This window comes from Chroicocephalus ridibundus, chromosome 6, assembly GCF_963924245.1.
Source record: "Chroicocephalus ridibundus chromosome 6, bChrRid1.1, whole genome shotgun sequence".
NCBI classification, from domain to species: Eukaryota; Metazoa; Chordata; class Aves; order Charadriiformes; family Laridae; genus Chroicocephalus; species Chroicocephalus ridibundus.
Window position 1 is genome coordinate 5,757,833 of NC_086289.1, and position 143,741 is coordinate 5,901,573.

The following is a 143,741-nucleotide window of genomic DNA, read 5'->3' on the forward strand; positions in this document are numbered from 1 at the left end:
GCAAGTGAAAAAAGACATTTATTTCATTATGTTTTTTTTCAAAAGTGCTACAGAGCGGCTGCGCCTGTTTGCGTCTGCAGCTGGGCCTCTGCAAGCGTGAACTGGGGACGCGGAGCTTGGCACCGCGGCGAAGGATGTGGGAAGCAGAAGGGGTCTGCAGGGATTCGGCGGTGTGGGGCGGCTGAGTCGCAGCACCCTGCCCAGAAAAAACACTGGGGGGCCCTGCCATACAGCTTTCTGCCCCTTCCAGGGTTTCAACTGTACCGTGAACCCCGGTGTAAGCTCCGAGGTTGTGCCTGGAAGCCCGAGCACGCTTGCTGAACCCTGTGGTGTCACCAGAGAAAAATCCCATCTGATGTAACGTTGCATGGGGAGCTGCCACAACCACCAGTTGGTCTAGTGAGACAGCAGAGCTTCAGCAAAAGAAACCAGCGTGTATTGATCAACTGGAAACAGAAATGAGAAGCGCGCGGGCCAACAAGCCAAATATATCCAAGATCTGTAACAGAAAGACAAATTGTCTTTGCAGCCTTTGTCTTCTCATTTTTATAAGTCTGGCTCTGTCTTGCTGTGCCCTGCTCAGCGCTGAAAAGGGGTTTATTCACATGGTTTTTCTGGGGCCTGCGTTAGGGGAGCTCGCTGTTAGAAGATAGTCTCCAATGGATGCTGCTTTCCACTCCTTTAGAAAAGACACTGCTCCCCAAGAGCCAGAGGTGCTCTACCAAGACAGCGTGTGACAAATTCTTTATGAGAGAATACATAATAAATTGGGGATTTTCTTTTATTTTGATTATTTAGTATTCAATATTTGCATTATGGAAGTGCCTGGAGGTTCCAGCTGAGATCAGTGTCCTATTGTTCTAAGCCACGCATAAAAACACGGTCAGAGATGAGGAGCTTACCATCTAAATAGAGGAGCTGGATAAAGGGTGGGAGACAGGAAGCGTCTATTATTCTCATTTCATAGCTGGGGAGCTTGGACACAGCCAAATTGAGTGCCTTTCCCAGCACCGTGTAGGAAAGGCGATGTAGAAGGGCAGAAAGCATCAAGCGTCCAGTATCCCGGTGTAATACCCCGCTCATAACACACCACATTTCCTGTTTAAATACCTCCTGCAACAGCGTAATCGTAACAACAAATATCTTTTCCTTAAGACGGAGAAAATGAGAGGAGCACCCGAAAGGTTACATGGCTACAAGGCATAACAGTCCGGGGGGAGCGCTGATACTCCAAACGCCGTTCCAAGGCGTTGACGCGCTAGTAGTGAAAATCATCTCTTTTTCTCCAACCGCTTGGCCTCACTGCCTGAAGAAGCGTCTCCTAGAAGATTCTGCTGTGCATAACGCAGAGAGAGATAAAAACACGATAGGCAAAAGTCATTAGTTCGCCACATTCTGTAGCTTAACCAAAATGTGGTTTTTTTTGCCGATAAAACCCCAGTAAAACTATCCCTTTATGGGCTGGGAACTGCACCCTCCCCCCTTCCTGTATATATTTTGCTGCGAAAGACCTTGGTAGCCCATCTGCTTCACACTTTTATGGGTAATTATTGGATCCACTGGCATTAAAATAAAGAAATTCTTATCTCAGTTTTTCAGTTTAGCAGCATCTTGAAGTAATACATGGAGAGGACTAGTCATGGAAGTCTCTCAGTGGCAGTTTATACCTTAGAAAGGGTTCGCTTTTATAGGAATATGAAGTGGCTTTCCCCTAAGACGCTGACGAATACACAGAGCAACTTTGCCTATCGTTGAAAAGAAAAAGATTTTCAGAAGTGGGTTCTTATGATTTGTTTCTTTGGCACCCTAAAAAAAAAAAAAAAGTTCAAAGCCGCCAGGAAAGGGAGCCATAAATACTTTGGAAACCAGGTAAACATTTTAGCTGCCAGAGCTTGGGTTTAGGCACTTAGCTTTAGAAGAACTTTTGAAAAAAAATAAATCTTGGACAAGTATTTAATTGTATCAAGTGTGGTCAAGCAAAAATTTTGGACAGGACAGCTGGAATAACAGGGAAGAAATGTTGCTTCCCATTGTTTTTGTGGAGAAGCTAAACCCGGTGTAGTGATGTGCGTGGCCGAATTAGGGTCTAGAGGATCTCTCCCCATAGTTCTCTAAAACTTGGATGCGTGGGTTTTCTTTTTTTCTTTTAAGTCTTTTTCGTTTTGTGCATTACATTCCTCTTTTCATCAGGTAGAAAGGTGCCACGTTAGCAGGTCCAGCACCTGGAGAATAGGGGATTATCGGAGAATTTGCTTGGCTGAGGCACCCGTGGCCTCCCTCGCCATCTGCCTGCAACGTGGCAGGGGCTGGGGCTGGCTCCTCGCTGGGCTCCCGTGGAGGAGCCGGGTTCCGCGGGGCCCTGACTGCACTCCTGTCGCCAGCACTAGAAAGAAATGTCAGAGGCTCTGTAAGGATTAGAACTGAGGAGTGCTCAGAGGCTCCGTGTTACGGTTTTTTTCTAAGGTGACTTTTCCCACATTACTCGGAGGGACTGGTTGCCCGTCTCACCTCTCCTCCGCGTAGACACGAGCTCTTGGTCTCCTGCTTAACCTTCTACCTTCATCCCTAAAAGCCCTTGAGCTGGGCTCTTGCGCATCCAGGCCAGGAGCAACCTAAAGTCAGGCACATCTTCCCCTTCCCCTGCCAGGTAAAAGAGATGCCAGGTGGAAATTAATTAATCTCTTCCCCTCTTTTGGCTGAGCCCAGCTGTGCCTTCCCTGCAGCTGGAGCCCCTGGCTTCCACCCTGCCCCTGTCGAACATTAACCGTATCCCTGCCTGCGTGCGGAGAAGGGGACCAGGGTCCAGCTGACAGCGGTGACAAAGAGCTGGCAGGGCTGAAAGATTCAATTTAACTTTCTTTCTCCTCCTCCTCCTCCCCCCCCGCCCCCCCCCCTCCGGCTCCCGTATGGGAGGGGGGGACAGCGCTGTTCCTGCTTTTGAAACTTGCGGTGCAAAGGAGCATTGGTGTCCTCATTTTCCTTCCTCCCTATTGATGTATCATTGCCAGGATGAAAAAGGACGTCTCAAGAGCTTTTGAAAAAATGGGTGACTACTCAAGACATTTTATAAAGGAGGAAGAATGGGAAAGAAAATAGGACTCGGTAGGGGGTAGAAGGAGCCTGAATGCGTGCCTTGTCTGTCTATTCTTTCGCTTGAAACCTGGAGCTGTTGTTCCTATTTCAGTTCAAACTGTCACCTTTAGTTCATGATGGCTTTACTGCCCTTGCTCCTGAACCTCAACAGATTGGGGCTTATTTACCTATTCACACTCCGCTGTGGAACCTCATTAATAGGCTTATTAGCCACACCATTCACGTGCAGGAGGGCTCACAGAAAGGATCCCAGCCACTTTGAGAGGAGGAGGAAAAAACTGTAAAGAGATTATGCTCTCATTCAGCAGCCTAACTGCTATGAAAGGCTCCCTGGGCCCACTGAGATCTCTTGAAGCCTAAATATGATGACAGAATTGATCCCCCCCCCTCCTCCATCCCCTCCCTTTTAATTCCAAACATGCTTCTGCTTTTCTCAGATTGAGGAGTTGGGCTGTTGTGGGCCACTTTAGGAGAATGTGGCTCGTTTAAGAGAAAAGGCTGCTATTGATAGACTGCTATCTTTTCATCCCCCAAAAGAATAAATTCTGACAAGTGGTTCCAGACATTGGAAATAGGTGTTCTGATTTGTCATTTTTAGTGGAATGCTTCCTTTTCTTTCAGAGTATGCAAAGATATGGATGAATGGGGAAAGGTATTGCAGCTTCCTGTGTCGGACAATAATTTATGTGAGAATGCGTTAACAATGTTTTCAATGGGCGATGGACATGGCCGGAGCTGGGAAAATTGGATCTTGACTGTGACATCTCAGCTTCTCAATTAGAACATTCAGATGTCTGTTGCTTTAGGAACAACAACAACAACAATAACAAAATTAAACCTGTGTTTCTAATCAATTACAAATTTGCCTGCCGGCCCTCATAAAGCCTGCATTACTGCTGGTGATGGTGGGAAAGTGCTTTCTGGGAGGTAAGTGCATGTTCTACAAAAAACTTGTTTTCAAGTTTTCGGTGCCTGAAAGTATGGAAATAGTTACACTATGCCATGTAGCCACAGTCCTTGAAAATCCCCTTGGTCAATATTGCACACAACATATAAAACGTACAGTAGGGCTCTGCTTCAATAAAGTAACGTTAAATTGATCAACGCTGATTTAATTTGAGGCAACCACCACTTATTGATTGTGCTGTCAAGCAGATTCTACAAAGCAAGCATTACACGGGCTCTTCATTAGCAACCTTTTAGTTAGTGGTATCTAAAGCATATGTTTTATTAAGCGAGTATCAGGTTAAGTTATACTGAATTTTGAACGCCAATATTACGCAGTTTTAACTCTGTGTGTCCAGGCAAAAGATGTTTGTGACAACATTTGCACAACTGTTTGACAACTTTCCCTCTTCGGGCGCCGCACACGGAGTCATTAAAGGTGCACCGTCAGGCAAATTCAGGGGGCGGCTGAAATCAGGCTTTGCGCTGAAAAGCTCCAAAACCACGGGTGAGTTTTTTGAGGGGGTGCCATCCGCTCCCCCTCTCTAGCTGGAACAAGCCATGAATTCTGAGCCAAAAAGAAAACTTTTGGAGAGTTTTTTTGGGTGGTTTTTTTTGGTTTTTTTCCCGGGGAAAGCTGTTGAGCTGGTACCGTTTGTGAGGGGTGGGATGCCGCCCCGCCATCGCCCCGCTGGAACCGCCGAGGGTGGGGGGCGCTGAGCCGGCAGCGGGGCCGGGGGTGTCCGGGGGTCCTCGCACCGCACCGCGGCGGGCCGGGCCGTGCGGGGGAAGGGTCTCCCCGCCGCCGCCGCCGCGATTGGCAGAGCCGAGCAGCGCCGTCCAGGAAACGGCTCGGGTTGCAGCGGGGGGAGTGACCAGGGGAGGGAGGAAGGGAGCCGGAGAAGTGCGCCGGGAGAGGGAGAAGGAAAGGAGTTGCGGGGGGGGGAAGGAAAAAAAAAAAAAGCCCCAAACCCACCCACCTACCGGAGGGGGGCTGTCGGCTCGACAAAGCTCGGGGAGGGCGGCTGGATGGAGCGGAGCAGGACCCGCGGCGATGCCCGGGCGGGGGAGGAGGCTGCTGGCGCCGGGCACGGCGGGCTCGCCCCTCTGAGGCGGTAGCGGCTGCAGCCCAGCCCGGGGACGGGACGGGACGGGACCGCCGGGCCGGCTCCTCGCCTCGCCGCTCCTCGCCTTCCTTCCCCTCCTGCCGCCTTCCCGCGGGGGATGCGCCCCGCTGCGCCGCTGCGGGATTGCGCGCCCGCCCCGCCGGGGCCGCCCGCGCAGTGACCGCGGCCGCCGGGGAGTTTTCGCCGCGACTCAGCCCCGCCTGTGGCCGGGGGGGAGCGGAGCCCGACCGCCCAGCTTCCTCGCCGCAGGTAATGGCACCCGGAGCGGGGGGAACGGGCCGGAGGGAAGATGCAGCCCCCTGAAAAAAAAAGCGGGGAGGTGGCGGAGGGCTGGGGGTTCTGCGGCTCCGCTCCAGCTGCCGGCGGGGGGGCCTCGCACCTGGGGCACCCCCCTCTCCGGGGCGAGCTGTGGCCGGTGCGGGGCCGGGGCACCCCCCCTCTCCGGGGCGAGCTGTGGCCGGTGCGGGGCCGGGGCACCCCCCCTCTCCGGGGCGAGCTGTGGCCGGTGCGGGGCCGGGGCACCCCCCCTCTCCGGGGCGAGCTGTGGCCGGTGCGGGGCCGGGGCACCCCCCCTCTCCGGGGCGAGCTGTGGCCGGTGCGGGGCCGGGGCACCCCCCTCTCCGGGGCGAGCTGTGGCCGGTGCGGGGCTCGGGCACCCCTACCCCGGTGCGGGATGCGGTGCGGGGCTCGGGCACCCCTACCCCGGTGCGGGGCTCGGGCACCCCTACCCCGGTGCGGGATGCGGAGCTCGGTCTGCCCTCCTGGTGCGGGGCTCGGGCACCCACTCCGGGGCGAGACGCGGTGCGGGGCTCCGTTCCCCCGCTGCCGGCTCCCCCCGGTGTCTCTGTCACTCGCTCCGCGGTGCGGGAAAGGGGAGGAATCCCGAGAAACGCGGTTGCCCGCTGGGTCGGTGCCGGCCCCCCCCCTCCCGGCAGCGGGATGCAGGGCTGTCGCTGGGGACGGTGTCCAGCGGTGACAGCGGGGGACGAGGAGGGGAGGCTGAGCCTCCGGGGAGCGCCGTCCCCCCGGTGCGGGGGCCGGCACCGCCTGGACGGGCCGCCCGGGGAGCGGGAGGTCCCTGCCCGCCGCGGGGCCGGGGGAGCCGGGCTGCCCCCGCCTGAGATGGGGGAGGAACCGAAAAATCCTCAATGAAATATATATATATATATATATTTAAATGCTAAACGGCCCGTTCAAACAGGGACCCATTATGCGTTTGGTGTGAAACGCTATCAACATTTAAAACTTCATTGTCTCCTTTGTACCAAATCCCTGTAAATCTTCCACTAGCCTTTACTCATTTTCATCTGAAAAGCCTGTTTGGGCTGAATAGACAGCAATCAGCAGCCTCTGGACTTCTCTCTCTCTCTGGAATGTCAATTAAAATGCAGATTTTTTTTTTTCTTTTCTTTTTTTTTTTTTTTTTTTTTTCCCTCCCCCCTGATCTCTTAGTGGCAAAAGACTTGAGAAAGACAGGATGGTCCTGGAAAGCAAATGAAAGAAGTTCAAACAATGCAAAAGTACTGAAGCTGCCAGCCGGTTCCCATTAGTCCTCCAGAATTAATGTTTAATAGCTGTGATGCTCAGATTTGCTTGGAGATTGAACTATGATGAAGAGTCTTGTTAGATATGTGCGTGTGTGTATATATTTATAGAGGCATATATATTTGTGTGTGTGTATATGTATATAAATATGTGTGTATATAAAGCTGTAAGCTTTAAAGCTTCACGTACCTGGATTTTTCTGATGAAGCTACCGGGCTTTTAGGATGCTTGAGATTTCCCTGTGGAGGGAAGATCCATATTTCATTCAGTTTTTTTGCTATTCCCTGCCTAATGGAGAAAGATGCTGAAAGTCGTGCAATGAGCAATGTATTGATTTGGTTAACATACTCTACAAATTGTCCTCTCCCTGGGGAGTGATAAACATCTTATAAACAACAATGGAAGTAGATTAAAAAGAACACTGAGCATTGAATTTAATTAATGCCACTGCTGAACAAGTACTACTTGTTTGTGTGTGTGAGTGCGCTTAAACTGAAGTACAGCTTGGAGGAATTTGGTTAGGCTCCCAAACCAGTCTGCTTTCCCATGCTTGTCAGTTTGGCAAAGAAATTTGGGCAGGTATGTGACGAGGTGAAAATTGACTTGATGAGCGAGTGGCAAGGAGAGCCATCAATCATTGGAGGCTGACAACTCCTCCCCAAAGTGTAGGCTGAGAAGAGAGACAGAGTTCCCTTTCAAGGGGAAAAATAAACACTACGTGTGGCTTTCACTGAGGCTGAGACTCCAGGAGGGATTATGGTATTGTAGTCAGGAAGCCAGAATTGTGGAGGCCAAAAAGCATGCTGGGGCTGTGTTCCAAACATTGAGATAGAGGTACATAATTATCCAGCGCAGGAGGTCTTTCCAGAGACTCGTCCCCCAGCAACTGTGGCGATTAAACTATGAAAAGAATTTGGTTTCGTTTCATCTTCCTCGGTCTCCGCTTCTTTTGGGAAAGGGCAGTCCTCGAAGCCTGGTCGCTGTCATGGTGGTAAAAGGTGGTTTGGCTCCATGGATGGGTCCGGAGCTCTGATTTTTGCTTTGCCACCCCTTTGTGAGCCGCGGTTTTGAATTTTTTTCTGCCGCCCTGTGGATGAAGAGCCCCTGCTTTCTGCTGGCAGATGTTCAGGTGCAGAGGCTGGCAGAAATCTTCAGGTGAGAAGAACCGTGGTCAGGTAGCCTTGTGCTGTGCTTAGGATGAGGGTGGGAACCACAAATGTGCTTTCAGTGGCATTTAACATAGCCTGAAAATCTGAAACAGCTGAAATCTAAGTGGAATTAATGCTGTTTTAAAAAAGTCTGGAATATACGCTAGCCTTCTGGTATGTCTTCTTTTTGCAAAATTATGATTAAACTTTGCAAAGTCGCAAAATTGTGATAAACTGAAAATCGGGCTTTACAGGGTGATTCATGGAAATTAAATTAGCGTTACATCCAGTCTGTTAATTAGCGTTTCTACCCGCTTTGCAGCTGGGTAAACTGAGCTGCAGAGCCGTGGCTGTCGGCTGACCTGGGCGGTGGAGTCCAGGAGGGCTCGCTCTGGTCTTCCATGAAACGCAGACCGGTCCCGGAGACAGAGCTCCCTTCAGGTCTGCACCTGCTTGTTTAGAGAAGTGCTGGGCAAGCCCTTCGCAAGTGTTTTTGCAGTTGGTCTGGTGGTGTTTTCACTGGAGATTTAATAGTAGTCGCTCGCCTGTGCTCCGGGATGCTCAGGCTATTCCTACATCCCTATGGGAGGGACAGGGCTTTGAGCTGATAGCAGCTGAGCAAAGCTTGCCCTGGACTATCAGGGATTTGCCTGAAATACTGGGTGTTCATTATTTTCCCCAAGTGCTGTCTTTATGTCGTCTAAAACCTGTTTCTGCTGACTTCAGAAGTTATCGTATATAGTACCCGAGATAAAAGATGCCTCTGTCCTTAGCGCTGGGAACTGGGTTTGTACGTGCAGGGAGCAAAAGGCTAATAAAACCTGAGTGAGCTTTTTAATGCTTGGCTTTATAAAGGGGGAATATTTGTCCGTGTTTCTGTGTACTGAGGTACCACATCCAAATGACAGGGAGTTTTGAGAAGTTTGCCTTTATGGCTATATTCCTCCCTGCTCCCCCCCCCCTTTTTTTTTTGTTTATTTGTTTGCTTTTAAAGTGTGAGGGCAGGAGGAAAAAATAGGTTTTATGTTATTTTTCCCTTCCAGACGAGCGCTCTCTAAGCTTTAGTTGGGTTTCATCACATCTAAGATGAATCATTGGCCAGATTGGAGCAAGTGCTGCAGTTAGTTGTTTTATCCATTTGCTGAGGTTTACCATCTTTTATTTTTGAAGCGGAAAATCGGAGCTAATTTTCTGGTTGAGCCGTTAAATCACCTTGTGGGGATGCTCTTCTGACCCTCACCTGGCATCTCGGTGTGGTGGCAACAGGCTCCCGTGAAGGGAGTGCCCGTTACTTTGGTACCGCGTCTCTGCTCTCGCCCATCAGCCGTGCCTGGATTACCAGTTAACTCCAGCCACTTAAAGTGGTTCTGCTGTGAATAAAATAGACTCCCCCCGCCATCTGAAAAGTATATATCAATAAGCATCGTTGAGAGAGAGAGAGAAGAGAAACGTGTGTGCACGCAGATTAGCATATATGAATGGAAAACGATGCTGGGGACGTCTCCTGTGAAATTGCAGTCTGTGCCAGACTTTATGCAGGTTTTAATTGCCTGTAATGCAGCGTAGCTAACGAGTATCCCTGCAAAGACTGGCGCCTTTCACCTGTACAGGACTCTCGGGCTTTAATAGGACACTGAGCTGAGTCAGAAGAAGGGACATCCACAGGGGGGCTGGAAGTCCTGAGGTGAAATAAAAGTTTTACAGGTTATCCAAGTCTAAAGGGTATTTTTCAGCTGTTTTTGTGGTTTTTGTTTTTGTTTTGTTTTTTTTTTTTTTTTTCTTGTGGAAAATTCTTGCAAATTCAGCTGGCTGCAGAGCTGCCTAGGTGAAGGGATGAAAAACAAGGCAAACTTACATAAACCTTCAAACAATAACAAGAATATAATTTGTATAATTGTGGTAATTTTGTAGCATTACAGGTTATGTGCCTGCACATGTGCGCCCCTCTCATTTTTTTTAAAAAACTGTATATTTTTCTGTCAGTAAAATAGCTCTCTAAATATGTGCTGAGAAGTGATTTTGTGAAAACAAGGAGGACTTGGTTACGCCTCAGGTGATGATGGAAACTGCTAACAGAAAATGAAAAGTCACTCACTTTTCACATATTCTTGAAGCTGGAAAACTATTTTTCCCATCCTCCTCCCCCTCTCACCTCGGCTGCGTTCAGGGCTTTCTGAAGCTTTTTGGTTTTGTTTTTTTTTGTTTTTTGTTCGTGTTTTAAGATGTTTTCGCTGATGGTGTTAAATCTCTCTCCTCCCCACAGCAGCAGCCGTCGTTCCAAGGGAGGAGGTATTACCCTGGCCGAAGGCACCGCTTTCTCTCCATGCTTCTCTAGAGGTGTTCAGATGGGATTAAAGTCCACATGGAGATATGGAAATGGACCAGGAATTTACTCTAAAAAGATGGTCGGCTGGGATTCGGGTTGCCTTATCGGCCTGGTGGTGGTCACCATGGCTGGACTTTCCCTGGCTCGGCCTTCGTTTAATTTAGTCGTTGAAGACGCCACGCTGGAGCCTGAAGGTAAATCACTCTAGAATCCTTAAATCCACAAAAGAAGTTAATTTTGAATGCCTGAACATCTGAAATAGCAGTCAATGTCTTTATGTGCTGTGGTAAATCTAAGGCGAGTAACAGATTAGCCCTGAAGAGTTACGTTTTTTGACTTTTCCTGCTCGCGCACAGGCTGTGTTCATGCGAGCGTGCGTTTGTTTAATCTTGTGCAAGCAAGTGGTGTCAGTGATTTCACTTGGGACTGTCATCACGTCGTGTAATCAAAGAGTGCGGCTGAAAGTTTTCAGGAATGGATATTGAAGGAAAGCAGCCTGGTGCCACGTACGTACGCGTTGCCTGTTGCCATCTCACGGAACGACGCGGCTGCCCGGCTGCCTGTCTCTGCCCTTGTCCTAACCTCAGACGTTCAGGGAAAAAGAAATCCCAATAGTTTTCAGTCGCGTGGCCTGAATGCTTAGTTTTCCCCGGCGCCCTGCAAAAAACGGTGTTGCAGCTTTATTGGTGTTTGTGCTTGGAATAAATGTCCCTATTGCTGTTAATATATCAAACCAGTCGGTACCCCGTGTCTGGATTGCAAGTTCTGGAAGTGTAGATGTTGAGACCTGAACAGCATGGATTGCAGCGTACTGCTGTGAAAGCAAAGCTTAATTGAGCCCTTCACACTGGAAGAGGTGTTTTGATTAAAATCTCCTGTATATGTATATATATATTTATATACCCGTTGGTATGTTCTTCCAGGTATATCCATTCCTCAAGCTTTGCAAAGTGGTTTTCTTCTCTCAAGAGCTAAGGAGGGGATGCTTTTTCTATTGTCGTGAGCTGTTCGTGCTTAAGAATGATTTTACTGGGTTGTGTAGGATCTTTCCTGCTCTCTGAGCACCTTAGGGGGAAAGCGAGGCTTCCTTCGTATGGTTTTATCTGTCCTTTGGAGGAACGATTAAATTTCTAATAACTCAACTGTCAAACCCATATAATGGTCCGTAGAGCATTTCTGATCCGGCAAGCTTTGCTGGAGAGAATTGGGCCTTCACACGTTCTAAATCCTCATGTCCACAGATACAGCTTTGTTTTTATTTAATACATTTTCATGCAAAACTTATTTGTTTCTATCCACTGCCTCTAAAAATAGACGTCACCAGCTAACACATTTTTAGAATCCGTTCCAAGTACATTTTTATTGATGGCAGGGGATGAACTATTTAGAGACGATGAGTCCTCCTCCCTAGCAAGCATTCCTGAAAAAAATTATAGCAATATTGTCATCTGTCAGCCATAGAGATTGTTGATAGCAAAGATTTTTGTTGCTTTTTCTTTTGAAGGTAACTTGAGAATTGAAAAAAAAGCCAATTCTCATCACCACTTACTGTATGATTTGTTAATAGCACATCTGGTGCCTTTTTGGCTTTTCAGAGGAATGACAAAATCATGAATAATTCTGGTTGCAGATTAGCTGCTTGTAGTGAGGTCCCCTAGTTTTAGGGTTAAATCAGAAAGAATGCGATCGCATGATTGGTGGGGTATTTTACAGGGAGAAGAGTCATATTTTGTGAATGATGCCTGATGATTTTTCAGATTTTCAGGGCAAGAATAGCTTTTATTATTTTAAAAAGCACAGTTTAAAAATATGTTTCTTCCACGGTGAATATCCAGGGGGTGGAATCTGGGTTTTATCAAAGAGTAAATTGTTAAAAAGGTTTTAAAACTTCTTCCCTGGGCAGGAATGTTACTGACATGAAACAATTTTAGATGTGAGAACCCGAATGATTACCAGAAACGAGAAAAAAACCCACCACGCGTCGAAGTTAATGGTATAATAAGAGCTTTTATGCTGCAGAATACAGGGAATTGTGTGGGATTTATATCTGAGATTTGGGAAATAAAACCTCCTTTATGTACTTCGTTAAACCCCTTTAAAAAAAAAAACCTCAAGTTTTTACACAATCACCTTCTCTGGGTTCCATCACTGCCACCCACGAGCTCTCCAAGCTGAAAACGAAACAAAAAACCCTTCAAAAAATCTCTTCAAAGACAAAGCAGACGTCTTTTTTTAATTTAGTAGATGCCAAACATTTTGGCCACAGCTAATTTGGGGGGTCAGGTGCTCTAATAATGTACATTTTTGGTAGGGCTGCTGACTGTGCAGTCATTAGAGCTATGACATTTCATCCCAGCTGAGAAGGTCAACAGGGCCATGACCTTTGGTGACACGTGTTGATCTGTTCCTTAGTCTTCCTTCATGGACATGCCCTAAATTTGGGGTTTTTTTTTGATGTTAGGTGCCTTTATTGTTACTATTTATTGTCTTAGTGACTTAGACTATTCAAAAAGCTGTATGCAACATTAACAGGAATTGAGATTGTGGCTTTTTGTTCCTTTGATCGTAATGGAGAATACGCTCTTGTCTCTTAGCTGAACAGAACTTTAGGGAGATTTGCAATCGTTTTCTTCCGAGTATCTGGTTAAGTATGGATTTTAGTACAAGCAGTATTTATCTAATAGGGTAATCAGCTGAATGGATATGTGCAAGACGTTGTCGTGCATCGGGGTACTTTGGGTTATCTGCAGTCGTTGGCATCTCTTTGGTAGCACGTTTTGCTCGGGTGCTTTCATAAAACGCTGGACTCCTTGAGCTCTGAATCTCGCCTGTGCCCAGGAGATATTGCTCTGCTACATATGAAAGTATTGACACTGACGATGGGATCTTGAGCCACTGTAAATGATAATGTCCATATTGATGTCACGGTGCTTGCTAAGGGCTGGATCCCGAGTGTGGTGGCTACTGGTTGTGGTGCTTTCGTCCTCAAGCAGTGATGGTTAAGCTCTGTGAGCAGAAACGGGACCTGTAGGAGTTCGTTTGGGGACTGTCAACTAGCGAATTTGAGCTTGCATCAAGTGTTTACGTGTATGTTTTTATCCTGGGGAGTATAAAGGCTTTCTGCTTTTAAATATTTAGAAATAAGTCTACCCCAGCATGTACAAAGGAGACATTCTCTTTCTGTCTACGCGGGCTACAAAGGCCTTTGATGATAGCCAACGTTTCCAAAGGGCTCTGACCGCACACGTAGGTTGAAGGGTTACTTTGTGAACTGAGTAATTAGTTTAGACATACATTTGATAAATAGCAAGCTCTCCCTTGACCTTCCCTTGCCCAGGCTGTGTGTTATCGTTCTGCTGGGTGGCTAATTTAGTCTCCACCCCACATGCGATGCCTTGACGCTGTCCTTGGAGCACCCACTCGGAGCCCTCGCCTGCTGCAGTGACAATGTGTTTCAGTTCTGTTAATTTAGGTCAAATTTCAAAGGACTAATTTAAGCTTTCCACAGGGGACAGCCTAATTCTGTGTCCTGTGGAAAACACAGTAGTTCAAAATGGCCTTAATTGTGCGTTTGGGAGGTTCCTAGGAGCAGCAGTGAAGGGGAGGGACCTTCTTTAATGGGTGATGGGTGCTTGTGGTGGGCTCTGGCCTGAGTAATGAGTTGTCATTTGGGTTTTAACTCAGTCACAGCTATTTGTTGGCACTGAACCACGTATAAATAGAAACACATTTGATGCAGCACCCAGAGCAATACCTTCTTCTTTGTAAAAAAACGTTGGCAGTGCTTAAAGGTTAAACATCACCTGTGGTCACAGTGGTTAGCACAGTCCACTTGGAGATCCTTCGTTAGCCACCGTGACCTGCCTGGATCGGGATGTGGGGTCTTGTGAGGCGCTTCCAACGCTCCGCCGGGCAGCGGGCAGGGCCGCAGCTTGCGGAGGAGGGATGCTGTGGTGGTGGCATGTCCCCCGGCCCACCCTGGGGTACCTCCATGGGTCTTCTCCGTGGTGGTGCCACCCTGCTGCGAGGTTGCAGGGCTGGTGGGACCCCACGTTGGTGGGACCCTGCATGGTGGTCATCTTCCCGGGGCAGGGACGTGGAGGGGCACCAGGATGCTGCTTCCAATTTGGTAGGAAAAATAAAGCAAAAAGTTCACCCAGGGTTCCCTTGTTACCTCCCCCCCCCCCCCCCCCCAAGAGCAGTGGCTTTGATATCTGCAAATTATGATTAACAATTCAAACTGATTAGTTAAATCAGAAGTTTGGTTTTTGTTTGGTTTTTTTTTTTTTGAAGGAAGGGCAATTATCACAGCCCATTATGGAGGAATGTGACATCCCCACAGCTTCGGGTGAGGGCTGGATGCCCTTTCGGGGATCCGGTTCAGTAAGTTATTTGGCCCGGTACAAGAATTGCTAGCTGAGATTCTGAGGAACTGTACGAGCAGCCAGATTAAATCAGTTTTAATGTGTCCATTCTGCGTTTAAAATCCGCAGTCCTTTAGCAGAGGCATGGTCTTGAGCTGCAGCCTAATTGGGCATGGGTAGGGTTGTTATTTACAGTCGGTGTTGATGAGGCACTGGGAGTCGGTGATGTCTCAGCCTGGCGACCGTTTTGCAAAGTAGCACAAATAATTGCTCATTTTGGGCTTATCTATCTGCCATATTTTACAATTGTAACATTTTGAAGAGGAAAAAAAAAAAAAAGAAGATAACTTTTAGGAATTTGATTCCTTTACTGCTTCTTTCTTTTTTTTTTTTTCTGAGACAGATTTTCAAAGATGCTGAGTTGTGGGTTGTTTTTTTTATTTTTTTACTTTTTTTTTTTTAAAAAAAAAAAAACCCTACTTCTATAGATAAAACCCCAAACCAGCCACCAACTCCAATGGATGCATAGTTTTCTAATCTTAAAATAGTTCTTCCTTGGCAGAGAACTTGCAACAAATTTCAGGCTATAGTAACTTTTTTTTTTACGGGCAAGTTACAAACTTTTGGAAGCAGAGTTTACAATGAAAATGCTGACAACTCCAGTTATGCAAGGTTGTGTACGCCTGAGACGATGGACTATTGTGGTGTTTTAATAATAACTGTAGCATAGCTCTTAATGAGCGTATTTCTATATCCAGCTTCCCAGCTTCATTAGAAATGATCACTTGCCTTTATACTAATACATTTAAAGATTAGTATGTTCTTAGAATAAATAGTTTAGGAACACATGGGAGTGTGAGAAAAATATTTAACTGTCCTTTTTTCTATCATTAATAGAGAAAAATTTCATACTAGGAGGGTCAGATTTTTGAGTGTTAAGCATTTGTGAGTCCTCAAGGTTGAAGCTTTAGAGTGAAAGCGGAGACTTTCTTCGAAGCAGCGCTCCTTAGCAATAGAAATCCGTGTTTTTAAAAGAACCATCACCCACTTGGGCAAGTTACGTCTTGTCGATCTGTAATAGTGCACCTGGATGAACTAGAAGAGAAAACTGATTTCAGTGTTGTTAAACAAGTGCAAAAATCATGCTGAAAAGACATCGTGAACCCAAAACACGTCTGCAGTGATGAAGAGTTGGGAGTTTTGCAGCAATGTGAGCGAGGGTTTGGTACCCGGTCACAGGCTGGGCACGCTGGGCTCCTCCAGCGCAGATGGGAGCATCTTCTGCGGAGTCGGTCGCGATGCACCAGTTTGTGTTTGTGGTGGCTGTGGGAAACCGGACAGTACTTCATGGAATCCTAGAGTACCATGTTGGAAGGACCTCAAGGGTCGTCTGGTCCAACCTCTCTTGGCAAATGCACAGTCTAGACACGATGGCCCAGCAACCTGTCCGGCTGAATCCTAAAAGTGTCCAATGTTGGGGAGACTTGATCCGGCATGGAGCCTGCTGGGGTAAAGTTATCCTTACAGCAATTTGGGAACCGATTTGAAATTCAGACCTTTGAATTTAGGTTCGTACTGTGCTTCTGTAGCATTTTTTGGGAGGGATTTGGCACAGCGTGCCCCCTCCCCCCAAATCAGAGATGCCGTCTGGTAGTACTGGGGACTAAACTGGCTTTTAAAGTGATTGAAAGAGAAGCTGGAGCGACTCTGAGTACAGGCAAATCTTAAATAAAGACCAGATTTGCGAGAGGGCGGCAGCCAACAGCTCCTGTTATAATTACGAAACGTGCGCTGGGAGCGCCGAGCTGTTCTGGAAGTTTGGCCCTTCGGGTTTCAGTCGGAGTCGAGACGTCAGCGAAACTGCGTCGGCATTTGCTGCTGGGGGACTGCGCCTCGCCACGGGGACAGTTGCAAAATGAGATGTCCTGTAAGGGGGGGGAAACATCTATGTGGATTTTTTAAATAAAAAAACACTTGTAAAAACAGCTTATAATTCATATACCAACTATGTACGTCTCCAGGTTAGCCTTTCCTATCTCTTATTATCACTGCTCCTTTTTTTTGTTTGTTTTTGGGGTTTTTTTTGTTTGTTTGTGGTTTTTGTTTTTTTTTTTTTTTTTTTTTTTTTTGAAAAAGAACCTCTTTTCTAGGGGTTTGGTTTTCCTGGACCTGCTTCTGAGAATCAGAGCAGTCAGCACCTGGTACAGAGACGGGTCTCGCGGGCTTCGCTTTCTGCTGGTTCAAGTCCTTTTGCTGCGTGTCACCACACGAATGACATTATCCGTATCAAAGAGAGGGACAGAAAGGCAAGGCAAGCGCTAGCTGAATTCTGCCGTGCCGCTTCCTTCGCTTGCCATGCTATTATTATTTTAATTGTATTTTTAAAATGACTGTAAGTGAAAGCATTTGGTGAACCTCAGCGAAGCCGAGGAGTTGTGAGATCTGACCTACTTTCATTCCCCTCCTCACATGCCGTTGCAAGTTGTGTGTAATTATTGCTTTTCCTCCCCCGCAAAAGAACTGGCTCATCGGTTTGTGACATTAACTGATGTCGAGCAGCCTCGAGAAGCTTTGCCTCACCGTAGCAAAGCCACAAGAACTACGAGGAGGAGAAGATCCCTTTGCACCAAGGAAATGGCTCGCGTTCGTGAGGGTTTACTGGGAAGGGCAGTGTGCTGGGGACTGGAAGGGAGGAAAAGGAGGATGAGAAGCTGGTTGGGGAGGAGAAAATCGTATTTTGGCTGTATTTTATTAATTTTTTTTCTCCTAGCTTTTCGTGAGTTTCTATTTTGAAAGGAGTTTTGTGACGTGGTAGTTGCCGCCTCAGGCTTCCTCCCAGGGGGCTGGTGGCTGTTTCTCAGTGGGGTTGGGCGTTGGATGCTGGGGCTGGGCACGCCTGAGCGGCATGGCTCTGTAGGAGGTTCAATTGCGGTTGGATGGAACAGAACTTGACCAGAGCAACCATGCCGCGACTTAGTTTTGCACGTCATAAAAAGTTGGGGTGTAGAAAATACCCACGTGAGGTGCGTGGTCCTCTTTGCGTGGGCTGGGCCGTGGGGTGAGCTGGGCAGCCGGGCAGAGCCTGCTTTCGTGGGACTCGCTTTGCCAGTTCGTCAGGTGCCCTGCTCAGTGTCTCCGTGTTGCAATGTTTAATTGGTTTCAAGGAAAGCAATATGATTTATGATTCTGAATGCCCGCCCAACAGTTCTTAAAAATCACTTTGAAACCCCAGTTGAAACTTTGAGCGGTTCTTGAGCTTGGTCCTATTAAACATAGTTTAATCATGAAAAATAACCCTGTTTAGACATTACAGTGTTGAAACGCAGAGATTTATCTGATGTTGTTTACTCACAGGTATTTCAGCCGTGCGGGGTTAACGTGGGGGCTCTGTAATAAATCTGCAGCTCACCACTGCTTGCTAATAGCCCTTCTCCGAACAATTCAGAAGCATTTGAACCATCTTCCATTAGTATGGCAGAGTGCCCAGGAGCCACTGCTGCAGTGGGGAGTGACAGAGGCGTCTGCAAGTCAAAAATAACCCTTGTCATGTAAATGGTTGTGGGCCACCTGGAAGTGCAGATAGCCAGCCTAGCTTTTAACCTCAGGGCTTGTTCTGCTGCTCCTTCCTTGTCCCCAGGTACCACCCGTGACTCTTCTCTTGGTGTGGAGCTGGAATTAAATTAGCTCTGATGCCTTTTGACTAGATGTTAATGGGGAGCCTTGAAGCTTTGAAGTATTTGGAGAATATCCTCTGGTTGTGGCTAGGACTTTGAAAAGTGCTGAGGGGATGTTTGGGGGGATGTTGTTTCCACTGACTTTTTTCAAATCCCACTATAGGAAGTGAGAGAAGATGCATTTCAAGGGAACAGGCAAGATGAGACTTCCAGACGAGCTGCTAAAATTAAGAGGATTTGTACAGTCAAGTAAAAACGGGACCACGTACAAAAGAAACAACTGCTGACTTGCTTATAGGGAACCTGAATAGATGTTCTCTGCATCCAGAACTAACACTTGAACACGAAATTGTGCAATTTTTAACCTCGCAGTTTTAATTTATTTCTTTTGCTTGTTGAGTAGTAATAGTCCCGAGCATGGCCTTTGGCAAACTCTGAAGAAAAAGGTTGTGTGTTCATGTTTGGATTTATGCTGTGTTCTGCTATGTTTTCATGTTGCTCTTGAAATGCAAATAAAGAACCTGAAAAAAGCTACAGGTTGGAATAGATGCAAGGAAATATTAAAACCAAGAAAACCCCTTTGCGACTAAACGCATGTGCTCATACCTTTCCCAAGGGTACGTATCTTATGTAGCTTTTCCCAAGCAGACTTTAATCTAAGTTGGACAATGGGAGTTGATTAAATTGCTCTGCCACTTGGTTATGTGCAGTCAGGAAGATTTGATGTTCTGCTGTCGCTGAAAGTAGAAACAGTGAGAAAAATGATCCTAGTCTTGGATTCTGCTTTTGAGAGAGAGAAGGTTAATTTTTTTTTTTTTCAGCTTCTCATTTGAGGTTCTGGCAAAAGGTGATGCATTTCCCCTTTGTATTGTATAATAGATTACACGAGAAGACTTTTCTGTAATGAGATTGAAGAGTAGTTAATTATTTTTGAGATTGCGTTACATGTGTGTTAGGTTTGTATTGTACTCCCCAGAACACTCAGCACAGAGACTGTCACTCTATTACTTTAGGCAGCTGATGGAGCTTATGGCTTGAATGGAAAAGGTCAAGATTTGGTGCCTGGAACCAAAGGTTCAAATCCTGAAGATGGCCTGTATCTTCTCATCATACTGATGAAATTATGAAAGGCAGCTCAATAATTTTGGGGGTTTTGGTGTGGCTGCTCAAGGTTGGAGGTGTTTTCTCCCTCCCTGGTTACCAAGCCTTTGTGCAGAAGACATACGGATGCTTTGCTGTTTCTTGCTCTGTCCCATATCTGGAGATAAATCCTCTGGTGACTGTTGCATAAAGAAGTCTTCATCCTGTAAGGAGCAGACCGTGAAGAATGGGGACAAACAGGAAGAAATTGCAGGGCAGTTCCCAGCAGCAGGAGGTGGCCTCGCTGGTCTCTCTGCTGTTTACTTTGAACTTGGCATGCTCTGAGTCTTCCCTGGCTTGGCTTCCAAAAACATAAAGCACACAGCCAAGCCCATGAGCATGTGATACTTGGCGTTTTTGATGCATGTTGCGTGGCTGTGCAGCCATAAGTCAACGATCACAACTATAAAGACAGGTAGGAGCAAGCAGGCTACAAGTTGTAGGAATTCTTAATCTCTGCACGAAGCCTAGACAAGTACAACTTTTTTTTTTTTTTTCTTTCTTTAAAAAGGAGTCGTCTTCCTTCAACCACAGGGTGAGACACGTCAACCCAACTGCTTTGCAGCCATCAAAGCCGTGCTGCAATAGTTCATGCACCTCGCCCCGTGTCAGCCAACACACCAACGTAGCAGGGGGCCTCGTGACGTTTGTCCTCTTCTGCTGGGTGTGTTGAGGCCCTTGTGTCTGGAGCCAGGGCTAAATGCTGCTTGGGGGTGATGGCCTCAAGGAGTTCTAGTTCTGTAATTGCTCCTCTGCCAAAGAGGCAGATAGATGCAATCACGCGGGGGTAACTTTGAGGTGCACATGCAGAGCTTTCCTCTTGGCCAGGGGGTTCCGCAAGTGGTGAAACTCTTTGCTGCACACCAGAATTATTTATTTTTCTAAATCTTCAAAGCTTAGGAAAACAAGTTAGTGTAGTGTAATATTTTCCCTTACCCGTGATGACATTGGCGAGTATTTTCAATTGGAGGAGATTCACTTCTTTTTATGATCTTATTATATGTAACCCTCAATAGGAGTTGACATGATGCTGGAGGTCCATACTCTGGCAGGTCAGTGTGGCTGGAAGCTACACGCTAGAGCACGAGGCATGTATTATGTGGCAACGCTTATGTCGTTCTGCAGGTTTTCACTTCCAGGGCAAAAGGATTCTTTCTGTTCCTTGGATTTTTTTTATTTTTCAGTCTAATTTCGTCTCTTGTCCAGCCATCAGATGACTATGTCCTTATAGGATAAGGGTAACAGGGTTAAAGAAGACGCCAGGAAAAAATATCTCAATTTATTTTGGACAGTCTTAACATTTTGTGGAACTGCTTTCAAATAGAGCAGCCCAGGCGCTTGTTTTAAAGGAACAAGTGAAGGTTTAGAATCTGCCACATATTTCTGTTTGTAACTGTCACAGATACCTCTTTGATGCTTTGTGTTTGATGAAGTTTTCCTACCGGGTCTAGATCTCTTTTGTCAGATCTGAGCAATTAATGTCTGTATACATTAGAGAGAGGGGAGAAATTATTCCTGCTCTTCGGAGCATTGTTCAGTCGTAAGGTTTTTTTTTTTTTTTAATTTGTTTGTGTGTTAAAATTCTAGAAGGAACTGTAGTAACTTGGAAAGGATTTTATTAGAACAGAGACTTCCTGATGATGCCTGGCGGAGGCAGAGCTGGGCAGAGCTGGCAGCTAGTGGACGGAAACACAGTACAAATAAGTCAGCAGGAATCCAGCGACTTTGGAGAAGCAGATGGATGAATTGCAAACTCTATTTTGTCCCCCTTTGTGTAAGGAGACGTGCTTAGCCTCTGTGGCTTTGGTTTGCCGTTGGCTAATGGGAGATAGTCATTGTGGCCAGGAATGACTCTTTGCATGCTTAAACCGGTGGCTGTTTCTTTTGTAGGCTGAGTTTATCATCCATCACCAGAAGAGGACGTGGAGCGGCTTTTAATATTAGCCTGCCAACTGGAATTGAGGGAGAAGCCCATCAGCTTCTACCTGGGAGGTGGGAGGGAAGGTGGCAGACCTGAGTGGTGATCCCTGGGCATCCCGATCCTGCAGAGTGAGTGGAAAGCCTTGGGTTCCGCTCCCAAAGTCATAGGGCCTGTGGCTATTCTGCTCCAGACATAGCTCGACATCCCCGTGGCTCACCCGTGTGGTCTTGCTGGATCTTCCTCCATGGCAGGACAAACGGGAGAAGGGGTAGGAGAAGCAGGAGTGGTGGTAGTGGTTGGCAGCCCGGCTTTCCCTGTCGGGAGGTTCGGTTTTGCAGTGAACCTCTTGGATTCTTGGCGGGTCAGGTCTGTTGACCCTTTCTGGGCACGCTGTGGTGAGCGTTTAGTTATTTACTAAAGCCTTTTGAAAGGAAAGTGGCTTGGTGGGGTCTGAGGCTTTTGTGTTACAGAGAGTTGTGTGAGAATCTTTGCTGGGGTTAGCTATTAGCTGATTGTTTAATTATTTGGCTCTGTAACTAAGTAACTAAATGCCTTGAGCCTTAAGATAAGCAGCTCTTTGTTAACATTTTAAGAAATGGAGAGAAATAATAATAATAATTTAAAACCTAAGGAAGTATAAATCTCCCATTTCAGTGACCGAATCTTGAACAGAAGCATGATTTGGAATATAATCGCTTATCTCATAATAATCAGAAATAGAGCATTCAGAATGTCCCCAGTCCTCTATTGTGGTCGTGGCTTTTATACAAACAGTATTTACTCCGTTTGATGCCTGGATGGCATAAACCATGCTGCGAGACGGTATGAGCAGGCAAGGAAAAAGTTCACGTCTGTTTATTTAACAGCAGCTGGGTTTTCCATGGCGGTATTGTTCAATAGCTCCACCTATAAAGTTAAAATACATTGTGTGCAGCGCTATTACAAATAAGGATGTAGCTGAGAGCAGACAATAGCAGAAGCAACGTGCCCTCCCTTGTCCCCCAGTGTTTAAGAACACCGCCAGGAATTCTACGCGTGCCTTTGTTGCTTGTTTGGTTTTTTTCAGGGGTGATGGACGGGTGTTATTCACACCAGGTAATGCACCTCTGCAGTAGGAACTAATGCCACAATTACAGGATTTGCAGGAGAACCTGCTAAGAAAGGCATCCCGTGCCGCCTTCCCGCGGCCGTGCAGAGCTCGCCCAGCAAAGGGCTGGTGGTGATGGCTGAGGGATGGAGTTTCAAGGCAGAGTTTCAGAGAGGGCTGGAGGAGCACGGATGGGACACCAGATCATCAGTCCCGGCTTGGTGCTGCAGGCTCTGCAGGGCTGTCTCCCCCTTCTCCCATCCGGCTATTTGCACTAAGGCAAAATTCAGGAGGATGCTGCTGAAAACACTGGAGCATGCGTAAAAGTGGGGGCTGAGCAAGCTTGCAGCCTTATTTCTCTGATACTCTCGAAAGATGTGGAAGCGTGGGGAAAGAATCCTGATGTCAGCCCCCAGGGGAACCATTGATGTGATGGCACAGCGTGCCCATGAGCTCAAAATTTGTCCCTAATTTTCAGAGCCGTGTAAAAATCCTTGTGCGGTGTCCTGGAGAGAGAGTTAACTTCGCAGCGCAGGTTGTTTATGTGGTGCGGGGCATTTTTTTAACAGTTGAAACTGGTTGATTTTCGCAGCGAAGCTGTCGGGCGGACTCATGCCTCTGAATCCCACCTGTTCTCTGTTTGCTTTTGGGCACCATTTCAAACCCACACTGGAAAAAGTTTATAGGCAAACATTATAAAAAGTGACAGTCTTAAGTGCTGCTACATTCTAGTTTGGCAACACAAAGGCTTACCTGAAATAACTCACTATTTCCAAACATGACTTCATTATTTCGTGACAACACTTTGTGCTGTATCTTCCCTGGTGCCCTAGAGAGAAAGAAATGGAGGAGGATAATATTTACCAAATGCTAATAGCTATTTGAAGCTGGGTTTTCTTCACTATACTAGTAATTTTCCTTGTAAAAGGATTTTTTTTTTTTTTTGTAATTTTGAAGTAAATTACCGTTCTTAAGTTTGGATTTGGTTCTATATCGAAAGGCTCAGCGTAAATTTGGGGATAATAGTTTAAAAAGACAGGATGGGAGGTAGAAAACGATTTTGCTTGTGATTGTATGCAAACAACCGATCTGCCCAGGAGGACGCCGCCACCTGTGTGACCATCCTGGGAGTTTCCTGGGGCTCCTCAGCGAAAGCCACTAATGCACTTAAAGGAGGATTGAGTTATCTTCACCCACGGTGGCTTTAAAAAAGTTTAAACAAAGACATTTTTAAAGACTCCTGTACACTGTTGGCACAGCGTAAACTCTGTAAAAGAAATTCTCTTTGCAGGTAGAGCGTTACAAAGAAGTCTTAAAAACTTCAAAGTAAATTAGCTAGCGGGCTTCAGCTACTTCTTTTTTTTTTAAATTATTTTACAGTGGAATCTGCGTTTTAAAAAATCTCAAGCAGACTCAAATATACTCATCACTGTTACAAAATATATGTAGCAAGGAGCCCGTGCTCCTTCTGGAAATTAGGCTTCTAGCAGTGTCGTGTAGTACTCACTGAAACACCTGCATTGCAGATCTGTGGATTTGTGACGGTGTCAGCAAGACTGAATTAGTTTATAAGGTGTATAAAGCTGTATTGTAGCTTGCCCTAGACTTTGAGATGGAACTTTGCATGCTAGAAAGTTCAGAGACCTTGTTATAAAATCGAAATCCAAGAATCTTTACATTCTCCATAATTGGTGTTGTTTACATGGTTTTATGTACTTCTCCTGGCCACCTTCTTGGCGTGACGCGTGTGTCACATCTGTTGTTTGAAAAAAACCACGTTTGCCCTAGGGAAAAAGCCAGGAGAAGCTTTGCAAGGGCGCATCCCTGGATCTGTTCTCCCTCTGCTTTGGGCAAACTCCCACTGAACTCCCTGAAATGACATGATTCCAGGATGAGCAGGAGGAGAAATCGGGCACGCTGTTTTCAAGTGCATCAGTATAACCCGATACTTAAATGCATGCGTGTCCCCCTGTGGCGGCCACTTCTGGTACTCATAGAATCAGACTATCTCGGGATGAAAGGGACCTGTAAGGATCATGAAGAGATCATGGCATCCAGAGAAGCTGTGGCTGCCCCATCCCTGGAGGGGTTCAAGGCCAGGCTGGACGGGGCTTGGAGCAGCCTGGTCTGGCAGGAGGTGTCCCTGCCCAGGGCAGGGGGGTGGGACTGGGTGGTCTTTAAGGTCCCTTCCAACCCAAACCGTTCTGTGATCATCGAGTCCAACTACCTGAAGCTATACTAGCGACAGAGCTTCAGCATGTCCAAACTCTTGTCTGCAGGCTAGCTCAGATGTGACGCTTGTTTCAGAGTCTGTTGAAGGTGTGATACAAGCAATGACAACGTGTGCCCCAAGGACGAGGAATACGGGTTTCGGTATTCTTAGAAGCAGGGGTGGACACCGAGGAGTTACCTATTTTAATATTCCTTCAGACTCTCAAACAAACAGAGGCGTGTGTTTTATTTATAAAGGCACAGAGGGGTGCAGTTGGTGCCTGCGCGGGGAAGGATGTGTGCCGGGGAGCAGCTGTCTGTGCGATGTGACCCTCCTCCTGAGCAAACAGAAGATGCCTTCATGCTGTTCTCCCTTATTTACTTTTCATGCTGGCCTTGGCGAGGCCAGGAGGCTCGTGGGAGAGGGATACTGTGGTTGTAGGGAGAAACCAGTTACAAAAGCAGTCCCTGTACTGGGCACAGCTCGAGTGTGGCGTACGTATGGCGTGGGGGTCCCTCCACCCTGTGTCAAGCCGTCCCGGGTGTCCGGGGCTGCAGTTCCCTTCTGCCTGCTGAGAGCCGGCCTTGGAAGGGGGTGGTGAAGCCCTGGTAACTATAGGCAGATGTAGTTTTCCAAGGATGTTTTTTTGGAAAAAGACTGTGGTTTGACATTCTTCTTATTATTTGGTTACAAAAGGGAACTGATGGATGAGCCATTTTGTTCTGAACTTCTGTGTAAACTGTGGCTTCGAAAGCTTTGCTTGCGTTCCCGGATTTCTGCTGTATTCTGCGCAGGAGAGGCTGTGAAATGAGAAATGAAGCAAAAAAAAAAAAAAGAGAGAAAAGTTACTCTCATCGGGAGCAGAGTTGGCAGTGTAGAAGGCAAATGTAGAGACTTTGTGGAAGGTGCTGGGAGAAAAATACAGGACATAATATCTGCTGTGCATAGGAACTCATGTTTATTAGCTTAGCTAGTGAAGGGTTGTTTGGCCATCCTTTTCTTCCAACACAGCTCTTTTCAGGTTTTTGGTTTTTTTTCTTTTTTTTTTTTTTCTTTCTTTTAAAAAGCAGCCTACCAAATCAGGTGGGGAAAGAGAAATATTTGTTCAAATCATACGCACAAATGCGAGGACATAAACCTGAATTTGCTTTTTGAACTCCTCCTGGCGCCTCCAAATCCTTTGAAGCCCCCGGGTTCAGCAGCACTCCTCTCCCCGGGGTCGGCTCGCTGTGACCAGCGAGAAGGGCTGTGCCTTTGCGTGACACTTGGGACACCAATCGAAAGGGAACGAGCTTTGTTTGTGGTGCACTTCTTGAAAATAAAGCCTGTCCCATAGCTGCATACGGTTCGGTTTTACGAGGCAGACTGCTGGGCTAATCTGGATGCAACTTTTGTATTGAACGTAACTTGATTTCTGTGGATGAAAAGGGCCCTCACTGACTTTTGTTGGAAATTCTCTCCTTTCCCTTCTCTTTCTTCTTCTTTTTCCTCCTTTTCCTTCCACCTTCGCAGAGCCGCCAACAAAATACCAAATCTCTCAGCCAGATGTATATTCAGCACTTCCAGGAGAACCGCTTGAGTTGCGCTGTCAATTGAAAGACGCCGTCATGATCAGTTGGACTAAGGATGGGGTCCCTTTGGGGCCCGACAATAGGACAGTGATTATTGGGGAGTACTTACAAATTAAGGATGCTACACCCAGAGATTCGGGCCTCTATGCTTGCACTGCTGTTAGGAGCCTAGACAGTGATACTCTGTACTTCATTGTAAATGTTACAGGTGAGTGAGTTAAACATAGGTTTTTTTGCATGTAGAAGCTGTAAAATGCGATATTAAGACACATTTTGACATAACGTGAAAGAGTCCACGCGGGCCCAGCGAGTTGAGCTGAGTTCTGTAGTTAGTTCAGGTATTTTCCCCCTTGTCCTGACCCTGAAATGGACTCAGTTTGTATATACTCCTTTTACTTCACGGGGTCTATAGTGATTAACAGCTGCTGAATAGCCCTCTGTTTTATGCCACTATGACAGGATTAAATTATACAGAGTCGCCGTGGTGATGATAAAGTCAGTAAAACGAACACAAGTTCCCCCCCACCCCCGCATCAGAAAAGGAACGGGGTGTCCTACGTCCTCTAAGTTTAGAGATAAATCGTTCTGGAGACACTCAGTTCTGCCCAACTGAATGTCTTGAAGAAAAATAAAAATTGTAAGCCGAAAGAGATTTTTTTGGAGTTATCAAGCTCCCTTTGGTAACTTTGTAGCATTTCAAGATTATTAGCTAGTTTTGCTAGCATTTTAGAAGAATAACACACATTTTGTGGCTGGATTTTTCTTTTTCTATAGCATCTGCACAACTAACAGAACATCTGTTCCCCTTGATAGATGGGCTAAGATGTAGCGTTATCGGTTTATTTGCCTGTGAAAAATAGGCTGGTTTAAAGACTTGATTATTTTTAATGTGCAGATGCTCTTTCCTCTGGGGATGATGAAGACGACAATGATGGGTCCGAGGACTTTGTGAATGACAGCAACCAGATGAGTAAGTAACAGCGAACTGCCAGGAGTCACTAGCAAGATCCACGTGGCGAATAATGTCCCGTCTCTCGCGCTCCTGCCTTCAGAGCTTCTCCGTTGTTAACTGCATGGGCTGTCAAATAGTGGTGCCTTCGTCCTCCTCCGTTTTCTGTTTCACGTAGTTCATAACTTGGAAAAGAAAAAGAAAAATAAACTAATATTCTTCTAAACACGCTTTACTGGTCTGTACTTTCTTTCTCCCTTTCTTGCTAGCTTTTCTGCAGTTTCCTTTCTTCCTGAATTTTGAAGTTCAGCCTTTGTCTGGTTTAGACTCTCTCGGATGAACTAACTTTCCCTCAACCTGAGCTGAAACTTAGCGGAAGAAGCAGAGCTCCAGCTCACTTTGTTAAAAGGTGGTATGGAAACTTTAAAAATAAAATTAAGTCGTAATGAGGCAAATCCTTCGATCCTTAATCTCGGCAGAAATCTCCCCGGGGAGAATGAATTTGGAGACAATGCGGTTCTTTTTGTCTGCAAAGGACCTCGAGGTTTGTCGCACAGAAGGCAATCCAGCGCTAAAACCGCATTTTATGTTACTTATGCATGATGGAAATGGGCTAAAAGAGTCTTAAACCTATCCGAATGTTAAACTTCGGTCCCTTTAGAGAATTTGGAAAGCTATTAATAGGCTCTAAATAGAGCAGTTGCTAAGAAAAAAAAAAAAAAAGAATAATGTAAAATTCATATTGGTTCCTCATGCCCCCTGTGCACTGTTGCACAATCCCAGTGGTGACCGGTAGCTTGCTATCGCCCGTGCTTTGTAAAGACCGTAACGCGCAGGACAGAGAGATCCTTCACGGGAGATGTCAGCTAGTTGCCGAACGCCGTAGCCAGGTAGCCTATTTGCTCCTCGGCCCGATCAGTAATTGGCAGCTGTACTGTCTGCTCCGGACGCTTGCTCAGATGATAAAGTAGGAGCCCGATTTCGGCTCCCCTAGTTAGTTACTGCGGTATACGGCTGCTCGGAGGCTGTGAAATGTTAGATGCTATTTAAACTGATATAAGTTCTTAGCTGCCTGTTTGGCCCCTGCCATCTGTTAGTGTGATTAGCCCGAGCTGATTCACAGGTGCAGCTTGAAGTGGCTGAGATTAAGCAGCTGGAGGCTGCTCTGACAAAGGAATGCGGTGGCAAAGATAATTGGCGAGTTTGGGAAAGGGACATTGCTTTTAAAAGAAGTTGTCTAGGCAAAACCCACCAACCCAGGCGATGGGAGCATGTTCCCCTGAAAGGGACTCGCGGGTAGAAATTCCTTTTAGGAGACATCCCCACGTCTGTTATCACTTTAGAGCTGGTCAGAAAAAGGACTTGCAATATTTTCGGTGTGTTAGCGAAGACAATGGTGCTGCTAATCCTGATGGCTTTGGAGATTCACTGTGAGCACAAATGGATTTTGGAAGCGCTTCTAGCGAGGCGGGGAGGGGGAAGAAAAGGACCTGATCTCAAGGCAACTGTGCTCTGTAACATCATGGTGAGGATCCCTGCCCTTCCACGCAACGGGGAGAACCTCTCCGTGGTGTCCTCTGTAACACGAGTGACGTTCTTGTAATGTGAGCTATCATTTTAAGCTACTGCTAATCAATCTTGATTCGGGGGCTGGTGAAAGGCCATTGACAATTTCCGTCCGCCAGGGATGGGCTGTGTACTTTAGCCGGGGTCGGTCGCACTTTCCCTCCTCAAAATGAAAGATGCCTCTAGAGCGTGAACGTTTAAACATCTCGGCCGGCGGGGAGAGCACAAGCTCTTGTGGTGCAGAAGGGAGGAAGCTGCAAGAAGACAGATTGCTCCCGAGCCGAGCATTGCACAAACAAGTCCTCATGAGACTGGTCTTATCAAGGTGCCCAGGAGCTTCTCACAAGCTGCAGAGGGTCACAGGGAGCAGCTCAGCCACCTCCCTGTGTCTGGGCACTCAGCGAGAAGAGCTGGAACCGAGGAGTGGTCCCTGCAAAGCCGTCTGTTTTCAATGAGAAGTTGCATCACAGCAACTCGGTTGGATTAATATAATTTTGCTGAAAAAGGGTTGAGATTTGGCAAGATCCGAGCTGCATGGAAGTTGGGATGGGGCTGAAGCTCGTGTATCTAGCCTCTCCTGAGCATTCCCACCAGTATTTTTTGCCCTTCCCCTTCTAGATTTTTATATCTAATTTAAGAAACTGTTGCAAGACAGATTGAAAAGTGAACGAGGAGTTGAGGAACAGTCTTTCCTGAGCCTGCCATGTGGCAGGCAGTGGTGCGTGGTGGCCAAATGCCCTTTACTGCCTTCTCCTGCCTGGGGAAGTCCAGGCCCTCACAAGAGCCCCTGGTTGCTGCTCTGTAAGAGAAGAAGTCTTTAAGCGTTTCCTGAATCATGGTTTGAGCTTTGCAGATCTAAAACAATTTAACTGATAATTTACATACAAATTACAGCTGTGATCATTAAGGATAAGCAATGGAAATTGGCCTGGTTATGCCTTTACTGATGGAAACAAAAGGCCATAGTCTTCAAAGGTTGTTGCTTTTTGATGAAACAATTCTGATAAAGTCCAGCTGTCCTGGCATGTTAATTATGATGTGATGAGGCAGGAAATGGCTGTAGTGCCTTCCACAGGAAACTGAACCTTGGCATTCTCATTCCTGCATATTTAAAACTAAAGCAAACCTTTTAGAGCTGTTTTATTTACGATGGTAAGTATTCTTTTAAGCTTTTTTTTATTTTCTCTGCCTCTGTTACAAATACGTTTTCAGAGGCCAAGGTTTTCCAGGGCAGGCAGAGAGGCCGTTGAGGAAATCTAGCCTGATTTTCAAGGCTGCCCAGAAAATACGACTGTACTTGAAGTCGATGGAGGCTGTAAGTGGCTCGGTAGCTGCGAGGAGCGACTCGCTCTTGGGAGAGCAGGGCACTCGAGTGTACACATGTGCGTTTGACCATTTGCCCTGTGTGTATTTTTAAGTAAAAGGCATGCATAGCAGATTTCACTCTGCGTTTGGTGTCCTTCTAGCTTGACAGATATTTTAACTGTCTGAAAAAACACTGTGGTAGATTTGTTCCAGACTGCATCCTGCATAGCTTTTTATTACTTCCAGCTTTTGTTGAAGGGATTAATGCTTGTGGGGAAGGTGCAGGATTGGTTCCACTGCAAAATAGTCCTCTCTCTTCGCAAAACGGCTTTGTTGGCAACTCGTTTTTTCCCTTCGTTGCCTTAAAGAGGTGCTTCAGCTTGGTTCTGGAGGCTCACCTCCAAGGACGCTGACCTGGGCCGGCCTTTTACAAAGCCAAGGGCTGCTCATCATCAGTTCCCGCTGGCAGCGGTGGAAAATACGTTCTTGGTGCTTGTTGCCTTGTCCTCATCGTGATTTTTAGAGGTAGCCCTAATTTAAGGGATTTCTATAATCCTGGCGTGGTGCTGGCAACACAGCAGCTGTTGTGATGGTGGCACTGAGGTCCACCAACAGTAATTTGTTCTGGAGACCCCTGGGTAGCCCTGAAGATGCTGCTGTTCCGCCTTGAATTCTAGTCAGGTGACTGGAAGCTTTATGGCTTTTTTCCTTATCACCCTTTAAACAATTTCTTCTGGGCCAAGCAATGGTAAATTGGCACCAAGAACAAAAAGCATCTAAATGTAATCCACATGCTGTTCTTTTCATGCCTTGAAGAATTTCAGAAAGGATGAAACAAGGTTCAAATTCATCAAATCCTGTAGAGTGGAAACCCACTGAAGGGAGCAGCAAAAATTGGATGTTGCCTAGAAGTGTTTTTTAATTAAAGGTCAAATACAATAGTACTGAAAACCTTGCGGGGGGGTGTGTTGATGTGGTCATTTCAGGCGCGCTATTGTCTCCTCGAGGTGCTTGTCAGGCAGCCTTGGAGTTGACTACTTTTGTATTTTTTTGTATTAGATAAGTCCAAATAAAAACCGAGGAGTCCTGAAGTGAAGTGGTCCCCTGGGCTGCCTAATTTCAATTTCACATGCAGGAGATTTGCCTGATTAGATGTAATGTATTTGCAGTGGAGTGCAGCGTGGGTCAGCAGGATATTTTCTTCACTAATGAGAGCTCTAAAAGCAATCAGGAATTCCCACCCGTTCCCCTGCTGCTCGTTACCGCTACGCGCCGGAGTCTGCCCTGTTGTTACCGTGATCTTTTAACAGCGGTGCTACCTACTTCCACCTGTCCTCTTGGCAAAGACGGGATGCGATGGACACGGGCTGTAAGAGGACTGGGCACTTGATGGTATATACTCATTAACTGCGTTAATTCTTGCTTTCGGTCAGTCTGGATGTTTTTCCTCTCAAGACCACAAACACAAGCAGTAAAAGCTGCTTTTAGGTTTTGCTAATTTAACGGATAGAGAGACATGCCGTGCGTTAATCGCATCAGTCGCCGTATGAAAGCACAAAACGAGGGCGAGTGTTACGGTTTGCGGATGTTGCTGCCTTTTTCTCTTTCCCCTTAAATGTCCTGAGGAGCTGCCAATGTGTGTTGCTACTACCTAGTGAAAAACGATGGGGTGTCTTGAAGTGTTTTCAACAGGTGATGTCCGCATGTTTTTCTCCAAGCTCCCCTGTAATTCCGGAGCATTGGAGGTTATGCTGAGGGTTGTGTGAGGGGAAGCTTTCCAAGCACAGCCCTTTCTCCCAGACTGAGGAGTTTTCTTTCCCCCTCTCTCCGTGGCACAGAACTGAGCCGCTTCTCTCCATTCCTGCCTGCCTCCTCCTGGCCTCTCTTCTTCTCCCACCTCTTCCATACAGTAAAGTTTTTCCTCCCTGTGCATTTGTTGTATATGAAGCGTATCGGAGCACTTACTTTCAAGGAGCAGAGTTTTTTTTTTAAAGGGTGCGGGTTGATGGAAAGGGGGGTTACAAGCAAGAAAACCAGAGGATGAGCTGCACTGTCATGCCGTAGAAACCTGGCTGCACAAAGCACCCTTGGTGGGGAACTCGGTGGCTGGATCTGGACCAAGTTGGGTGCCCTGGTGCCGGGCTGCACCCTCATGGGACCTTCTCTGGAGCTGGGTCCATCCAGCCCGTGCTGGCCTGGGCGAGCTGTGGAGCCTGTGGTTCAGAGGTTGTGTTTGCCAGTGGCTGCATCTGTAGGTGGGAGAAGGTGCATGTGGGAGACGTGATGAGAAGCGACCATGCTGGCTGCAAAGATGATGCGTCAGCATTGTCCATTTGGGGTCAAATCTAGGCACTCTGCTCAGTTTGAGGTACCAATGTAACTGGTTCGGATAGTTGGTTGTCTTTGACCTGCCACAGTTGACTTTGACTTTGTGGGAATAGTGATCACCTTACATTGCCTTGTGGAAGATGTTTAGTGATCCAGAGGAAATACCCGTTTAATATATCAGTACCAACATGTAATTCCGCCTTTGCCTGGTATGCCTGTAATGCAATTTGGTCTTTGTGTGTAGTAGTTAATTCCTTCGGCTGGCTTTGTTTAAAGTCTTCTGTTGTTTTAATGTGATCCTGGTTTCAGCAAATAATGTTAACAGTGATTTTCCTTGCATCCCTAATTCACTTTAGTCCGTGTAACAATTTCTTAGTGTTGCAGTTTAATTTTCAATAGCTACCTGATTTTCTATTTTGATCACATGCACAAATTTCCTTTGCTTTTCTACTTCATTAATTTTAACAGTAATTGCCACTTCGGGCAAAAAAAAAATATAAAAATCACTTATCGTTCTTAGCATCATTATAAGACTTGCTTTTGGAATGTTTTCTTTATACTGAGAGAGTCGTCAGTAAAGGATTTATTCCTGTATTTTCTATCCAGCTGTATTTTTATTTAGAGAGGGGGGTGGCAGGATTTCTGAGTTTGCACTGATTGTAAGAACTGCTATAAATATTTGAGGAACGGAAGAGTTTATTTATAGTGGAGTGTTAGGCTGCTAATGAAGGAAATGAAACAGGGCTGAGAGAAATAGAGTTATTTTTCTGGACCCTTTTAGTCCTAAAAATTCCACGCTAATCTGATTTGCTTCAGGAAAACTCCATTGTAAAAGAAATTAATGTTTCCTACTATTAAACAGATCTCCAATCTTTAACTTTTTAAAAACTGTTGTGGTGAGACAACTGAAGCGATGCCATGAAGACGCTGGGCAATGTTTCCAAAGTGTTGCATGGATCCAGAGTATGGGATAACCTTGTATATGGGTCTGTCTTTCCAAATTTACTTCTTGGAGGTCAAAACCAGATGGGCAGTTGTATGGTTTTATTCTGCTGTGTTTGCTGTACTGGTATGTGACAAATGATCCTGAACCTGGATGAGAGAGGGGTTTTCCATGCGCTCCTCATGCTCCTCATGTGGGCATGGGAAGGAGCGAGTGACCCCTCTCCGGGAGCCGGTAAAAATGATCGCTCCAGTAAATACAGGCTCAGAGAGACACTCTTGTGCTGCGGTGTTGGACATCAGTGAACGTTTGGGCTTCAACAGGCTCATGAGAGTGGGAAATCCCTGCAAAATGATCAACGCTATTGCTGGGTTTTGCTGATCCTCCGTTTATAAATATATTTTAGTGGTTTCTATGACAGTAACAGCACAGCTCACGTTGACATGGACACTGTGAGTTTTAGCACGCTGCCAGGCAGGTAGGTATCTTTAGCCCTCTTCTAACAGATGGGGAAAGGTTAAGGCTGAGGCTTCCAACAGGTCTTCTGACTTGGTCTGTCTGGCTTCAGGGACGGGGTCCGAGAATCCAAAGTTTGCTGAGCGCTCACGGTAACTCGACTTGAGGTCATTTGAGTCTGCTGAAAACGCGGTCCCTCTGCCTTACTTGACGTAAGCAAACCGAAGGATATCTGTGGTTAATTATTGGAATTTTGTCATAAATTATCCACTCAAGGCTGTAGACTGAGCCGTTTGCAAAACTCTGGTCACCACTTGTGGCATATGATTTCCAGTCGTGTACTCTTTCCAAAGCACCCCGTCTCTGCTAAAACAAATACGCGCAGCACTTTATGTCTGTGGAAGGGGCTGGAAAGGGAGCTCAGTTTCCAAGTACTGATATTTCTGGATGTATCTCGTTGAAACAGGGGCACCCTATTGGACACATACAGACAAAATGGAGAAAAGGCTACACGCGGTGCCAGCAGCAAATACCGTTAAGTTTCGTTGTCCGGCGATGGGGAACCCAACACCGACCATGCGATGGCTGAAAAATGGGAAGGAATTTAAACAAGAGCATCGTATTGGCGGATATAAGGTATGTTCTTGTGACGTGATTTTGCAATTTCTGTTCTTGACCAAGGCTGTAAAAAAAAAAAAAAAAAAAAAAAAAAAAAAAAAAAAACCAACAAAAAAAACCAACCAAAAAAAACCCCAACCAAAAAACAACTTGCTGAAGTCAACAGAAATTCTTTTAATGGCCTTGGATCAAATGTAGAAGCAAAAAAAAGTAATTGTTTTCTTTGGGGAAGGGTGGGTGGTTTCTTTGGCAGTTACTGAGCACTAATTCTATATTTTTTTTTTTTTCTCAAATTCGAGCTTGTAGCATAGCAGTGCAGCTAAGGATTATTTATAGAGACTTATTTGGAAAACTAAAGGCTGGCTTTGCAAAGCAGAGTAAGACTTTTCTCTATTCATTTTCAGCTGCATTGTTAAAAACACGGCCATCCGCTCTGGTGATTGTAGACAGTTTAATAAAGGAAGGGTTGGAAGTCAAATGTTATTATTTTCTATAGAGTTTATGGTCTGTGAAACTGAAATGGGAAGCAGAATTTGAGGGAAAGTAACAGCACTTACTTACAAGGGTTTGTTTGAATTTTAAACAGCTTCAGATTAGATGTTTCATTCTAAATTGGTGGTTACTGATTAAGAGAGAGTTTTAGGGAGGCCAGCTTGCTCTGGGGGTTAGTGCACAGACCTTTAACCTCCTGGTATCTGCCTAGGTCAGGTCAGAAGTCAGGGTTCGGTCATCTTGTCCTGCTCCTCACAGGGAATGGGAGTGCATGACTTTGATGGCAAATTGCTGTTCAAGCATTACCCTCGCCATCCTCAGTTACCTTAATCTCTTCTGTGGACCTTCTGTCAGTGGCTTCCTCCTTCCTCCCCTACCCAACACCTCAGCAACGTCAATCCAAAGACGAGAAGTTTCCCAGTTAGCCACCTCGTGCCATGGTCGTGAGCCCCAGCCTAGAACGTCTGCGGAGGAGCTCAGAGCAATTTGTAATGGTGATTAAGACAGAAGTTAAGTGACTTTTCCAGATGCCACAGTAAGCTCAAGAGCGAGTCCTGAGGGCTGCTTTACCCCAGCGATTGCAGTATTTTCGGGGTGCGGCGTTTTGCTGATGGGGCCAGGATGTATATTGCTTCATGGGCTGTTGACTCAGATCCTGCTTGGTACAAAAAAATATGTTTTCCAGTGCAGAGGAGGACAAGCCGTAGTCTCCTTTCCTCTCTAGCTAGAATTACTGTTGAAAGTGTCAATTTTTCCAACATTCGTGTTAGCAGAGAGCGAAGCCCAGAAAATCTCCCTGCACGAACACTAATTATCTAAGTAGACTTTTCCATCTATGTTTGCTTATACCATAAATTACTGTTGCTTATGAGTGTACACCTGGCAACACCTTCTGCCTTTCATAACGCTATGGGGTGTTAACGAATTGGCTACAATTCAGTGATTTTCACCTCTCTCAGTGCTTATTTAGAAACAGAAAAAAGCCAATTAAAAAAACCCCACAAACTAATCCTGTCTTGGAAAATAATAGTAACAGTTTCGCTACTAACTGAGATGTTATTTGAACGCTTTACATCTCGTGAAGGGGAAATGCAGATATTACTGTTGAAAACCGTGAAGGAAAATGTCTGTCTTGCGAGGCAGGATGGAGGTACCTGGTCTCTGGTTTGGGAGGGTGAGCTGTGGTTGGGGAAATCAGCCCATGTGGGGCTCCGTGCTGCCGCTGCTAGCCCGTGCTGGGCATCTGGGTGAGCTCGTTTAGACTTGTGCCCATTAAGTGGCACCAATTAAAATTTTGCCTATGTGTATTAAGCGTACACAATTTCTGAGGAATGTGTGTCCTCTGGGAAGAAACCACAGATGCCTATTTCTAAAGCCAGCTGGATAAGTGAAGTATATCCCTATAATTCTAAATCATAACTTCTTACATCTCTTTAGTCTTAAAGGAAAAAAAGAGGGGACACAGCTGTGGATTTTAGACTTTCTTGTTGCTCAGAACTACATCAAATTTTAAATGATTTGGTAGCATTTACTTATTGTTGTTATTCTCTTACCAAATCTCTGTATATTCCAGATTCTTCCGGTGTTTTGAAGGTAGAAAGCTTGTTTTTATAGAACAGGTATTAAAGAATGAGGTCTCCAAAGCTTCTGGAGGCTGTGTCATCTTCTTGTTAGAGGGGCAGGATGAGGTCACTGCAGGCTTAGTTCAAAATTATTCTGGAATAAAGCCAGGAAGTGTATTTTGTTGACACCTCTATACCGACAAACTTGTAATGAAGGAATCCTCAGAAAGGACTAAGTCTTTCCGTGCCGGTCTGTCCTCAGCCAGATATCTCATGATGATTCTTGTACGCTGGCTTGTCTTGAATCTGGGCATTGCTATACGTAAAGTGTTTCTGCCTGAGATCTTCGTATTCATGATACTTTGAGTGACTGGAATAGCTTGAGCCAAACTTGGCCGTATCTGCCATCACCAGTTGATGGAACACCATCCGTCCCTTTCGGAAGGCACAATCATCTCTTGAAGACTTTAAGAACAAAGTAAAGGGAAGGAATACGTGAAGCTTCCCAGTAATCCTCCAACCACTTCTCTCCTGCTGCCTTGAGCTAAGAAATCCCTTCTTTGTTTTCTCTTTATCGCAATCAGATAGTGGCCTGTAGCACTTTGTCCCACTGACTGGGGAATGTCTTGAGTCAATTTGCACTCAGGCAGGCTAGCAGGAGGGTGTATGTGCTGGCCAAGATAGCTTCCAGAGCGAAATTCCTCCACCGTGACTAATTCTGGGTGGTGAATTTCAAAATCGAACCGTTTATGATTTTTCAGGGTATACCCAAAGTTCCTACAGCAAGGAGAAAGGGATTAGTTATTGACTAAACCTTTTTTAGTCTTTTCTTTTATCTGTCTCTAAAGTGACGATAGTTCTTTCTTGTGCATTGAAAGGCATTTTATAATTTCTTTGCGTGAATAATCTAAATCCTCTGAGACATCACAGGAGCCTTTACTTTTCTGTACGCCACCCGGAAAGCAAATGTACTTCTATCAGTTGTTACTGTTTGAGTATTAACAGGTGTGTGTTTTCACATGCGTTTTGATAAGCTTCGTCACTGCAGTCATCTTATACACATTTAAATTCAGCCAGGTAAATACAGAGTAAAGAAAGAGTTCTGCCTCTATAGGAACTGTAAAAGCCTATGGATTTTGCATGGATGTTCAGCACTTGTTCTCTCTGCTGAGCAGTACCGGTCGCATATGTCTGAACTCTGCTGATTTTGTGGGGAATCATAGCTTGGTTTCTAATCCTTCCTTCTTTTCAAATTCATTTAAAATTTACCCCTTTTAAGCATTTTTTGCTAAGTCACAACTTTTCACGATGTGTCTGTTCACTGAGGACCCGTATTTTAAAATTAAACAGAACTGTCCACGCTTTTTTATATGATACTCCAAAAGCAAAACGTTTCTGTGAAACACTACTTGCCCTTTCCTAGATTTCTGACCAATATTTCTTGGCTTTTTGATTCCAATTTAGGTTTCCCACCTCCAAGTACAATTCTATGCAGTTGATGTTGATAATTTAGTTTAAAAATTGAGTTGGTTGGAGAGACTGTTTGGAAGAATTGGTTAAAAATTTGATGGAGAAGATTGCCAAAAAAAGCACCTCAGTAATTTGCTAGAAGTGTCCATACCTGGTCAGGAAAAAAACGTGTTGAGATTATTTTTATTATCTCAATAAAGTACCATTTTTGAGTACGAAGCACAGGTAAAACCTGAACATAGGTATTGCAAAGCAATAAAAAGAAAAAAAGAAGGCAAAAGCAGTTATTAAACTGTGGTGAAAAAGTATCTGAAGGGTGAAGCTGTGAATTGGGATACTTGGAATGTGGCTGTTCCCTGAATTTCCCTATGTCATGAAAAGGCAATGACTAATTGGAAGGGGTACCCTGAAGACCAGGTGATGGAGTGGGTGGGACTGTGCGGGTATTCTCTGGGATTTTGAAAGAACTCAATACGAAGCAGGGTTTCAGGGAGCAAAATAGTAGAAGTAACGGGATAGTAGCTGGCGAGGAGCCAGTCAGGTTGGAGAGCTGGAAGAGCTGCCTGCAACTGCTAAATCTCTGGCTGGGGACAGTTGTCTTTTGCTGGACCTCATGTGCCTGGGGAGGATATTCCCACTTGTGGCTGCCCTCGTGTTTTTCCCTAGTGGATTAGTTCACATGAGCTCCCTAATATGTTCTGTCTGCCAGACGAGCTCATGCCATCTATTTAAACAGCTTCAGTGGACCCAGTTGGTATTACCCAGGGAAATTTATTAGGGAATACTTGGAGAGCTGTAGGACTGGTGTCTTCAGTGAGCAACCAGCGAGCCAATGGCTTTAATCTGCATTACCAAAGAGATTTGCAACTTCCGTCACAAGGGTGGGGTTTTTTGTTTGGTTTGATTATTAATATTTTTTTTTCCCCTTCCAAAGAGTGCCTATCACTGTTGTAGTTCATCCCTACACAGAAGGTTGGTGTGAGACCTGTGTCCAGTGGGAGCACTGCTTTGAACCTCTTCTAAAACTAGCTTTTACGTGAGCTGGTGGGACGTTGGTGCTGGTTGTCGATAATGGCACCACTTCTGCTACCCAAAGACAGGCTTTACTGGGACGAGGGAATGACGGCACGTTACTTAAAAAGACGACGTTACCAAAGCCTGTCGGATTAGGGTGTTGCAAGCTGCGTGGTTGCGGGGATGTGGCAGGGCCGTCGCGTCTTTGAGAATGAACAGTTCAGTTTGGGAAGCTTCAGCAGAAGATGCCGTCATCCCCAGCAATGGGGAGCTTTTCTGGGCTTTGCAGTGCTGCACTTGTAACCAGAAAGCGCCAAGCCAACAAGCTGAATCTAGTTGAATCCAGACACATGACATAAATCCAGTTGTGTGACGATGTGTCATAAATGCTTTGGGCCTCTACAGCAGTTGTTTAGCTTAAACTGAAGAGGCTTAAGCTGTTGTTTTATTATAAAGATATTATCTCTTCTCATTGGAGTTGCAAAAAGGGAAATTGCGCAAATACTTTTTAATATTGCCATCCACTTGTGGCTGTAAGTTAGTTACGTTTTCTTATTGAATGCTAAACAATCTCCTGTGTTTTCATATCAAATTAATTACTTACAGCTTGTTACTGAGCTTTATTTTGTTGCAACTTCCGCAGAACCATGATCTTTTCTTCCTGTTTTGCAGTCAAATAGGTTAAAAATGCTTGCTCTGATTCTCAGAGGTGTGATGTAACTTGTAATGGCAAAAAGACAGGTCACTTTGACCAAGTCTCCCTCAAAATACATCATAAAGAAGTAAAATATTCAAAGTATGTAGCTGCTGTATTTATTATTTACTGGTGGTTTATGACAGTAATTCTTCCTGATCCAAACTTTGACTTTCAAGATTGCTTAGCGGAATAACAAGACAATAAAATAACGCTGATAAACGCTTTCTAGCTTTATAAACTTATTTTCCTAGTTTGAAGAAAAAAAAGAATCAATGTATAGTTTTGATGCATACCATCAAGAGCGGGGTGGGGGAAAGGAGCGGTAAGTTTGGACTGGAGATTTTGGGGTCACGTTATCACACATTTCTGCGACACTTGGGTAGCATCTGTGCCCTTCACCTGCTGCTGGAGTCTCCTCTAGGTTTTTCTTAGATATTTTTCTTAGATATTTTTCTTAGATTTCTGACATTTAGTCGTTAGCTAATATTATTATTACCCCATAACTGGACAATAATAGTAATATCTGGTTAATGAGCTAATTACTAGCTGGGGGACTAAGAAAGCCAGGAGCCCCTGACAGAGTGGACACTTTTCTTCCAAGCTTTGAACTGACGGCGTTTTTACCTCCAGCAGGTGCGAGAGCTCAGCTCTTGGCACCGGGGCCGCAGCCCTGCACAGCCTTTTCCTGCTGGATAAGGACCTATGCAACAGTCAGGCACGAAGCAGGATTTCAGACCTGTAGTTGTAATGGTCTTTTAAAAACGTATAGTTACTGGAAGTGTCACTGAATGGTCCATAAATTTTTCTGGTGTACTGCACTGAATTACCACTTTCCATTTGGCTGATTAAAATGACTGTACCAGATTGCATTTTTATTCCGTTTGCTAAAATAGGTACTTTGCAGTTTCAAAGTTGTACATTACAGCTATGCAACGTTAAGATCTTTGAGCGCTTTTGTCAAAAATGTAATGCTATAACACGGGATTTAGGGGATAGCCAGCAAAAGGTCATTTTGGGAGCCAACTTCTGGTGCAGGAAATATATATGTGTACCGGATGACTCTATATCCTTCCAGGATTGGGCTGGATCCGATTTTTTGCAAGACCAATGCCAACGCTCCTTTTGAGTTCAAATGGGAACAGAATCAGCGCCTTTAATACGTTCTGTCCGCCCAGGATTGTAGGAAATAAACGTATATCCTTATGCGCTGTTTCCGTGAGGATTTTCTTCAGGCGTTTTTCACGAGGCAGCATCTTCATTTCTGTCTTGTGGTACCCCAGAGCAGCAGGAGATGGTGGCCACTCTGTGTTACCTGTGGGAGGCATCCCAACCGTTGCCCTTCTGTACGTGGTTTTTCCAAAATGTGTAATTGAGCTGTTAGAGAAAAACGGAGACTTGGATGTTAGGGGATGGTATCCATCCCATATTGCTGGTGGGTAGATAATATTATCAGGTGATTGTTTGGAGACAGATGGGAAATATACCTGAGGGCGTGAATTCGCTTTAGGGTGGATTGAGAGGTAAAGCCTGGTAAGACAAACGGCTGCTAATTGGTGCCATCCTCGCAGGCACGGTAGGACTGAGCGTGCACCGACGTCTGCAGCGCTCAGGTCGGGGACGAGGTAAATTTCTAGCAGAATGCCTGAAAGTTTTTACTGCTGCAGCCGTGCTGTTCTGCATCAGGCATGAAGTAAGTATTTCAAACTGTCAAACGAGCACAGAAGAGGCTTTTAAACATGGATTACAAAAGGTTAACTATTGAGAAAACGGTTCTTTTGGAGGGGGAGAGGGTGAAACTGTGCTAGGGAAGTTCCCAACATCTCTGGTTACACCCCTCTAGGTCCGCAACCAGCACTGGAGTCTCATCATGGAGAGCGTGGTCCCGTCCGACAAAGGCAATTACACGTGCATAGTGGAAAACCAGTACGGATCCATCAATCACACCTACCATCTCGACGTTGTTGGTAAGTAAAACTCTGTCTTAATTAATGAGTTTCTCCATTAAAACATTCAGAACTAAGCTGATACATTTTGCATTCATTTTGAAGATGATTTCACAGTAGTCTGAAGATAAGATTTCACTACATAACCAATTGCTACGTAACTTCATATATTGATCTCTCTGACTCATGTCTATAGGACTAATCTACCCATGCCTTGGCAAAGGTGTAATATCCGCGTCTGGAAGTGAGTTCGTGTTGCTGTGATACACCTACGAGCTTACCGTGCAGAAGAAATAATAAATACTGATGCAACTTTAATCATTAGTATTACAATTTAATTATTACTTATACAGTTGTGCTAACACAAATTTTAATAACTGCAGTTACGGAAACTGTCAAGTGATCCTGTAGATTGCTGTTGTTATAGCTGAAAAGATTTTTTTTTTTTTTTTTTAAATAAAAAGCTAGATATTGACTTTGGTGAGGCTCGTGGAGATCTGGAGCTTCAGGAAAGGAACTTTGCATTCACAGCAGTATAACAGAGATCCGACCGGAGCCTGTTGCGTGGGCTCTGAGCAGTCCCTGAAATACAGGTGACAAAAATTGTGAAGAAGTGTTTTACCTGAGGATAAATTCAAAACACTGTGTGAATTGTAGCAGTAGTAGCAAAGCTGCGATTCAGCCCCACTATTAAGCACATGCTTAGTAATGTTAACTCAATAATACCAAAATCCTGTTGACTTTAATAAGGTTTACACATATTTATTTAAGCGCTTAGCTAAATTAGAGCTTGAGATCTGAGAAACTAATTCTGTTCACCCCTACTCTTGCTGATTATCCTGGCTGGGTGTGAGCAGTTGTATTGACTCTGAAGGCGCTGCTGTCCGAAAGGGATCAGTTTGGCTGTTATAACAGGACCTGCTGGTAGTACCTCTGAGGAGCTGAGCTGTGGTTTCTGAAGTATGTCTTGAACGGACTTTGCTCTCTCCAGGCTTGTGGGATGATCTGAGTGTCACAAGCTCTGTGAATAAAACTTTTGATCAATCAATGTTGAAAACGAAAGTGAATTTGATTGTTGTGAGCTATTTCGGTCTGGTGACTGACAGCCCAACTTATCTTCTGTGGAGAATCTTATGGTGAGTTTGGGTTTATGTGACCAAAACAGTGACAACGTTTTAATTTCCCTATTTCTTGATTGGTTTTTACAATGCATCAGTCGCATTGTTTTGGATGCACTTTAAAAGTAGCATCGTATTTTGCCTGAGGCCACTTCAATCTGTGGAAGTTCCCAGATCCAAAGCAAAACAAGTGCCAGCTTCTCAGGCAGCAAGAAATGAGAACGTTCCCCATGAAAATGCCAGTGAGAGCCAGCCTTCGTGGAGCAGAGGAGGAAGAGGAGGATTTTGTGGTGGGGACGCCATCAGACTGAAGCCCTAGCACCAGCCTCCATACACCTGACTCTTCAAAGCCAGTCTGTGAACCACCCAGATCACTTCTACTTGGTTTTAGGTGGTCAACACTGAAAGCAGTGAGGATTTTTATAGCCTTGGCGAAATTTTTGTCATCCTTGGTAGAGCCGAGCTATGGGTATTGTTGAGGTGCACTGAGAGACTGGCAAAGCCATTTTTGTTTGAACACTCGGTTAAACAAAGTTTATGGAAGGTGCAGCAGCAACGGCTGCTGGAGATGGTAGTAAATTGTGTTCTACAAGGCTTGGTCCTCTGCTGACCACCTCGCCGGAGGGCGCGGGCTGCTCGCCAGGGCTCACCAGGGATGAGGATTGACCTACTGAGCCTCGGATGAGTTGTGACATTTTTGGGTTTTATTTGGTTTTTGATTTTTTTTTTTTGTCCTTAATCCTTTAGGGAGCCTAGATTGACTCAACTTTGGTTTTGCTTAAAACTGTTTTTTCATAGGCTCCATGGGAGGGAAAAGGTATTTTTGCAATACTGGGAGTTTTTCTTGATGAAACGAAAATAGTTAAAAATTCCCCTTCCCTTCTCTGTCTCCTGCTCCTTTTCCTCATTACTGCCCCGGTCCCAACCTGGCATGTTTAGTCTTGACCATAAATTTCTTCACCCATTTTTTTCTAGCAAATGTGTTCATGGATGATGCGGTCACTTGAGCAAATATTTGTCAGAAGCCCTCTCGCCTCCTGTCGCCCTTTGAGCCTTTTGAATGTCTTACATTGAGGAATATTATGCAGAAGTTTATTTTTCCTGGCAGTAAATTCTAGTGACCTGCATGAATGAATGGAATGGTAATAAGGATTATGTCATTTATTTAAATGTCTATTCCTTTCCTATAGAGAGGCAGAAAAGTAAATAATGAGGTTTTTCAAAAGTGACTAGTGCTTTGAGGTGCTGGGTACCCAGCTGATGGCACCCAAAGGAGCCCTGGTTTTCCCTGGGTGAATATGGCTCATTTTCTGATCCTCAAACCCTATGAGAAAAGCAAAGCAGAAGTCCAAAAGTGACTTCTGCAGATCCCAGCCTGCATCTTGGAGTTCTGTGTAGTTAATCATTTTACTTCCTTTAATTTGGTGGGTTAAAGGGTGTAATTGTTCGTTTACTTTGAAAACACGTGTATGGGAACACTCACCTGAAGATACCTGTGTTGAATTTAGTGTGATTCTCTCAAGAGATGCTGCATTGGGACTTTAACCCAAAAGGCGGATTGACGTTAGAGAGCTCAGCCATTTCTGTGTTGCTGAAAGCTTGTAATAATGATGGAGTTTGGGTATAAAATTGCTGAAGCAGTAAATTAAGGCTGGCCGGAAGGGGAAACTCTGACAGTTTTTCTAGTTAAAACAGTTCTACAGAAGTTAATTTTGTGCTTTTTTTTTTTTTTCTTCCCTATTTTTTTTTTCCCCTGTTTTCATATGAATTTTCAGTTCCCACAGGGTTGCGGAGTTATGGATGTTTGTTTAGAGGCAATTGCGTTTGTAGACCGCATCTTAGAAACTTCAGGTCATAATTTAAGGGCAAGTTGTGTGTGGAAAACTGTCAGTTGAAAGCCTCTGAAATTGCTTTTCCTATATGGTTTGACTGGTTCCAGAGTTGATTAAGTGTAAGTAATAGCAAATGGTATTAAACATGGTAACATATTACACTAACATGAGCATCTGACTATATGGTGTAATGTAGAGAACCCTCTGATTATGTCACAGATTTGGGAGGAATCCCAGCAAAAATCATGCCAAGTAATGACACAATGCTAGTTAGGAATATCCAGTATTACTTGATGCCAATAACTTTCCAAACCTTGAACTCTTTTGACAATTAAAAGCCTGGAGCCAGCAGGGCTGAGTAGTTTTCAGTCAGAATGTAGGTGTGAAGTATTCTCGTTTTTACCTTGTAATTACTTGCAAGAACCCTCTTAAAATAGTCAGCTCAGCTCAGATGGTCTCATTCAAATTTACAAACCTGGCAAAACCCTTGCACTGATTTTTTTTTTTTTTTTTTTTTTTTTTTTTGTTACAATGGGAGTAGAAAATACTGAAGCAAAAAGCAGCAAGTGGTTGGCAGCCCCTCTGTATTGCACAGACTTGTGCACGTTGACGGTGTGAGCGGGAAATCGTCCAGTCGAGTTGGCCAAGGAGATTCTGGGTTGGGCGAAATTATTCTTTAAATGTGCGGGATACCCCAATCGACTGTTTTTTTTTTTTTTTTTCCTCTCTCCTCCATTTCAAAACAAGGACTTAAGCAGGCTGCGTGCAGGGCTTTGCTCGGGGATGCCAACGTGTTGGATTGCAGTAGCGGCAAATGGTGGTGATACACAACTCCGTTAGGATCCCCGTGAGAAGAGACGAGTCGTTTTTTGCTTTTTACTGGAGTACTACCCGGAGGCTTCAGTTAATATCGGATACTTATTGTCCAAGGCAATGTGCCAGCCCATGGTAATTGCTTACAACCAAAACCGCGGAGAGATTGGGAGAAGGAAATGTCACTGTCCGTTTTATAGGTGAAAAACGGAGCCGTGGAGCGGTGAAATTTCTTACCCTAGGTCACACAGGAAGCTGGTGGCAGAGCCAAAAAGTAAAGCTGGTACTTGAATCCTAATCCAGTACCTTAATTAAAAGAATGTTCTTTCCCTTGTACAGTTTAGCCCATCAGCTGGTTTTTTACATGCGGCTGAAGTGCCTGGCTGTTCTTTTGTATTTAACAGTAGGTAGAAACTCACATTTTTATGGTAAGCTTACTAATAGACTAACTCCATTCTCATTAAACGTATATAAAGTCATGCAGTCTTAAGGGAGAATGAACGAAAACGATGTGGTTTTCACTTATGAGCCGTATTGTAGTGAATCCGGGTTGCAGGAAGCAACGTGGGAATGCAGCCACTGAGACTTGTATATAATTAGATCACTCTTGGATTGCAATTATCGCTAGAGTACAATTTCAGCTGTGGCAGTTCTGTTTAAGCATGGAAGTAACTAATTGAATTTATATTTTAATGGCAAAAAAAAAAGGTTAGTCTTTGAACACTTCTAGTGCAGGTAGCCATTTCTGTCCTATTTAATGTCATCATCCAGGGAAAAAAATGATGGTTTGATTTCAGCTGAAGTTCGGCACATTACCTCATTTACTGGGTTTTATAAGCAGCTGCTCTAGCACGACACATCTTCCAAGAATGTGCGAGAGGACCCTGCTCTTCACTATAAAAATGAACACAACTTGTCACAAATATTTTTTTTTTTTTTTAAAGAACTCCTTTTGCAGCCAGTTTAGCTGTGCTTTGACCAGTTTCTAATTTGCCTAATAGCCATGCCTTTGGTTCTCGTTACTGTGGAGTGAGCTCCAGAGGTGGCAGGGTACCACGCTGTTGCCCTGTGGCAGTAATGCCTATTTTCATATGAAAACAGTGTGAGAAGAACTTCTCATCCAGGAAGCATTTTAAATTACTCTTAGTTTAAAGTTTGTGCCCCAGAAATCTCATGTGTGAGTGGTTTTACTGATGGGTGTGCAGAAAAACGCTTTTATTCTAAACTCTTGGAGGTTTTAGAGGGCTTGAAGACGAATTTTACTCTTGCTTTTTACAGCACATTTTTAAAAAAAATCTGATTAAAATGGCATCAACTGTTTCCTCTTTGTACTTCACTGTTTATATTTCCCGTAGTTTAGGCAGAAAAAAACCCTTTGCCTTTGTTGCTAGTCAGTTTTATTTTTGGATTTTCATGTGCTCTCAGAGTCTCTAGCTGCGAACATGGCACGGACACATATATATATATTTTTTTTTTTTTTTTAAAGACATGTTTCCATTTTGTCATTCCCCCATTCATAAAAACATATGCATTGTTACTTGCTTTTTGCCGAAACAAAGTTCAGAATTAGTTTGACTTAACTATAGTACGTGCCTTAATTTCCAAAGAACTGTTTTTCGGATTCGGGTTACATACGAAAAAGGAACTGACACCAGTTAAATACATGCCTTGGACGTTGCATCACTAATGTCTGGCAGGAGTTAAGTGTAGGTATTACAACCAAGCCTCAACTTGCCTTGCTGGCAGATGTGCTTGTAGTTGTTGACGGGCTCTTTACATGGACAAGCTTTGGCTTGACGTCTTCACCCAAGCCCTTGCGGCGTGGGACGTGATGAGACAGGGGCTGGAAGAAGCGTGAAGGAATCCGCACCGATGCTTGCCCTCAGGTATTTGGTTAGGCTGAGAGGGAAGAAGACTTTATTTAATGTACCGATAAGCCTGAGTGTGGACTTTACACCTGGCACTAGGCTTTTGGCAAGGCGTGTGCATCTGAGAAATTACACAAATTGTTTAGCGCTGGAGGCCGTGAGCTTCACTCCTGAAAACAAAGCCCCCAGTGTGATGGTTCAGCTAAGGGAAAACGAAAGCTCATGTTTTTTTACCTCCTTTCTTCATAAGGTAAAAATATTCCAACCCCTTAGTTTTATAGCGTTAAAGCTTCTGATTTCATTGGAGTGATCTGGCTAAATTACATTTTATGGACAAATACTAGTGTCATTACTTCATCTGCTGGGTGAACAGTGAATTTGTCATGTTTGGAATACTTCCTGCGGAGTCTGCTGGGGGAGGACTGGTCTCCCTGTCCCACTTTCTGTCTTATTACAGCCCCAAGGCAGGTATTTCTCTTTCTTTTGATGAATGATGAACAGGATATTGTTTCAGCTCTGTTATTATCATTTTTAATCATGCCTTCTAATTCGTGCAGAATCCTACTTGTGGAAATGCAAGTAGGAATTTGCAGGAGTTGTCTGAAGATGCTAACAAGACTGTTGCCGTGTTAAATGTGCAGTTGGCACGTGTTGAAAGCCGTGTCTGTGCCTAATCAGAGGGGCTTTTTGACCTGGGCCGGTCTTTTCTCAACAGTTTTGTTACTGAAAAATTTGGCAGTGTATTTGGCAGTAAATTGGTAAAGTTATGTCCTCCTAGAAACAAAAAAACAAACCAAACCAAAACAAAAACCAAAAAAAAAAAAAGAGGAAAAAGAAAAGCTTGAATTATCACAAATATAGAAAAATCGTAAATGAACTGTGATACAGACTGGATGAACAGATTTTTAAAGGGAAACACAAGGTTATTAATCATGTCTGCCTTATTAATGAGGAGTTTGCAACTGCATTTCTTCATGTTGTCCCCAAATGCGGGAGGAAACGTAGAGGTGGGACAACCCCGTGGCCGCAATGGGATAGCTGCCTGTGGTGGGTGAGATGAATCCTAACCGAGACCACCACGCTAGTGTTTTCTGAGATTAAACTAGCATTAAAAGAGATGTAGCAGAGGTGGAAGCGGATGGTGACGGCACTGGGCAGTACGCATGAGGGGTTGTGCATGACTGTAGTAACCCCAGGCTGGGGTTGATGGCACTGGGAAGATACAAGAGTGGAAAGGTGTGTGATGGTCTTCCCATCATGGTTTATACCGCAGGAGAGAAAAAACCTTGTGGGATGGGTTCCGGGGTGAGATAGGTAAGGGGGTGAGAGATCTGGCAGTACCAAAGTGTGGACAAACCAGTAAAATGTGAAATTCTGTGGCTATTAGAGAAAAGGTTGCACTTACAGCCTTCGTGTTGGTGTCCTCTCCCCTCACTGCCCTGCAGACCTCTGTGTGACTTGAAATCCAGTGGTGCCTGTTTTTTACAGGTTTTCAGGATTATAAATCATTAGATCATCTTTGGATTACTACCATTCCCATGGTGCAGCTTCAACAGCAGTTGCTTCATTTAAACATAAAAATAGAGTGAAATCCAATTTAATTATAATTTGAAAGCCAGATTAAAAATCATAGTTTTTGAGCACTTTTGAATACTGAACTGCTCTGTAAATATAAAATATTAGGATTATGTTTTTCAGATTGCTCTTTAAAAGGTTTGTTGAAATTTTTGACTGTTCATGAAAGAAAAACACTGATACTGTCAAAACTTGAGCCTAGTGAAAACCTCAGCATGACAGTATTAGTTGGAATAACAGTAGTCTTTAGCATTTTTACCAGATGCTTGTGAAAGTAAAATGATATATGCTTTTTGGGGATGTTCGATCACCGTCACAAATTAGGTGATCACAATAGTTGCTTTTAAGTTGTATTCTGCCTTTACAAGGGAATATGCACGCGTTGGTTAATGCGTATATCTGCAGCATCATTTCTGCTATCAGATTGGATTATGTACATTGCTGAGCAACGTCATTTCATTTCAGCAGTTGGTTTTAAATGTTTGTTTCCTTTGATACCTGCGCGAACGCGTTGTCTAGAGCATTGGTGAAAACCTCCTATGTCTACATTTGAATGAATATGCCAACAAATTATTCCCCCCCACCACCTCCTCTGCAGGGAAATTTTCTCAGAAAGCAGTTCTGGCACCTGCTGCTCGCTCAGAGGCTAGTGATGGTGTTCCTGGGTTTCGGCTTTGTAGGAAGCTGACTGTTGGGTTGTGTGTGCTGAAAAGCAAGAAAATGCGGGTGCAGAAGGAGAGGTCAAGAACTGTAGAAAATGACAGAGAAAAACTTTCTTGTTTTGGAGCACAAGGTTTGTGTCCAAGCCTGGCCAGCCCAAGTGCTTGCTATGAAAGCTCTCGCATCTTCTGTCTTGCAAACTTTACCTGGATGTACCTCAGTTACTAGAAATATAATAACAGACTCATAGAATGGTTTAGGCTGGAAGGGACCTTAAAGACCACCTAGTTCCACCCCCCTGCCCTGGGCAGGGGCACCTCCCACCAGCCCAGGCTGCTCCAAGCCCTGTCCAGCCTGGCCTTGAACCCCTCCAGGGATGGGGCAGCCACAGCTTCTCTGGGCAACCTGGGCCAGGGGCTCACCACCCTCCGAGTGAAAAATTTCTTCCTGATGTGTAATCTACATCTCCCCTCTTTCAGTTTTGAAGCCATTACCCCTCGTCCTATCACCAATGCTCTTGTAAAAAGCCCCTCTCCAGCGTTCTTGTAGCTCCCCTTCAGATACTGGAAGGCCACTATAAGGTCTCCCCGGAGCCTTCTTTTCTCCAGGCTGAAAAACCCCAATTCTTTCAGCATGTCGATATTGACAAATACGTATAATGATGACAAATGTGTATAATCAGGGTCTTTCCGAGAGCAGTCTTCTTTAGCATCTGGTCCAACTTTTAGAACAGGTTATGGATTCTGTGTCGCAGAAATGAGCATGATCCTGATGGAGGGACATCTCCCCTCCTGGCATGGGACCACATGATGGCAAACTTCATCAGAAGGCTGAGTGAGGTCCAACATAGACATGACTTTAGGCTGATGGTCCGGCACAGAGCATTGAAACTCTGGAAGCTGGAGTTTCTCTGCTACCCTGAGAGAGTGTTATGGTTTGAGAAGACCCATAACAATTTATTGTCGTTTAGACAATTATTCTATCACCCGATGACCCCTCCCCACCCAGGACGGGGAATCAGGGAAAGCAAGGAAACAAGAGGGTTGAAATATAAATGGATTTAATAGGATAAGACTGAATAATTAACAACGATACTAAAGAACCAGTATTAATCCTGATATTAATATAAGATACACGAGAATTATACTCAGCCAATTGTATCACTAGGAAGCCGTGCACTCCCAGCAGGGGACAGTAAATGTGGGACACTGTGAGCTCAACGGCTTCGGCAGGAAGGGAAGGGCTCAGGGGTCTGGCACTGGGGCAAGGAGTTCTCTGGACTGCCTCCATCAAGGGAGAGAGAAACTACACCGCAAACTTTCTAATTTATATCGAATGTGACGTTCATGGTATGAAATAACCCTGTTGGCCGGCTTGGGTCAAATGCCCAGGCCTCGCTCCTCCTCATCCCTGCACCTGGCCAGGCTTGAAAACACTGAGACCTTGAATCCCACATAGCCTAGCTGGCTATGAAGTAAATTTTTTCACAAATTCAGACACTAGTGTCTTCTAAAAGTGCAGTTTTCCCCAGCATTAGAAGAGAAATTAGGCCTGTGTCGCTCAACCCAGGACAGAGAGTGCATAGGTGCGGTCGGTCAGCCGTGTCTGGCAGGGGAGGCAGAATGCCACGGTCCCTCCAGTAGTGTCACACCTGCGTTCCTCAGCAGAGCAAGCATGCTGTGTAAGGAAAGGGGGAGAAGTGTAGAAATATAAGAGGGCTTTTAAAGGTTTACATAATCTTTTCCATTTTACTTTAAAGGCAGAGCTGTTTTCAGGAAAGGAAATTTGGAGGGTGAAAAATATGCAGCCTGGTCACAATAACAACAGCAGTAATAACTCCCACTGTGTGCTTTATGGCATCGCTGGGTGCGCTGGGGAGTTAAACCCACTGCAGCTGGGAGAGGACCTCATCCCTCTGGGAGAGATGCTTTTTGCCAGGCATACGGTAAACCTTTGGCAGAGCCTACTGGAGAGCCCAGGCCAACGATGCTGGCCCCCAGCATTGTCTGTGGTTATTATAAAGCAGCTGAGTGCTGGGAGCTGTGCACAGTACCAAGGGCGATATCTCTGTGCGTAAAAATTAATGCACTCTCTGCAAATGGCCAGAACAATAAAAATTTACCACTTGTCTGTGAGAAGTCATGAGTTGTTTTTTATATACTCTTGTCACCTCGTTCCTTTAGGACACGCTAAAAAGAATTTCAGTGAAAATTTCAGCTCCTCATTGTTCTGTTTCCCATGTGTTTTTCAAACCAAAATAAGGCCTCTCCCCTCTTCGTTCAGACACGTATGGAGCTTTTGCTTACACATGCACTGGGAGAGGAATACTGCAAGCGAACTGCAAGGCCAGTGTTGTACAACTCTGGCTGCTCCGACTTTTTCTGCTCCGCGGGGCTGCTGAAACCCACCCTGTGTCAGCCTTAAAGACAAACTGGTCTGAAAGCCCTGTTGATAATTTCACGTTTTAAAATAAGAGCGTTCACATTGCCTGCCTTAGCCCTGGGCTCCCTGGTTGTTTCCGTCCCTTTTAACCCTCTGATACATGTGTGATTTGAAGGGATGGCTCTTGACTAGTTCTGATTGTGATTATTTTTTTTCCCCCTCCTGTTTTCACTGACATCAATGGGCCTTGTATCAAGCCAAATAAGTCACTCTTGCTTGCTTTCTTTTCCCCGGCTTGCTGCCATATCTGAAAGGGGTGTGCAGGTGAACTTCTGCTGTAGAGGTGTTATGCGAAGATGAATTTTAGCTAAAATGCAGATAGGCCAGCAAGCTGAAGCTACGCTGCAGAGCTATCCAAAGAGACAGATGGGATAACATCAGTGGGAGCTTTGCCTGCTGGAGAAACCGTGCCATTACTTCAAATCAGAGGTGAAGGTGGTGAAGCCAAGGACAAAGAGTTTGAATAGACCTGATCAGTTTCTGTAAAGATTTTAAAAAGCCATTGCCTTTTACTCGGCTGGCCTTGGTAAGTAGGAGGGCTTGGGTGGCAAAGGCGTTGCTGAGGGTAGGAGGCTGCCTGATTCTGGCGTCCGTGTCAAAGTTTTAACCTTTAGAAGTGAAATTTTTGAAGAGTCAATATTAAAATGTTTAATTTTATGAGAAAGTATTCAGTGACAGCAGGGAACATATGGAGTCTGGTCCCCTGCTGTCTCACTTTATGCTGGTTGCTGATACTGGTCCACAAACCAAAGCAGAGGTGGATGTTTGGGCCCAGTAGTTAGCTGTGATGAAGCGTGTGACACGGCAGCAGAAAGAAGTGCCTCTTCTTTCATATATATATGAAATATATATATATGATATATATATATATATCATATATATATGATATATATATATGATATATATTCATATATATATATATATCTTTCACATATATAAACCAGAAAGAAGTTTATATAAAAAGCTTCTGAATTTGAGGACAGAGGGAGTTTAGAAAATGGCTGTGGAGGTTAGTCCCTCACTCCTGTCTGCATGAGCAGATCCCTGTGGGCTGTGTTCACTTGTGAGGGCCAGGAGCTCCAGCTGCAGCAATACCCCTTTGAGCTCTTGGCCACCGAGACGACTTCTTCAAGTAGCGTTGGACCAATAGGAAATGCTATGCATGGAGACTCCTGCTGTACAGGAACACTTAAGAGTATGAACATTTGTTGGCTAATGCCTACTGATAAAAGATGCCAAAATTTGTAAGGCATGAGTTCATCAGCACTCATGGTAATGCTGGTCTGGTCCATAAGCTATTTTGCTAGTCTGCCTGAAAGGCTCCTGTTCTTTATCAAACGCTCTTGCCAAGGATGGTCTTTATCTCTTAGTGTTTAATGACAGTGATCCTTGTAGCCTTAAAACATTTTCTGATTTTGCAGAGTTTGGGAAAAGGGCATTGTCTCTAACTTGCTGCGGATGCTACCTTGGCGTGTATAAATTACCTAGGAAGCGATGATTTGAGGGGTGTGTATGTATGTACATATAAATGGAACATGACAGTTCAGCAGCACTTCTGAATTGGCTATAAACAACATGCAGTGCTTCATATTATGCAGAAAGGAAACCAAACTGACGTGCAGCTGGTAGAAGCTGCTCAATTCCTGGCTCACGTATATATAGTGTATGACATTAATTAGTAGAGGCGTTTTGCCTACACCTGCTCAGTTGTTTCTGATCTTTTGAAAGAGCAGCCAGCACTCAACCTTATTCCTCCATGCCATGGAGCAAAGAGTGGAATTAGCAGTGTTTTCCTTCTAGCATTTCATGGAGCACAGGCCCCCATAAGCAATTCCTTATTGCTGGGGAAAGGAAGCGAAGGTTTGGCTTGGCCCATGTGTAGAAAGCTACCTTGAAGGAGGAAATTCCTGTGGGGACTCTGACATCTGTTTGGTTAGACCCCTCCTACACTGCTCCACCTAGGGGTATGGAGAGCAAGCGTGGTGTCGAATCGAGTCCTGTGGGTGAACTTGGATAATGCTGGATTTGTAAAGAAATCTGAGTTGCAATTCCTCATGCCTTGGCTGCTCCTGGAACTCTCCTCAAAAGAGCTCTCTAATTCAGAGAGCAATAATTAATCCAGCCTCTGAGTGCTCGTGAACTGAGGCCAGATTTGCAGCGCCATGTAGGTAGGATCTTTCATGAAGGACAGTGATCCTTGTGTCTCTCCTGCCAAACTGCTTCCTTTACTGTCAGCTAGGGCAGGATAGAAACTTGAAAGGTCTTCGCTCACTGAAGGGTGAGAGATTGATAAGGATTTAATCTTTTTTTTTTTTTAATGCTTGATATTTAGCCCAAATAGGTACTGATCAGAGACTGATATCCTGTGGTTGGCCCAGTGGCTTTAGTAAATGCCTTCACCCGGTGGTAGGTATCCACACCACCAAAAAACATCATCAGTGCCAGCATGTATGTGTACAGTCTCAATAGAGATGCCAAAAATTGAGCGTAGAGACAGAGTGGTTTCCACAGGTAGAAAGAGTTGTTTCCTCAAACTGTGGGTGAAATGGCCGTCAGTGCCAATTCTGAGAAAAAATGGTATTTCAGCTTTGAGGTGGCATGGGGTGCGCTGGGCCCTGTGGGAAGCTGGAGCTATACCTGAGAGGTTTCACCTTCCTGTCAGCTCCTGGCAGTGGTTAAGTCACCCGAGAAGCTACCACATTTTCTGTTGGAGTTTACCAGGTGTAGTAATCCTGTGGGTATAGTTTGGAAGAGGGCCTGAGGAGGGGGGGGCTCTGGGTGCCCCAGAGATGGGTGACGCCACTGGTTTCCCACTCCACAAGGCTTGTCTGTGGATCAGTTGGTGGTGGGAGGGATGTGTGGGCAGACATGTATCTGTCTGTAAAGTACCTGCCAAGGATATCCTCAGACGTGACGCGTTGTTGGACAGGAGGGGACACCTGCAGTTAATTTGGGGACAGAGCCATGTAGCAACACCTTCTTCCATCAGCAGTGCTGCTCCCTCAGCTCGGCGGCCTTCAGGGACCTCCTGTGTTAGGTACGTGGCTCAGTGGAGACGGTGGGAGAGTGCTGCGTGCTGAAACGTGAGGGAGAAATATTTCAGTCCAAGTGTATGATGAAAAGGCTGTGATTGATTTTTGAGGCTGAAGAGTCAGTCTTGCAAGTCTGGGATGATGCTAAGCCAAAGACAAGGCAAGAGCCTGTGATTACAGTCTGGCCTAAAACACTGTAGGATGCTTTTGAGACCCATAATTTACAGGCTAATCAGCATTTGCCAAAGCAACAGATGTTGCAGGATCGGAAGGAAGGTGGCTGGGAATGGGCAGTGTTTTCACCGAACGGGGTCCAGCCTGCCGCTGAAGACTTCCCACGCTCCGAGTCAGGCAAAATAAGCAGCTAGGGCTGAGCGTGCCGCGCTGACCAGGGCAAGCGAAGAGGGCATGGCAGGTCTGTGTTTTCAGTTAAGCAGAGAGACAGCTGGAACTGCTTCATTTTTTTATTCGGTGATGACTGAATACGCAGAACCTCTACCAGGGACTGTTGATCCAGAACAGCTACTGGTGCCCTGAGAGGCATTGTTTGAGGGAGCCCTCTGTAGCTTCACAGTGGCAGCCATCAAGACGATTCTTTAGGAGTCAGTAACATTTCAAAATTGGTATTAAAGACTCTAATAAATGTGTCTAATTAAAAATTGTGGAAAAGAATTAGGTAACTTTTTTCTTTCCTCTCCCCCTCTCTCCCCCTTTATTGAGCATCTCTCCGTTGTCCCCAGAACTCGTGTTTGGTCCTGCATTTGCTATTCAGCTTTTATTTTCCTAGGCTGCACTTGAATCACACATTTGCAAGAAGAGGAAACAAGCACATTCAAAAGGAGAAAATAAGAGTAGTTTTCATTTTTTTTGAAATGAATCAAATGCCTTATCCAAAGCCCATTGAATTCCATGTGAGTTTCCCCCCTGACTTCAATGGGCTTTGGTTCTGGCTTTTAGCTCCCATGAAAGGTCCTGAACTGTCTGTGCTGGGGTGACAAGGAGGCTTGGATAGACAATTACCAGAGCTCTTCTCGGCCCCTGGCACAGCCAGGTTGCTAAGGAGACTTGGCCTCGGGATGGGCCCCCGAGCTCACCCCTTCCGGGGTTATTGTCTCCTCTCCCTGCCAAGGCACTCCAGTAGCGGCAGAGCCACTCTTCCCCTCACAATACGCTCTACTTCGGCCTCTGGCAGCAGCAAATCCTGCCCTACATCTTCCCTCCGCCGGCGTGCTCGGCGAGCAGTCCTCTCTTCCCGCAGTTTTTCCATCCCTGCACCCCCCGCACTAGGACCCGTGTGGTGGGATTGCATCTTCTGCGTTTTGTTGGCTGTGAAACTTGTTTTTTTTTTTTTTGGTCCCTGTCACCCGCATCTTCACCTCACGCGTTGGCATCATGGCTTTCCTGTCTCTCTCCTCTCTGATTTCCCTCTGTGTTGGCTGCAGCTGCTCAACAATAAATATTAGAGGAGATAAAGCCAAGGAATGGAGAGGGATGAGGCCCTTTTGTAGGAACTACCTGTCCAGGGACTTAAACTCCTTAAAGAGGAGCCTCAGGACTCCTTGTGAATTGTGCAGGCTCCCATAGTCATTTCCAGGACAGTTCTTCCAGTGTCTTCTCCCTCCCATCGTCTGTGGCAGGATGGGCTCCCACCCATCTCCAGGTGTCCTGCAGGGCTGGGAGCTTCCTGGGCAGCTCCTACCATTGTGCCAGTTTTTCAGAAACTTGGAATTTTCCAGCTTCTCTGGATTCTTTGCAGTTTTCTCTCTTGGAGGAAGGTATTCTGAAGTTTTAACATTAACAGGCTAAATGATAGTTTCTTCTAAGCCATTAGGCAGGTCTCTTTGTCAGTCGTCTTTAGATAGCGAGTCTGTTTGTCTATAGATAAGCAAGCAATTCTGAGCAGAAACGCTCAAGCCCTGGACACTTTTATTATGGTGGTGTATAATTTAGATGCTTGTAGCCTCGAATATGATAATCCTCACGTGAGCAATCATTTTCGCTCTGCCTTTTGTAGATAATTGACTCCTCAAATGGGGATGATGTTGGGTTTGTATCTAAACTGCAAGTTGGAGAAAGCAAGCTCGTGTCTGTCTGCTAAGGTGGGCTCCGGCATTAAGCATGCTTTCTCTTTAAAAAGTGTTATAAAGTTAGGCTTTGGGAAGAATAAAAATGAGATATAATAGGTGGGGACTTACACGTAATTATGAGTTTGGTTCAATTGTTTTCAGCTCAATATACAGAAAAAAATTAAATTTTTATTAAACATCCATTACATTTGCCTTTAAACATCTATTACGGTTCAGTTGAACCAGGAAGGTCTGTTAAAGCAAGCAGGGCATATCTCTGAAAAACCTTGTAGATCTGTATGTAGTTCACTGAGTAACTAATATTGATGGGGATAAAATTAGTATCTACTACTTTTTATGGTCCTTATGACGTAGTGTTTGGTACACTTGAAGATAACTAATCTATGGGGTGATGTTCTGTGTTATAGCATATGCTGTTGACTTGTTTTTGAAACATGTTGTGTTAGGAGTGAAGCACTAAAATTTCAGTGGTCAAATAGTAAAGATTTATTTCTTGAGGTTCTGATCCAATGCAATATTAATGAGCAAGGGGAATATCAACATCGGTAGGGCTACAGAGCTATGAGATTGTTTGCCAACTTGTATGAAAATATTGTTTGTCTGAGTTAAATAACTGGAGATGTATATGGTCACTGTAGTTTAGCGATGATCCTGATCATTAGATTATGTAGGGCTAATGATAAAATTAGTTTCACCAGCCTTTAAGATTTTTTTAAAAGGCAACTTTTCACTCTTTCGCTAGTCTTTAGTAAAAAAGAACGCGCTGTTTCCATCTAATATTGGCGTAGCCAGTTGTGTGAGTGATGATTTGTGCTTACAAATGTGCGGCTTGTATTTTAAATGCTTAATAGCGATGTGAGATTTATGAATATGGTTTGGACAGTACCTGTGCTAAAGCAGAGTCCTTAGGTGTGTGTGGTTTGCAGAGATAGACAGGAGGACATCCTGAAATGATTATTTCCAAGAAACGATACTGTGCAGAATTACACCTGGTCACTTGTAACGAGTGGAAGTTTCTTCATATTTAGTGATTTTCTCCAGTACTGGGTATATTTCTTGTGGTCCTTGGACTCCAGGATTGTCGTGAAACCCCGCTGAATTTGCAGCGTGGTGGTTACGTTGTTCTGTGCCGTTTGCCTGGGTGGGCATAGGAACATACTCGCTTCTACTGAAGTGGGGGTGTCGACCAACGCTAATCATTGCTCCATGTGTTGGAGGGCAAGTAAAGTTTGTTTTTACCCTTAGAGAAGAAATTTCACAAATGGCTATACATATATACCTATACGTATGCACGCACTTTATTTAATTTTTTTAAAGGAATTTGGGACCAAGAACGTAATAACTTTGCTTTTACTTCTTTGCTTTACCTCCTCTTTTTTTGGTAGAGGAAACGTTTGACAGTCATCAATAAAAGATTAAATCATTGATGGCTATCGGGATAAACTAAACACATTTCGTGTGTTGGTGCTGGCATAGTAGGAACTTTTCCAAGATGTTTCAGGCCTCATTCTCTGGTTTGTTTAAGGGCAGAGAATAAGGTCACAAAGGAAATCAAACCCTGATGTGGAGAAATGAAACATGAGGCCTACTGACTTCTAAAAACCATTTTAAATAACATTCTCTAAGGTTTCATTTTATACTGAAGGCAGCTGTAATAAGTTTTGGAAGATGGTGTAAGGTTTCTATTAAAGAGAGACTTTTGCTTGCTGTTTTTGTACCCAAATGAAGGAGTAAGGGAGATGGAATTAGAACTTATTTAGTATAAGGCGAGAAACTAAAAGTTCTCTCCAGGACTGTAAAATGGTAATTTATATGTTCTACTGTAATTTACAAATTAAAAAATATTAAACTGTTCCTAGATCTTTGAAAATGACACACATAGCCATGGAATCATTTAATAACTGCAACGCAAATGCACTTTTGCCACAAGTAAAATAAGACTGCTGCTTTGTAGCATGCTGCCAGCGTAGCCTCAGTGAATAAATTCCCAGTAGATGTTTGCTGCATGCCAAATATATTGGACTGTATAAAAGATCCCATTGTTCCTTGGGCAGCATTATTTGCTATTACACTCGCAATGTTTGCTTGTGAAACAATTTATTGGAAACTAGTATGTTTAAGAAGGGACGCTTGATTTGAAATTCGGTTGATTTGGCTCATAACGTCAAAGCTTTGACGGTGTACAGCCTCTAAAAATAAATATTTAGGTCTGTTGTTTTTTGACTTATCTTCAAAAGAATTCCTGGAGCAGGGGAGAATGGACAGCTTGGGCTGGGGATGGGCTTTTCACTTCTAATTCCTATGTTGAAAGCATACGTAGGTCTGTATTAACTTTACATTCTTATAAAAAGGAAGGGGCAGAGTTAAGTTGGCAGGAAGAAGGCGGTGAGTTCCCAGCGAGGCTGATGAAACTGCAGCTCTCTGAAGTGTTTCTGGGGAGGGTGGTATTGTCCACGCCGCTCACTGGATAATAAAGAAATTTGGTACGCAGGGCTGTCATTTTGAGGACTTTCTCTTATGCGATGTTGGAATGAAAAAGTGTGTATGCTTTGCCCACTTGCCTTTTCCAGCACAAAAAGGCTGTTGGTGGCCCGGGCGGCTGGGGAGCTGGGCTCGTGCCCTGCCCACCGCCCAGAAGATGTCAGCAGCTTTTAGATCAGGCTCAGCGAGGGTGGTGGAGAGCTGCCCTGCTCTCGCAGCTGAGGGCAAGGCCCCCATGGATGCTCTGCCCGAAGGCTCTGCATATCGCAGCTGCAAAATGGGGCTGGGAATGCAGAAAATTTGTCTCTTTGGGTACCCAGATGGTGCAGGGTGCACTCGATATTTTCAGTGAAGTAAGCTTGACCAAGAACATTTGATAAAGGCTGAAGCAAGTCCATTGGTTCACATTAAATACGCTGCAAGTTTTCCAGAGAACTCTGTATTTCCCTGGGTCCTGCTCAGGATAAGAAAGAAGTGGTGTTTCTGCTGCTGCGTCTGGGTGAAGCAGAGAGCAGCCACCGTGGCAGTGCTGGTCAGAGCGTTTTGACAAGTGGAGCCGTCTGGTGTGTGCATCCTGCACGAGGGGGTTCAGTGCTGAGGCTTCTGCCGCTCGTTTTGAAAAAAAAAAAAAATCCCTTTTGGTTTATTTCAATATGTTGATCAGTTTTAAAAATGATTCACTAGTCTTTCTTCCTAATTTGTGGAGGTTTAGCCCAGTCAGAATGTTTCGAAACCCAGAGGTACTTATTACAATAGCTAAAAAGAAACAAAAAGAAAGATATTTTACTTAATTCTTGCTGAGTTCAACTATGAAAAATGCTTAAGGTTTTTAGGCATGGTTTCTCCCCTCCCCCAAATAGCTATTCTTTATATTACAAGTGTAGTGCTCAAGTTGTCTCCTTTGAACTGTAGTTTTTGTTATACGTTTTGGCTGCAGTGTTATTTCGGAGGAGTCAGCCAGCAGGCTTACAGGGCTTTTTGGCTCGAGTTCACTTACAGTTTTCTTGGCAGCTCTGCTTATTTATGCATCTTTATTTCTCTCTCTCTCTCTCTCTCTCTCTCTCTCTCTCTCTCCTTTTCGCTCCCCCTCCCTACCCGACCAGAGCGATCACCGCACAGACCCATCCTCCAAGCTGGCCTCCCAGCAAACGCCTCTGCAGTCGTCGGAGGTGACGTCGAGTTTGTCTGCAAAGTCTACAGTGATGCTCAGCCTCACATCCAGTGGATAAAACATGTAGAGAAGAATGGCAGTAAATACGGACCAGATGGACTGCCCTATCTTCAGGTTCTAAAGGTGAGGCTTTACAGATGCCGGCGATGGTGATGACTTCTTTAAAGCGTTGAGTTTATTTGATGTACATCCAAGAATTTTGAGATCTGAACTTCTTTTGAGAATGGAACTGTTTATGTTACAAATGAAATAACGAGTTAGATAAACCTTTGATAGTCTAAATGCTAATTGTGCAGCTTATAGACACTTTTGCTCTTTTTTCACTTCCGTGAAGTCCTTTATCTCTAAATGTTTCAGGCATGACTTATTCAGAAAAAATGAAAACCCTCTTAAAGAACATCATTGACGTTTATGTTTTGGTAGAGCGCATCCAAAACATACATGGGAGAACCTACTCCATTTCTTTCACGTTTCTTCAGCCTCTTTATTTCAAAGTAACGTGGCACCTGCTGCCAAGAGCCTGTTGGCAAGGTTCGGTTTGCTGGATGCTGAGCCTGGAGAGATGTCCTTTTTTTGCTGGCATGTGGTGGCCTATTGGTGGTGTCATTCCTGCTGGCAGGCCTTTCGAGCGAGCCTGACCAAGGAAACTCCAAAGTTTTCCAAGCTGGGTGGCATTGTCCAAACTCGGCGTGTTGGCAGGCAGGACGGCCAGCTCTGTACCATCATCTTCCACGCAGCCGGTGTACCAGCCCAGGTGCTTTTTTCCTTGATGCCGCTGTTTTCTAACTCCTCATGTGATGCTTCGTATTTAAAAAAAAAGCAAACAACAAAAAACCCAAACAACCCCCAAACCCTCAATGTTTTGATGGTGATACCTGTGTGAAGTGGAAGGCATATTCTCATGTCGTGTTGGTGGTGGGACCGTAGACAGATCGGTGTCCGTTTTGGGCAGCAGTGACATTGTTCTCCTGTGTTATTGGTCTATTCTAGCATTCGGGGATAAATAGTTCCAATGCTGAAGTGCTGACACTGTACAATGTGACAGAGGCGGACGCTGGAGAATATATTTGTAAGGTCTCCAATTATATAGGGGAGGCCAACCAGTCTGCCTGGCTCTCTGTTCTGCCAAGTAAACCAGGTAACACTGTTTTTTAAAGCAAGCTGGATGTAGAAGCTGGAAAAAATGGTGCTTTGGGAGACTGCAGGCAGCTTGTAGGATAACTCTTTGGCCTTGTGGTATATGTATAATCTTCCTTTGGTGATGCAACTGGTATTACACCAGCAGCCATGGAAAAATTCCCACAATATTCCCTGTGTACCATAAGCACTGGTTTCTGAGGCTAATCTTTATTCTCTCTCGTGTTTGTTGTCTTTGTGTCTGTGTGTTTATGTCTAGTTTTGTTGTTAATTCCGCATACTTTGCAGTTCACATGCAGAGTACTCGTTGAATAATGTAATTACAACCTAATTAGTGTATATTTATATATATACATTTGTATATATATATGAAATGTTCACATAAGCACCTACTGAAACATAAGGTCAGGTCAGTTTAGTCACTTATAAGTTCCCACGTCACCTGCCACTGTGCAGGGTGGGAGCTTTTTCTGTTGTTATTCACTCGTTAATAACTGGATAATAACCCATCAAGAGCAATAAAGACTGGCAACAACGTGACTATGGCTCACAACTAAATTTACTTTGAAATGATCTGGTAAAGAAATGTGTTTATTCCCTCATCATGAATTTCAAAGTAACATTTTTGAATGGAACAGAGACAAAAAGCAGCAAACAATAATTTCTCTAAGTCTTCCATCACAGAAACCTTGACACTGGTGCCCTGCTGCGCCCATCTGGGGACAGCTGGAAAGTTCCGGCTCTAAGATTTACTCTATTTGTATGAGTTTAGATAACCACTAATACGCTGATTGGTTTGGTGCATAATGACTTGTCAAGCCCCAGATTTATCAAGTCTATAAGGAGACCAGAAAAAAACCCTTCCAGAGTATTATTTGTGTTAAACTCTCTAAGATTTAGAAAAAATATATTTTATTTCCATCTCCCGGTTTTCTAACCTTTGGCGTCCAGTTTTTCTCCACATCTTTGAGCCACGACTGATCTTTTTTGAGCAAGTCCCGAGCTACCATCCTGCTCTCCCCACTCTGCTTCTAGGCAAGGCACCAAACGTTACTAGACTTCAGATTAAGCTGAGGTTTGGCAACACTGCACAACGTACAATATTGAAGTGTAGTGCAGTGCCTGATGCAAGGACCATGCGCTGCTTAAGACAGCTACTATGTTGTGCCTTTTGGAGCAGGATTTGCCCTTTTTTTTATCCTTTCAGAGCATATTTTTATAGTAAATTCTTCCCTCTGAAACAGGTAACTACATGTGAAGGAGCCCGCGTTCTGTCCTACTTTGTCTTCTCTTTGTTTTTCTTTCGACTTCCTTTTATTAAAAAAGAAGGAGGGGAAAAAAAAACCACCAAGCCTTGTGGGTTAATTTTTCCATGTCATTTGATTGCATGCATGTTTAGGTGGTGAGTTTAGGTCTGGTGAAGGGTGTCGATTACTTTCTGAGGTGAGCTGGGACCTGTTGGTAAACGCCTTTTGGATGAGGGATTGTGGATGGGGAAGGAGCTTTGCATCTCTACACCTCTGCCTTTACAAAGTGCAAAGCCCTGTGGCTCCATCTCCCTATCCACAAGAATTCTCTCAGTGTCTAGCTTTTTCTCTTGCTTCCCTCTTTTGTTTTTTTCTAGGCTGCCGGTGTTAACACCACGGACAAAGAAATTGAGGTTCTCTATATACGGAATGTAACTTTTGAGGATGCTGGGGAGTATACATGCTTGGCGGGTAATTCTATTGGGATATCCTTTCACACTGCATGGTTGACAGTTCTGCCAGGTATACACTGCTCTCTTTCTGTGGTTTTTCCTCTTTTTTATTTCCCCTTGTTGGTTGCTGCAGAATTAGCACGGCTTCTGTCTCAGAAAAGGACTTTTACAATGATTTGGGTTTTTTAAAACACTGTTGTCTCAAGCCAATGAATTGTCTTGCCATGTATTTGCAACTCCAAAAACCTAACAACAATAACAAAAAAAGGCGGCGGGGGGGTGTGTGTCTATTGCACTCAATTGAAATATTTTTTACATCTGTTAAACGTTCATCAGAAATGCTAAGGAGCTGCATTTCCTTAGCACTTCAGTGAGAAAACTGAAAAAAACAGCACAATAATCATTGTAAAATTGTTTCAAGAGGAGGAAATTCAAAGTTTCTTATGAAGCTTTGGGACTAATTTGGCCACAATCATGTACTGGCTCATCAAAATACCTGAGCTGCTTAGCGTAGCTTAAATTCACTTTTACCTATCATCCAAATCTCTTACGGAAATTCTAATTGTAATGGCAACAGATCGTGTACAGAAGCAGTGCCTTCCATATCTTGGGAATCGGCTCCGTGCATCTTTAAACATTGCATGCTCTAAGAAAACAAGTAGTCGTTTGCTTTTACTGCAACGCATGTCTTGCTGTTCTGGGGTTGATGATGTTTCTGTCCTTAAAAGAAACAAACATCAATGTGCTTTATTGCCTGAAAATTGTTATCAGCTGTTAGATGATGTAACTGTAGTTGGTTTTGACACTAGTCAAATTTTCTCGTTTATAACTGTTGGCAGCTGCCTCAGGAGTTCCTTTGAAAAAAAAAAAAAAAACATGACCACCTGAGGTTTGCCGGGTCATCTTGTGCTTACCATTTATTAATTGTTAATCCTAAGTAGAAGGTACAAAACCTGCATGTGCATATTGCTGAGGTTCGTATTATGGGAGTGAAACGTTCCCGCTTTCTGCGGATAATATCTTACCCTTCATTAAAAAATATCGAACGAGGCAACGGTATTACACCTCACTCTTAGGTGCACACCGAGCTCGCGTGGTCTGGCACCAAGTAGGCGAAGCGGTACTTGTGTAGAGCTTGCTTCTGCTAGACTGTTTGCATTTTGCAAGTGCTTGAACAGCATTTTTATTTTTTTTTTTTTTTTAACCCATTTTCTTGAATGAGATATTTTTACCAGCCCAAAATGAGGCACAAGAAAATTTCAGCTTGAACGTGCATTGCTTGTGGAGTGACCGCTGATTGCTGTGGAATGCTGTTTATCCCAGGCGCTGAATCCCAGATAAGGGATTAGGGACAGTGTTTGCACATGTTAACTGTCTTGAAGATAATTTCAAAATGGTTTCAATCAGAGCAACAGCTATGGAGAACCACTCCCACTAAAATCTAATCTCGTAGACTGGTAACCACCGGTGAGGTTACGTGAAATAGACAGTCCTCACAAAAGAGGACTCATTAATTAACGTAATGCTAGCAATTCAATTTTCGCTTGCGTTACGCATTTTAATCCGGGCTCTTCAAAGGACCTCAGGGGAGTTGGGCACCCAGCGTGAACCACAGCGAGTTAAGCAGCTGGGCAGCCGGGTCCTCCAAACACTTCAAATCCCTAACCTGTATTTAGAAGTGTGATGAGGGAATGATCCATCCTGCTTTCCCTCCATATTTTGAGACCCCAGTGACAATTTTGGATAAACAGGCAATGCAGACTGAAGCCCGAACATCTATTTGCGAATTTAGACACTTTTCTTTTAGGCTAGCTAATTCAATATTTTATTTTCAGATGTGTCTTTATGTGGTTAAAAAGAATTACAGTGCTTTTGAAGCTTGACTTGAGCAACAGAATGAACCTGAGGCTAGTTTGAACAATTAAGTTTTTTTCTTTTCCCCCCAAATTTTGCTTGATCATGCAACATTTCAAGGTATATGTATCTACCTATGTAGGCAGCCACATGTATGTGTCTGTGTATATACACGTGCATGCACAAGCTCACACTCAGGGGCAAATTGAGAAGTCAAAGCAGTGATCTAGAGAGAGGAATTACTCTCAGATTGCAAGATGGCCTAGACACCCACAGTATTCTGTACGTCACACAGTCCCTGCGAGAATTGCTGATATTTTACCATTTCATGTTGTTCCAAGCGCTGTAGTACTCAACTGTACTATGTACCATGTGCTAACTCTGTGGCATGATTGTTCCCTCCTAAAAACTTCCAATCCAGCTCCTGAAAAAGAAAAAGAATATCCGGCATCTCCGGACTACCTGGAAATAGCAATTTACTGCATAGGGGTCTTCTTAATTATCTGCATGGTGCTGACTGTCATCCTGTGCCGCATGAAGAACACCACCAAGAAGCCCGATTTCAGCAGCCAGCCCGCTGTCCATAAGCTGACAAAGCGCATCCCTCTGCGCAGACAGGTAACAGAAAGTAGATAAAGAGTTTAAAAAAACTTTTACCAAAAACAACTAAGCCAGCCAGTCCTCCCGATGAACGCTTTGGGAAGGGGAATAAATAAGCATTAAACCGAATTGCAGTAGAGGGGGGATTTAACGTGGCACGTGGGAGACTGGCAAGGGAAGAAAGTGCGGGTTGACAGAGCAGTGTGTGCCTCAAGGCGAGGGAATCGTAGAAACATAGAATGGTTTAGGACAGAAGGGACCTTAAAGACCATCCAGTCCCACCCCCCTGCCCTGGGCAGGGACACCTCCCACCAGCCCAGGTTGCTCCAAGCCCCGTCCAGCCTGGCCTTGAACCCCTCCAGGGATGGGGCAGCCACAGCTTCCCTGGGAATCAGGGCAGGGATGTTAGAGGAGAGACATGAAAAATGGAATATGGTCTGTATTAGCAGTCTATAGATGGCAAAAAATGTATTTAAAGTATTTTGGGGCCTGATCCCATAGCTCATTTAAGTCAATGGAAAAATTTGTACTGACTTAATGGACTTTGGAACAGAATCCTATTTAATTGTGTATTTATAACGTATCTAAGGTGACTATTATTGCAGTAATTTAGGTACCAGATACAGAGAGGTATTTTTCAGGGAGAATGTTGAAGACTGAGGGGAGGGAATTTCATAGCCAGGCATCCAGAAACCACCCCAAAATAGAAAAAAGACTGTAATAAAGTAAAAATAGGGGAGATGCTATATCAGATCTCTGAGAGTTTGATTAAGATGCTGATGCTTTTGAGTGAGGAACAAAAGCAAGTGTCAGATTTAAAATGCACACAACAGCATCACAGAAAATCTGTTTTACAGTTGCTTGTGGCTGGCAATGGGTGTTTCTGGAGAGGGCAGTACCGTGAGCAACAAAGCAGTTGAACGAGTAACAGGCCTTTGGCTTTGTCAGAGGCCATCACTTGCCAAACAGCCTCTATCCCCACATACTGTCCTCTCCTGAAAGACTTGTTTCTTTTGAAGCTGGAGTTCAATACGTTGTGATTTTTGTTTTTTTCTTGCAGTAGTTCTTCAGGATAGAACTCTAAACCCACCAAATCCAATTGCAGGTTTCAGCCCTGAGAGACGGGAGGGGTGTTGGCATCTGAGGCTTTGATTCACCTCGTTATCCAAAATTGGGACCATCTACTGCAGGGTTGGATCTAGGCTCTGGTCAGGGGTTTGGATCCAAGGGTTTAGCTCAGGTCCATCTGCACCATGAAGAGGTAGCGCGGAATTTCTGCAGTTTTGTTTCTACAGCCTGTCCAGAATATTATAACTACCAGTAATACATGTACCTTAAAAACAGTTCTTCAGTGTAAGTGATATTTTAGAGATGCAGTCCACCAGAGTTAGGGCAGAGCTTGGCCTTGGGATTTTGGATATTATTGCTTTTTTCTGAATCCTGTTTTCAGGGTTTCTGAATCTCCTTCGTTAGAAAGACTACAGAGAAATCCCTCTAGTAATGCGTTAGCCACCTTCCTCTAAAGTGCAGTATTTTACAAAATCTTGAGGTGGGGGACGGAGACTTTGTCGGATCTGAAAAATGCTTGGTTTGTTTTATGAGCAAAAATGTTAATTTGTCTGACTTGGCTGATTTTTTTGTTGTTGTTGTTGTCATTTTATGACTTCATGCATTTGCTTGAGGATCACTGGGAAGGAGAGGGACTTTTGCTTCTGAGTAGATGAGAAATTGATGAGAAGCCCTCAGCTCAATTTAAACATCCCTATGGCTAAAATTCTGCGTAGCGTTCCGCACAAAGAAAAGGCTTTTCAAATGTTGTGTACTAAACCAGAGAGAGATACATATCAGCCGCTTAGATAAAAGACATTTATTAGATTTCTGCCTGAATATAAAAGCATCACAATGACTCAGAGATAAGTTGACGGCATAAAAAATACCTAAGGTTTGGTGTGAGCTCAGTTGTGTCAGTTGGAAATGGCTCCTTGGGGGGAGAGTGTTATTTCATTGCGTGTGACAGCAGTGCCAACCGCTGCCCTCAGTTTAGTTATTTATCATTAAATGATGCAATATGGACCTTCTCCAAAGCTATTGTTTTCACAGAGGAAAAAAAAAAAATAATCTCTGTCTTATAACATGCTTGTCAGATCGGGTTTTATTGGCTTATTTTGGTTTTCTAGATTTTCTTTGCAAAATCAGCATTTTTGCTTTTAGAAGTGGGAATGATTTTTTGAAAAACAATATATGTTTGAAAGTGTGAATCCTATTTCAACCCCTAAGCAAAAATTTCCCTGCTCTCTGTTCTCCCGAGTGCTTTTTTATTAACGGGATTTTCTCATAGAAGGGCTCCCTGCTTTCCTATCTTCATAGAGGAAAATATAACCATTGTAAGTGTTAAAAGAAATGTGTATTTCTGGTTTGATGATTTCACTGGTCATTTCACTAATTGCAGTAGCTTGCAGAGGCAGGATGAGACGAGCAGTCTCTAAAGACTTGCTTATCAACAGTGAAGATTCCTTAATTTTTCAGTTGGCATCTCCTTGGTCTCTAAGGCTGCAGCAGTTGTTTCGTTTCTGCATCTTTTAAAGCTGGTTTTGGATTTCAGAATCGTTGTCACGAATCAAGAATTAAAAAATAAGCCAGGAGGTGTTTTATTTAATGGGTGTGTGTTTCTGGGTTATTCAACTCGGTTTGTTTTGTTCTACCACCAGGCTTACTTTTGTGTTGCAGTTTATTTGTATGGCAGAGGATTGTATTTAAAGCTCGGCGGGGTTTTGTCACTAAAGCTCTATTTATCTGTTGAAGGAAGGTTCTCCCTTGCCTTTGTGCTGTGTGTGGGAGGAATAAAGCCAGTGGCCGGGTTGTGGAGAGGATGGGTGAGAGCGGGCAGGGGAGATGCTCGTGGCAGGTATAGGCTGTGTGAGCCAGGCTGGGATCCGGGATGGGTGATGGGATTTGCTGGAATTCCAGAGAAATGAGGCCATAGATTGGGGGATTCTTGATATTGTTTTCGAAGCTCTCTGCTGCTGGGTCAAGCTCCCTGAGGATCTGGAGTTGAAAATAATCCTGGTTCACGAAGAGGCGTTCGCATGACTGTGATGCCATCTTGTCTAAGCGGGATAAGAGTCTTGCTGAGTAACATATGGTTTGGTTTGCAGGCCTGGATTCTCCTACACTGTTTAGTCTGAGCTACTACAGGATTTTATCATTCCCCACATGCAGGCATTTTTTTTTCCTGCCAAAATGCGGTTCTTTTCACATTCGTAGGAAGGGTCATGATGAAGTCAGGAATTATCAGTTCCCTCCCCCTACAACCCTCAGCCTCACTGGGATCTGGTACTGGGTTTTGGAAATGGAAACTGCTTACAGGGAAATCCAGCAAGCAGTTCCTCATCTTTATATAAAAGCAGAGCTCTGCAGTGCTCCATCGGTATTAGCTGTGTTCTGCGTAGCAGTCCCAGCTCACAAGGGAGGGGGAAGTGTTTGTAGGATTGGGGATTGACCATCACGAGCCGATTTGCAGTATAGGCTTTAGGTGACAGGTTCACTGAACCAAAAGGTAAAGAGTAGCGGGATCCCAACTTTTGTTTATCTTTTAACAAGTAAATTATAATTAAAACAGACAAAGAAGACAGGGCTGCTCTAGTATCTATGGAAGGTCTCACCTCTTGTGACTTGCCTAAAGTCAAGTACAGGTGTTTGTCATCACTAGAGCGTTTCATGAAGCGCTATCACAGTCCTCAACCCAGGACACACAGTTAATCTGTCGAATTTGGACCCCCTCAATTTGGGTGTATGTACGTGTCTTAAATAGGGGAGGACTGATTTCCTACGCTTAGTATTTTAAATATGTTCCCATTAATTTATATCTACTGTGGTTGTTGATTCTAACCCTTCATAAAGATATAGTGGGGACGTTTGTGATGAGCAAAGACTGGTTGGTTTAAAGTAAGACTTAAGCTCACTGAGCAAAATAGCTAATTGAAAATGATGATGGGAGCCGGAACCTGGAAAAAAAGAAAAAGTAGTAATCTGGAAAAAGTAATGTAACATAGTACCTCACGTAGTATTGAGCTGTAAAAATGTCATTAATTTTAAGGAATAGGCTCCGAAATACAAAGATTAATACACAACTTGCAGTAGGATGTGTTGCAAGGCATTTACTTTAGTACATATTTTAGTTTCTTGTGTTATCCTTGCATTTCTGTATATGGAAACTGGTGACTTGCCTAGTAGGACTCATTTGCTATTTTGTTGTGTAAGTGTTTCAAACGGAGTGCTTTTCTCGAAGGAGTTGTGCTGGTGTGCCCTGTGTTTTAAATGCCAGTACTTACATTAGGAATCCTCAGTTTCACGTATTTAACCATGTTTCATGCATTTAACCTTATATTTTCCTAGATCCAGTCACTCAGATGGACCGTTTCTATCAGCAGCTAATAGCATTACTTAGTAGTTATATTTATGTACATATATGCATATGACTTCAAATTAACTTTTATAGCACAGCCTTCAAAAAGACTTGACAAATCACTGCATGGCTGCTAAAATCTCACAGCATGAGTGCCAGAACTGACAGATCTAGGCTTTGGGATATGGTATAAATCATCAGTGGAGGAAAACACCCTTCATAATCAATTACAGACAATTACACACTGCTCTGCAGCTGATTTTGCCACACGGCATTTAAAGATTCCAGCAAAGATTTGTTTGCTTTAAATGCTTTGCTGCTTAGAAATGCTTGTAAAGCATTATCTCAGAGCTGATTTAATACAGCGTGTTGGCTGAAGGAAAAATATCTTGTTAAAATGGGGATATAATAATGCATTGGTGCGTGAGGTTTGGACACAGTGGGCTTTTCTGCTTCTCAAGGGCAAATACGGAGCGAAAGATCTGCCTGAGGCTGGTACTTTTCTTGGTTATGGCCTCCTAAAAGCAGAAAGGAAGCACACAAAAGAATATTTTGTGGTGGAGGTCTACCTTCCCGTTGAGATTAACATGTACCACAACAGTCCTTTCAGTCTTCTGCTCAAGTCAAGCCGGCTTCTGCCTTCCTTGCTTTAATTAAACCCTCAAAACACCTCCTTAGTTTAGTGTCATCATTGAAAACAGGCATCACCAGCAGAGTAAGAAGACCTTGAAGATGTCTAATTTACCTACATCAGGTGCCCTTCCTTCTCTGCCCTGGCTCTGCTTTGTTCCTTTATCTTGGAGAAGCCTATGTTGGTGAGCTGAGTGATTGCCCAAGAAGTTCATGCATTTTGACTAAGTGTCCCGCTGCTGCTTCTTGGCACCTGGTAGACCCCCCAAAGTGGCGCTGGAGTCCATATATTGGCCATGTGCAATTACAATTTTGCTGCAAAAATTCAGTATGGTCTCTATTATGCCCATGTCCTGTGTCTCTTGAATCTTTGCATAATTGAAAGCAAACAGAGCATCCGCATACTTGAAAGCAACTCCACGTGCTGAAACGTGGGGTTCATGGCAGGAGTGTCACTGGTTCTTGAACCTGCATGGTAAGGGGTTGGGGAGTGCAGGGCTGCAAGTAGCAAGCTGGAAAAAGGCTTTCTATATGCTGTTAGTTAAATGTATACATGTAGATTAAAGTTGACCATGTCTACTGACCTTGGAGTAGGTAGGGTTTTCCTCATTGTTTTATAGTGCGCTCTAAGGCAATAAAAAAAAGATGCATAAAGGATGAGTTCAAAGGTTAATTCTTTATTATTGCAGAAAAGGTGAAAGGCCATTTTGAAACAGAAAATCTCCTCCAACCACAGGCCAGCCTGGGTTGGCTTCATCTTTTCTGGAGCAGATTTTTATAGCCCTTCAGCTCCTGTAACTCCTTGTACTGCTCCAGTTAATCAATCAGAAGAATTGGTGCTCCCTAGGAGTACAGCCCATTTTTCTTCTCACGGACACTGAGTAGTTCCTCTGGTTTTCTCATCATTCCTGTCTACGTTAATACACTTTGGTTACCTACAGCATCTTTGGTCAATTGTCCAAGTTATCGTGTGAAGTAAACACGTGCAATTGTGTTAAAAGAGAAATTGGCAGAGTCTTTCATCTGTTTTTAGTATGTGTTATTACTATTTAACTTCTGTGTTTGAAATGCATCACCAGAGTATTTCAGTTTATTGCAAGTTTACATTTATAGGTTTTAACCACGCTAAGACTGCTGAACTCTAAGTGTAAGAGCTAGTGAGAACATGAAACTCTGGCAGAGATCTGAGCAATATCTAATACAAATATTGTATTCATGGGAAAAAAAAAAAAATAGACCCCGGAACATCTTGGGCTATTTCTCATCCATAAGGGATATCATCTAAATTTTGCAGCTTCACTTCCAAACCTTCCATGTCCCATGAAAACAATGACTATAATGACAAAGGAAAGTGAGACAGTAAAGGCAACGTTAACAAATAAATTGATAAATAAATCAAGACTTGAATAAAGATCTTAGTAGAATGGCTGGTGTGTGGATTTTTGAAAAGATGTTTAAGATCATCAAGTCCAACCATTAACCTAGCACTGCCAAGTCCACCACTAAATGATGTTCTTAAGCACCATGTCTATGCGTCTTTTAAATACCTCCAGGGATGGTGATTCCACCACTCCCTGGGCAGCCTGTTCCAATACTTGACAACCCTTTTGGTGAAGAAATTTTTCCTAATATCCATCCTAAACCTCTCCTGGCACTACTTGAGGCCGTTTCCTCTTGTCCTATGGCTTGTTACTTGGGAGAAGAGACCCGACTCCCCCTTGCTACGGCCTCCTTTCAGGGAGTTGTAGAGAGCGATAAGGTCTCCCCTCAGCCTCCTTTTCTCCAGGCTGAACATCCCCAGCTCCCTCAGCCGCTCCTCACAAGACTTGTGCTCCAGACCCCTCACCTGCTTCATTGCCCTTCTCTAAACCCGCTTCAGCACCTCAATGTCCTTCTTGTGGTGAGGGGCCCAAAACTGAACACAGTATTTGAGGTGCGGCCTCACCGGGGCTGAATACAGGGGGACAATCACTTTCTTAGTCCTACTGGCCGTACTATTTCTGATGTAAGCCAGGATGTTATTGGCCGCCTTGGCCCCCTGGGCACACTGCTGGCTCATATTCAGCTGACTGTCAACCAACACCCCCAGGTCCTTTTCCACTGGGCAGCTTTCCAGCCACTCTTCCCCAAGCCTGTAGCGCTGCGTGGGGTTGTTGTGACCCAAGTGCAGGACCTGGCACTTGGCTTTGTTGAACCTCATGCAGTTGGTCTTGGCCCATTGATCCAGCCTGTCCAGGTCCCTCTGCCGAGCCTTCCTGCCCTTCAGCAGATCAACACTCCCACCCAACTTGGTGTGATCTGCAAACTGACTGAAGGTGTGCTTGATCCCCTCATCCAGGTCATTGATAAAGATATTAAACAGAACTGGCCCCAATACTAAGCCCTGGGGAACACTACTTGTGATTGGCTGCCAACTGGATTTAGCTCCATTCACCACAACTCTTTGGGTCTGACCCTGCAGCCAGTTTTTCACCCAGCGAAGAATATGCCTGCCAAGTCATGGGCAGCCAATTTCTCCAGGAGAATGCTATGGGAAACGGTGTTGAAGGCTTTACTAAAGTCTAGGTAGACAACATCCACAGCCTTTCCCCCAGCCACTAAGCAGGTCACCTTGTCATAGAAAGAGATCAAGTTAGTCAAGCGGGACCTTGTCAAGTTAGTCAAGCAGCCTTTCATAAACCCATGGGCCTGATCACCTGGTTGTCCTGTACGTGCCGCAAGATGGCCCATGATCTACTCCATACCCTTCCTTGGCACCGAGGTCAGACTGACAGGCCTGCAGTTCCCCAGATCCTCCTTCCGTCCCTTCTTGTAGATGGGCATCATGGTTGCTAACCTTCAGGCAACTGAGACCTCCCCAGTCCTCCCTCTTGAAGGACTCTGTTCAGTGTTCACTTACTGATTTATTTAGAGCTATGTAGTCTGTCTTAATAGTAGTTTTCTGATTGTATCCCAAGTGGTCACCATATTTATTAGGCTAGAGAAATGTGCTGGTACTTATATGTGCTGAAGGTAAATATTAACATTAACGATGGTTGGATGGAGAAGAGTGAAAACAGTCCACCTCTCTTACTTGAGTGAGTAACCTTATTTGTGCAGTTATACTCTCTTGTTCCACACATACCACGTCTCGCATGCAGAAGCTGGGGCTTCTGGTATCGAGAAAGGTCTGTCAGCCGCAAAACCGATTACCAAGGTTTAATTTTTGATAGCAGTCCTTAACACTTTCTTCATTATGAAACCTCTTTCCAGTCTTAATCTCTGGTTGCAGAAAAATGTGTCAAGAAGCCAACCCCATTTGATGAGATGGGTTTGAGGATGTCGACCTGCAAAAAGACCTCTCAAACAAAACAGATTGTCAGAGTCATGATGAGAAATTCGTTTGAGCACCTTGGTATTGTCTTGTCAAAATACATTGTGTAAGAGCATGACATGGTTGCAAAAGCCTTTCAGCCCCATTCTAAGGAGCTCGAGTAATTCCGTGGGCTGAGACACTGTAATTGTTAATTGAACTTGAAATAAGGGAGCACTAAGTTGCTCTTATCAGGTGTCATAGAGACAAGAGGATTTTGTGTTCATATCCCTGTGTGTCGCTGATTTGCACTCTAATGCTATTAGGATCTGTTTGCTTATAATTGCTTTTTTTATCTAGTTGTAAGACCTCTGGAACAAAATTGTACCCTGTGGGCACTTTACATAAGCAAACCTGGTGTCAAAGTTAACTCCAGGTGATGAGGATGAAGGTCAAGAGTGGTAGCTATTCTGATGCTCTAGGCTTCCAGCTTGGGGATGGTCCCAACAGTGCTGGCCAAGAAGCACCTCCTGCTGCCTGATGTGAGGACAGGTACCAGCAATGGCATTGCAAAACAACCTTCATCGCGCCTTGGCCACCAGATTTGGGCTTGGCCAAGACTGTCATGGCCTGAAGAGAGAAGGAGGATTCACACTTAAAGGAGGGGACAAAACGGCAATAGAAGCGGTTTTGTTTTGTGTTTGTATTCACTTAAAACCCTGAGGTCAGCAGAGAAGCAGGCTGCTGCTTGCTGGTTTGAGGAGAGCCTTATGGAAGATACACCATTCACACCAAGACAAGTTTTGTTACATGGGTGAAATATATTTTGTTGTTGAGGCTGATGAGAAATCGTACTCCAAAGTGATTATGTTTCAAAGCATTGGACATTAAGTTATTTTATGAGCTCTTCTCCACATTGCCTGCAGAATCTTTAATTAAGAATGTATTTAACTGAAAACTTAAATATCCCCCAATTATTGTGATGGCTTTTTGATGCTTTCAATATCGAATGCTTAGAAAACATATGAGAGGATCCAGCATTTCCTACACAGTAATAGGCATGTGTTCTTGATCATTGGCGCTGATGAAAAGTACATAAGCCTTTGCAAAATTACCATTTTTCAATTAAAAATTGAAAATTTCAATTTAATAGCAACACCAAAAAATAGTAAATTGTGTGCTGATTCAGGAAAAGAAATGGTGACACGGGAAACTAGAAGTGAGTGGAAGAAGAGAGCTTATTGGTAACCTCTGCTCGCAGTATAAGCTGCCCACCTGGGTATCTGAGGGTGGCGATATAAATACTCTCAGTTGATTAAAAAATATTGATTTGATAAACAAAAAGAGGGAGAAGTTTATTTAATTTATCTTCTGAGTGAAGGTATTTAAACCTTAAATGGTTTTTCACCTATGGGGAGACTTGCAGCCTTGGCAGCGATTAGAGTCGGTATTGCGCTCGCAAGGGAGGGTAAAGGCGTGAGACCAGCGCGCTAGAAACAAGGCGGTGGATTCAGCCACTTTTTCCTAACACCACTGTTCTGAGCTGGCTTGGGTATCAGGTCCTGCTGTTTTTCAGTTATTGGGTCAAGATTACATCTCCGCCTTTTTTTTTTTTCTTTTTGCATCTTGCATTGCAACAACAGGTGTCAGCCGACTCCAGCTCCTCCATGAATTCCAACACGCCGCTGGTGAGGATAACTACTCGCCTCTCCTCCACTGCCGATGCCCCCATGCTGGCAGGAGTCTCCGAGTATGAATTGCCGGAAGACCCAAAATGGGAATTCCCAAGAGATAAGTATGTAGCCTGTTTCTCTTAATGCTGCCTACACATGTCTGAAAAACCTGACACAGTATGAGGGGAAGCATCTTTCCCAGTGTCTCCCAGGGTTTCTTTAGTTGAAAGAAAATCTCAATTACCTGAACCTCCTCTGAAGATCAAGATCCAATTCAATTATCTGAAATCAGTCTTTTTTTAAGTATTTCTCTGAATTTTCTCTGCCTGTCATTCTGATTTTATTTTCAGATTTCCGGTAGCTTTTCAGATACCCTGCTGAAATGTAACTCCTCCGTTACGAAAGGAGCGAATCTGAAATGTTCTTTCAAAATATATATGATTTAGACTGGGAGAGATGTCCGCATACAAACATTGTTGAAGGGCATTTGAGATTTCCCCAAGCAATACCTCTGAACGTTAAACCACCTTTCTTAGTTGAAATATTAAACTTAATTGTTTAATATTTATAAAATAGGTAATAAAATACCATGCAGGAGATAAAGTCTAGAATACAGTATTAGGCAATCTTTTCTGGCAGGACCTTCTGGGTAGGATTTTGTGTTGATTTTGTAGTAGCCTGTATTAATGGAGATGATGGTTTTTGCCTTAGTGGTATCGTTTGCATATTGTGTACATGTATATACACAACTTCTGTGGCTTAAAAGTGTTAGGTTTCAAGCAGAGCGTACTGAATCCTGATATATGCAAATTCATATGGCTACATAATATTTTCTTCAAAGTCTGTTGACTAACATGCAAAATGAGCTCCTGAATAATCTGATTAAACCTGTAACCATATTTCTTAATATAAAAAAGTCATGTAAAAGAGAATATTAACACAGGTAGAACCATGACTATATATTAAAGTTAGTACTAACCTTAAGAAGTCTTTAGGTGGCTTTGAGAAAATAACACCTTTTGTCATGAACAGCTCTCTCCCAAAGTTCAGCGTTGTAACTTTTGGATAGAAGAGCTGTAATTTTGAACCTTCTGACAACTGTTCTGGAAATTATTTTAATGATGCAGCTGAAAACTAGTGCAAAATGCTGTAATTGCCACCTGCAGTATTCTAGTCAACAGTGGGGGCCTCTATATGTACTTCTGTCAGCCTGTACCCTGGGGGGATACACTAAATGCGGAAAATTTTAGTGCGCTAAACATTTAAAACCAGCATTCAGCACAAATGTAGGTGGAGCAGATTTGCAATGAAAGGAGGCTATTTAGAGGCGGTTTATTAGGTTGGGGGGCAGGAGGCACACAATGAGGGGTTTGTTACTTTAGTCCTAGCAGGGCAATAGCACATAAATTAACCAGCTTCCAATGCAAATGTTTGTTCTCTGCCAAGATCCTAAATTCAATTTTAGTTCTGGAGAAAACGCAGGATGACCTCAGCATAGCATACGCTGCCCTTCAGTCTTTGCACCTTTTTAAACTCGCGTTTGCTTTAGAAACCAATCCCAAACAGCCGGAGGAATTCTCACCGAGGCACCGACCGCGTTTGACGAGGAGTCTGCGGGCTGCCCTCGGGAGGAACCACCTCTCGCTTCTGTCCCGTGCCTGGGCGGAGCAGATAAGCGAGGCTTTCAAACCGCTTAGCCCTGGTCTGACGCTCTTCTGTTGATGGTATGACAACCTCTCCCTGTATTTCACGGGGGAAGACAGAAGTCCATGCTTTGAAGAATGAGTCCCTACCGATATCAGATCTGTGAATCCTGCTTTTTGACCATGGAAAGCCAAAACCTAAAGAATTTGCCCATGAAAATGCTTATCCGAATCTGGCCCCTACACTGGATTGCATTAGCAGTATCAAACTCGCCGAGCATCCTCCCTGGTTTCTGTCATGGTACTGCTTCTGGATGTTAGTTGATATTCCCTGCCAATAAAGGAGCCCGAATCTGGCCCTTAAGCACACTAAGGCTGGAGCCCAAAAGGTTTTGCCCAAAGGCTTTGAAGTTTCTTTTTTATTTTATCACTTTATCCTCCTAAAATTGAGATCGACATCTCAGTGTCCATCTGTTATAGCCGAGCAGGTTTTGCGCCCAGGCATATGCTCCACAAAATGCACTTTTCATTGCCTGCTTAATGACTGCTCTTTTTCAAAGGTTTCTTACATGGGTGCTGTGATTATAACCGAGTTTCAGCCCCCCCCCGGCTCTCTGAGCGGAGCCCCGGGTGCTGCAGACGGGAGGCGTCTGCTGTGACCCTCACACATGACACTTGCGGCAGCAAAGGGTCCGTAGCCAAGGATCAGCCTCCGAGCTAGACCCAGCTGGGGGTAAATAAAACGTCCCGTCTCGCCCCTTAAGGGATCAAAGCACGGGGGAATGCGCAGGGATGTTAGAAGAGTGAGGAGGGGAGGCCGTGGAGAAGACAGCTGGCAGGGGACGCGGAGATCCGCCAAGTGCTGTGTCCCACGGAGGTGCCGCCTTTGTGCCACCACTGGGGCAGGCGGGCAGGGCCAGCATCACCTCGGCTGAGCCCCACCGGGACAGGGACTGATGGCTGAGGTGGCACATGGCCACCATTCTGGGTGCCTGAGCATCCCGGGTGCCTTCGCCCAGGCTCCTGCAGCAGTAAACCCTCTTTTCCCTTCCCCCTCTCTCACCTTCATCCTTCCTCCTCTCCCCCCCAAGAAGGCGGCTGTCTGGCCACCTCATCAGCCACGCAAAAAGAGAAATGGGTGTGATAATTACCCACAGCTGCACCCAAACACGGCGTCTGCTGACTTGCTGGCTCTGTCCTGTCTAATCCCTTCAGCGCAAGAGATCATTAGGCAAACGTTCACAGCCCGCGTACCCAAGCAGAAAGCAAGAATATGAATTTTGAGCTAATAATTAATCTGTCTGAGAGCACATTTGATTTTCCTTTCTGTTTGCACTGTGCCGTTATATCACAGGAGTTAATAATATCTAAAACATCCCCCTGTTCTTGATACCACCCTTTACCACGCAAATCATCAGCTGCCTGAAAGTGACCACATGGCGACACATGCACAAAGAAACTTTTCTTTCATCCCCTCGCAGTCAACGTGAAAAAAGATGACGGTGACTGGCTGCGTTCCAATGACAGGAGAAGCTTGCGTGTTGCTGGCTGCTCCTGGATTTCAACCGCTCTCGGATGCTTTTTGAGAGCTCTGCCCCTCCACGCTGTGTCTCGCCGCTGGCGATCGACCACGCTGTGTCTCGCCGCTGGCGATCGAGTATGGCCTCTTATCACAAGGAGCGGGGAGAGCTTAAAAGCTGGGTTTAGCAACTGATCTGCCCTTCCGAGATGCTCGCTATACCATCCCTAAGAAAACACGCTGCAGCGCGCGTGAAAACCGATGCGTCTCATTAGTTCCATGTGATAAACGCTTCATGCTACAGCAAGTTGTTGAAAGCTTTTTATATTTAGCCCTGGAATTTCGCTGGCTGCATCCATCCCTTCGCCAGATGCTGGGTGTTAATCTCCTGTTTACACCCCTAGGCTGACGCTGGGTAAACCCCTGGGAGAAGGTTGCTTTGGGCAAGTCGTCATGGCCGAAGCGCTGGGGATTGACAAAGACAGGCCAAAAGAAGCGGTGACGGTGGCGGTGAAGATGTTGAAAGGTAAGAAAATGGGGTGATTAGGGATCAGAATGGGCGATACGGCAGTTCTCATCCATGAGAAGTTTCTTTTGTGGCATCTGAACTCTGTCATCGTGGGGGGGGTCAAAGAGCACATAGCTGACCTCAGCCTTCAGCAGTTTGGGGTGTAAATCTGCGCCCTTGACAGCCTGTTTATCTTGAGCAGTGAGTATTTAGGGGCCAGGAGATGTATTAGCATCGTGCGGGTCTCTCTGCTTTTAGTTTAGTTCATGTCAGAGGCTGTCCCATGCGTAGATCCTAGCCCATTCAGTCCAGGTGGTTGGTGCCTATTTATTTTGAATTGAATTGTAAGGGTAGTTTGCAGGAACAGCATAGTTATTGGAGGTTTGATAGCTAACGACAGCATTTTTATGTAAAATATTACTGTGTTGCCTCTTAACATTTAACACTGAAGCGATGGTCAGTCTATCAAAGAGGCTGGAGACTATTTTTTGTTAGGACATAACATATGGCTTTGTATAACGTACAGTGTATCCTGGAAAACAAATCCCGCATTCTGCATTTTGAAGCACACGTGTTTTACACCAGCTGGTGAGCCTTAGTGAAGTTTGGGCTGGCACGCTAGGAAGTATGAACTGAACTTGTGTCTTGTACAGATGACGCTACAGAAAAAGATCTATCTGACCTGGTGTCGGAGATGGAGATGATGAAGATGATTGGGAAGCATAAAAATATTATCAATCTCCTTGGAGCGTGTACCCAGGATGGTGAGTAGAGAAAAGAAAGTAAACCAGGCCTTTCCAACAGGTCTGCGAAAGTCTCATTAATCATAATTTTTCAAGAGTTTTTAAGGAAGCCGTCATGCTGTGATGGGATTTTTAGATATTTCCCTAGCTTAGCAGCAATATTTTAACTTCTGTCTCTCATTATACTTGCAGCTTTAATATGAGGAAGGGCACTATATAATAAGAAAACTCTCTAATCTCTTGCTGTAGATTAAAAAAGACATACAGGGGCTTTACCCACGCCTCTTGTTCTCAGTTGTCAGTCCTGCTTTAGTGGAACTTGTGTCCCATGAAACTGAAACGAGCAATTCTACTCTCCAAAGACCACAGTGTTTTTATTAAAAGCTAATTTGTCATGTAAGGTGATGCAGAATGGCCTAAAACTCTGGAAATTAAAAATCCTAAGAAGCACTTTCCCCTTGTTTGAGATTGTACGGCATTTTTTGATGGAAAATGCTTTTTCAGTACATGGCATGGAAGGAATAGGCACTGAGTCGGGGCTTGGGTACTTTCAGCCGCTAATTGTAGCTCTGCCACCGTGGAGCTTTGGGAGTCACTTTGCCAATCCAGACCTCCTTTTCTTCCCAGTTGTGCTTGCTGGTTTCACAGTTAAACATTTGTTAATTCAGTTCATGTATCAAAGAATGCTAAAAGCTTCTTTACATCAAAACGTTTTACCCTTCGATCTTACTCCAGTTTTCACGCGGTTCTGTTTATCCAAAGGTCCGTTGTATGTGATAGTAGAATACGCTTCCAAAGGAAACCTGCGTGAGTACCTGCGAGCACGCCGCCCCCCGGGGATGGAGTATTCCTTTGATATTAACAGGGTACCAGAAGAGCAGATGACATTCAAGGACTTAGTGTCATGCACATACCAGCTGGCAAGAGGCATGGAGTACCTGGCTTCACAAAAAGTAGGTAGAACTCAGCAAATACTTCACAAAGCACGTGGTGCGTGTTTGTTCGGCACTTTTTTTTTTAGTTTAGTCTTGTTCTCATTTCGTTTGTGTTCAGGAGTTTGCTGGGAGAAGGACCTTTCTCACGTGAGTTGCATAATCCGTACTCTGATTTTCAAATCAGTGGGAAAATTCCTAAAGTTTTTAATCGCCGTTTAATGACATTGCTCAAATGAGGCCCAGAATGGATCGTTTAAAGTAAATATTGCGTACATATCTGCAGTTTGAATTCATAAGCACAGGTGGTCACTTGATTACACAAGTCACATTACTCCACCCATGAGACAGCAGGCCTTCTGTTTCCAGTCAAATCGACCAAATCAGCTCACGTAGTGATGCAAAATAAATGAATTCAGTTAGGGAGAGGATTTACAGAATGACAACAGGCAGAGTGGAGAAGACCACAAGATGCCAGGGCAAAAATTTCAAACAGAAAAGGCAAAAATAAGTGGAGTGAATTAGTCACTGTAAAATCATGCGCTTTACTTAGAAATGGTGTTTGTCAGGAGACCAAGCTTCTTGAAAGAATTTATTTATCCTGTCCTGTCCCTGGACACTTACTACTTCAACTTTTCTTCAACCTTTTTTTTTTTTTTAAACCAGTAATTTGATTAAATTATAGTTATGAAACCTTAAATAGCCCGTATAACTAACTCAGTAAACACATTGTGGCTTGGTGGAAAAGCAATCGTGAATACCCTGGGTGGTGTTTGGCCCCGGTGGCTAAACCAGAGCACCCGATATTGATGATAAGCACTTCCTGCGAGGTGTGGAGTGGTTAGTGGGATTTATACCCATTTCCAGTCGTGTCCACTCCCAAGTATGAGCTGTTTTTAACCAAAGAGCAGAGCTGAGGGTAGTCCTCCAGTCCGGTTGCGTAGAGTCGTGATTTTTTTATAGCTTTTCTGCACTTGTAGAGCTTAGGGGGATGGAAATGGAGGTCTAATTTTGCTTTTATTCTTTTGTTTTCAAATAGTAATTCTTAGCATAGTAGAGTAGACAGGGTGACATGCATGACACCAAGACAAGATCTTCCTAATGGAGCACGCATGAGTATTGTATTAGGTAAAGCACCTTAGGATATCTCTTTCTAAGATTAATGAAGCATTTGCCTGGCACGAAGCCATGTCCCAGAAAAACAGAACTGTTGTGAAGGGAAAAAAAAAGAAATCTTTTGATTGGCAAATCTTGAGAACAAGCGTCCGTCGGAGAAGCTCTGAAGTGCTGTTGCAGTTCGCTGCCAAGAAGGTGTGTGCGCTCGCACAACACGGCAGAACCGTTTCATCCTTGATCCAGTTCCTTTGCAAAAACACTCGTTCAGCGCTGCGCCGAACTTGACAGAATGTGGGGCATTGCACAAGGCAGAGGGAAAACAAAGGCAGCACATAGTAAAACTGCGCATTCCGGTTCTTCAGATATCCCACCATTTCTGTTTGTATTTCACTACTTCTTTTCCCCTTAGGGATCCATTTGTTGAGCTGGAATAATAAGAGAGCTGGTCTTCTCACGGTATTTCCATCATGCAGGAGCTGTGAGAAGGCCAGCGTTCTTGTTGTTTCAGTCCAATAAATCGCTCACTGAGACCTCAAAAAAGCCAAAAAAAAAAAAAAAGTCAAACAGAAATGTGTAAAGAAGATTTGTGGGTGCCTACTTCTGCTTTACAAAATGGTTTTGCCTTACAAGCAGCTGTACGTTGGAAATGGGATGTTGTTTCTGAGTTGGAGGGATGCTTTTAAAAATTCTGTTGACGTGTCCTCTCCATCCTTCCAGTACTCTGCAAGAACCTCAGGGGAACTGCAGATATAGGGACTGGCCCAGAGAGAGCAAATAGTTAGGGCCAGAGGGTAGGCTATGGAACCTGTCAGATATGGAAATCGATAACGGCACCATTTTGAAGATGGGAAGAGTCTCAGTTGTAAAACTGTAGGGTGTGAGAAAGCAGAAATATGCTGACAGAAGGTACCAGGGTCTGAATCATTTGGTGCATTCACTCAGAGATGTTACATGCCATTTGAGATGCCCTGTGGTACCCCCAGCCTGTCGCTCCGGAAAGGCACACAGGTCTGCTGTAGGTCCTGTGTCCTCTCTGGTAGTCTCATCAAGGTACCTTGGATATGGCAGGCCATCTCGGATGACAATGCGTACTTCTGTTTGGGCAACTGAATTGAGTTCCTGCTGTCTCAGAGGATGTTCTGGTAGGGTTTGAGAACAGGGAAGTAGGAAGGCTGGCCTGTGTGTTTTCTGCTGCCGTAGCTTTGCTGATGCCGAATTAGAAGACTGATTTGATGCTGGGAGCATGTGCTGCTGTCTGGTCCTGCGCACATGAAGGTGTTGCTGGAGCAGGTTTTTCCTGGCAGTTCCCCATGACTAACCCAGTGAGGAGCAAAAGCTTTGTGGGCTCATTTTGCCCTTGCAGGATAAGAGATCTCAGAAAATTGCTGGGGCAAGTTATAATGCGAGAAAGAAATTGGCTGTTGTACAGTTTTTTTGTGGTGGTTCAGTCCAGCATGTCTATGCACATGCTGAAATAAAGAGGACAACATAAAGAGTAATCCAAAATTAAGGCGGGGGGGGGAGGGGGGGGGAGGATATTTAACTTGAAAAGGAGAATATCCTGGGCGGATTCCAAATGCAATGTTTCTTACCATGCCCCTGCTGCCATCAACCCTAATAAGGCTGCTCAAACACAGGAATAATATCCAGAGCAGTCACAACGTCCTTTCAGCGTCAAGAATCAGTTGCAAGTTTTCAGGATAATGCTGACATGAAGGAAGAAAATCTCCGAGGGGCTAACATTTTTAGTTTCAGTATCAAAGCCGTTTAAAAAGCAAACAGCCCAGCCCAGATTGTGTTGGTTTGTTTTGTTTTGGTTTTTTTTTCTATTTTTTTTTTTTTTATAAATTAAATCATTATAGTCTCATGGTTTAAGTAAATACAGACACCCTAGACATCTAGTTTAAAATTATATACTGTGAATATATCTCATATTAAGATCTTTTATATTAAAAATGGTTGCACTGATCCAGACTGTCAGGTTTTAGCTCTGCTGAGGTGATACAGCTTAAGAGAAACAACTTAATTAAACGCTCATTAAGAGTATCTGTAATGGAAGTGCTGCAATCCCTGTACCTGGGCGCGTGTAACGGAGAGTGAATCACAAACAGCGTGGCACAGTTTGGGTCACCACCCAAGCTTTCAGCCTTAATAAAATATAAGTCTTAAATAAACCAGGCTTTTCTAAGAGGCTTCTTAGGGCTGTTGTTCACCTTGGAAACACCAGCTGAGGGGATGGATTGCAGTAATTAAGACAATCATATTTCACAGGCTTGTAGTAAATGTGTGGCTTTCCCACCTTGTGATTTAGATTAAAATCCGTAAAAGAGGCTGTTATGGCATAGAAATAATTTCACTTTTACAGCAGCTTATTTCAGTGTTCCTTTATTTTTTTTCTTTTCTTTTCCTTCCAGTGTATCCATCGAGACTTGGCTGCAAGAAATGTTTTGGTAACTGAAAATAACGTCATGAAAATAGCAGACTTTGGTTTAGCCAGAGACATCAACAATATAGATTATTATAAAAAGACTACTAATGTAAGTGGATGGTGTTCTTTCCTCTGGAAACAAAGTATTTCTTGCAATGATTCACTTCAAAACTATGATTATAAACTTAACGGGCTTCTTGAGCACTCACTTTTCATCGCAGATAGAAAACAGGGATCAAGGACACAAGAATTTCTGTGCCCACTTACAGTGACAGTTAAAAAGATAACCAGAGAGGCTGTATATTTTCTGATTTATTAGAAAAGCTAAAATACAAGAATTGGGTTTTTGTGTGTGTCCCTGACTCCAGTCACTTGAAATAGTGGAAATAGTCCTGTTGATTCCAGCCTAGGGTGTTGAAAAACACTGTATAAGCAGTGCTAGCAATAACCACAATAAAAATCCTGGTTATGTGTGGTAACGCCACATAGAGCTTTGTGCCTTTTGCCTGTACTTACCTTGTTCCGTACAGGTTATGGCGGTAGTATCAAAGTGGGCCTAGACGTTGAGAAAATGGATTTTTTTACTCCCCACTCTGTCACCGTTTTGCTGTTTAACCTGTACCAAATCAAGAAGACAAAATGTTTCGGATGGAGTTATTGATGCCTGGCTTGAACAGCTCGTGCCTCCTTCTCAGGGGATCCCTTCAGATCCTGACGAACCACCCTCGGGGTTTGATGGGGACTTTGTAGAACTCGTTCAGTTCTACAGCCTTTCATATTTTGTGTAAATACTGGTTACGATTAACAATCATGTTAAGTGGCTTATCCATGAAAATAAAGCACTGAGTGATTAATGGCATTTTAACGGTGACATCGCAAGAAGACAGAGTAACTGGGTATGGGTATGTCAGTACTGGGAGGAGTTATCATAGAATCACAGACTGGTTTGGGCTGGAAGGGACCTTAAAGCTCATCCAGTGCCACCCCCCTGCCCTGGGCAGGGACACCTCCCGCCAGCCCAGGCTGCTCCAAGCCTCATCCAGCCCCAGGCACGAATTGAATCGTGCCATTCCGGGGCTCTGAGCAGAGCAGATTTTGTGTGCAAAGCAACAGGCAGTTGGGACCGGGACCTTTGGGTCACTGCGAAAGGTGGAACAGGAAAACAAAATTCTTGGGTTTAGTTTTGCAGGCAGGCCTATTTTTCAGAGGATTACTGATTGGTTTGGGTTTTTTTTTGACTTTAAAGAGCCATAGTGGAATGATCTTTTTAATTTTGATCTGCTTATGCTATCGTTCTCCTAGCAAGCAGTCTGGGAACTTCTTTCTGGGAGCCCTCAATGCTTTGAATTTTATCTTCAATGTTTATTTCCATTTTTCTTAACGGTCTCCCTGCTTTAGCCCATTTTACTATTTTTTCCCCTGTAAATTTTAAAGGTAAATTATGTGCTGGTTTGCGTTAGCAGACTGTGCTCTGAGAATTGATTAATCTTCTTAGAAAAATCGGTGTTGAAATCATCCTGTAAATGGCCACCGTCTTAATTTTCCTTCCCTTCCCCTCCAAACTTCCAGGGACGGCTTCCAGTTAAGTGGATGGCTCCAGAAGCTCTGTTTGACAGAGTTTACACGCACCAAAGCGATGTGTAAGTGGCCTTATTTGAATGGTTTTTTATGAGGGAGTGGGAAGGAGGGTTATTTTGGTAAAAAGTTTGGGATTTTTAACTGTATTTTGCTGTTGTCCTTTACCTTTAAGTGTTTTCATTCTGTTTCACGTATTAATAGAGGGAACAGGACTTGCCCTTAGAAAGTGAGGATTTTATGGTAGACTGCTAACCAGTGCTCTGTTACTAATCTGCCCAGCTTCAAAGCACATGAAAGGTGGAAAATGCTAACCTCCTTCTGTCAGTGCGGAAGTTTCCCCCCTTGAACTTATTTACGGATGTGCAGCTACAAAGAGTCTATCTAATTTGCTTGGCTTTTGACATACTCTGGACTTCCTTCAGGTTTTAAAAAAAAAAAAAAAATAGAAAGAGAGGGAGAAACGAGAGAAAGAAAAGGAAGCTCCTGAAAACTGCTTATAAAAATTAGTGCTAAGATTAGGTATAATAAAACACGGGCTGGGTATACTGGAAAAGTTGTCTCTGATTTTTAGAAGCGTTGTTGCTTCCCAGCAGCGCTTCACATGTAGTAGGAAATCATCGGACTCTGACACTTCAGAATCTTTTAATGTGTGCGCAGAGTTGCTGGCTGATGCAACCGCTCAGGATTTATCCTGCTTCCCATTACAGTTTCCTAGGCCCTCGCGTGCATCCCGCTTGAAGCAGACGTGTGTATTTTATGCAGTGCAGATGAATATCTTATGGTTTTTATTTCTCCGAGAGAAGCTGTTAACTGTAAAGGGCTGGATGCTTCCCAGCACAGGTGTAAAAGGTTATGCGTGTCAGTGCAGGGTTAAAAAGAAAAAGGGCAGGGTGGAGAAAATCAGAGGTGTCTCCTCATTCTTTAACCTGGGTGCGCTTCCCGAGCCGCTCTCTCCTTAAGAAAAACATTTACTGAGGTTTTTCCTGCAATCTTTACATTATTTAAAAAGGAAGCTATATACGTAGGTTAAGGGTGGATCAAACTTTCGTTTTCAAATAACATCTCGGCGAAATATTTAAGCGAATGTGAAGTAAACTGCTTCGCTGGTTCAGGACTGAAAGTCAGGCCGAGCTCCTCAGGAGCCACGGGGCACGAGGGTTTCGGCGCTGGAGCTTGGAGGCTCTTGGCCCCGTGGTGGCTTTGAAGGTGGCTTAAAGACAATATTATTGTAAGTTTGTGCAAACAGTTTACTAAAATACACTGCTATGAAGCTCGGAGAGCTGCAGGGAGGCTTGGGAGCCAGGGCAGGCTGCGTGCTGTTGCTCACCTGGCAAAGCCGCCTGCCAAAGAGCCCTGGGTTGCTAACAAGACGTGATGAGGCAGGCTCTGGAGGAGGTGGCAAGCAGGCAGGAAAAACTGGCTTAAAATTGTCCTCCTCCATTTCCTAACAAAAATTAATAATAATAATAATAATAAAAAAAAAAATAGCGGAACTGAACCATGCAAAATATTTTTTCTGCTTTTTCCAAAATACCCTGCCACATAATTGCTGTCAGCTCGGCTGTGAGCGTTCTATAAATAATTAAGCTGTGAAGACGTAGTTCTTTGCGGTAGCCCTGGAAACTTGGGTCCTCGGAGCACCCCAGCCAAAGGCAAAGAGTGTGTTCGAGAACGTGCCGAGCTCAGTCCTGGTTCTATACACTGCCTGTGCATCTGGTGCACTTCACAGATTGATGTGGGAGTTGGGCAGATGCTGGTTTAAGCATCTCCTAAGAGGGATTTCACAGAATCACAGAATGGTTCGGGTTGGAAGGGACCTTAAAGATCATCTCATTCCACCCCCCTGCCCTGGGCAGGGACACCTCCCACCAGCCCAGGTTGCTCCGAGCCCCGTCCAGCCTGGCCTTGAACCCCTCCAGGGATGGGGCAGCCACAGCTTCTCTGGGCAACCTGGGCCAGGGGCTCACCACCCTCACAGGAAAGAATTTCTTCCTGACATCCAGTCTAAATCTCCCTTCCTTCAGTTTGAGGCCGTTACCCCGTGTCCTATCATTACACTCCCTGATCAAGAGTCCTCCCCATCGTTCCTGTAGGCCCCCTTTATGCAATGATTTGCGATCATTGCATCTGCCGCAGACACATCTCTGTTTTCAGCAGTAAGGCAGATCTTCTAATGGAGTTTTCTCTTTGCTTTGTAGCTGGTCATTTGGTGTGTTAATGTGGGAGATCTTCACGTTAGGAGGATCGCCTTACCCAGGAATCCCAGTGGAGGAACTTTTTAAGCTGCTTAAAGAAGGGCACCGAATGGATAAACCTGCCAACTGCACCAATGAACTGTAAGGACCCTTATTTGCCAGACTGGAAGGGCACAAACTGTACTGAATTCACGTGGTTAATGCTACCCCCAGCAGAATCAAACATTTTCTAGAATTGCTTGAGTCTAAAAATCGTGGATATACATGTGCGTATAGATATGTAAAGAAAGGGTATGAAAAGGTCTTCAGGAAATGTTTGGCAGAGGATACTCCTTTACACGTCCTGCTGTGATCCCATGGAAAAAAGAAGAGATCATCTACAAGCCAGTCTTCGTCAGTGTTTTTACACCCATAGTTTTTTTATTTTGATTTCATTAACATGAAAATTCCTAAATGACAGACCTACCACTAATTATATGTAAGGTACATCAGGCTGGTTTTGTACACAACAAAATACAGCCGGTAACTTTGCATTAGCACAGCATTATCTCCTGGTGAGGAGGGGAGGGGGTTTTCCCTTTCTGATACTTCATTGTAACTCTTTACTATTTTTAATTTTTTGTCCCATTTTAATTTCTTCACTTCACAAAGACTGCAATCCCTAACATGCAAAAATATTTAAGCACGAGTAATTTAATGCCATTGACATTCCTGGGACAGAAGGCTACAGAACTGGGTCCACAAAAAGGTAATTTAGACGCTGGGCAAGAGAGATCCAGGAGGAGAAGTTCACCTTTGAAGGGAGAATTGCACAATTTGGGTAAAGTCAGTGGTCCGTGTGTAGGGCTGTGGGTGCTCGCTGCTTTGCTTGTGATGAAGAACATTGTGTATGAAAAGGTTTGCGAGAAGGACGCGTGATTTTAATTAAGCCAAGAAAATGTGTGTTTCTTGCAGCTATATGATGATGAGAGATTGCTGGCATGCTGTGCCTTCACAGAGACCGACTTTTAAACAGTTGGTAGAAGACTTGGATCGGATTCTCACTCTCACAACTAATGAGGTAGGTAAATTGTTTCCCTCCATAAGCTGCTGATCGGGACGACTGGTTCAGGAGACAGATGGAATTTATTCAGCTGTGAAATCCTGCTCAAGCTCTCTTCTTGTTCTGTTTGTCGTTGTCCTCTGAGGTTACACGCAGCTAAACTATGTATCCTGTGAAATCCTTGCTTTCTTGCCATTTATGTAACTAAACAGAAACACATCTTTAAAGTGTTTTTGTTTATTTCTCATTGCATCTTTTGATGGTTTTAGCATAGCGGTATCAAGGGACTACACGTGGCAGGTTGAGAGGCAATGTTTATGTTTCAACATGAGTTTCGTGTGAAGGAGAGATTCGTGGTGTTCTTCATTTATCGACTCGGTTTGATTCCCAGCCGTGATATCTAGGTCAGAAGAGGAGAAATCGTCAATGGTAGATTTCAGATTATATGTCTGAGAGTGAATTAGGTTCACTGAAATAGCTCTCTGTGGAGGGAACGAGGACCCACGGGGAACATGCAAACAGCCATCCAATTATCCAAAGGTCCTGCCTAACACTGCTTCAGGTTGGGATATGTGAATGCAAAAGGCTTTATTTGAAGTGCATTCTTTTAGAGGTCTGAGATATTATTAGTTTTAGCAAGGAACACACTGATTAGGGTATTCACACAGGGATCGGTTCTCTTATCGCTGAATCACATGCACCTTTGAGGAAGATCACAAGTGATGGAAATGTTGGTTCTTTTGGTGGAAACTTCTTTTGAGAGAAAACGCTTGGTGTCACAGAAATATTTTACAAATTCCTATCATGTCTGAGAAAATGCATGTATAATGGGAGGGGGAAAAAAAAGAACAAAACCCTTGCAGCGAAAAGTTTCAACAACTTGTTTTGACCATTTCAAAATAAATTTTCCATATTTACTATAATTATAGCACTTCTTTATAAGGGCCGGGGCGGGGAGAGGGGGAAGGTAGAAAAAAAAGATTTGGATCGCGTTATATTGGTCCTCAACACTACTTTCTAATTTTTCAAAAGTGTCGGAGAAATAAAGAATGGATTATGAAGCAGCATTAGGAAAGGCTGTGCGCAGTAGAGGCGGCAGGAGAACCAGCGTAAAGAGTTGCCGTTTTTTGTGATCATCATGTGCTCAGTAGAGCCTGTTGAAAAAGATTCTTTGGCTTCAGTAGCAGCTATAAATTTTCTGGATTCTGGTTTTAAGGCTTAGTCTAAAAAGTAGTGCCTTCAGAGATGGGGCGGGAATACGCGCTCCCTGCGGAGTCGGTGTCACGGCTCTGCGTACCGTTACCATTTTCCCCTCGTCCAGCCCTGACTGCATCTTTTCCTGCCTAATTTATATATGATTTCACAAGACCGGTTGGAGGTGGGCTGGCTGCCACGGCGGAGTGCTGGGTGGCTTGGACTGGATACGCGTTTGCGAGTTCAAGAGCGGGGTTCTGGGCTGCGATTCTGAGCCTGGGAAAGGATGTTGCTTTCTTCTTTTTTGTGTGTGTGTTTAACCATCTTGCCTTCCCAATTCTGTACTGCTCATGGACCTGGAATGATCTCAAAGGTAACCTGAAAAGGCCTTTAAGATTATGTAAATTTCTTTAGACTAGAATCATAGGAAAAACGGCTGGAAAAAGCTCAGGAACACATCCAGTCCGTCTGATCGGCCTACGGCAGGATCCGCTATACGTTTGTCGTTCCTGACAGATGTTTATGTAGCTTGTCCTTAGAGATCTCCACTGCTGTATTTCCCCATCGCCCCTCGACAGTCTGTTGCTTTGTTTCATTAGCCTTACTTCTGGAAAGTTTTTCCTAATCTCTATAATCTTTCAACATAAGATAATGCTTTTGTCCTATTTACCCTGGACAAAGCAAGCAAATTATTTCACTTGTCTTTGCAGCACATTGTATGTTCCTGAAAACTCGTCATGTTCTCACTCAGTGTCTCCTGAGAACTCCAGCGTGTCCCATTTTCCTCCATAGCTTTTGAGACCTCTGATTTTGTGCAATCTGTCAGTTTTCCTGAAGCGCAGGTCATTCAGGCATCAATCTGACAATATTTCTGCTTATCCTCTGCGCAGCGGCCCTTTCCCAGCAGAATGAGACTGTTTGATACAGGGTCACCCTGGTTTACCCAACAACTCAAAAAATTGCAGCCAATAATATCTTCTTCTGCATTTGTGCAAGTAATTATTTCTGCTTAAGTGGTCATGTCTTGCTCTTCTCCGTGCTGAAGATCACAACCTATTGGTTGGGGTTTATTTTTGTTGGTGTTCTGTGTTTTGGGGTTTTTTTGGTTGGTTTTTCCCCCCCACAAAAGACCCTATTTCCCCAGTTTCCCAGAGCAGCATGCAATGTTTCTCCAATCCACATGAGCAGAAGTCACCAAGAGTGGCACATGGCTGTGTCATTATATCACTACCAGGAACCATAGAATCATAGAATCTTCATGGTTGGAAAGGACCTTCGAGATCATCGAGTCCATCCAAACCCCTACAATCTCTGCCACTAGAGCATGCCCTGAAGTGCCACATCTAGACGTTTCTTAAACACCTCTAGGGATGGTGACTCCACCACCTCCCTGGGCAGGCTGTTCCAGTGCCTGACCACTCTTTCAGTAAAGTCATTCTTCCTAATATCTAATCTAAACCTCCCCTGCCGCAACAACTGTCCTGATACTGGAAACCTCTTATGTCCCTTTCTGTGCCTCTGGCCCTCGACACGGGACCAGGAGGCTGGAGAGGGGATAAGGATCCCACCTTCAATACAGAGCTCATAACTGAATTGTATCGAGCCTTTTGATACGATGAGCCGTGCCTGATATCCCATGAGAAAGCCCAGTTTCTTCAAATACCGGACTGCTTTCTTCTTCTGTCTGCCTAGAATTTCTGGTCACATAGAACTGGTTTGCTAATATGTAAATAAGGGACAAAATTGTCCTCGTGGCTCTTTTAAAAGCCCAGGCAGCGAGACAGGCGATAATCATAGATCCAAACTGCCTTCTCCTGCTGCCTGCTGTATTTGCCAGCATTTTAAAACTTACGTTCCCCCCTCTTTTAAAATGTTGACCATTTTTTAACTATTATATGGTAATGATAAAATTTCTGACTTAAAAAAAATATGTTAACCGAAGAACTAAATTACCCCAAACCTAAGCACAGCAGCATAGAATAGTGACTGAGGTGGAAGACTTGTCTCGTCAGTACGATCATACTTGTGGTTTAGCAAATGAAGAGATTGCATTTAAATGAATGCAGCTGCCTTTAGAAGTTGAAAGAGAAGGAACATTTCAAGGGGAAAAATAACTTTATTCTCCTGCCAAAACTGTTGTTTCTAGCAAAAGAGCCTTAACCCAAAACTTGGATTCAGCAGATATTATTTCCTTTTTTAATGACTGCTTTGGTCATGGCTACTCTGGGACACACATTCACACACACACACACACACACGAATGTGTAGTGTAAAAGCTCAAATCCAGTGGATTTCATTTTGTTTTCCTTTCAGTTCTTTTTTGCACGTAAGCCACTGCATGTTTAAACACAAATTTAATATCACAAAATGTAAAACAGATATTCAGAGTGACCAAAGGAATATAAAGTTGGAAGTATCTTCCCCTCTCCAAATCATTACCATGTGCTAAAGAAAAATGGTTCTATTTAGGATGAAATTTCGTTTTTATCATTGCAAGTGAAAAGCCCTCTTTTGATGTGGTTGGCATGTTTATTTCCACTGACGCGGCGAATGCTGGTGATGTTGGACGTCACAAAAGTGCCGTGTTATTGGTTTGGTTTTTCTTTCTCTATTCAAGCCCCTTGTTTTATGAGCTATTTAAGCAACAGGCAGTTTTGAATGGAATTGCGTTACGGGAATGAGTGTCATTTTTAAACCCACGATATAATCATGCCAGATCAGAGCAGTGGTAATGTGTTATTGTCAGTTTTACTCACTCTCCAACAATGCAATGTATTTCTTTTGTCACAGGAGTATCTGGACCTCAGTGGACCTCTCGAACAGTATTCACCTAGTTACCCTGACACGAGGAGTTCGTGTTCTTCAGGCGATGACTCTGTTTTTTCTCCCGATCCAATGCCTTATGAACCTTGTCTTCCCAAGTACCAACACATGAATGGAAGTGTTAAAACATGAAAAGAAATCAGCCAGAGGAATAAAGAGACAAGAACATCAAGCTACCTACCGTATACAAAACAAAATCTTTTCTCCAGGACCTTAGTGTTTCTGCTTGTACATATGAAATATGGGAAAAAAAAAAAAAAAAGAGAAAAGAAAAAAAAAAAAAGGAAAACTTGGAGGAAAGCAGTCAGAACGTACATAAAGAGTCTCATAATTTGCAACTTCTAAATATTCCCAACAAAGAAGAATGTTTATGAGCTGTGTCTAGATACCCATCGCTATGAATTTTCTGGCTTCCTGCAAGCTGCACCAGACTTTGTTTGTACAATGGACCAGTTGGACTTGAGGCAAGCTCTGGGTCTGCCTTTCTTGTTTATTTTGTAATATTTGGAGAAAATATATGTTGGCACACACTTACAGAGCACAAATGCAGTATATAGGTGCTGGATGTATGTAAATATATTCAAAATATGTATAAATATATATTATATATATTTACAATGAATTATTTTTTGTATTGATTTAAAAATGGATGTCCCAATCCACCTAGCAAATTAGTCTCTTTTTTAACAGCTATTTGCTAAATGCTGTTCTTACACAGAATTTCTTAATTTTCACCATCCAAAGGTGGAAAATACTTTGCTTTCAGGGAAAATGGTATATCATTAATTTATTAACTAATTGGTAATGTACAAAACAGTTAATCGTTTATAGGGTTGTTGTGTTTTTGTAATTTAAATGGCATTTCTATGCAGGCAGCACAGAGAACTAGTAGATATATTGCTCAGACTTTACTAGTTTTCAGATCTTTAAAAAAAGAAATATTTACAGTATATAACTAATTTTGGGGAATTAAACTTTTGATTTATTTGAGTTGAAAACTGCAGTGTCAGTTGATTATTCTTATCGAAACCAAATCCTTTAACAAGAAAGTCTTTTATTCTCAATAGCTGTCACTTTAACCATTTACCTCTTCAGCGGTGTTTCCCATGGACAAAAAGCAGGATCATTCCACTTTATCAAAGAAGGTTCCTAAAGTAAGGAAAGACATTACTTTGTCTATAACCGCAGCAGAACGTACTGCTCTAAAAGGAGCTGAGCTTCTACCCTGAGTTGCACATGCATCAAATTAACTACAGTTCTCTTCCCCGAGTTGGATAATGGGTTCCAGATCTTTGGCCTGGATCTTTTGCCTCTTAGACTATTCCTCTATTGTAATTTAAGTTAAAAAGAGAGAAGTTGTTTATAATGACAATTTGCCATAGGAATATCAGCATCTTTTTAAAGGATTAATTCATGCTGACTCCAGTATTTCCTTCTAATCCATTCCATAACAGTAGGTATAGCACTGGCCTCGGCTAAAATATCACTGTTGTTTGTATCTTTTTGCGGAAGTCTTGTGTTTTTACTTTCAGAACGCTCACACTGATATGGCCATGCAATATGAATGCAAATTACACTGTTTTATGTGGTGGTGTTTTTTGGTTGGTTTTTTTTTGTTGTTTTTTAAATTGGGCAAAAGAAGTATTGAAATCTGTTAACTTTTGTACTGACAATAAAATGTTTCTACAGATATTAATGTTAAAATTACAAAATAAATGTCATGCAGCTTATTTTTCCTAATCCTTTGTGTCATACAAAATGGTTTCCTGAACATCAAGTGATGGAACACGTCCAGAAATGCTTCCTTTTGACCTTATCGTAGATCCTATATTACAAAGCAATTCTTTCAGGAATTATACTTTTGCCTCTCTCTTATAAAATGCCTGCTGATGAATTATGTGGGTTATTTGAGTAAACATAGGTACCATCTTTGGTGTTTGTGGGGTGGGACACTGTTTGCCGGAAAACGGTTTGAAGTGTTCATAGTGTAGACGTAAAATACAGTCTTTTTTTATTTAGTCAGGCTGTATTCTTTAATTAATGAGGTTTTTCATTCATACTAGAGAGGCTGGAGGACCATTTGTATAGGAGATTTAAAAAAAGTCGTAACAGATGGAAAGACAGTCATCATGGAAAGACAATAAAAGCTTCTTTTGAAACATAAGGAAGATGCACCAAAATAGCTAGTGCTTGAGACAGAAATGGGAACTTTATGGTCACATTACTGTTGCAGGTTAGCCAGAAAAGGGTTCTTGAACCTGATCTTCACCACATGCTGTAAAAGTGCTGCAGACACCAGACTATTCTTTGGTTTCTTTTTGTCTCTTTCTACTTTGACCAGAAAGCCCGTTCCAATCCCAAGAAACTTTCTAAAAAAAAAAAAGGCTCTTAAAAACTGTTGTTTTCCAACTAAGAATTATCTGATTGAAAAATTCCCACTGGCTCTACCAAAAAATAACAATTCCCTTTCCCCACGACATCTACTACTATTAGCAGCAATGGTAGCTACTGTCTGACAGAAACCACGGTATTCTTAATTACAGGCGTCTGGTTTTAAGATTCTCTTAAGGGGTATCAGAAGATCTTGAATCTTGCTCTGCTTGTGTTGAAATGAATTTAAAAGCATCTACTTTCGTACCTTTTTAAAAGAAAAGTACGCAAACAGCCAGAAACATGATGGAAAGGAGCTATTAAATAATGTAAACAGATTTGGTTAACTTTGTTCTGTTTAAAATAGTTTATTTGCTTTCCCTTTGTTCATTTTTATTTTGGCTCTCAAAGACTGAGATCTGCACCTTGGAGACAGACCACAAGTTCACAAACTCAGTTTCTGGGGGAGAGGCAGAACATCCTCTGCGTGTGGAGTTGCAAGAGGAGATGGGGCAGCAGAACATAAAACCCAGCACTGAAATTTGTCTGAAGGGGACGTATTCTTTATTGCCCTGCCTACCTTTGGCTCTTTCATGAGAAGAAGGGGTTAGGAATTTGGATTGCTGTGTATCTCATCTAAAAATCAAGTTGCCATTAATAACAGGAGCGATAAGGAAGAGCAGCATTATGTCAGGAAATGAATTTATATTGATGTGGATAATGAGGATTAAGTTCTGTGGATAATCAGTTTCCTGCAGCATCTAATTGTTTCTTGTCTCTCCTTTAAGTATGGATCCAAATCAACTTTGTGTAATGTATGAGAACATATGGATATAGAACCCAAATTTATTATGGCTCAAGTCCATAAAGAAGTTCACATTTCCTGTTTTGGTTTTGTTTCACTTTTTTTACTGTAATATAACAAGTAGCATGGGCTACATACATCAGAGAAGAAAGATCGATTCTATTCTGTCACTGTTCCTGTTGGTTTGATATCAGTATCTGTTTTGTTCTGCTTTTACAAAAGCAAGAGTTGAACTGTCTTCTGAGTTTCAAATTTGTTAAAAGATGAGTAAGTATGGTTTTATCTCCGCAAGTAAAATGAGCACATCTTTGTAAAAAATCTAGTAATTTTTATGTCTATCCATTGAAAGGACATTGAGAAAAGCACTAAAAAAACCTGAGGTCTGGAGACGGTCTTTTTAGTGAAAGATTCAGCGATCTCAAGGTAATTAATAAATCCAAGAGAAGGTTGAGAGCTGCCTTGATAAGGGTATATAAGCTGCTCTTAGAGTAAAATACTGTTTTAGTGATAAAGGTCTCTTCCATAAAAGCTCTAGATCCAGTGGCTGAAAGGTGGAGCCAGACCCATCCTGGCTAGGTGGAAAGCCGTGCCTTTCGGGTGGTGGAAGTAAGCGGTGGTAGGAGCAGCATACCAATGGGTGCCATTGACCTTCCCCAGCTGGAGCAAACGTGATCTGCTGGGGCTGAACAGTGAGCAAAACCAGCAGTCAGGTGAGCTGGTGGTAACGTTTCCTCCTCTCCTCCACGTCTGTGGTGGCCAAGCTCGTGTCGTGCAGATCCTGAAGGGCAAGTTCAGGAGACTTTCCGTAGTCCAGGAAATTTCAAGTGTGTGCAGAGTGTGGCTGCTCGATTTGGTGTCTGATGGTTATTGTTAAGGGAAGGTAAAGAACTGTTAGAAGACAAGTCCTTCAGCAAACCTTACAGAAACCTTCATATGCTTTAGTTTCATTTGGATTTTTTTAAGTAGCCTAACATGCCTGAGGGAAAAACTGAGGCAAAAAAGTTGCTATTCATAGAAGGGGAAAAAAAAAGCCAACCAACACCTGGTTTTGAAAGGTCATCTGTCCATTCTGTAATCAGGAAGTTCTGTATCTGCATAGTTTGATCTAATTATTAGAAAAATATTTCATTGATTTTTCCACAGTAAATGTAATGAGTTTGTTGTGATGAAGCATAAGTTACCTCCAACAACTTGTGCTTGGAAACACTGTCACTCCTTCTGCACCTGTAAATGCGGCTGTGTACTTCTGAGCTTTTGTCGCTGTGAGTCCTGAATGTTACAAGCAGCTTAAATGCAGCGGATTCTGTGGAGCAAGTCGTCTTTTTTATCCCCCTTTACCTCTGCGTAACTCCTGTTAACCAGATTTTCCATAAAACTCCCAAAGGATGGAGGCAGTCATTCTCTTCACAAGGGTGCACGGAGACAGAACAAGGGGCAAGAGGCACCAGTTGCTTCAGGGTATTTCTGTCTGGATTTTAGAAACAACTTCTTCGCTCTGAGACCGCTTGGACACTGGGATAAGCTGCCTAGAGAAGCAGTGGAATCTGCCCTGGCCGTCGATATTCAAGGCTTGGCTTGGCAGGGCCGTGGATAGCCTGATCTCAGGCCCTGCTTTCAACACAAGGTTGGCCAAGATGATCTCCGGCGTCCCTTCCAGCTGAAACTTTTCTGTGATTTTGTAAATCTGCGTTATCGGCCAAAGGTAACCCAGGTCCACAGAGGAGTTCTGGAAAGCTGCGCTGGCTCATGTTGCGGTTGTCAGTGGGGCGTATTGTTCAGTAAAATCAGTAACCGATGCATTTAGCAGGAGAGATCCCTCTCTATTAAGGCATTTGGATTTTAAAAGTCAAGTCCTGGCTTGCTGCTGATTATCACAGCTGGCCAAAAATTTTCTGATTGAGTTGCTATGCAGTGGAAAACACTGTTTCGTCAAAGGCTTTCTGAAGCATGAGTGTCTTGCAGAAGATAAAGTATTTTGACCTTATCAGGATGACATGACCGTATCAGAGTCATCTTGTCATAAGGAAATGAAGTCATTTTGTGTTGCAACTATTTAGTAGTAGACAATAATATATAAAGTCAAAGTAAGAATTGAGTATTTTGATTTTATCAAAACAGAATGGTTCGACTAACTCGAAGCGACACACATGCACTGCAAATAATTGCGCTTTTAAAATGTTTTATTTCCAGTTTGGGCTGCTGCTGCGTTTTTCTCCAAGTACCAGAATTTCTTGAGGAATATGCTTCTAAGTATCAATGATGTTTATATTGCTCAGAGCACCTATCAGTGTTGTTTTGACAGGCTTTTTTCTGATGCACCATCTATCGGTCCCTAAAACCAGAGCACTGTGAGCATGGTCTGGAGCCAGTATATCTCAGGAGGCTTTGTGAGGAGCCTGGTACCATTTCCACTGACCAGCACCATGTGCTGCGACCAGGTTATCTCCCCTGAAATAGTGAATGTCTGGGCAAGCTTTTCCAAAGCCTCGAAGGATTTCCAGGGAGGACCAATATTTCCTTGTGGCAGAGGAGCAACTCCTCTCTTCTGCAATGGCATCGTGCCTTTGAATGGTCTGAGGCAATAAGGAGAGAGTGGAGAAATAGGGCAGCACACGAAAGCCCTGGTGTCACTGCTGTCTGGAGAAATCTATGGCCCATTATACTGGAACCAAAGTGAATTACAATTTATGGAAAAAAGATCAATACAGTCAAGGACTGTTTTAAAGATATCTCAGAGAAGGTAGCCAAGGTGCAATATTTTGTCTAGACGCGTTTCCCTGACACAGCTGTAATTTTCTTCAGGGCTATTCAGCAGCGTACAGCACTTTCTTTTCCAAAAGTTTGTTGCCACAGAGATGCACAAACTGACGGCTGAGTACTGCTGTATTGTTAAGTTCAGTAAGTGAGGGATGTGCCACGGGGATGACGGTTTGGGTATTCAGAAGAGCAAGCTACATCCAGGTCTGGAAACACTGGGTGTGACGCCACTGGGGAAAACGGAGTTGCATCTTCTTACATCATGCCTGAATTTCAGGCGTTCCGTGTTAAGTCCTAAGTGCCAAGAGCACTTGAGAAGCGTTTGCCACCACGAAAGGTTGATGCCAGTGCTCCTGAGGAAACTCTGACCACGCGTACCTGCAGCTGGCCTGCAGTGAGGTTTCCTGAGGAGAGCCATTAAGCACCGTGGCAGAAGGACGCCTTTGTTCTTTGCTCCACCAGCTGGTTTTGGAGAGGATGGGACAGAGCCCACAATTTGCAGTTTCTGCTGGTGCAAAATTAGTTCAGAGATGAGGGACCTGTTTCGTGCAACCTTCGTACCGGTGGTGCAGAAGATGCCCGCAGAGGCCTACAGCTGACGGGAGAGCGATGGTCTGCTGCAAGCGAGCCATACACTGCGAGAAGGGAGGAGAGAGAAGAAAACTTGCGCCGTTGGCACTGGCTCTGAATTCAAAGTGTTTCCTTATGAAACTGTTCATTTTCTCCTCATCAGCCCCAGGAAGCCGCCAACCCGAATGCCTGTGTGCTCGTCTCCTGTGGAGCTGCCAACGGGGTTGAAACGAAACTGCCAGCGCGTAACTCGCCTGGCGCATCCAGCTTTTCTGGAGCATTTTCTTTCATGAATGGTCCCTCTTCTTACCGGTTTCCTTGGCTATATTTCATTTACTTATAAATAAGATTTTTTTAAAAAAAGTATTTGCGTTTTTCAGGTCACAGATTTGGGAAAAAAGAAAAACAACCAAGGGTTTCTGCTAGGCAATTGTAAGTAATAAAAATTCGCCTATGTATTTTTCTAAATTCATATTTTCCCTCTCATTTAAAATTTCCAAGACTTGTTCCCTGACAGCTGTTATAACAAATGGTGGACTTCTTCAGCTGATGTAATCCAAGACTTCACTCATGTCAGAGGAGATGTAATATTTATTTATCAGTTGGTCAATGAAGTGTGATTGTTTTTTAATGTTCAGCAGCCTTTTTTTGGTATTTTTCAGTAAAAATATTGTATTTATTTCTAATTATGTATATAAACTAAACCTGAACAAGAATTTTCGTAGATTCAGCCCTACAAGTTGCTAAATCATGAAGCTAATGCCATATAAATATTAAGTAGTCACGTAACAGACGTCATCGTGAAAGGGTTCTGGAGAAGTCAATAAAAATGTTACTAACCAGATAAAAATTCTGAAGGAGAAATGTTTTTATTGTGAGTTAAAAGTGGTTTGTTTTTTTTTTCCCCTTAGAATTTGGCAGTGATTTGCATGCTCCTCATTTGACTTTTTGCTTCATTGTTCACAAATACCCTGTGGATCCTCATCTGACTTAATAGTTGGGAAACAACAGTTACATTCAGGATGGTTCCAACAAGCCTTAAAATCACCACAGAATTTCACGCCTGGTCCCTCTTCCGATACCGGCTGCCCTAAATACGAAGGATATCACTTGGATCTTGTAATCTCTATTTTTCCACGTATATAAGCTGGCTTCGTAGTTGCGTAGTATGTGTGCTGAGCTCCCTTTATTCTTGGTGTTGCAATAAACGAGGAGGGAAAATCTGCTGCGGTTTTTTCTTTAGGCTTTGCTTCGCTCCTTGCAGGCAGAGGAGAAGCGAAGGGGCAGCAGTCCCTTGCCTTTCCGAGCGCCGCGTTCGTCCTCTTTCTTGCTGGAGCCTCCTCCGCCTCCTGCCCTCGCACCCACAGCCCAGAGCGCACGCCACATCAGTAGTTAAAAAACATACATCCTCAAAGACTTTCATATTTTGTTGAGATTTCTTTGTAACTCGACTACAGACAGCCGTTGCTCCATTAATCAATGCCTCTGTTTGACAAGCGGTAGATTTATGGTGCTGCGTTGATGAAACCAAAATGCAATTAAACACAATCAATCAGTTCAGCTGAAGTTTCCAGATACTCCTCGTGAAACCCTTTTCAAACGTAATTAGAGTTGGGGCTTTGAGAAGTGTGGAGTGAAAACAAAGAAAAGATGGTGGTTTTTCCAGGGTATATTCAGTCTCTCAAAGCACACCTCCAAAGGTCTAAAGGTATTTTTTAAGAAATAAAGAGTCAAGGGGGAGACAAGAACCTAGGGTAGGAGTGGGGGCGAAAGGAGCATCAGGTGAGGAAGCGGTAAGTCACTAAGTCTGTATGGTTTCTGCAGCCGCAGTGTCTGCTTTCCCTCGGAGTGGCGCAGCAGTCACGAACGGTATGTTCCCGGTCGGGGGGAACATTCCCACTTCATTAATTAATAGCAAAGATACGATGCAAACGTGGCGAAGTCGCATGCTGGATCTTAAACACTTTCTTAAGTAGTTTTTGTGTTCTTAATGCCTGCAGTGTTTCTACATACACCCATACCCCAGCAACTGACTTCCAGAAAACTACCATCAAGCAGAAGTAGCTTATTTATTTGTTTATTTATTTGCTATGGAATGCAATTCTTTTTTTCCTCAAAGCAGCTGAAATTCATGTAGCGAGTCCAAAATATTTTGAGGTTTCATTTTTCGTTGTATATCCTTTGAGAACAAATGCTTCGTATTCCTGGAGGTTATTCACATTAGAAATGCAGCGTCGATATTGTTGTTGTATCAGTTGCAACTAGAAGCAGGTGTAAATTAGTATATGCTGTTCGTATGGCGTGAAAAGGGGAAGATACTCAGAGATTAGTGCCTGTGCTCCTTATGCAGGCCGCATAGTGAGTTGATTCCTATGTAGGAGATCAAGAATATCTTCCAATACACACTGGGGGAGGGATGTCCCAAGAGCTTTTTAACCCAATGGAAAAAACCTGTCAGTTTTCCGACAAGGAAAGAAGATGGGACTTAACTTTTGCAGAAATAAACAAACAAAGTTCTAAAAAAATAAGCCTTTGTCTTTTCACTTAATCTGCGAGTTATGTCACTTCTGGTGTTTCTGGCACCTAATTCTGTGTTTGATAGTCGATGAAGGCCAGTAGTCATTTTGTTTAGTTTTCATTACAATCCCATCTTCATCTGAATTTCTGTTTTGAATCTGCTATGGATCCAGTACCACAAAAAAGTAACAAGGATCTCTCTCAGCATAATCCAGGTACATCTGATGCCATTAAAAGTAGGCCTTTTGCCAGTAGCCACATGATAAAGTTTCTTATGGTGCCAGAGCAACGTGGTGAGGAAGTTGTCTCCATCTCTAAATCCCCACTTCATGCCGTTCTTCGAAAGGCAAAGGATATTTGAAGGGTGCAATTCTTGGCTTTTAGCACACCGTTTTGGAAAATGAGCATCGCGCACTAGTAACTTTCTTCTAATGGTGGAATGGCCATAGACATCTAGGTAGCTGTGAGCATTTCAAATGCTGAGGTCGTGAGTCTGTAGGAAATTATCACTGTGTGCTTATCCCCCACGTACTTGGCCATTTCGTGATAATGAGTAGTTACGGAGAAGGTCCGCATGACAGGAATGTGTTGACTGCTTTTAAACATGCAGCCACCCACCAGAAACATGGTGCCCCAGCTGTGCAGAAGATCATAGAATCACAGAATGGTTTGGGTTGGAAGGGACCTTAAAGACCATCTGGTTCCACCCACTGCCCTGGGCAGGGACACCTCCCACCAGACCAGGCTGCTCCAAGCCCCGTCCAGCCTGGCCTTGAACCCCTCCAGGGATGGGGCAGCCACAGCTTCTCTGGGCGACCTGGGCCAGGGGCTCACCACCCTCAGAGTGAAAAATTTCTTCCTGACATCCAATCTAAATCTCCCCTCTTGCAGTTTGAAGCCGTTGCCGCTCATAATCAGGCAGTCAGGAGTTACAGAAAGGAGTCGCCCCACTGCAGCAATTTTCATTTCCCATAATTAATAGAAAAGTGTTGGTTTCTCTGGAATCTTGTAGCTGGTGTGATATGGTAAGCATTCACATATGATGTATCCTAAACTTGCTGTGACAGAAAGTTTACTGGTTGCAATTCTGGATCAGATTTTTGGACCACTGAGACCGACAGCTTGCTGCTACGGGTGCTCAGTGCCTGGAACAGTTTGCTGCTGTTTGCTGTCTCCAGAAGGGCTGCTGGGAGGCTTTGGAGAAAGGTACCGTGACTCCAAAACCAAGCCCTTGAGAGGAACGTTGCTCGTAAGGTTCATCTCTCTGTGAAGACCTCCTCTGCTCCCTGGTGCAGCACCAACCACCCACCGCTTCTCTGCCTACAGCGGCAGTATCAGGGGAAGAAGCAGCTGACGGGGGTGAACGTGTGTTCTCCCACATTTGCTTTTCCCCCAAAAGGGACCCCCATCCTTGTTAAAGCCCCCCAGGCCACACGTGCCTGACCCACATCAACACTGCTGGCTGCAGGAGCGAGCGGCTTTCATCCTGGCCTCACTGGGCTGCCACTTCACCTCCTAAATAACGAATCTCCATTTTGTTTTAGAGCAAATAACCGGTTCCAGTGCCTCTGCAGTACGATATTCTAAAGACAGCTACTGCATTGACCGTATAGCCTGGACACTGCACGCACTCTGCTGGATTTTGGATTTGTTTTAAATTTTCCAATTGTTAATTTTATAATGTGTCCCTCAGGTCCCTTATTAATGGACAGCTTACAGAGGAGGTCTGGGTTACTGTTTACCACAGCCCTCAATACTTTGGCATCTCTTGAGTCAAATTGAGCTCTCAGGCTTCTGCTTGCCAAGTCAAATCCTATTAGCATTTTTATAATCTCCAAACACACGTTTCTTCATCTCTCGGACTCGGTCTCTGCAATTCAGTCAGCATTTGTTGTTTGAAATCAGATCATGATGAAATCTCTTAATAGTCGCTCTATGAAAATATTTTGTTTAAAAAACACTCAGAACTTAATTGGAATGAAAATACCAGCAGCTGGATTGCAGTTTGAAGCCATGAGCCTGAGAAGCAGCTGGAACAGGGGGATTCAGAGAGACACTTCAAAACCGGCCTCTTCCTACAGGAACGTTTCAAGGCTGCTGTATTTTGGCAGGCAATGAAAAGGCCCCACTTGAGTTTAGCCTTCTCCGACCAACACCGTATGCGGCCGTTACATCCTCGCTGCGCTTTGCAGATAGCCGGAGAGCACAAACACGGCTCTCTCCGCTCCTAACTTTTACGAAGGGCTCTGAGGAGCTGGACGTGTTGCCAAAACATCATCGCCATTACTGCCGTATCTGAATAATGACTTGCTCTGGGAGAGAAATTAATTTCTTCTCAGCTCCTCTAATGAGACCCGCTGAAAAACAGGCTGTAAAGAAAGATTTTGGATGACTTGTTCACTGGATGGGGGCTTACTCCTTCCTCTGCGTTGAGTCTGGCTCTTAACTTGTCATAAGCCAGGGATCTGATTAAACTAACGCAAGCATTCGTGAACTTGCCAGATGACTTTTGTTGTGTTTTATTTATACTTTCTCAGAGAAGTTGTTAGGATTCCAATAGTTTGAGACCTTGGGTATGCACAGTAGCGTCCCTACTAAGAGTTCAGGTGGCAAAGTGTTGTAACTTTTCAGACCAGTTCTGTGTCCAGTTCCTACTCGCTAAAATTCCTTCCAGCACAAGAGCTAATTGATAAGGGTGGAATTAATTGCCTGGAGAAATTGTCTTCTCAGGGCAGAGGTAATCTCCACACACAGCGTAGCAGCTTCCTGTTTGTGTCCAAAAAGACTGGCTCCGCCATGATCGGTGTAGAACCTTTTGTTTTAGATAAAGAGTAAAATGAATGTATGAAAAAAATGTAATTTTCACATTGGGGCTGTAAGAGATACATACACGGAAAAAAAAAACCAAACCGAAATTCATGCAAACTTGTTGGAGCAGCCTTTAGATAAATTCTTCTCATTGGATGTTTACTTTCAAATTACGCTCATGACCAGCAGGATATCTGGACGTCTAAAACATTTTTTAGCGTTACAGATATTATAATACAAACTTGGCACATAAAGCAACGAGAACGTCAGCAACCCCAGAAGCCTAAAAGGAGCCAGCGCATTCTCCGGGATGAGGCATCCCGCTCTCTGTCAGCAGCAATACGGGAACTCGGGTGAGGACTTTTGGAAGTTTAAAAAGGCATCCAAGGCGATTTAGCCATGACTGCGATCTTAACAATACTGACGGGCTTTTTGTTTTGTTTTATTTCTTTTTTGTTTGATAACCCAGCATGCAAACCGGGATCAGGAGGCACTAACAGCCGAGCGTAGTTGCAAAAGTAAACGGTTAAGGATATAAACCAGACTTCCAGCTTGAAGGAGTTGTCCTTGTTTTAACTCCTACTGAACAATCTGATTATCCCAAGGTAATCGCAGCTGTGAGAATGAGGAGAGAGGGAGCAAGCATGTTTTGATGCAGAAGGGGAGGAATTATCTCCTGTTGCTCTAATTCACTCCACCCTGACCATACTGTAAATCATTTATTAGTGGATAAAATACACTCCAGATACGTATTTTGCTTATTCTTTCTCAGCAGCATTATTTCGGTGGCTATAAGCAACTTGTTTTGTGCTTCAGGTATTAAGACAAAACTAATTGTTGCTGGTTTTTTTAATTCCTTCGTCAAGTGTTTGATGCAGTGCATGGACCCTGCGTGCCTGCAGGTGAGGTGAGGCTGAAACTCGTTAGTGCAGTCGGAACTGCAGCCTTCACTTTTTCCTAATGGACTTTGTGGGAAAAAAACCTGCGAGATGTGACCAGAGAGGTATCTGCCGTGTCCATTTAAATGTGCTCTTTCTGAAACCCCTACACAGAGAGGTTCCCTCTCCCTTAGGGCACTGCTGTAAAACCCCGGCATTAAGTCAACAAACCGCTCGACTACTTGCCCCATGCACGTCCTTCATTACCCCTGAAATCAAGCTGAGCGTAGCTCATGTGCTTACACGCTAGAAGCGGGGCTTCTGTGAAAATGAGGTGGAAGTGGCCTGTGGGAAAGGGTTTTTAGGGGCCTTGGCTACCCCGTGTCAAGCAAGACCCAGGCACAGGGCCACGGAGCAGGTATCTCCTTGGGTACAGGAGCAGCTCAGCGTAACCAGGACATTCCACAGTTCTGGATTACTTTTCTGGGTCCACCTCCATGAGCCACAGTTGTCCTGAGGAGGAGAAGGTCCATAGCAAACATAAACAAATCACTTTCAGCAGTTGGCAACTAATTCTGGATGGGGTTTTTTTCTTGTTTGTTTAATCACCTTCCAAATTCTGTATTATGAAGATGCCTTTCTGGACAACGCTGTAGACAGCAGGAGTCTCTCATCAGTTTGGCAATGTGAAATGGTGACAGATTAAAAATGTGATGCAGACTAGACCTGGTGAATATTTGCCAAAGTATTCTGTGAATATTTATTTGGGTTTTGAACTGAATTCACTTTGGCCTTTTTCCCCTTTCTGTGGAGCTCACACGCTAAGAGCACTGCAGTTACCATCTCTGACCATGTAGTAAAACCTTTAAAAATCATTTTCTCCAGCAGAAGTTAAGTTTTGTATTATTTGCCACGCTTGCATCACAGATACTTGCTCAGCTCTCCAAAAAGGAGCGCAGCACTTCTGGTTGATCACAACAACCACTGAAGTGATAATGAGGAGGGTGTTAATGTTGATAATTTTTGCCTTATAAAGCAGAAGATTAATTTTGTGGGAACAGAAGTATAAGAAAATATATTTCTTCCTGCCTTTTGCTGAAGGTTACGTCTCACCCAGAGAGTAGTCCCATCAATTCTTGTATCAGCAGGTGGTACCAAAGGAGGGGGAGATGTCAGGTGAAGTGGAAAAGGGGACCTGGGACTCTACAGCAGTTGTGCTGCCACCGAAGAAAGTTTCCGTTGTTGTGGATGACCTTTGTGTGCTTGTGTTCAAGCTGTGTTGAATGTTTGTCCCCCACGTTGTCTTGAGGGGGGAAGTAAACGTATGTATTGGTCTAACAGTGGGGCAGAACAAAGTGGCAGCAGTGGCTGGAAAGTGTAGCTGGGGAGATGGGGGTGGGAGAGAAGCTGAGTATTTGTAGCTCAGTATCAGGTAAAATGGCTTTAGCACTGAGCATTTATTGAACAATTGATGAAAGAAGGGAAATAAAGAATATAAGAAAAGAAATCCTGCTGCAATTTTAATAATAAGAACATTGGAACAGGTTGAATCTGTTCACGGAGTCTCTGCACTCAGGGAAGTTAAGCCTGTCGAACGCTTTATTACCTTGAACATTCATTTGAGCAATCAAGGAGTTCATTCAGCTCCTAAATAAGCGTATAAACCGACAGGTAAACAGAAGTTTCAAGAATAGCCAGCTGTCATGAGGCTGAAAGCTGAGATTCCCAATTGCGGTCTGGTAAATCTGTGATTTTCCTTTATCCTTCTGGAGTAGCCAGAATCCCAAATTGCTAGATTAGGTTTACATTTCAGAAGAGAGTGATTTTAAAAAAATTATTTTATCACACATATCCCAGAGCCAAGCCCAAGCCCCCAAGCACACTCTGCTGAAACTCGTGTGAATGCCGTCGTTGTATTGATCAGTTGACTATTGCTGCAGATGTTTGAGGGTTATGGATTCTTTCCTGAGATCATATTAAATCTTAAATTAAGTTTCTGAATTACCAAAGTAAACGAGAGCATCAGCAAGTATAAATGAATAAAAGAATATAAATGAATAACTGAGGAAGTTGCATCAATTTAAACAGCCTGAGTTTGTGAGCTGTACTTTATCTCGTGCCAAGTGCAAGCTCCCACGTCACTAAGTTGCTGTCATGGTTTCTGGTTGTGGCCATTTGATTACAAAATAATTTCACCATTTAAAAAAAAAGCTGTCTCAATACAAATCATGTATTTAGTGTTCAGGATTTTCATGTGCTGTGAAGATATCGAGTAATATGCAAACGTTTTCTTCACGATTTTCAATATACTCTTGAGCATAATGGATTTAAAAAATCCGCTCTAACATTTTGCTGTTGGAACACAGCCTAGCAGGAGGCTGTACATTGTGCAATAGTTCAGAGGAGGTGAGATTATTGTTTTTAGAGTCATTTTTAAGCTAGCTTTTAAAAGCCCAGGGTTCGAGAAACAGTTCAACACCTACTGACGCTGGACTATGTGTAAAGTCTTTTTTGCATCCATGATCCCGAGAGCAAAATTATGTTGGTGTCCTTCCTGGAAGTTGCTATATAGGGGGAAAAAAAAAAAGAAAAAAAGCTCCAAACTGCCCATCTACTGATGTCTTCCAGGCGGTATCATCAGGGCCCAGTGCCACTCTGAGCCAAGGCTCTTGGAAGCAATCTCTGTGTTAAGGGGCTGCAGTTGCCATGTTGTAGGGTATGATAATCCCCATATGAGCTTTAAACTCCTGTTACAAGCAATTTTGTGAACTCTTCGCCACACCCCTTTAGTTCACCTCGTTATTAGATTTTTCTCCCATTTGCGTATGTCTTTCCCATGCTAAAGCTGTTGCTACCTTAATTACAATTAGTCGAATGAGAAACACCTGCCCAGCATGCTGCTCCAGAGCAACCTAAATACTAAAAGTGTTTGCTGAAAGCAAAATGATGTGGCTTTGAGAATGAATGCTCGTTAATAGTATCTTTAGTATCAGCTGTTGTAAAATTAGGAATATTTAGGTGTTGAGGAGTCTTTCATTTTTCTGGGCTACTTTGCTGAAACTTTACTGTTGTCCTGAAAGATAAAGTTGAAATGACAGAAAGCAGCAGAGAAATCTACTCTTTTGCTCTGTTTATTATTCAGAAGAAGCACTTTACTGCTTTCTTATAAATTATAAAACAAAGAATGAATAAAAGGTATTTTAAGTTTTGTTGCAATGTATTATTATAACTGTCACAGTAATTACTGTAATTCTAGGATAATTAACAGCCGGTAGATCTCACGTTCCATCTAACCTTACAGTAACCCCAATTATTTGATATTTCACATCCCAAATGACTATGAGATGCCCAAAGCAGGACCTTGAGGCTGAGGTGCTCCAGCAGAATTGCAGTTGGATGATTGCGTGCACCTCCCGGGGGGGGGTTTGGCTGTAACCCCCAGCAGGTGGATGGAGTTGTGTGACGAGGTACTTGTAAAAGTGCTGCAGCTGGTGCCTCCTTGTTCAGGAGTGTCTCTCTGGTGGGGCTGCCTTGTAGGAGAGCTGGTGGCCTGTCTGTGGACTGGGTGGGTGCATGTTTGTGTTCCCTCACCCTGAGGAGGACATAGTAGTGTGTATGCGGAGCCTCTCCACCTGCTTGATGAAGCTATGTTGCTCTGGGGAAAGTGAAGGAAAGGCCAACTGAGCAAGAGTGCGACCTGCCATGGCTCACTGGCTGTTGGTTCCCTGCTTACAGCAAGGACCCCTGTTTCCTGGGGGTCCCTCCAACCTCTCTGCTGTGACCCCTGTGGTCACACCTGCCCTGGGAAGGGATCTGCTCTGCATCGTGGCCACATCCAGCCTTCTCCCAAGGTAAGCGCACCTGGTGCTCCCCAGAGCCTTGTGTGAGCATGCTGCGTGTCTCCGCGTCCTCGGGAAGGTTGTCTTAGGTCTTCAGAGGTTGTGTAGGGTGTCTCTTCCACTGGGCTGCTGGCCCAGCGCCGTGAAGTCTCTGTCCCTCCTTGCTTTGTCAGCGTGAAGTAGGTGCCTGGCCCAGGGCTTGCTCTTGGGACCAAGTAGCTGGGTGTTGTGGTGCCTCTCGGGAAAGGATCTTTGAAGCATTGGACTTGATGATTTTAAAGGTCTCTTCCAACCAAAACAACTCTATAATTGCAGGAATGTATCTATTTCTATAAAATAAGAGATGTTTCTGAGGCCCAGGGTTGGAAAATACGTACTTTGGGAGATGAACAGCAAAAATTGTAATGTCTAATAACCTTATGTATTCATATTGGCAAAGTGACCAAACCCTCTCCTCCACAGTATTTCTCTTTAACAAAAACTTAAGCCAGCTATGTAAATACTTATTTTCTTAAGAAAGCTGTAAATAAGGTGGTCTCTTCTCCTTGTGTAGCAGCAATATTATGTCTCAAAGCTCCTATCAGTTTGTTCCTTTAGCAGCTGCTGAAGAAAAATTGAATTCTGATTTGTGGTAGTCACTGATGGCTGGCCACTGCGGCTTGTGTGGCAGTTTGTGTACACCCGGGACAGCAATAGCTGCAGTTTAGTCACCAAGTTGTTGTTCTCTGACACCATGATGCACAGGCAGCAAATTATCTCGGAGAGCAGTTCATCTGATCTGTTTCTACAGGATGGGTTTGTAATTGTTGATGTTACCAGGCTTGCATCATTCAACCTATTCAGAATTTACAGCTAATCAGGAATTGTTTGGACCTGTTTCTTTGCTGAGTTAGATTTTTATCACTTTTTTTTTTTTAATTCATGGCTGCGTTTTGTTATAAGCTTACACATAATGCTGTGACCTGCTTTCTAGGAATACGTACAAATATTTATTTTCGCAGGTTAGGGAGCCTAGAGCTCAACAAGCAATCAGAAGATGAGCTGTCACCCAATTATAAATGCTAGCCAGTATTTAATTTTGAGAGTTGTGTTATGCTTTATTTCTCTTGCGTATATCCTGCCATCCTGACTTTAATGGCTCGTTATATTCTGATGAAATTACTATTGATTCACACTGGGAAGAGTGAGAGTGGAGTCAAAATCTTCATATTGAGTGTTCCCGTTTACACAGCATCTTTTGGGGGAAGGGTGGGGGGGAAAATTCAGCATTCACTGTGCCAGTGCAGGCTCCGATTTAGCCCTGCTGGGACAGAGGACGAAGGCTGAGCTCAGCTTTTTACAGCCACGGTCATGTAACATCGTGTATGAGCAGAGCATGTTGTACTGTGTGATGTCCTGAACAAACCTGGGTTTGATCCTTTTGAAGCTTCTTCGTGTGTGTTCTGCTGCCTTGTGAAACACAGGCTAGGTTAAGGAAAGCTTGCCGTTAAATAGGACTGTAAACTGTAAGTGCCTGCTTTGTGGTGGATCTTTCTCACAAATTACACTTTTTTTTTTTTTTAAAGTGTTTGGAAAATCAAATGAGTGCTTCCAAATTTATTGTAGCTACCCCAGTTGGACCAGGTGACTTTGAACCGCACTGGGAGGAGCGGGCGCTTTTTCCACGCTGTGACAAACGGGTAGGAAAACAGGAATGGCAAATTTATGTTCCCTGGAGGACCGGGCGTTTCTGCTGCAGGCAGCAAAGCCCACGCAGTAAGTCATCCTGCTGCTGAAGCCCCATCGCCGGCGTTAGAGCTACACGCACCCCACAAGTGTGCTAAGCAACACTCTGAGCTTCTCATCCTATCCTTGGGTTTGAGTAGAACTCTTAAAGCCAACAATTCTGGTGAAATGCTCAACCGACAATTATAAAGCCATCATACGTGTTCCTTTCACTGTGTAATTTGCCAACGATATTTCACTATCTGGCTGGGACGGTGAGAGGGGACACGTGCCCCACCTCGCAGCCATAGTCAGGGAACGGTGTGCTTCAACGGCTTCTTTTATACAAACCTGTGTTTGGTTGATTTTAAATTATTCTGAGCCATCAGAGAAATGAGTCGGAGACACAGCATCTTCCAGTGTGCAAAAAAAAAAACCCTAGCAATATTTCTGAAAGAATCTTATTTTTATCAGGACATAAGCGTTATTGATGACTGCCTCCCCTTAGCGTTGTGAGCATGGGTAAGTAAGTTACTGTGAACCACAGCGCTGCTGCTGCTGCGCTTCGAGAGTAATATCCCGCGAAACAGAGCTTCATTGTGTTATATACTGATGCTGATTCTCAAATACTTCAAGTTTTATACTTCAGTTCTATAACTTCGTTAATGCAATCTCTAGCAGAGCAGCACGAATTGCTGCACTGCTGCAGGTAACGGGCGATGAGCAGGGATGGGGTGTGTGTGTGTGTGTGTGTGTAGGCATGAAAGTAGGAACCTCTTAAATGGCGTTTTTTTGGAGGAGGAGGACTGACGTTGTTACATCCCGATTGCTGAAGTAAACCTACAAATGCAAATGGAATGAGTTCAGAACATTGAATATAAAGATGTAGCTATACATACACATATATAACTGAAGCACTACTAGTGGACATGTGGAAATCGATAAATCTGTTTTGAAATTTGATGGTATGGCAGGACTTCCACGTTTAAACATCAGAAAGTTAGAGTAATATTCTGAATTTCACTTTTACCTTCATCTTGATGCCTATTCCTTTCTGCCTAGCACTGCTTTAAACAAAGCAGGCCAGACCTGTGCTTTCAATGTCAGCCTTCTCATTCCTTCCTGAATTACAGAACGAAGCTCGATTGAGTCCTTTGCCTGTCTGCTCCACGAGGTGAAGAGTGTGCTTTTCCAATTACCGGGGCATTCACTGGTTATTTTTTTTGGGGGGGGGGGGGAACAAACCAAGAAAAAAAACCCCAACAACCCTATTCATCTTCAATATTGTCATATGCTTGACACGTTACTTCATACAGTACCCAGTAAAATGAGACTGTACAAATTGTATGGGTACAAAAAGTAGCATTACATAGTCGATAAATCATGCGAGGAATTTGGTATCTGTGTACTTAATCTAAATTTGTTAACACTGGCAAGATAAAGGTCATTTTGACTCCATGCCGATTCTTGAAACCGGGACACTGCTCAGGAATTTGAGGTTTCTTCATCCAGCTGTGTACATGTGCCCTGTTATCTAATACTTTAATTGCTAACAAAACAGTGGGTAGTAGAGAATATACTGTTCTGTGTCAATATTTAAGCAGGACTTTACTTATGGTTTAAGTTTATTCACCTTGGAGGGAGAGAATTTTTGCCTCGCTTGAATCAATGGGCAAAGAAAAAGCAGGGTTTCAACCTGCTCCTGTGGTTTGTGCTTACTATAGGCAAATAGAAAAAATATGTGAGCTATTTCTGAAACCTCTGTCTTTCAGGTACTTTTTTTTTTTTTTTGAGATTTCAGGAACTGTTGAAACCTCACAAGGGTCTGGGGACCTTTCTCCTTCCCCTTCCCAAAGGTTGAGGCAAATTAAACTCTCTGGCTTGTTTCTGCTGAATATTTGCCTAAATTCTTAAAATTCATCTGCAAAGGGGATTTGAAATTGTGATTGTGTCTCCTTTCCTTCTCATAGCTCCTTGAAAAGCTGACCACAGGGATGGGGACTTCTTCAGGCATGCATCTGAGGGAAGCCGACAAGAGAAAGCATAAGCTGCTCGGGTTTATGGGCAGAAATCACTGCCACTGTCTGTCTTGACCCCATTCTCGGTGGCTTTTCCCAAAAGACGTTGACACTTAAAGTCTAAAACTTGCTGTTTTCCATGTCCAAAAGTCTGATCCTTGCTGTGGATGCAGTTAAAATAAGCGATGCCACCCTACTCCCACAAAGCCTTAAAACATTTGGAATGACAACTGAAGAGGCGGTTATAAAGACAGAGCGGAGTTCTCCGTTGGGAGAAGCGGCAACGTGGAGCTGTGACGCCTGCCATGTGCGGAGCCTGGATCTTTTTGCCTGGAATTGATTCACATGCCTAAAAGATCTGTTTGTTTTTAATACCTTGTGTTCACCAACCCGTGACAGCATTAACAAACCGAGCCTTGAGGAAGTTACATACTTTGATCATTCCTTTAAGCTTCCTGAAAGTCTCTCCTGAGTTGGTCTTGCTTCAAACTTCCCCTTCCATACTGTGAGCTGAATCTTTGTATCTACTTTTCACTGTTTCTGTGCTATAGTGGGACGTGAAATAAATACATAGCAAAATGAAACCCCTGGATTAAGACACAGAAGGGATATTCAGTCTTTATCCTGTGAAAAAAGACAATACTACAACCCAAATGCAGCTTATGGCTATACTATGCGTCATAGGACCCTAAAAACTAGGAATCTAAGTACCAGACTGCTGCTTTTAATACAAGTCTCGTTATTAGTTTAAGACCTGGTTTATGGCCATAAAAGTGGTGGTTTTGTTGGGTGTGGAGGTTTTGGGTTTTGTTCTGTTGGTTTTTTTTTTTTTTTTAAGCAGAGGAAGCATGCGAAGAGCACATATACTGTAAGTTAAAGCTATGTGAAGATAATTAAGAGAGGAAGAGGAGGCACAAGTTTTGAACAAAGAACCTTTTCTCCGCGGAAGATGTGCACGTATGCCATGCCTTTAAAAATTTCTGCCAAATCTGGCCAGACTCGTTAGGGGAATTGATTGGAACTTGTCCATGGATGTCCTGGAGTAGATGGGGCTCTAACTATCCCTCGGGGGAACTGGGAAGGTTCAAAACAGTGTTTCTGGGGTCTGGACTGATGCTTGTGGTGCGTGAAAATATAAAGGGAAGCAGAGTGAGAGTTGGACGAGCTGCATTTAGCAAGCTGACCAATGGTTTTCAGTCTTTGTCTATGCCAGAGAGATCTCTGTTGTCTTTCAAAGTGAGTTTTAGACATTTTTCTTAGCCAGTTTCAAGCTGTGGCAAATCCCAGTGTGGCTTTTCTTGCAAACCAGAGTTTTCTTCCACATCTGATCTTTAATTTAGATTTTTCAGTAACTCGGAGCAGCTCTTGCTGATACAAGTCCAATGCCAAAACAACCCCGGAACACTAGATTTAAATATTTAATTGCTTTATAATAATTTCATTTCTTATTCATACATACTTTCAGCAGGAGAACTTATTGGAAGGGCGCTATTTATTTTGCCAGGGCACTGTATTATGGCATAATGGGGATCTAAAGTATGATGCGTCAAAGTTAAAACTAAAATGTTACCTGCTCTGAGAATAAAAATTCAGCCTGCAGCTCAATATTGCTGAACCTAAATACATATAACACCTTGGCTGTCCTCCCTTTCTCTAATGTTTAGCCAGATGCTAGACCAGCTAAAATCTGAGATCTTTATTAAACTTCTGGGATTTGGACCATTAGGGCTTATGTTTACAAGGCTTTTTGTAGCAATGAGCAGTAACCTTTTCTTCTAATGAAGCCTGAAGTTCTTATAAGATCACTCTAAACGTTGATGCTTTAAGGCAAAAATACCAAACACTTAGAATTAAGAATATGGGAGGTCATCTAAAAGGATGAAATTAAGGAAGCTTTCCAGATGTGAAAGGACCAAGTCGGTTATGCCATAAGAAGCTCAAAACCCAACCGAATCTAAATGCTGAGTTTTACATGGGTGTATTTTCTTCAGGATTTCCTGCTAAAAATGATAGATCCAACAGTCTTTATCAAGTCAGTGATTTTAACTTTGTAGGAGAATTGGTGTACAGCGGCAAGAAGGGTTCTTCCCAGGTTGCCCGTGATAAATGTTTGGACACAAACCAGTTTTTGTAGAGTGAGGATAAAGGGGTTTGTTTCTAATCCTGGTACTTTCCTTTCTGTATTCCCTGTGATATCTTGCTTATGAAAGTCAGTTTTTGTCTCAGTTTAGCAGACCTTTGAAACGTAGATTATACGAAATGTTGTTCCTTCTAATGTGGTTAAATCCATGCCATTCTAGATTTCCTATACCATTAGTTTTAAATGTGCTTTTTTGGGTCTTCCCCACTTTTGGGTGTTGGCAGGCTGCAAAGAGCCATGTATTACACTGTGCCAGTTGTTCTCAATCATTCCTGTGACAATATTATCCCTGTAATATGGCCAAAGCAGAGTCTGTGTGGATTATCTGATGCTTAATTACCTGAATTGCAAGATATAAGATGTACTTTCAACATTCGTAAGGTATGTAACCAAATTATTTGACTGCTTTTGTGTTCTTCACCACTTTGTCCTCCTTCAGGGTTTGCATTTGTGAACTGTTATTTAAATAAAGCCAGGCCCAAACCAAGAGATTTATGTTTCTATGCTGGTTTGGATTAAGATAGCACATAACATAAATGTAAGAGTCAATTTGTGGGCCAGCTTTGCTTCTCATCCTTTCCCACATTGTATTTGAACCCAGGGCAGCACAGTTGCTCTGGAGCATACGACTGTGGGGTTTTCATACCTTGTGCCTGCAAATATACGTGAAGTTTTTTAAAACGATGGCCAATGAATGACTTTCCTGACTTTTCTATAATTTCTTACACCTGGTTCACGCAAAGAGATGTTCATGGTCTTATTGCTCCTGATCTATGGAGGCGTGTGGATCTAAATTTACAAATGAGTTTTGAGCTCCCAGAAGAGGTGGAACTCGTGTGTGGATCCAGAGACTCGAAAATTCTGGAGCTGTTACTCACTAGATAAGGGCTTCAGGGGAAGTATGTCTGTAGTAACTCTAGAAACCCCTACATCTATCCTTTCTTGATTTGTTGCTGTCACTAGACAAATGCTACATCATTTGTGGTGTTAACATTGGCTAGGGGATGGTTTTGATAGAATCTCTCCAGAGCTCAGTGCTGGGATTTTCACCTGAGAAGCCTGTAGATGGTTCGGAGTGGCAATTCTAGCCTTGCCCAGACTTTTATATTGGGCAAAAGGAATGATGCTGTCAAACCCTGCCCTTTCTGTTAAGGCTAGTAGCCCCATAGAGCTGTACTACCCTTAATTTCGATGCTGTCTCAACAAGCAAGTATTCAACTGATGGCAAGTTATTCTGCATGTCCTCAAAATAAGGTTCTGAGAACTTCTTTATGGTACTTTCCGCTTCCTTTAAAAAAAAAAATAATCTGAATGTAGTCTTCATAGGTGCACGGTTCTCTTCTAAAACTATTGCTTTCCATCTACCCTGTGCGTTACAAGCTGTTCTTCGGTAGTACGTTCCAGACAACAGAATTTAAAACAAATGGTTTAACTTGCAGAGACTATCACTTAAAGCTAAAATCATGCCAAACTCTGTGTTGCTGTGAGACTTTAATCAGCCACCTTTCGCGTTTAATTGCTATTTTGGCAGGCTAGAGAAAGGAACTGGAGATTTCTAACAACTTCATATCAACGTGAACCGAAAAGAATTTGATGAGACAAATCTTTCTCACTCAAAGATGCCCTGCTTGCCAAGTGTCAGAAGCTTTTTGCAAACATCAGAGGTGGGAGAGGGTGTGTGTGGTTTTTTGTGGTGTGTTTTTTCTTTTTTTTTTTTTTCTGAGGAAAGCTTGTTAGACTCCTTTTAATGGAAGACTTTATGCGACACAAGTAAATGCATTGTATGCTCCCATTCAGATCGTGTCCTGCCTAACACATCTCGCCTAGCTGGTGTTCCACTCCAGCGGGCCAGCTTCTCGGAAGGCTTTGTGGAGCTCTGATACGCATCGAAAAGTAACAAACCTGGTGTGCCACTCATCCAGGGAAATCTACCCGTGTATCCACATCCCAGGTAGTATTTCCTACAGTGGGCATGCATGCGCTACACCATTACCGACTCCCACCTCACTGCTTATCACCACAGGCACAGCCATGGCCAAATGCATCCTTATCAATAAGGTCTGTCCTCTCCCGATTCATCCAGTCAAAAGCAACAGTGCGGTTGTTAATCAAGAAAGTAGGTCTTTGTCATTAATATCCACTTGGCTTTAAACTTAAGTGTTGGAAACAGCAGAAGCTGCTATTCCAGTTGCTTATAATGCGCTCTTTGTTTTCTGTTTGGCTTATCTTTAAGCACAATACAATCTTAAGGAAGCACACCCACTCCCTAATGTTTTCCTTGGGAGCCAGAAATGTGTGCTGCAGCGCATTTAGGCACTTGCAAGTAAAAGTGAAGTTTATATTATGAAAGGTGCGGGGGATGGTAGCGGTGGGATGCAGGAAATTATACTTGACTTTAAAGGTTGCAGATCCAGGCTAAAACCAGAGTTATGACACGTTCTGATTCGAAATGGTGTGGCCGAAGTCAAAAAGCTCAACCAGCAAATGCAAAAAACACTGAGCTTGACGGATGGCTTTTCAAAGCTGGTACACCTTGTGTTATGAGCACACCCAGTCTTTTAAAAGTTCAGCAGCTAAACTGAAACTAACCATAGTTCAAATACTTTTGTAATGAGACAATCTTGTTTACTTTAACGGTTTCCTTTCCTAGCAGGCGTGCTGGTTTTTTCCCCCAGCCTGCAATGTTTCTTTCTTTATAGCAGCTCCAAAACTGACACTATCCCTGGGTCCTTGGATGATTAACTCTGAATTTTTTTTTTTTTTTGAATACTGAGTCTTTCTTAAAAGTCCTAGATTTTTATTTCAGCTAATGCTAAATCTCTTACTAGAGAAGGCTTAACTTCATATGTGGCTGGCTTGGGAGGCTACCTAAGTAGTCCACATCTAGTGTGTACACTATATATATTTATGTACACACTAGATCTGGACTATTTAGGTAGCCATATATATACACGTAACTGGTGTGTGTGGGCAGGTAAGAGCAAAACATAATGTTTAAGGATTCTGATCGTTCAGGTGTGAGGCACACATCATTGTGCGTATCATTAGCCACTCCTGCGCACGGGTGCTGGTACCACAGCCAAAGGCCTGGCCCGGATGTGGACCCAAACTTGCGTGTATGCGTGCATGCCCCCGGTAATGGCTCATTGTGAGAAGATAGCAGCCTCCTGCTGTATTACGGACTAGAGTCGCCCTCTTTTCAAGGTGCCGAATCTCCGTTCCGAACACCTCGCTGCTCTCCGAAGCCCTGTTATTCATACCTGCGATCTCGGGCTCTGCTTGGTTTTGGCATGCGACATTTGGCATCGTTTTCTGTTGTGATCTCAATATGGTCCCCGGGTATCAAAGAAAATGCGATTTAAAAAATGACTGAATTCCAAATACAATCACGCATATATTTTGCGTCCCCTTGCTGCTGCTTTTATTTTTAAAAGGAGGTTGAATTTTAGGCAGACGCCAGATATGAGACTTCACTTTAGAATCCCTTCAAATTTCGTCAGGATCCAATCTCAAACGCTGAAATGGTGAAGTCATTTGCGATTTTAATTCGGAGCACAGGTAAACATCCTCGGAGTGCTATTCAGAGGCTGCTGAAAACTCAGTTTAAAAGCTGATCTTGGAAGAGCTCAGTTTGTAATTGAAATGCAGTTTGCGAACCCCTGCTGTCGTCTCGCGCTCTCTTGAGCAAAGCAAGCTTGAGACAAGGCTGCTTTTTCTATTAACTGAATAAGCGTTACAATTTCATTGATAGTTTTTAAACGGAAAAAGTCAGCCCCATTGTTTCTAAAGCAGTAGTATATGAATCTGAAACATAAATCGTTAGTATCAACAGCGAAAACTATGATGTAGTCAAGCATTTGTCACAATGAATAGAAAAATAAACAAGTTGTTCCCCTAAGACCTCACCCGAGACCTCTGTGCTATTTGGAGCTGAATGGAAACATAATTGAATAAAATAATCAGTTTGAATACTTTTAAATAAATGTTTGAATTTTTTTATTGTTCTGTGAATGCTATTTGAAGAGCATATCTTCCTTGAGCATTTATGCATAAAGTACTTCTAAAAATGCTCTAAATTAGAGATTAAGCATTAAAAGCAGGTTTTTTCAATCCCAGTTTTATACCATTTTAAGATTTTTAATTTTTTCTAACTTAAAAATCTTACGGGTGTAAAAAAAAAAAAAAAAAAAAAAAAAAAAAGATTTCCCTGTATTTCTAGTATCTCATACTACTTTGTCCTTTCTGGAGAAGAAAAGTAATAACAGAGGAGAGAAGAGGAAAAACCTGAAACCAGAAAATGGAAAACAGACACTTTTCAGTTTTCAGAAGCCAAGCTGAAATATTTTAAACCAAAATTGAAGCATTTTATTCAGTGAAAAATGAAGGGGGGAAAAACACCACCCCGAAAACAGATCTGTAGGTGTTGACCAACATCTTCCTTTTGTAGTCCTGCCTGCTATGGACAGTAGTACTTTTTTCTTTTCTTTCTCTCTTGGTACAGAAAAGTATTTTGCAAGACATGAAACTTTCATTTGACCAGATCTCCCTCTGACATTCCTGCTGCACCTCTTTGGAAAAAATGAAGGAAGAAAAAAAATGTTCCACTATTAGAAATATGTGGTGTGACAAGTCTTTGCATCACAGTTTTTTAGCTTTTTTTTTTTTTAATGTGTCCTTTGGTCATACACCTTCAGAAGAATAATTTGCTGTAAATAGTATTCATAAATCTCTAATAATTTAACAAAAATGGCAATGTTGCGGGGAGGAAGAGGAAGGCTGCAGGGCAGACCCGGTGTGCAGTATCACATACACCCCCAGTTAGGGCAACATCTCTTCCAGTGCGGGGCTAATGGGAAAGTTTGATGGACTGGTGTCTAGAACGTCTTCAAAAAGAAGGTTTCAAAGTGGTGTTCTTGTCTTTCTCTGTTTCAACAATTCCCTTGGCTGATTTTTTTTAAGTGATATAGTTGGTAGGCGTTGCCCTCCTGCCTTTCGTCCTTCTATCATCACAGCTACAGCACTTACATTCACTTTTCAGACTTCTTTTTGGATAACTTAATGTAGGAAGGGATTGATTTTATTTTTTTTTTCAAGTCCATTCTTGCTGAGTCTTATTTTGGCAGCTAAGAAAGAAGCGTATTGGACAAAACAGAAACAACGGGCATAATACTGGATTGTGTTTAAATATTGGCCCCATTCCCTTAGTCACTTACTGGGTCTTGTTGGTCTCTGTGAAAATGTACTCACCAGAAAGGGTTGCCTGTGTGGCAGAAGGGTCCGTACCTGCTGCTGCTGGCGTGTAGCCTGTAGACTTGCGTTTGAACAGTAGTTAAATACCTCCCGTAACATGTTGATTCTCGCTATAGCTCATCAACTAGGGAGGCAGAACACGATGAAAAATGTGACACTTAAAACAACCCAGCAGACAGCAAACGCATATCTTAAGCAAATATTCTTCAATTTTGGATTGCCTTGAGATGTCAATGGCAGTTGACCTAGACCCGTAGTTGCAGCCACTGCAAAAATGCGGATTTGATAAACAGCCCCACATGCTTGCAGCTGGACCCAGCTGGTGCAGTCCCAGCAGCTGGAGAAGGGAGAGGAGCCTGGTCCATGCTGAGCAGTGGTGCTCAGAGCACCCTCCTGGGGCAAAAGCTCTGGGACCTGCTGTGGGAGACGCCCAAAGCTGCGTGGGAGAGAGCTGTAGTTCTCCCAACCTGCCTGGCAAATCCAAGGCTGAGGAGGGACGAGTGGGATGTCCTGAGTGCATCCCCCTCCCGCCGTGACCTCGGAGAGACCGGTGCAGCCGCTACTTGTGCCTCGCTCAGGGAATCCGGTGCTTGTGTTGGCGAAGAGCCTGAGGAGTAGACCACGAGAGATGTAGGCTGTGGGATGACTTGTTCAGATGAAGGACTGTATGTAGGTTGACTTCAGGAACACCCCAATCAATGGTTTTAAGTCTATCATTAGGTTTAAAAGGTTGTGAGACCAGATGGGTTAGATTTATTTACTCACGTAGATTTTACTTATCTTTACACCTGTTCCTCTAAAAATAGTGGTTGCATTTCCTTTGATGTTGTCGTCTTCTTAAGTTGGTACAGAAACGATTATTTTTCCTGTATTATTTTCATATAGTAAGCGAATCATTAAATAGCAGAGAGTCTTGTAATATTTCCATAATTAAATTTCTGCCCAATGAAGGCAATGCACTTGTAATTGCCGATCTTTTGAAGTACCTTATGGCACTGGGGCCTGGTTTTGACTTCATTTTCCGGGCTGTTTCACAGGCAGAAACTGTCTGGCCTAAAGCTTATGAGCAGCTTTGAGAGTCAGCTACGTGCTTGGTTAGAACAGCATCCATCATGACAACGTCAAGGATGCAGCGGGGTGTTTTGTCTTATCTTCTCTCTCTCGGCAGTCGTGTGTTCTCATACCTAGACGGTTGGCTCATTAAAACAAGTGTGTTATTGCTGAGCACAAAAAAAAAAGAAAAGAGAGACACTGGTTTTTTTTTTTTTTTTTTTAAGACTTGGATTTATAGCTCCATGCTGTAATCAGACATCACAAATTCTTTCACAAGAACTATAAAACAAGTTTTCTCATGAGAAGAAAAAAAAAAAGGAAAAGGCGAGTATGCCCTCCTCCATTAAACAATTGTGAATTTCTAGTTTAGTGCAAGCCTGAGGGGGGAAAAGGGGACCTAGCAGTAAATCATCGGTGCAGCTCTCGGCCATAAAGTTTCTTGTGCAGTCAAAACTGCCAGGGCTTGTTTGGATGACTTATTCCTAGGCAGGGGGGATGGAAGAAAGTTTATAATACAGCTGCAAACTTTTGCTGTCTCTGGTGTCACTGATGTTTATGTTAGGCGATAATGTGCTACAGAAACCTCCTTCCATTTCAAAGGTGACATTTTCCTCTCTGACCTTGTTTTGAGATGAATTCACCCAGCCAACGGAGCAGAGATCTGGAGTTGCCTGGGCACCGGCGTGCGTTGGTCAGGTCTTTGCAGGGAACAGGGGGTTCGGTGTGGGCTGCGGCAGCCAAAGCCAGCCGAGGAGAAGAGACGCTGGGTCTGAGCGGGGTTCAGATCTGGCCCTCGAATACTTTGCCAGGAGAGGTGGTGTGGGCCGTTATCCAAATCGGGTGACCGATTGAGTGATTGCTTTGTGCTGGGGTTGGAAGGGATGAAGGGTGCCAGTTGGCTTGGGCGACGGGTAGCTCTTGGATAACCTACCTGTTCCTCCAAAGAGGCTGGCAGTCTCTTACGCTAAATCCTCTCCGTTAGGCTAAGGCTAAAATGCTTATTGCGTATCTCCATCAACAACACTTGATCAAAGAACCTCATCGCTGTACAATATTTCAAATTGTTATTGCTGCAAACTGTGTACTGTAGTTGGAGGGGCTGCTTTCAGCGGGAGGCAACGCTTCTGTTCGACAGCGCAGGGATGTAGCTGGTGTCAGAGCGGGTCATAGGGGTGTACGCGCGCAGGGCTGCAGTTATCTGTGCAGGCTCTCCCTGCGCGGGTGAGCTACGCAAATGCTGAAGCGGTTGAAGAAAAACACTCCTGCAGACCGGCAGAACTTGCCCAGAATGGTGTTACGTAGTGCGCCTTGATACAAGTCAACTGAAAAATTAGGGGAGGATAAATGTATCTTTGATGTGTGTTTCAGATGAGCAACTTGCAAATTTACAAGAGTAGTACTAGAATTGACCTTCAAACTGTGTTTTTTGAGGGAAGTGGAGGAAACCAGGCTCAAATCAGAACTGTGATTCCTCTTCTGAAATTTTCTCCTCACTCTTTCCTGTGTGCACTGTTATAAGAAAGACGTCCAGTATCCTGAGAGCTCTGACTAACGCTTGAGATGAGTATCTTTTAAATTAAACAGAACTCAGCCTGACCTGTCTCTGTCTTAAATTTCTTTAATAGTATGAAATACAGCCTTTAAACAGTCTCAGACCTGTGGTTCCCCCTTCTCCCCTTAATCTAAGGTATGATTAGTGCTTAATGGACCCTGAAAAGCACCTTTATTTATAATGGCCGCAGGTTGCTCTTGTCTAGATATGATCTCCAGTTTTCTGGTTTCTTTTTGAATGAAACCCAAAATAGTGGGACACCTACTTGGTTATTATGTTCATAGTTCTCTATGTTCATATATACTACACTTTTTTTCAGAACCACCTTCTTTAGTGAATGGTTTAATTTCTATACACACACATATATATAAAACTAACTTCTTTTACGCCAAAAACAATGGACGTCTTTATGCTGGGCAGTACTAATAACGCCATATCTATTACACAGATCCACCAGGGTATCAGGTGCCAAGAGGCACTTTTCACGAGGGAGGACATCTGAATCCAGGACGTTTATTCTGCATCCGAGGAGGTGCAGTGAGAGCAAAAGATAGCATTCTTGTACTCGCTGCATTTTGCTGCACAAAGAGCTCAGAAGCCTTCAAAACGTCAGCATGCGTGAGTGAAAACTGATTATCTGCCATGCGTTATTTGCTGAACACCAGGGATAAAAGTGTCTAGGACCCAGTGCTTGAAGAAAATCAGCCCAAGCAGGCAAAGACCCAAACTGTCATTCCAGCAACTTTTCTTATATTGAATAAAACCTTGTGGGTCAGACTTCAGATAAAAACTGTATTGGTTATGTCTCTGCATCTGCTTACAGAGAGCAGTTACAATTTTTTTTCTAAGGCGCAATCTTTCAGATCCCACAGCCTCTCTCACTCCTGCCTAACTCAACTCAGGCTAGAAAAGGAGAGAGGTGAAGCTCTAGGAGCTGGAAGGCGGTCTTGTGGGATAAGATAAACAGTCATTACCTTTGCTAATGACGTGGAATCCCTGTGACATACTAATCACAAAGTAACAGCGCCCACATCGAACTAATTAAACTTCCTAGGAATAGGTTACAGTGGGATTATTGGCTTTCTCCACGCTGGCGTCAGATCCTGATGCAACTAGCCAAAGTCCAGATGCGTTTTCATTGCTAATATAGCCGGGACCGATTTCTCTTCTATTAACGATAATGTCATATTAATGACTGTGACTGGGGCTGCACCGCTCTTGGTAGGGTACGGTCAGAGTTAGGTTGATGGTTGGATTAGATGATCTGAAGGGTCCCTTCCAACCCAGGCGATTCTATGATTCCGTGATTCTATCAAATCTGGGAAGAGCAGCAGTGATCTCCGGGGTCTCTGTCCCGTTACTTCATCAGAAGACAATCTTTTTTTCAGTATATTGTTTGTTATTTTGAATAATGCTCAAGCTTTAATGTACACAATAGCTGCTCACCTGGATTATGTCATTTTCGGCTATACTAATTTTCTACTAATTAGAAACCCCGGGGCTGGATACCATCTGTTTTCCAGAGTTTCTATCACCTTAATATCTAAGGGCAGATTAAAAAAACAAAAAAAAAGCTCAAATGGGATTTAAGTGCCTATAAAGCATGGATTTTCACGCTCATCTTAACATTAACACATCCAAGGTGGTTGCTTTGATCCTGTTCTTTTTTTTCCAACCTCTTCCAGAACGCAGCTAGTGTGCTACCCTTTTCTCCCTGGTCTCTGCCAAATCCTGAAAGGTGACTTAATCTGTTGAGAGTCCCTCTCAATCGTTGTGCTTTAAGCTTCAACACATGACTCAACAGATAAATATTCAAAAACAGGGCAATTTCTCAGTGGTTTTTTCACTAAGTTAGCTTGGTTAACTGACTGGAGTTTCGACTTCAGAAGATCAAAATGGAATGGTGTGCAAAATGAAGGTGGTGAAAAACTGCTCAGACTCCATAATTTACTTAAATACATTTCCAAATTGGAATAATTTGGATTCTCCATAACTGAAAGCTCATTCAAAAGTGTTCCCTATTTTTAGCTTTACAAATCATTAGTGCTATTTTAGAATGTTCTAGTATTACATGATTTACGTCCGTGAAGCAATTACATTGGTAGGCAAAAATTGCCTGGAAGAATGAGGCAATTTAAAACGTGTCATTTGATAAGAAATAATGGGGAAATAGAAAATATTTATCCACGTATAATATCTTCTTCTCAAAGGACAACTGGAGAAGTAACCTGGGGAGATTAAAACACTCTAAAAGCCAAATAATTAATGGCTACAGTAGACTACAAAGCGAAATAATGATTAAAAAACGAGAACCTCAAACAGCAAGACAGTGAGAGAAATATGATGGAAAGCTGTGGAGAATAAGGCCCTTTCCTCTCTGGATTCATTCTTCCATTCCTAGAGCCCCTTATACTTGATGGGATGCTCTCCTATTCTAAATTCTCTGCTTCTAAACGCTCTCCTCATAATGATAGCTGTTTTTTTCATTTTAAACTTTTAGGCTAAAATATTTAGCGAATAATCCTATAGACCTCTGCCATGCTGGCTGATATTTAAAATAATAGTAGCTCAGTACTATATTGTCTAGGCACAAGCACGTTCATTCTTCAGAAGATGGGACGGTGATGCAGGCATGGCTTTGTTATTAGATATTATACCATTATACCACATTAGATATTTTGGAAGCAGGGGAAGATCCCAATAATTTCTTTTACCTAGTTCTACTAAAGAGCTAAGAGCTCAGTGCAAGGATATGGTGGTGTTACCCGAGAATGAACCCCTTCAGATTCAGGGGCTGGAGCCTGAGAAGATGCGCACATGAGTCTTTGAACATCTTCACTACTGGAAACACGTCTGTGCAGACTCCAGGCTTTGTATCATAAAACCTAGTGATATCCTTTAACAAACCATTGGCTGTGTGTTTACATGTGTAATTTTGTGTATAGATATCTATATTCTGGCTTATATGGTAAAGAAATATGTTTGGGTTTTTTTTATTGCTGGTTTTATTGAGGTATTTGAAGTATTTCTTGCACTACCATTTTTAAAATAATCCTCAAATTGTTTACACATCAGTTACTGATAAGGCCAGGGATTTTATTTTCTCTGCTGACTGAAAAATGTAAAAAATGTGAATCTGACTATCAGGACTACTCATGTTATCTAGTAAGAGATTAAAAAAAAAAAATAAAATCTTCTCACCCACATATGAGTAAGAGACCAAGGATGCTGTGATACACATTGCTCTCTGTGGGCAGAGGGTTAACGGATGGGTGCTCTATTTGTGTTGTACATCCTTGACCCTGAGCGCTAGCTGTGGCTTTAAGCACTTTCATTTTTATTAGTCATAAAAAAAAAATTAACACAACAGAACCAACTTAATCAGAGATTTAAATTTGATACTATTTAACTATGCAAAAAGCCCCTATGCAAGTAACTTCATTGTCTGCGTGAGATATAATTAAAACAGAATATATCCTGCAAGCCTTCTGCCGTAGTGAATGGGGCAGGGGGGTTTAGAGACGATCTACCCCTGAACACCCCATGCTCTTTGTCTAGAGATGAGCACTGAGCAGCAGAAGGCACGTTTGAAATGCTCAACCTGCATCGTTTTGCCCCTTTAAGAAGAAAATCTAGTTCTGAAGGAATCATAGCCTGGGTGCATAGTAGAGAGGTTGGGAAAGCTTTGCTGTCGTCATTAGTGTTCTTATGCCCAAAGGCTGTACCAAATAAATCAGAAATTTTTGTCTGCTGAACTCTTAACTTTCTGGATGGAGACTGCATTCAGCTCAGGTTGCAGACAGAAATGCCTTGCGATGGGGTTGCTGAGATTCCTAAGCATGACTTGTCTTTGGGATGAAACGATTTCAGCTTTCACCCGCTTGGATGTAGCACATTTCTCACTAGTTGCTCATTATTGTGATTAGTATTTATAAATATTAGTTTCTTTATTTATACTTTGGTTTCTTTGTACCTTGTTACTTCTTGATTAGTATTTATAAATATTAGTTTCTTTATTTATACTTTGGTTTCTTTGTACCTTGTTACTTCTCGAGCTATCTCAATGACCTCAGCAGGTTTACCCAGGAGGCAAAGTACTAATATTTCAGGGTGAAAGTTTCACGGACCGAGCCACTTCTTGTTTAAGTAACTCGGGTTTTGTAACTCAAAACTCTGGTGTTCGCAGTGACTGCAGTTAACGCAGAAATAACTTCTTCCTTGTCAGGAGCCTGTCAGCGATGAATAAACATGGCACAATGCCCATCAGGAGGACAACACCTCACATGGTGCTTTCTTTTCCAAATAGCCAAAGGGATAGAGTGAATTTCTTTGTTTGGAGTGGCACCTTTTTTCACCTTTGCGTTTTTTTTTCTAGTGATAGTTGCTTTCCAAAATTATATATGTATATATAAAAAAAATAGACAAAGACTAATGTTGTCTAAGATGGTTAACACCTGACATGCTCTGGTCCGTAGTTTTCTGCTACACACCCTTCTGTTGGTCCAACCAACCGCCTCCAGATACTTAGTTATGGATTTGTAAATAATCCAGGGATGCTGTGCGAGGCTGTAGAGTCCCTCGCGCCTTCTATGGATGGCACTGCGGCATCGACGTTAGAGCAGCACTTTGCTGATAGAGCGCCACGCCGATGATGGCGAGAGGCCGCGTGTCTTTCTAACTCCTCGTTGAGAGACTATTGAGGTTGAAAGAAGCGATTGCTTCACTTCTGCTCTTCTCAGATTGTTCTCTCCTTGAGGACGATTTCCTAAACAATCTTGCTGCTCTTAACGAGAAAAGCCCGGAGTGTTTATTGTAGCCTGCTTTGAACCGTTAGCAGCTCCGGAGGAGGGAGGTCTTCGAACAGAGCCCGTCTTGTGCCAAAGCGCGAGCGCTGGGCGGCGCGGGGTTGAGGTACAGAAGCAGGGCAGCGAGGGAGCAGCCTTAATAAAAACACTGCAAACGAAACGTTAGCGCGGGGTGGTGAAAGAGCTCAATTTTATTTTGTTTTCACACATTAGGTTTTGCTTAAAGCGGACAAGTACCAGGGAGAGCGTTCTGAAAAGGGGCTTTGTATAGGAGCTGGGGCTCTATCCATCAGATCTGTCATTTCAGGAATGCGGCCAGATGTATTGACTTACTAGCAATTGCATTGGTGCCATCTGGCCTGCTGGAGGCTGCGCTAAAGATGGAAAAAACTGAACAGAAAGAAATGAAATTTGTTCATCGTGCCATTACCCTCACTGCTTATTTAAAGCCGGGGGGGCGGGGGGAATAGAAATGTAACTTCTTGGCAGGGGGTATGCTGTTTGGAAATAAAATATAAGGTTTTTAAGGACCACAAGCTTCAAAACCAAGCACTGATGTTTATAAGTAGACTTGGAAGCTGGGCCTCACTGTTGTCATTTTGTGTATTTTTTTTTTTTCAATGAAAAAAATGCTTTCAAATCCTACTGTTCTGAGTTGGAGAGCAAAAAAACAAACCACCCCGGGACCCCTGCCTGGTCCACTGCAGCATTTATATTTATTCATTCTCATGTCTCCCCAGTACTAGTTTAGCTGTCTGAATTGCCGTCTCCTCTCGGGAACGGAGGTTTGTAGGTGCTGTACTTTCTATTGCGGACCTAGGGATGTCTTCAGAACTCTTGGATCATTTCTTTTCAAACTTATCGGCAGCGGTCCCTAAGCAAAACTGCTATTCCTGGTACTTCAGTAGCAATAATACATTCCTTATTTTAATACTGACTCTCCTAAATGTACTTATTTTAATGAAGAAATGCCAGGTCCCGAGTGTTTCCATACATTTCATTTAGCAAGATTATTTTTCTTAATGTTAGCAGGATCAGGGCTAGTGTTAACATTTATCGACAGAATAAGAATAAAAGATTTTTTTTCAGTGTAGTAATGCACAACGGCTATAGGGTGAGAAGCGCTCCCCAGTCTTGTTGAGGTATGATTTTAAACACCCTTACATTCCTATTTAATCCTGCAATTAGTTTTCGTGAATCAAAGGCTGGAGGCTGCCGTCTTTCCGGGAAGAGATTCCATTTGTTTCACAGGATAAAACTAGGGGTCTGAACCCGCTCCCGCTGGAGTTCATGGAAGTTGGACTGTCTCCTCTATGAGGCTGTAAAGCAATTCCTGGGCATTTTCAACACTTGCTGAAGGGCAGAAAAAAGACTTAAGTACTGCAAAGTAAAACAATGTAGGTGCTAAATTAGATTATTACATATAGTTCTTCAGTACTCTTTCATAGACCTACTAGTTAATTTACAGTCACAATAAAAGTTGTTTGCAATCATTAACAAAAATGATGAAACAAAGGACCAGAGTCCTTTGAAAAAATATTTCTCGGTACTGCTCTGATTTTTTTAGGTTTTTTGCCATTTCAAATAGGAAGCTCTTGAGGGCAGGGAAGTGGAACTTTATAAAATGCTGAACTACTTGTGGGCAAAGCCCTTGTTTTAGCACTCCTGAACACACGTGTCAGAAGAATACACAATAGTTTTAGGATTTCTACAACCATGAAACCTCCATTCTAGCACTGCCAGGGTCTTCACTATGGGTTTGGGTTTGTCTTTTTTTTTCCAACAAGATGAGAAATGCTGGCACCGATACTGGAAAAATCAACAGTGACTAAATACTCTCAAAAGAAGATGTAATGTTCTTACTCATAGCAAGTCATTGAACTGTGTGAAAAAAGACCCAGTCCAGCCCTCATTAAAGGCCAGGAGAAAGACTTCTGCCCACTAGGGAGAAAGCTGGTCTGTGCCTTCTGAGGAAACACTGGGCAGCATGACCTGGGCAGGAGGGTTAGCTGGGGTACCACGGAGCTGGCGAGGGGTCTGGAGCACAAGTCTGGTGAGGAGCGGCTGAGGGAGCTGGGGGTGTTCAGCCTGGAGAAAAGGGGGCTGAGGGGAGACCTTCTCGCTCTCTACAGCTCCCTGAAAGGAGGGGGCAGCCAGGGTGGGGTCAGTCTCTTCTCCCAAGGAACAGGCAATGGGACAAGAGGAAATGGCCTCAAGTCGTGCCAGGGGAGATTTAGGATGGACATTGGGAAAAATTTTAGACTGAAAGGGTTGTCAAGCATTGGAATGGGCTGCCCAGGGAAGTGGTGGAGTTGCCATCCCTGGAGGTATTTAAAAGACAGGTAGACATAGTGCTTAGAGACATGGTTTAGTGGTGGGTTTGTCAGTGGTGGGTTCATGGTTGGACTCAATGATCTGAAAGGTCCCTTCCAACCTAGACAATTCTATGATTCTATGAGATTTTATGTCCATAGCCACTGAGAGCACCGAGCTCACTCAAGATCGTGCCTAAATGAGACTGTACTGTGAAATATCCCTAGTGCTTGAATCATCTCAGATAACATGCCTTCTCCTTCTGCGTTTGGGAGGGTGCTTATCGTATCTGCGACAGCCCTCGTCTTTTGTGGTGAGACAGTCCATCTCCCTACGTCAGGGTGGACCGGTATGACCTGAGCCAATAAGCTGGTTTTGAGGGTGCTCTGAGCAGCTGATGCTTCTGAATGCCCCAATATGTCCGATGAAAAGCACTGTGGGGTTTTGTTGCCACGCAGTTTTTAGTCATTTGCGATATTCTGGAAATTAATTTAAATAAAGTTGGGTTTGTTTCCTTCCCCCCGCCCCCGAATAAAAATTGGTATCTCAGGTAGCCATGTCTGGATTATCCCTTCAGTGGATTAATTAAAAGATTTAATCTCTGTGCCTTTTGTTTTGTAAATTCAGAATGTTGACATTATTATTGTTAACAGTAATCTTATGATTATAAGCAGGAAGACGGGAGGGCTCAAGCATATGACACATAGGACAAAACGCTCCTCTGGCCAGGAACCACACACTGAGCGGAACAGCAAAGGGTACAAAATATTCTGGGAAAAGAGAAACATTGCCGTTTCTCTGCGGGGAACTTCTGACCATGCAGAGGTTGCCACCAGATATTGGCAGCCCTGCCAGGAACAAAAACATTTCCAAAACTCCCGCGGATAAGCTTTGGAGGGAAAGAAGGCAAACCATAGGTTTGAAAGTTTAAAGGGGAAAAAAAAATAAAAGGAAAGAGTGACAGGAGGAGCTGTCAGCTTTACATCATGGAAGAGACTGCAAAATTGATTTGGGGGTAATTATTTTCCTCCCCGTGTTTCCCATTCTTACCCGGGTGACCTAGGAAGTAGTCCAGCTTGCTTGAAATTGGAAAGATCTTGTTTGTTTTCTCATGTTATGTTTTATTTAATCTATGAGAGTGCCTGAGTATTACGCACACGTGATGCGGGCATACATGCGTAGCACGCGTGTGTGTGTCTTCAAGCGTGGGATTACAGGTACTGCGGTTTTAAAGCGTATTGAGTCACAGCAGCCACTCGCTGGCTCAGCCAGTAATGCTAATAATAGAACTATAGAAGTAAGAAGAATGGACTAATAAACAATACAACACAAATACAGATAATTAAATATACCGAGAACAATGTGAAGTAGTGAATCTCCCACCACTTTTATCATTCATTTAACATATGTATATATGTTATACCTGCACAAGTGGAAACACATACCTTCTCTGTTGTTTTGGGGTTTTTTTTAGCAATATAGCATCCATAGGATAAAACAAGGGAAGTAAAGAAGAGGGAAGGCAGGAAACTTTTTTTTTTTTTTTCCTTACTATCTAGAGTGGTTTATTGTTTGATTTTTCTCTTTCACTGCGCTTCTAGCACCCAGTAACAGTGAGTGATATTTGATAGCGCTCAGAAGGCACAGATACCATCGTATTTGGCGAGTCGGATGGGATTTTAATATGGGTTTGGAAAAGTGCGTTGTACACCAGGCAACTTGAGAGAAGACCACGCGGAAAAATTCCTTTAAAAAGTTTTGAGAAACCCTGAAGCAGCACAGCGCGTGCATAGGTAAATATTTAAACCAAGCACAGTGTTTTAGTAGCCTTGGACATCTCTGAAATCAGTGGATGTTTCCCTCGTGAATATGAGAACTGTATTTTGTCAGTCTGTTTTTTATTAACACAAACAGGCTAGTGGTAGTGACATGGGTAGTGACATAAGGTGTATTTACAATAAATAATGGACTGCCAAAAGGGAGAACTGTGCAAGGGACAACTTTCATGTGTTCTCTTTGGTGAAGCGTGACCTACCCTTACTCCACAGGCCTTTTATCATCTCTACATGAAAGAAACATGTTTTAGCCAAGTTCATGGGGACTTGATAGCTCTGTCTTTGCAGCTTTTTACACAGGACTCCCCAAAGGGCTGATAGTAATATGTAGTCAACCACCTTTAGGCCATTGTCTGGTCAAATCAGACAAAATATAGTAGTTTCCAAAACTAAGAAACCCTGTGTAGGTGACAAGAGAAATAAAGTATAAGTCCAGGCAAAACAGCTGGAGATAAGCAGCAGTTTCAGTGGCAATCTGAGGGGGATGGAACGCCTCTTTCAAATATGGTGTCCACAGAGACTTGTTGACAGCTTGCACTTTTTCTGCTCTTGGTGGTATTCTGCACTCTCAGAGAGAAGCCTTGCTGCCCAAGAAGGTCCAAGTCATAAACTTTAAAACCTCATGTGTAAGAAGAGTATATGAAACTCTGCTAGTTTAATTCTGAATCTGCCCTAGAGATGAGTCCCATGAGGTCAATGAGCAGAAGGTCCTGGTGCCACCCTATTCCGCAAAAATTGCACCTTGACTTCAGCTGCGCCGAGACTTTACCCCTTCTATATGGAGGAAGGAAGCTTCAGTTCTTTGACAACACTTTTCTTTTTTTTTTCAGTTCCAAATTTCTGATACAAAACATGAACTTTGTGCGTTAGGGTTCAAATTAAAAGTACACAGCCTAATGAGGAATGGATCCAAGGTCCGTCATTTCTGTTACACTCTCAAAAGCGGATCCTGATAACTGAAATGACTGCAGTCGTCTTTGTCCTTGCAGAAGTCGAAGCTCCTATGTTATTAAATGGTTTATTATGCTTAGGTGATGTCCTCAATTTATTTTTTTTTTTAAAGGGACTGCTTGCTCTTTTTTTCCAATTAATTGACCACTCTAAGTGTCACTGACAGTAGTACTTCGAATTCCAGGAGATCTAGTTCCTCTTACGCTGTTCTTCATCCCCCAGCAGTGATAGCTCCAGAATGTATTAAACACAAAGCCAACTTTAATTTTGCAATTAAAAGGAAAGTAATTTGATGATGCACACTCAGACCAATGGGGCACGTGTGTGCACGTATAAACATCGGAGTATCGTATGGAAGCTCTTAATGAAACCCTTATGATATGAATAATACTCAAGTTACAAATGCTACAGCTTATCTGTTCTGTGTGGTAGGTGATAACAACTCTGCAGTTCCGTCAAGGTAGGAAAGCAATTTTAGTAAACATAATACCTGAAAGCAATTTTCAAATTAATCCCTGGGTCCTAATGCATAGTAATCCCAAAACAGTTGGGTTATTTTTCAAATCCAGTTTCCAGTTTGCGTTGGTGGTTTTTAACCATTACTGCCGCGCTGCTTACCGCCTCACGTCCCTCAGTTCCAGCATGAGATGTTCAGCTGTGTTGCAGTGAGGAGGTTATAATTTTCTGAGCAAGCTGTCAGATTGCACCTTACGCTGGGAATAGAAACGTGATGTGGAAAAAGGGGATGTGACAGATTGATTATGGCAAATATTCATATCTAGCTTAAGACTGGGATAAGCCTGTTTTTAGATCCGCATGTTGTGCAGAGGAGACAGTTAGGGACGTATTATTGGCTGTATCTTACACTAGGAGAAGTTAGAGGTACCTAAGTAAACTGCTGCCTAGCAGATTTACAAAAAAATATGACAACAAACTTCAGACATACGCAGGGTATTGTGAAGCCAAAAGCACCCAGGATTTTAAAAACACTATGTGTCTCCGGACAGGTGCACTGGTGTCTATTAAACATGATGTTTGGTAGTGGTCTCCAGCACATAAGTTGCATCAACCCTTGACTGCTAGGAGACAAGAAACACTCCATCTTTGTTTCTTACTTTTCTGTTAGCCAAGGCTTCTGGCTGCTGTTTCAGATTAAATCAGCTTCACTGGACTGAAAGCCTTTAAGGCTTTGCTTCATGACAGGAGAACTGCTGAACGTGTGAACGGGCTGGTCTTAAGTCCAGTGCAGAACTTGTATTTGGCCTCTCCTTCTAAAATTTGGGGTTCCCCGGTAGATGGAGAAATTGTATCTTTCCTACCATCCGTGCTGCGTGTTTCTGCGCATCCAAAGGTTGATATGCAGTTGAGGAGAAAAATCATGCGCCCTTACTCTTTGCTGTCTCCTTTTTCTACCATTTGCCTGTGGACAGGGAGCAATCGTCCTTAATGCCTATGCGTGGTGGGGAATGCTGCTCGGCTCCTCCCTTCTCCTTAAGTACCCGCAGGGACAATCCAGCCTTTCACTATTGAAATTACTGTATCAGACACTAACAGAACAGTATCAATATCATTCTAAAAGACACAGTTTTACTGTCCTGACATAAAGGCCTTAGACTATCAAAATTCTTCTTTAACCATGCCAGGAAACTAATTGAAAGCATATTTAGCTGTATGGATGTAGAAACCTAGAGGAATTTCGTTGGTCTTGTGGTTAGCTAAGGAAAGAAGTGGAGAGACGTTTAAACCAAGAGTTTCTACAAGCCATATATTCATATTCCTGAAATTTGAGAGAATATGCTTGACAATAGCACTCATTTTAAAAACTGGATCGGAGGTTCTTTTGGCTTGTTCTTGTGTGCCTTTGGCTGCATCGGTAATATTTTTGGAGAGAGAATTTCAGTCACTGTTCAGGGAAGGCAACCCGGACCTTTCTGAAGTTGCTGCATTTCTATCCTGACCACAATCAAATGCTCTTCAGGTAATGTTTCAGTTTAGTTGAGACTTTTTTTTTCTTCCCCCAAACAGAATCTCTCTCCAAATGTTGCAGTCAATGCAAACTTTCCATTCAGATCAAAGTGCGTAGACTGGCTCTGTGTTATCACCTGACAACATTATCATTGGGAATATTAAGCTGTCAACAGCAGATCTGAAGGAATCATTTTCCCAATCTGCAGTGAATTATAGAGAATAGGAGTCTATCACACATAAAAGTCTTTCCATTTTCTAAGTCTGTATCTAATTCTAATAGTTTCAATCTGACCTCAGACTGGATTTCCCTCTTGTTTTAAATCATGCTCAAGACACCTTCTAATGGCTTAGTTACAAGATTTGTAACAATTCAACACGTTTGTGTATGTATTTATGTTGGGGTTTTTTTAAGATGTATTGAGACCTGTATGTGCCAAGCCGATGTTTGGAGAGAGAAGTGTCTTTTTTGCTGAAACGCTCACGGCTGGTCTGTTATCTATCCTTCACTTTCTCGTTGCATTCCTGATTAATATGTTGTTTGCATGGCTTTACGCTAACACACACATCATTTGGGACTGAGTGTGGGTCAGTGTCAAGTGGGGCAGGATTAGGATGTGGGAGGTTGCTAGCATTAATGCTTAGCTAGTAGGATTAGGATAAAGCTATAATTGAACGGTTCAACCAACCTGGGATTCATCAAGAGATTTGCGAAAGTGCATTACAGTGGTCAATGAAAGGAACTTGTAAACTGTCAAGGCAATGTCGTATTACAAAGCTCTAATTGCAAAGAGGCAGGGTTAAGCACTTATCTCATCCTGTGTGTACAAACGTAAGATTCTTTTCTGGCTTTGGCATCGCAATCTGTGTTTCCAAATGTTTAGAGGTAGTGGGGTAACAAGAAATAAGAGTGTTTTGTCTAAGAAAGTTCAAAAAAGTGGCAGAGAGACAATAGTATTTTATGAAATCCCATTAGAGAAATACTATCTGGTGGAATTTGAAGGGACATGGAAGTGATTAAAAAAAGTGTGTAAAAAAAAAAAAAAAACCAAAAAACTCAAGGACCTTTAAAAAAAGGTATTGTAAATGAATGAATAACTCCAGCAATTTACTATTTGCAGAAACAAAATGTCACATATTTGCCTAATCCTACTGGTTTGTGGGGTGGAGAGGTACCAGTGGCTAAAGCAAATACATCAACATATAGAAATGGTATGGAGGCTTTGTGGTGGCCCTCTATACAGGGGTGATATGTGATAATACACTGTAAAGATGGTCCCTCTAGCCTTGACAGGTCACCCCGAAACTATAATGGGTGATACTGCTGAAAAGTCCCCAAGGCTGATAAATTCCTAAAAAATGCATCCAATTTTCACCTAAATCTGTGTTCCACCCACCACCGCGTAATCAGCATCCGTTAGCGTAGAGAAAGCAATCTCATCGTGCAATTTGTCTTGGCGGTGCTCATCTTTTTTTTTTTTTTTTTTTTTTGGGGGGGGTGGGGGGGGAGGGGAAAATGGGAATGAAATAATAGCTTTTGGTGACATCATAGCTGTGGCTAAGATTAAAACTGCTCCCCTGTGGGGTGTTGGTGGGATTTTTGTTCTGTCAGCTTCGTGGACATGTATATTTGTACTGTACTGGCAGTGGGCCAGTTCCTGTGATTGTTTTATTGGGTGTCCAGTGTTATTAAGCCTCTCTGTGTTTTTTCCCCTTTCACTTCTTACTTCTGAACTGCATTTCTGTAACCAATTTGCATTACTTTATGTTAAGTTTCACGTGCCATGTGTCAGCTGAATTACGCATCAGATCTAAAGGTTCAAAGCTCTTTGAATTCTTCTTGGTGGCTATGCTATATTTACTACTAACTCCCTTCTATGCGATCAAGGAATTTAACAAGTTTTCAACTGTTTTCCAAGTCTGAGGACATCTATGCACAGGATAGGTTAAAAAAAACCTGGAAAGATCCAAAAAGGGAACATTTAGGGATAACTAACAGTACAATTTATACCCTGCTGTATAACAATCCTCTTGTGTTCTGGCTTTTATGTGCATTCAGCAATTGCGTTATTCTGATGATTTATGAGGACAAAAAAGTCCATTCTTTATGTCTGTGAAATGCACAGCACAGATAAGTCTTGATGTTGTCTCAGGAGAACCAGAGGGGTACTGAAATGTACAAATCATTAATAAATTATCATTGTAATAATGTCAGGTTGCTACACGCTAGTCTCCACGAAATCCGTAATGGGCTTGAGGTTGTAAAAATATCTATCCTTTCTTAAAGTCTTAAAATACTTTTACTGCGGTTTGTATTTTAATTTAGCCACATTGATGTATTTCTAAGGTTCAATAAAAATAATGTAACGGCGTGGGCTGGATCCCATTCCCAGAAAGTATGAATTACTAAAGATTCAGCAATATCACCAAATCTGACATCTTACTTTTCATCAGTTCTCTTGATTCCTGCATGGGCCACCCATGAAGTTGCCCAAATGTTGTGCAGAATTTTGTCTGAGGCTTTTCTGAGCTGCTTTTTGTTGGGGGTAGGATAGGTGTATCAAGTATGATGCCTCTATATATTTTTTTTTTTCCAGGTTTCTGTAAATCACAGATGACAGAGATAGCTGTGAATGACTTAATTCTGCTCTTCCATCCAGCTGAATTCAGCGGAGTAAAGATGGTGGAAATAGGCTCAGAGTCAGGCTCTTAGTCGCGATAAATTTCCTTATGCTAGTGGCAGTATGTTCAGAATGCTTTGAAGTGCTGGTTTGTCAGAGTTCACAACAGTTCATTTCAGCTCCAAATAAAATATTATCTGACTTTTGCTGGCTTTCCAGCACCAGCCCATGTAACAGTAGAGCTGTTCTAATTCATTTTATGAATCCAGTTTTCTTACACTAGTTTCTTTATTGGAATTCGTACAGAGCTTTCTTTAAACACAGCTTTTCACTGAAGAAAAACACAAGAGTGTTTATATAAGACAATAGGGCAGACATCATTTACTGTATAGGGTTGATTTTGAGTTTATGCAACTAAGACAAAGGGAAATGAACACCCCCATGTGGTCTAACCTCTGCAAGAGTGTAGCTTTGTTATTTTAAGGCTTGAAATGCCATACCTCTTAAAGTTTGAATTATTGAGGAATACACTCTACAACATGTACTTTGTTCTACAGAATGCAGGCACGTTATTTTCCTTAAGTTTTTTTAATTTAGAACGCTTTCAAAGCAAGACAACTTCCACCTTTTGTGAAGCAGTTTGTAACATAGCATAAATGCCTTCTATCCCAGTTCTGAGACTTAAAGAACTTTCAGCAGTTGTCGATTTTTTTTTTTTTTTTTTTTTTTTTGGAAAGTTTAACAATGTCTGTGCTAAGGCTTAAAACAAACCGTTGCCGAACAGAATCCCGTAAACCTTCAGTCTTTAATTCTGATGTCTCTATCCTCTTTCCTTCTCGTGGTCTGCTGTGTGAAATTCTGAGTGAAATATCCCCGTGGGCTTCTTTCAAAGATTATGAAGCTCTGCGCAGAAATGGTGAGGATAAAGAATACATCTATTACATATTAGAGCTGGCGACCATGCCACCCCACAGGACTGATCTCTGTATAACACTACTATGAAGCTACAGTAAATCCAAAGAAATTCATGAACAGCATCTGCAAGATTAAGAGTTTGCTTTCCATATTTTTATGTTTGTGATAAGATCTAAGTTTAAAAAAAAAAGGGAAAATGTAAATGGTAGGAAAAGAAATATGAAAAGAACTAATTTTGGGGAGGGAAAGGATAGTTATAGTTACGAGGCATAATGATGACTTGGTTTTGATGTAGAGCAGACTGTCTGTACCGTCCAGAGTCAAGTCCGTGTAGTTATTCAAGTGTGGTCATTCCGATATAAGAAAGGAGGGATAAGGTGGGAAGGAGGCACTTAGTGTCTTCTATTATGAAGAGTCCTCTGAACCACTTCCCTCCCTTTTGGTCTGAAATAATCTGGGTCCTCTGTCCTGCAGGTCATTGATTCAGTACGTCGACTGCCTTTCTGCACAGAGGTTAGGATATGTCTTTATGGGTAGCTCAGGAACTAATGTCTAGGTCTGAGAGTGTTTGTTGGCCTAGTCCGAGTTCAGTACCAACTACATAAATCATGTTTGAATTAGCAATGCTGTATTACCTATATAAGGAACAGATTTTTCCGGTGTCAAAATTCTTAGAATCTTAATAGGGTAAGTGGAAACCTGGAGAGGTCATCTAGTCCCAAAGCAGTCTGCTACTGCAAACTGTTCTTGACAGAGTTTTGCCTAATTTCTTTTTTTAAAGAAAAAAAAAATAGAAGGTGAGGAAAAAAGATACTTGATATTCTCTCCTGGTGAGGCTGCAGTTAGACTTCACACCCCATGCCGTGCTCCTCATGCATGGATATGTCAGCCCTAGAGAAGTGTTGATGAGAAAGGTGGAACGGCATTGACTGACTAGCAACAGCCAAATCCTCACAACTTGCAATTTAAATCCGAAGAAGAAATGTTTATAGGGAATGTTTTGTTATAAGGGATGCGCAGCATCTACCAGTGATTCAACTGTTAATAGGTAACTAGAGATATATGAACTTAAATGTATGGAGGAAGTGGGCGTTTTTCGTTGAGTTTTCTCAGAGAATGGGCAGGTTCTGCAAATCCATTTTGCATAACAGCTTCAGCTGGACCATTTATTACTATGAATTTGCAGACTTGAATGTTAAATATATAGAAGTCATGCTTCCTTTCTACAGAACGGAAGAGTAGTCCCTCAATTGTTCTCATCAGGGCTAAATGCTCAAACTTTGCCTGCGCCAGCTGCCTCCTAAGCAGCTATGGCAAGTCTATTTTTAGCGAGTGAGAGACCGAAAGTTTCATTTTGAGAACTTCAAACAAAGCATAGATCAAGATAGTTTAGTGATAAAAAAGCTTGGCTGGGGACTTCTATTGGCTTTTCCATATGAAATACAACATGAGTTTTTGTTTTGTTTTGCTTTTTTATGGGCACAAATATTATTTTTCACTGGCTGTCAGAAATGGCCTGTTTCAGCTTCTTGTACAATTGACCATTGTGGTAAGTCAGTGAGTTTGTCCTTTTTATCCATTAGACTGAATAAACAGTGGGATTTTGTTCATCTTTTAAATCCATTATATGGTATTTCCCAGAGGAGGTAAGCTCTTTATTTACTTGTGTGGCAACTCTTTGAAATATGGCTTTTTGAATCATCTCCTTTTTCCCAAAAAAGCATTTCCAACAAACCAAGAGTTGGGCTTTATATGTAGGTTTCCTTATTTCCTCCAATTCCTTAATATGAAGACACACTGTAACTTTAACTAAACACAGGGCTACTACAAGATTAGATCAGCAGATTGTTTATCTCGACAGTGCTTTCCAGAAAAAGTTTCGACAACCAGCTGCTGAAAATAGCTGCAGAAAACCCCCAGTGAAAACCAGCAGTAAAAAAAAAAAAAAAATCCCCAAGACTAATTCACACAAAAAAGTAAAGAAGGAATAGCTGGAGACTATCTCGGCTCAGATTAATGCTGTCCTCTTTGCGGAATAATTTCTTTTGATGATCTAAGGGAGCTGTCTTGACGCTTTATATACTTGTTATTTTATATCTATTTAAACCTACAGCAGAGATTTGAGTGTGAAATACTTTTTTTCAATTTGAGACAAAGCCGGGATGAGGCCTGTGCAAAGAAGAAGGGATTTCAGAGAGACACAAATACAGTATTTCCATGTGTGACAGGTATTTCTTTGGTAAAGTCTTTAAAAAGTTGAAACAAGACAAAAAGAGAACGGAGGTGTCACAAAAGAGAAATACTTCGTCAGGTGCTACCAAAGGTGGTATTAGATTCAGTGATGCTGTCCTTGAATTTTTATGAAGGTTACTTGACCAATAACTATTAAAAAAGAAAAATTTTAGGAAATGTTTCCATCTTGGTATTCTGTCAGACTAAGTGGAGATTCAGTTGCTTAAAAAAAAGATGTTTCTGCCCTTCAAGAAGCTTTAAGAGCTCAAAGCCAGAATACCCCAAAGAGCCTTCTCTCCCAGAGGTCTTACATCTTATTTACAACTCCTATGAAGGCATCTCAGATGTTCTGGAACATCTTAAATAGCACGGGGTGCTTACATTTAGGCAACTGACCGCTGTGCTAAGTTACGGATTGAACTTTCAGATTCTTTTTCTGGAAAAGAGCCATAATCAGGAAGAGCATTTTCACTTGACTGTCGGGCATATTTGAATTAGACAGCCTTAAAAAAGCTGGTGAGGTTGCCTCTAGGAATACAGGCAACATAGAGCGTGACACCAGCTAAAGCTCAAATATTTGTTCAATTTCTTGTGAGGATTGAGCAAGTCCTTGGCGAGTGCTATGCTGCAATGGGTAGATGAACAGCGGTATTCTGGAGAGAAACTAGTTAGCCAAAAGTTGTCCTGAATATCCATCTGCTGCAACCTTGATGTACATCCTGAGGGTGCATCCACCGTCACCAAGAGCAGCCCTTGAGATCATGACTCTTCTGAGCAGCAGTACAGCAACCTTACATTGGGCCCATTTGAGAGTTGATGAGTGAGAACAGCAGACCACCTGGAAAAACAAAGCTGTTGGATACTTTTTCAGGAGAAAAAGATATTCAGGTTGACAAACACTACAATTACAAACCTGCGGTGAACCTACCCTTTATGGCAAAGGCTAAAGCTGTGTTGAGCAACTCTGGTAAGACTTACTTGGATCTCACCACCAGGCAATTTGTTTCCATGGCTGTATTATAGCACAGACCTCTTAGTAATGGGGTTAGCTATGTACTCTTTGCAGTGGATGGAGAAGTGGTGTCTCTGGAGACATTCAAAACGTGCCTGGACGTGTTCCTGTGCAGCCTGCTCTAGGTGAACCTGCTTTGGCAGGGGCATTGGACTAGATGATCTCCAGAGGTCCCTTCCAACCCTGACCATTCTGTGATTGTGTGTTGCACTGTGTAGATCTGACACGTGAGAGAGAGCTGACACATCCACGGGCCTGGGCAAGAAAGGTGGAGCCAAGTTTGCGTGTCTGTGTTTATTTCACTGTCAGGGTTGGACTATGTCTCACCAACGGGGGTGGGGGCTAGAGGGATTTATCTTGAACAGGTCTGTCTGTAGTATAAGGTACCCGGCTGGGCTTGGCAGTGGTATTAGCTCCTGTGAGCAAGAATTTTTCCTGGCTCTTATTATGCAGTTTCACAGGTGCTTCCGTGTTCCTGAGCGTTAGTGGTTCATAAGCCAGCAAAGAGGTCAACACACTGTCGCCAGCCGTTTGTCTGTGACTAGATATCTCTATACAGATATTCCACACATACTCCAACTCACTTGATAGCCTATGCTTTTATCAGCTTGGTCATATCTAAAGGGTGGGTTTAAGGAGGACGGAGCAAGGCTCTTTTCAATGGTTCCCAGTGACAGGACAAGGGGCAATGGGCACAAGCTAGAACATAGGAAGTTCCGTTCAAATACACGGAAAAACTTCTTTACGGTGAGGGTGACAGAGCACTGGAACAGGCTGCCCAGGGAGGTTGTGGAGTCCCCTTCTCTGGAGATTTTCAAGACTCGCCTGGATGCAGCCCTGAGGGATGTGCTCTAGGCAATCCAGCTTTAGCAGGGGAGTTGGACTAGATGATCTCTAGAGGTCCCTTCCAACTCTGAAGTTTCTGTGATTGCTGAGCATGAACACACTGTCCATTTAACCTTTTCAGAACAGAATGTGAGTACACAGGATTAGCTCACCGGTGGGTTGGACCTGGTCATCTTTAGTTTGTAAAACAGAGAAAGAAAAGACTGATTATTAAGATCACATTTCAAATTATGTCCCTGCAGTGACAGAAGACAGAAGGAGTTTAAAGATTTCTTCTGCTTAGTAGGGTCATCAGAATTTTTTATATTACTAGAAATCCTTCATCAGAATGTTGATGGTGCTAGTTTGGAAACCAGCAATGTCAAGTTCTGCAACAGATTTTTTGAGATCTAGTTGGAG

General features: G+C 43.3%; 1 protein-coding gene and 1 long non-coding RNA gene across 13 annotated transcripts; one reads left to right on the plus strand and one right to left on the minus strand.

Moving 5' to 3' along the window:
* Nucleotides 1–776: 776 nt before the first annotated feature.
* On the minus strand, nt 777–5,151 carry LOC134516936 (uncharacterized). The gene is made up of 3 exons (XR_010071501.1): nt 5,023–5,151; nt 2,509–2,640; nt 777–1,331 (listed from the first exon to the last, which is right to left on the minus strand). It is a non-coding gene; the product is annotated as an uncharacterized LOC134516936 (long non-coding RNA).
* Nucleotides 4,941–95,326, plus strand: FGFR2 (fibroblast growth factor receptor 2). Of its 12 annotated transcripts, none has more exons than XM_063337785.1 (18): nt 4,941–5,414; nt 10,122–10,378; nt 26,095–26,361; nt 27,049–27,123; nt 34,167–34,336; nt 41,394–41,517; nt 60,508–60,698; nt 61,566–61,713; nt 65,687–65,889; nt 75,836–75,987; nt 79,432–79,553; nt 80,189–80,299; nt 81,041–81,231; nt 84,741–84,863; nt 86,324–86,394; nt 88,531–88,668; nt 89,482–89,587; nt 93,554–95,326. In XM_063337785.1, exons 2-18 carry the CDS (start codon nt 10,204–10,206, stop codon nt 93,716–93,718), a joined length of 2,532 nt encoding a protein of 843 aa, XP_063193855.1. In that variant the 5' UTR covers nt 4,941–5,414; nt 10,122–10,203; the 3' UTR covers nt 93,719–95,326. The 12 variants fall into 12 exon arrangements, with proteins under 12 accessions (XP_063193855.1, XP_063193856.1, XP_063193851.1 ...); XM_063337786.1 differs by having other exon boundaries at nt 10,125–10,378; XM_063337781.1 differs by lacking the exon at nt 4,941–5,414 and adding an exon at nt 7,412–7,865.
* Nucleotides 95,327–143,741: the final 48,415 nt, after the last annotated feature.

Excerpts from the sequence above, each read along its gene's own strand:
- FGFR2 (XM_063337781.1), top strand. The coding sequence starts at position 7,804 with ATGAAGAGCCCCTGCTTTCTGCTGGCAGATGTTCAGGTGCAGAGGCTG. Across the intron at positions 79,554-80,188 it reads GGCGGTGAAGATGTTGAAAG|ATGACGCTACAGAAAAAGAT; the intron begins GTAAGAAAATGG and ends TGTCTTGTACAG. Across the intron at positions 84,864-86,323 it reads ATTATAAAAAGACTACTAAT|GGACGGCTTCCAGTTAAGTG; the intron begins GTAAGTGGATGG and ends CCAAACTTCCAG.